At 37.3% G+C, this 144,179-nt stretch overlaps 4 protein-coding genes across 12 annotated transcripts; 1 reads left to right on the top strand and 3 right to left on the bottom strand.

Annotated features, from left to right (window-relative positions):
- Window positions 1-2,156: 2,156 nt before the first annotated feature.
- On the bottom strand, window positions 2,157-36,157 carry LOC121414216 (SET domain-containing protein 4-like). 6 transcript variants are annotated; one of them, XM_041607307.1, is made up of 10 exons: window positions 36,065-36,113; window positions 34,802-34,858; window positions 33,719-33,820; window positions 31,313-31,350; window positions 30,626-30,714; window positions 29,194-29,629; window positions 28,058-28,232; window positions 26,761-26,962; window positions 24,698-24,818; window positions 2,157-2,969 (listed from the first exon to the last, which is right to left on the bottom strand). In XM_041607307.1, exons 3-10 carry the CDS (start codon window positions 33,783-33,785, stop codon window positions 2,847-2,849), a joined length of 1,251 nt encoding a protein of 416 aa, XP_041463241.1. In that variant the 5' UTR covers window positions 33,786-33,820; window positions 34,802-34,858; window positions 36,065-36,113; the 3' UTR covers window positions 2,157-2,846. The 6 variants fall into 6 exon arrangements, with proteins under 6 accessions (XP_041463241.1, XP_041463239.1, XP_041463240.1 ...); XM_041607305.1 differs by lacking the exon at window positions 34,802-34,858 and having other exon boundaries at window positions 33,719-33,823; window positions 36,065-36,157; XM_041607306.1 differs by lacking the exon at window positions 34,802-34,858 and having other exon boundaries at window positions 36,065-36,155.
- A 280-nt stretch (window positions 36,158-36,437) lies between these two features.
- On the top strand, window positions 36,438-46,895 carry LOC121414215 (protein Mis18-alpha-like). Its single transcript, XM_041607304.1, has 5 exons — window positions 36,438-36,635; window positions 42,564-42,630; window positions 43,109-43,231; window positions 44,070-44,172; window positions 45,847-46,895. Exons 1-5 carry the CDS (start codon window positions 36,485-36,487, stop codon window positions 46,189-46,191), a joined length of 789 nt encoding a protein of 262 aa, XP_041463238.1. The 5' UTR covers window positions 36,438-36,484; the 3' UTR covers window positions 46,192-46,895.
- Window positions 46,896-49,240: 2,345 nt separating this feature from the next.
- On the bottom strand, window positions 49,241-105,206 carry LOC121414214 (activating signal cointegrator 1 complex subunit 3-like). Of its 2 annotated transcripts, none has more exons than XM_041607301.1 (42): window positions 105,136-105,206; window positions 101,137-101,337; window positions 100,013-100,120; window positions 98,357-98,946; window positions 97,688-97,799; window positions 96,825-97,029; window positions 96,097-96,250; window positions 95,315-95,440; window positions 94,083-94,283; window positions 92,891-93,031; window positions 91,783-91,947; window positions 86,237-86,485; window positions 83,901-84,035; window positions 83,304-83,495; window positions 82,442-82,666; window positions 81,412-81,531; window positions 80,343-80,594; window positions 79,864-80,040; window positions 76,573-76,798; window positions 75,382-75,635; window positions 73,361-73,529; window positions 73,081-73,172; window positions 72,613-72,741; window positions 72,013-72,098; window positions 67,574-67,740; window positions 66,535-66,680; window positions 65,498-65,618; window positions 64,505-64,647; window positions 63,452-63,589; window positions 62,825-62,945; window positions 62,130-62,262; window positions 61,419-61,544; window positions 60,152-60,263; window positions 57,907-58,041; window positions 57,363-57,418; window positions 56,313-56,481; window positions 55,496-55,647; window positions 54,092-54,203; window positions 52,365-52,476; window positions 51,344-51,435; window positions 50,459-50,621; window positions 49,241-49,493 (listed from the first exon to the last, which is right to left on the bottom strand). In XM_041607301.1, the coding sequence occupies exons 2-42, from the start codon at window positions 101,270-101,272 to the stop codon at window positions 49,300-49,302; spliced, it is 6,636 nt and encodes a 2,211-aa protein (XP_041463235.1). In that variant the 5' UTR covers window positions 101,273-101,337; window positions 105,136-105,206; the 3' UTR covers window positions 49,241-49,299. The 2 variants fall into 2 exon arrangements, with proteins under 2 accessions (XP_041463235.1, XP_041463236.1); XM_041607302.1 differs by lacking the exon at window positions 105,136-105,206 and adding an exon at window positions 105,086-105,113.
- Window positions 105,207-109,025: 3,819 nt separating this feature from the next.
- LOC121414213 (cyclin-dependent kinase 8-like) lies at window positions 109,026-143,224 on the bottom strand. 3 transcript variants are annotated; one of them, XM_041607298.1, is made up of 14 exons: window positions 143,123-143,224; window positions 131,408-131,624; window positions 129,002-129,112; window positions 127,683-127,826; window positions 126,697-126,754; window positions 122,948-123,079; window positions 122,268-122,411; window positions 119,196-119,265; window positions 118,270-118,342; window positions 115,814-115,911; window positions 115,179-115,263; window positions 113,406-113,486; window positions 110,811-110,930; window positions 109,029-110,091 (listed from the first exon to the last, which is right to left on the bottom strand). In XM_041607298.1, the coding sequence occupies exons 2-14, from the start codon at window positions 131,606-131,608 to the stop codon at window positions 109,849-109,851; spliced, it is 1,560 nt and encodes a 519-aa protein (XP_041463232.1). In that variant the 5' UTR covers window positions 131,609-131,624; window positions 143,123-143,224; the 3' UTR covers window positions 109,029-109,848. The 3 variants fall into 3 exon arrangements, with proteins under 3 accessions (XP_041463233.1, XP_041463232.1, XP_041463234.1); XM_041607300.1 differs by lacking the exons at window positions 131,408-131,624; window positions 143,123-143,224 and adding an exon at window positions 131,202-131,300 and having other exon boundaries at window positions 109,031-110,091; XM_041607299.1 differs by lacking the exons at window positions 113,406-113,486; window positions 143,123-143,224 and having other exon boundaries at window positions 109,026-110,091.
- Between the last annotated feature and the right edge of the window lie 955 nt (window positions 143,225-144,179).

Here is a 144,179-nt window from a genome sequence, read left to right as displayed (position 1 = left end):
AATATTTCATTTTGGTAACTGAAAATGATATTTTCTCAACTTTTTTCGTTGTGTTCATGACCAATTAACATGCTTCAATGATTCAAAAGCGTTTAATTAAACATTCACGTTTGAATGAACATGTGGAATGTGAATAGCTCTTTTTTAGGTTTTTGGAAAAAATGCAATTAGTAGCTTTGGATATCTGTCACAAACCTCCTTGCATAGTTCATTTGATTTGATTTTTGTTAAAATCCCGATGGTTAATAATATATATATAATATATATAATGTTTTATTTCCAACTTAATGGAAATTCATTTTGTTTACATGCAAACATACAAATTACAAATATACATAATCAAGGAGAGACAAAATTAATACAAAATACTGGCATGCACGAAATACATTCGTTCTTATACATAAGACGATTAAAAGAATATAACGAGAACATTGCTGAAATAAGAACAACAAGAAGGCATATTCGGTGTAATTATCATTACCATCATTCTAAAACTGTTAAATGAGTAAAATTATCAGGTCATTTTATTTTATTTATTACTTGAAGCATAATTCACATATAAAAAATCCACGACTCTACATTGACCATGATGTCGATACCATTATTATTATTGTAATCATTATAGTTGCTGTTATTATTATCATTATTATCATTACTATTATTACTATTACTTCTACCATCATTACTCTTTACACTTGTGGCAGTTTTGTATTGTATTAAAGAGGAGACATCGATGGCAATAATGTATCAGTGAGCACAGAATACTCGAAAATTATGCAAATGAGAAGAAAGTTCAAGGCCTTGGCCCCACTCTGCGCCGTATCAAATGGTTTTTTGTGTGCGCACCTTTTGGATAGTGTTACTCTGAAGCCATGTGCAAAGTTTCATGAAATAACTGTTGGCAGAAGTAACAAAAACCGTCCATGAAACAAACCCTCATTTCAAAACTTTGACTTCCTCTCTCATAGACTTGTGTACATTATGGGTGCATATGTTTACGAATAAGTAACCCCTTATTCAATATGGTGGAACTTTTTTTCAAGGCTGTCTTTAGCAATGTCGTTGGGCAGTAATGTTTATCAACCTATGGGCAAAATTCTGTGCAAAAATGAAATCGATTTGTTTATTTCTGGATGAGTGAGCACGGTTCAAAGTGGGAAAATTTGTATTTTCAATGTCACAGACTCATTTTAAAGGGTAATAAAGTGATTATTGGGGGGAAATTCTGTTTCAAATGTGACTTTCATTGCTGTTGTTTCATCATTCATCATTTCTATCACTACAAATTTTCCGAACTTTAAACATTTTCATGGTTGAGCGAGCACAATGAGAAACTTAGGAATGAATACTCTTTATACTGCATAAATGTATTCTTTTCCTAGTAATTTCTCAGGATCAGTTGAATGTATGGACAAATCAGTGGTGGATCCAGAATTTTAAAATGGGGAGGGGCCTATATTCGGGGGAGCCACCAACATTTCAAAATTTTAACATGATCTTACAAGATGTAGAGGATACTACCATAAACCCCTATGATGATACGTCACAATTCAGGGGCCGCGGAACAGTTTTCAAAGTGAGGGGGGGGGTTACTACGCCAAAAGTGAGGGGGGTGATCATGCAAAAAAATTCAAATCCTATGGTCATTTTTACATTTTGTACGTTTTTGGAAAAAAGTTGGGACTGAAGCCCACCCCCCCTCGCTTCCGCAGCCCCTGCAATACGTTGTGCTCACTCAACCATGAACATACGGTACCAAAATCTGGTCTTAAGTGGTTGAATGATGGATAGTAAAACAGCATAACACCATAAAATTCACCTGAAAACAACTTTGTATTTTTGAACAAACTAAAAAACGACTCTTGTGACTTTTAAAATATGGTCATTTTTATTCAATCTTTAATTACTCATGCATGACTCAACCGATCGCTCTCATTTTTCCCCACGAGTTGCTTAATGAGTGCAGAAAACCACCTATGAAATATCATATCTCAAACTAATTCGGTTCAAAAGTTACAACAATTTGATTTAGGGGGGACTTACTTTTTTTGTTGTGTATATATCTGGTACATTAATGTAAACTAATCTTTGTATAATCATGATATCTTAGCTCAAAATCGATTCGGATGATCACTAACACAGAAAAGCATTTGTGGGACAGTGTATTAATATTGCTTCAAAAAATACCCGACATTTGAAGGAATTCCGTACTTATTTTGCTCATTTCTCATCAATTAGGCATTTTCGTCCAGGGCTATTTGGCACATTTTTTTCATACACACAAACACTTTGTGGTAATTTCATTTTTTCACAACTGGTATTTATCTTTAATATGACTACATGTACAATAACATAATAAGCATTGATACAATAGTATGCATATTACAGATATGACTGCCTTGTAGTACAGAGTACTTAATGAAAGGACTGTCTTTGCAGGGTTTTGTCTCTGTTCCGTTTCAGTTTTTATTGCCATTGTAATGGCATTTTGATCTGGCCGGCAAATAAATGATCCGACTACAACTGAGTCTTGTCTAATCATTCCTATACCACCCAGGACCCAAGACATGTCTTGTCATTCTCCAAACTCTGCCCGATCGGACCTGCAGATTCGTGTCTCATGGACCGACTTGTCCTAGAATATAACTGTCTTCTCCTCATTCCCAATCAACAGTTGGGATCTAACTCAGCATGAGAAGTCCTGAAAATATAGGTCTCCGATGGACTGCCTCATACCAGAATACACCTGTCTTCTCCTTCTCAAAACTCTGCCCGATCGGTCTTGAAGATTCATGTCTAATGGACTCTCTTGTCCTGGAATACTTCTGTCATCTTCTCATTCTCCATCAACCGTTGGGATCCAACTCTGCCCGAGTGGCCCGAAGGATGTTCAGTCTTTCGCTCCACAGTATTCTAACATTCTGGATATAATCACCCATCTTCTCTCCCAAGTCTGCACGATCAAGTATCTGAAAAAGCAAGAAACACAATATGGTGGTGATTGTCTTGTTTACGTAACATATTATTCTTTATCAGAAGTGTTTAGTTAATGCAAAATCATTTTCATCAGCTTTGCATATCAATGAATAGATTCACACCAATGCAATAGGGCAATTCCACATGGGAAAGGGTAAAAACAGTATATTTCAAAATTGATAATATGCATCTGAATGTGAATGTCTTCATTACACAAAACCTTATATTTTAAAGAATTGAAAACTTTTTCAAATATGTTTTACGGTTCTTGCTGAATGATCTTTTGAATTTGATGACCATTTTCAATTAGAGACGTATTTATATTTTACAATAATTTGGATAAATTTGATAACTAAAAAATGTTTTACTCTTTTGGTTCAAAATCATCTCATGTTGTGGGAAGGTGTAATAATTACCAATAGCAACTGTCCTTATCATGGGTATTTTTAAATTTCTCAGAGAAAATTTTTCAATCTACTACAAAACGGATGTAATTCCATTACCATACAACTGAAATTATTTTCCCTATGAACTAAATGAGTCATTCCATGCCAATTCACCCAATGAAAGTGCAATTTTGCACCCGACCCTCTCAGAATTCGTTGTAAATTGGTACACATAAAATTCACCATGGCCCACGCACAAAACAAAAAAATTAGTCAAATCGGTCCGTCGGTTCTCGCGCTACGGCCCGCCCTTTTCTCCTTGTTTTGACAAAAATGGGCGTGACCTTCAACTTTCAATGGCCATTGCGTCGTAACGTGTTGACCAATTTTCACAAAACTGGTACCATTTAATAGGAAATTCTGAGAGGATTCCAACACATGTATCAAATAATGTCTGGGAGCGATTTATAAGGTCGTGACCCTTGACCTTTACTTTGACCTTGAATTTGACCCCCGGACAAATAATTTTTTGACTTGATTTTCGTGTATGTTAGTTATTTGTATGATATTGACAAAATATGTTAAAACCAATGATGATATTTTATTTCTTCACCTTTTAAAACTCTTCCAAAGATACCATGAAATTTCACTCTAGTCCCACATACTGATATTCACGTTAGTAAGTGTTCACCAGTTACATGATCTCTTCCAATCTTAAGTCACAGTATGCAAACACATAAGAAATTAAGCTCATCAGTTCACAGATGAAACATTAAACATTTATGCTCATGAATAGGTATCTGTTTAGGCATTTTGATGTTCAGCAATATATATCATATATATTTTGGGAGCCTTAAATGAGCATATAACAATTTGATGATAAAAGTAAACACTCTACTAACAGTATTTTTTGTCAAAACAAGGAGAAAAGGGCGGGTCGTAGCGCAAGAACTGACAAACCGATTTGTCTAATTTTGTTTTGTTTTGTGCATGGGCCATGGTGAATTTTAGGTGTACTAATTTACAACGAATTCTGAGACGGTCGGGTGCAACCACTGAGTGAATCCAGATGGAATGACCCAAATACTTAATTGAATTTTACATAATTCTTAGTTCTCTGATTTCATGTGACTTACTAAAGAGTTAGCAACATTTTTTTGAAATATCATTTCTAATTCCGCTGTAACTGTGGTAACGAAATTACTTGGTAACGGAATTACCATTATCACATCTTTGAAGGTGTGTGCGTTAGCCCGTTTTGTTCCATTGGCATGTTGATATCTTAGCTTAGATCATAGTTAACATAATGATAAAAAGCCTTCTAATTACACTCCAAATCAGGATGAGATTATAGAATTACTTGACAACAAGCTCCCATTCAGTATAATATTCAGAAAATAATGTATATTGGCATTAATAAAGTATATTGATGGAGCATATGATGTATGCCTTACAAAGGATTAATGGGCAATCACTTCTTGGGGGGAGTAGAAGAATGATTATGCAGGATGATCTAAACAAAATTGTCATCCAGATTGATTGTGCAAAAAATGTCATTGCCAAGAACCAGTTATAATGAGATCCAAAATACTGGATGCACAATTACAAAGTGACCATGTTAACTGTGTGTGCCTTGGAAAAGAATGGCATTCATTTTTTTGTAATCGCCTCTGATCAACTCCCCCTCAACGGTGTGTAGTGAAATTTTCAGTAACAAATTATGGGATATGCTGGGAGTAGTTCTATGCTTCAAAGAAGTTGTTATATTTTTCAGATGGTACTGCCTAATAATTTAAGCGATATCTTCTGTGTAACTCTCCTTGCAATGGAAGATTGGAAATTCTTTGCAACAAGCCATGATGAGGGACCAGACTCTGGCACTGATTGGCAAAAAGAGTAGCGAGCAGTAAAAAGTAATGAGTGGAAAAGGTTAAAGAGAGATCCATAATTTGCAGATGCTGCAAGAGTCACATGCCAAAAACATCATACTAAATCTTGATACAGATGACATTTCTGAAAGTATGGTGGATTTTGACAAAGATATTCAAGATGTCTTTATTAGCACCAAACCAATACAGTTCTCCACCCCTATGCGATGGATGTTCAGAAACATGCAAAGTCAACATCATCCAATAATCACTGCTTCAGGGATAAGGTGAGTAACAACAATGACCCTTCAAGTGAGGATGATAAACAGAATGAACATTCCTCTAAGGAGACGATGGTGTTAATGTTGAGAACAGTAACATAACAGAAGATAAACTCAATTGGAAATGAGTAGAAATGTACAGCATTCTGCTGTGAAAGAAATGCAAAGAGACAGTGGTAGTATTCTGAGATACACTTGTCTTAGATAAAATAAAATATCTCTATTAAATTTTGTCTTTGTTTTATCTCTGTGACACGTACCTATTTATGACGCAATTTCCAATGAGAAACGCCGGTTTTTTTTATAGCACTCATCTCATTCGTTCAATGAAAAGCCTTTCTGCCATGAGTTTTGGCAAATGAATGAGATTGTATCAAATCAAATTCTGTGCTCACAGAGATTTAATTGAACAAAATGAGCAATACTTTATTTTAGAAGTCAATATCACATCATTTCCCACCTCATTTCATTTCATAGACAATCAATAAAATTATTCAAAATATTTCTTTAATCTACAAGAATAATGTTAGAGTAGTACACTCATGATTAAATAATTTATAATTTTCCTTCATTTTTATTTTCAAAGTTTTGAGTGAATTGACCTAGAAATATTGCTGAAATTGAAAATGGAGAGAGCGAACAGCCTTGAAGTTCATTTTTTTTCTTGTGAGGAATATTGGTGCTGGCACATCATCTGTGATGCAATGGTTGGATACGTGATGAACATGTCTACATCCTAGGCACTGCTTTGTCACATATCTTTAGATACAGAAGATAAAAATTAATCTTGAATAAATTTCCACATTGAATGAAAATTTTTAATAGAGATAGAATAAAAAAAATCATGGCCTAAGAAAACCAACTCAGGTCATGAATATGACATATGATCATCAAATCACCGCAGTTTGTTAGAGTCACATTTGGGAAATACATCTGTCAGGAAGATGTCTGATATTGACTTTATACTCAGATCTGCTAGAATTGCAGTCCTCAGTGAGCCACATATATACAGCAAATGAATCCTTACCTTAGTTTAAAGAGAATTAGATTAATTGGTGCAATAATTAAGAACCAATGTATTGCTTTGTTGTCCACAACATTCTTTCAATATGTAAATGTAAACACTATTTTCATGTGGTTTCAGCATTGTCTCTCATTTTAAGTACATTTATTGAACCAGCAAATAGAAAGTATTCAGTTTAACTGTTTTAAGATGCCAATTGTATGTGAAACTATGTTTCTTTTGAGTATTCAAAGACTTTAGAATATCATAGACTATCATCTACACAAATTTTTGACTAAATACGCAGATCTGATCACATGCAGTCCTCAGTTTTTGTAAAATTCCTGACGTGTATACGTTTGGCTGTAGTCCATGTAATTCTGTTACCATGAGTATTAGTGATGATTTTTGGCCTTTGCATAATTCTTTTCTTTAGTACAGGAGGAAAAAAATGGCTAGGAAGTCCTAATACCCCTGAAGCTGAAACTAATTGAGGTTCACCAAGACTTCTACACACAGTTTAGAAAATAGTAATACTATTTTATATGAAATTTATTCATAGATCACAAAAATGCTTCTTTGTCATTTCTTCATCAATTTCAATTCTATACCCTCAATTTATGTCACCACTATAATTTACTACAGAGTCAACTGGGCTGAAATTGAAATTGTGTTAAATTCCATTGCAAGATGCCGGATGAGCTACACATCATTGATGTGCTAGTCTTAAAATTAGCCAATTTAGAGGAATTATGCTTATGCGATCATTAGGTCAAAGTTCAGCAGTCACAGAAAATAATTTATACCTGAAATATCTCTCTGGAAGAACAGATAGATCAGTTTCAAACTAGTCTCAGGATCTGATTAGTTATTTTGGTCACATGGCCAAAGGTCGCTGGCCATTATCAAAGTATAGCCGTATAATGTATTCCTGGTCTTGCAGGGGCTTGAAATTTTACTCTGTTGACAATCCAGGTTGTCTTAAAGGGGAAATTCACCCTGACAAAAAGTTTATCGTAAAAATAGCAGAAAAATAATAAAAAATATTGCCGAAGGTTTGAGAAAATTCATCAAATACTTAAAAAGTTATTAGAATTTCAATGATTTGATTTGTGACGTCATATGCGAGCAGCATTCCTACATAGTGAATGGTTAAAAATCAATGAAATGTCATTTTCTCAGAGAACTGATAACGGTTTTCACTGTACCTTTTGTATATCACACCCGATCATGAATAGAAAACAAATTTAAGTCATCAGGAACCATACAAAATTTGAAATTCATGCATTTTATATTACATAACAAATGGGGCAGCTGCTCGTTTATGACGTCACAACTCCAAAACTTTGAACTGTAATAACTTTCTTAATCTTTAACGGATTTTCCTCAAACCTTCACCAATATGTTTTAGTATTTTTTCAGCTATTTTTACAACAAAGTTTTTTTCAAGGTGAACTTCCCCTTTAACCTTGACTTTAATATTGTTGACAATGATACTGGATCATGCATTTAAATTCCCATGTTGTTCAATCGAAATGAAATTTAAAAAATGCATTTTTTTTCACTTTGTTTTCTACAATATTGATTTATATTTTCCTGAAGATATAATGGACTAGTTTCAGCAAATGGTGGCCCAGCTTCAGGAAACAGTGGTGGTGGCAGTATTTATGTATATTCGAATCAGTGATAGGTCAATACGCCATCACGTGATCAGAGCTGCGAGGATCGCATTCGGTATATTCCAGGTTTTGATGTCACCTCAGTGAATATAACTGTGTCGTTTTTGGCGACGTCACTCGCTGCTTACAAGTTGCGTAATCAGGTAGTCTATTTGATGTACGCGCTAGTGTCAAACGTTGATTGCATGAACGCTCTTGATGTATTTTCCCAAAAAAAATCTACTATGATGTAGATGGATCAGAGCTGTAGCAAGAATTTCGGGTTTGAGCCAGATGATGAATGCAATTTCTGATGGCGAATCCACAGACTATATGATATTACAGATATTGCCTGGTCTATCGTTTTAATAAATAACATTTCAACTCCCCTCCGAAGCTATATTTTCCTCTCGGGAAAACATTTTCCCTCAGCGCTGCGCGCTTTGGGCAAAATAAAATCCCTTCAGAAAAATATAACTCCGTCAGGGAGAAGAAATGTTACATTCAAACTCTAGGTAGGCAATACCTGTATACAATACAACCTCCCTGGTAGGAAGTGGGCGCATAGAGGCAAATGGTGGGCGTGCTATGGGGTCGACAGGAGGTGGCAGAGAGGGGGGCGTGTCCCCATCCACGGAGATACATGTACCGATGGATACCATGGGGAGAAATTTGCCCGGGGGGGGGGGGGGGCAACCAGGTAATGTAAAATAGGGCCTACTCTTGCTCTTGGTTGTTGAAATTTTGGACCTGTTGCAATTTCTTCTAAGTAGCTTTGTAACGTTCAAATAATTTTTTGTCTCACCTGCATCGCAGAGTGAGACTATAGGCGCCGCTTTTCTGATGGCAACGGCGGCATCAACATCAAATCTTAACCCGAGGTTTTTGAAATGACATCATAACTTAGAAAGTATATGGACCTAGTTCATGAAACTTGGCCATAAGGTTAATCAAGTATTAATGAACATCCTGCATGAGTTTCACGTCACATGACCAAGGTCAAAGGTCATTTAGGGTCAATGAACTTTGGCCGATTTGGGGTATCTGTTGAATTACAATCAAAACTTTAAAGTTTTTGGATCTGATTCATGAATCTTGGACATAATAGTAATTAAGTATCACTGAACATCCTGTGCAAGTTTCAGTTCACATGACCAAGGTCAAAGGTCATTTAGGGTCAATGGACTTAGACCATGTTGGGGGAATCAACATCAAAATCTTAACCTGAGGTTAAGTTTTTGAAATGTCATAACTTAGAAAATATATGGACCTAGTTCATTAAACTTGGACATAAGGTTAATCAAGTATCACCAAACATCCTGCATGAGTTTCACGTCACATGACCAAGGTCAAAGGTCATTTATGGTCAATGAACTTTGGTCTAAGTTCATTGACCCTAAATGACCTTTGACCTTGGTTAAGTGACATGAAACTCTACTAGGATCTTCAGTAATACTTGATTAACCTTATGGCCAAGTTTCATGAACTAGGCCCATATCCTTTTAAGTTATGTCATTTCAAAAACTTAACCTCAGGTTAAGATTTGATATTGACGCCGCCGCCGCCGCCGGAAAAGCGGCGCCTATAGTATCACTCTGCTATACAGGTGAGACAAAAATGAAGCCCAGAAAAAATTGCATTAAAAAATAATAATTTCGTACTTCAAAAATTGAAATATAAAGTGAACGGAAACACTATCTTATTTTCATCCCATACACTTATGTGTAGTATTTATGCGTCTATAAGACGCCTATTTACAAAATCGGGGTTTGCCTTGTAGTTTCAGCTTTTCATTCTCAATAATGGTTTTCAGGGTTTATCAGTTCTAATACACGCACTTATATACATGTTTCATCTTGGTTAAAGATTTCTTAAATCAGCTGCTCACAAAGTTAAACAATACCTTTAACCAAGGTGAAGTTTTTGAAATGTCGTCATAACTTCAAAAGTGTATGGACCTAGTTCATGAAACTTGGAGATAAGGATAAGAGTGTATCAATGAACATCCTGCTAAGTTTCACATCACATAGCAAAGGTCGAAGGTCACTTTGGCTCAACAAACTTTGACCATGTTGGGGGTAGTTGTGGAATCATCATCATAACTTTGAAATTTTATGGATCTGATTAATGAAACCTGGACATTATAAGAGTAATCAAGTATCACTGCACATCCTGTGCGAGTTTCAGGTCACATGATCAAGGTCAAAGGTCATTTAGGGTCAACAAACTGATAATTTTGGGGGTATTTGTTGAATTGGCATCATAACTTAAAAAAAAGTTTATGGATCTACAGTCATGTAGGTCATGAAATATATACATACAGTAATCAAGTTGTTTTGCACATGTCTGAGGTCACATGATCATGGTCAAAGGTCATGTTGGGTAAATGGACATAGTATTTTATTATTATATGAGTGTTTTCTTTTATGAATAATTATTTAATAGTCTCTTTCAAAGTCAGCACTGCTGGTTTATTAAATTGTGTAACGCAGGCGAGACTGCCAGAGGCGTTCCACTTGTTCCAGTGCTTTATTGACAAACAAAAATAGAACTTAATTTGAACATTCAAAGGAAGCCAGTGTAGTATCAAATTTAAGAGTGGTTGGGAAGGATTGATGATCTAGGGAAACCTGTGAAATTAATTGTGCTGCCACATTTTGTATGGTTTTTTTTGTATGCTTTCTGAAAACCAATTATCTCTTTTATAGTCAAAGGATAAGCTACATGTATACAAACTTCAAATTGCACTATGTTTGTTAAATATAAGTTTGTCTTTATTTCAAGTTGGTCTTTATTTATCCATACTGGAAATTTGTTCTGTTCACAACTTCAAGTCAATAAACATAAACAAGTGGAATGCCTCTGGCCGTCTCACCTGCACCACGCGATTCAATATAGCAGCAGTGCTGCTATATTGAACTACTCTAACTCGCACAAGATGTTCAGTGATACATGGTTACTCTTATGTCCACTTTTTATGAACTAGACCAATAAACTTACAGAGATATGATGGTTATTCAACAAAAAACCCCAACATGGCCAAAGTTCATTGACCTTACATGACCTGTGACATTGATCATGTGACCTGAAACTCGCACAGGATGTTCAGTGATACTTGATTAGTCTTATGTACAAGTTTCATGAATGAGATCCATAAACTTTCAAAGTTATGATGGTAATTCAACAGATACACCCAGTTCGGCCAAAGTTCATTGACCTTTGACCTTGGTCATGTGACCTGAAACGCGCACAGGATGTTCAGAGATGCTTGATTACTATAATATCCAAGTTTAATGAACTAGACCAATAAACTTTCAGTTATGATGGTAATCCAACAGATACCCCCAATTCGGCCAAATTTCATTGACCCTAAATGACCTTTGACCTTAATCATGAGACCTGAAACTTGCACAAAATGTTCAGTGATGCTTGATTACTATTATGTCCAAGTTTCATGAATCAGATCCATAAACTTTCAAAGTTATGATGGGAATTCAACAGATATCCACAATTCGGCCAAAGTTCATTGACCCTAAATGACCTTTGACCTTGGTCATGTGACGTGAAACTCGTGCAGGATGTTCAGTGATACTTAATCAACCTTATGTCCAAGTTTCATGAACTAGGTCCACATATTTTCTAAGTTATGATGACATTTCAAAAACTTAACCTCAGGTTAAGATTTCGATGTTGATCCCTCCAACATGGTCTAAGTTCATTGACCCTAAATGACCTTTGACCTTGGTCATGTGACATGAAACTCTAATAGGATGTTCAGTAATACTTGATTAACCTTATGGCCAAGTTGTATTAACTAGGTCCATATACTTTCTAAGTTATGACGTCATTTCAAAAACTTAACCTCAGGTTAAGATTTGATGTTGACGCCGCCGCCGTCGTCGCCGCCGTCGGAAAAGCGGCGCCTATAGTCTCACTCTGCTTCGCAGGTGAGACAAAAATGCCACATCAAACATATAAAACCATTAATACATTTACGAGAATTATATACAGTGAAAGTTGATACCCCTTATACACAAATTCAAATTGCAAGATAACAATGGCCAGTGTTGGAATAACTAAACTGGATTGTATCAATAAACTCCAGAAAAAAGCACTACGTATTTGCATCAATTCTCCATATCTGACACCATCAGGACCATTACTTTAATAGATTAAAAACAATGACAGTCTACGATATTGAAAAATTTAAGATTGCTACACTTATGCACGCAGTTAGATACAGATATGCTCCTATTAATATCACCAATCTTTTTCAATATAACTATGACTTTCACCGATACAATACTCGCTCTGCTAATTGCTTTCATTACCCTTAAAGGTTTTATTTAACTTTGTGAGCAGCCGATTTAAAAAAATTCTCAAACCAAGATGAAACATGTGTACCAGTGCATGTATCGAAACTAATAAACCTTGAAAACAACCATTATTGAGAATGAAAAGCTAAAACTACAAGGCAAACCCCGATTTTTGTAAATAGGCGTCTTATAGACGCCTAAATAGTACACATAAGGGTATGGGATGAAATTAAGATGGTGTTTCCGGTCACTTTATATTTCAATTTTTGAAGCACTAAATAATTATTTTCGAACGCAATTTTTTCTGGGCTTCAGTTTTGTAACATATCCTAGACACAGGTGACAAGTGTGACCTTCTAGCTCAGATTTTTTAAAAGTCAAACAAATGTTAACCAATCACTTTAAACAGCTTTAATCCTAATTTTGAATTCTTTTAAATTTACCAGACCACGAATTTGGAATTATCTCAATGTATGCCTTTTTTCATGTTCAACTGTTTCTTCGTTTAAATGCAAACTCAAAAAGATCATTATTAGTACCTACTCCTTATTTGAATTCAAACTCACTTCATTTATACATGTATTATTTTTGTTAATGAATGAACCAAGATGATGGATGTTCGGGTGTGCTTTGTTGTGTGATGATGACGATGTTTCTCGGTGAGTGTGTCTGTGAATGAGCATATTTCACCCCCCCCCCCTCTTCATCTGATGTGTACATACATGTACATTTATTACAGTATTCTTTGGAGGCTTCTTATTTTCAAGTGTAAACTTTTTGTTGCCCTCCATTTCTTGTAATGATAGTTCTTTATACAAATGTACAATTTGATGATGTTTTTATTATTATCAAGAATAAAATGAATTTGAATTTGAAATTAGAATTTGAAGACTAAAGCTATAAATAAAGCCTGAAGTGTTAACATTAATTTAAAAAAGTTACTGTACTGCCTCCAACGATGTTTAAAATACATTGTGTGTATCAACATTTCACTAGAGTCTAAAAATTTCCTTCCAATAATAATAGCATGAAGTATTAGCATATTAACTCCTAAAGGCTATGCTGTTTTGCTGTCAAAAAGAATTAAATTAGATCTGTTTAATCAATATTTCATTACAAGCAGTTTAGAATTCAATATTTCATTTCAAATTCAAGCATGATGTATTAACATATTCCTAAAAATTACTGTAATGCTTCCAAAAGATTTAAATTACATGCGTGTAATAAATATTTTATTTAAAAAAATCAAAATTATTCACTCCAATAATAAATGCATACTTATTCAAAAAAAAAATACTGTATTGCCTCCAAAACTTTTTTTTAGATGTGTATAATCAATATTTCTTCACTAAGAAATTAAAATTTCATTCCAATAATCCGCATGTAGTATAATTAACATATCAATTTCTTTCATCAAAAAAGGTTTAAAATGCATGTGTGCTATCAGCATTTCATTCAAGTAAAAAAAAATCAATCCAATAATTAGAGCATGAAGTATTAGCATATTAAACCCTAAAATCTATACTGTTTTGCCGTCAAAAAGAATAAAATTAGATACATGTGTGTAATCAATATTTCATTTCATTTCAAAATTTCATTCCAATACAAGCATGAAGTATTAACATGATTCCTAAAAATTGCTGTATTGTCTCCAAAAAGATTTAAATAACAGTTCCATAATATTTCATTTCAAACAATTCAAAATTTTTCTCTCCAATAATAAATGCATATTTATTCAAAAAAGTTACATATTGCCTCCGACAAAGGTTTTCAGGTGTGTAAAATCAGTATTTTGTTACTAACAGTAAAATGAATGCCAACATCGATATAAACAATATATTACATGAATTACTGATAACATTAGAAGTAGGCATACCTGAATTTGAACTATTGTTAATACCGCATTGGAGTGTATCTTTCCATTCTTTGGCTAATGTTGTAGTACTAGTATTAGAACTATCTTCGACACACTTCTCTTCCATTTCCTCTACAACTAAATCTATTGTGAATTTTGTTTGCCCACCTTCATTCCTACTCCAACAGGTGTAAAGACCAATCATATCCTTAGTAACGTTACTGATAAGAAGTGCATTATGTGGGAGGATAGAAATTGCTTCAGGTAGGGTGTCTCTTACAGTGTTTAGTTGTTCTCCTTGAAATGTGACTGACCAGTAAATGTCATTTGATGTTATTATTGGGCAAGGTAGCTCAACCATTTTGTCACCAAGGAATGAAAGAAGAGTTTGGTAAGGCCGAGAGCACAGCAGTGGTCGGCAGGTGAAGTTGTTCTTGGCAGCAAGATCGGCCACTGAATAGTTGGCATAAGCTAAAGGTTTGTTACACTTTATGGGGGTGAGTGTGTGTTTCAGAGCCGAAATGGATTTGATGAGGTCACAATTACATGTCCAAGGATTTTTATCCAATTCAATTTGGATGCGTTTCAAAGGGTAGGTCAGTACGCCGAGGTCAAGCTTTGAAAGTTGGTTGCCTTGAAGGCGAAGATCAGTCAAGTATGTCTGATACCGTAATGACCCAAATTCAAAGAACAGTATATGGTTGTAACTTAAATCTAGAAACCAAAATTGATGATGCTTGTCAAATGAATCATTTAAAATGCTTTTTAGATTGTTTTGAGACAGATGGAGACTGTATGCCTTGTTACTTCTTGGCAGACAGTATTTTGGGATGGTAGTAATTGCATTGTTGGACAAATCAAGTGCGTTTACAGTGTTTATTAGCACGTTTTGACAGTGGTCCCCAAGGTTGATAGAAGAGAGATTTAAAAACCATAGATCTGAGAATTCCAAAATGGTTCCTTCACGATTACTTGTGTTTCTCACAAAGTGCGCCCGAAAAGCCTCATTTTCATTAAGTTTCAAGTAGTGTAAATTTGGAATGTCTTGAAATATGCTCAAGGATGTGTTTGAAAATGGTATAGAAGGAAAAGATATGCCCTCTATATCCAGACTTGCTGGAAACAGCTGATGCGATATGTGTGTCAAAGGATTTTCACCCAAGTATATAAACTTTAAATTCAGAATGTTTGAGAAAAGACCAGGACGAAGATGTGTTATGCGATTCCTTTCCAGCTTCAATGCCACAACTTGTCTTAAACCATAGAATGCTGTAGGATATATATCAGCTATGTCATTATCATTCAATTCAAGAAATATTAGTGAGGATGCTGATATGAAAGTGAAATTGGGTATGGAGACAATATGATTCTTATTCAGGTATAGTCCCACCAAATTGGGAGAAATTTTGATGTTTGTGAAATCAGTCAAGTTGTTGTTACATGCAAATATATTGGTTCCTGACAGCTCACTTGAATTTGAAGCTCCAAAGGCATTATTATTAACGTTTATATGAAGGGCTGAAGTAGAAATAATATCAGTGATTCTGTTGCCCTCTGCATTGATGTTAACGAGTGTTCTGTCACCAAAGAGGTGCTTCAAGTTTAAATGATGTAAAAGGTTGTGACTGATATCAAGGCTTTGAAGGGATTGCAGGTTGGGTGCATTAATCTCCATGAATAGATTAAATGACAAGTCTAAAGTTCTAAGATGGGTTAGAGTCAAGAAGTCTGGGGAGTTGATGGTTCTGAGCCTGTTATGGCTCATATTCAGCTCCTCAAGTGAATAAATGGAATGAAGGAATCTAAGATCAGAAATTTTATTTTTGGCCAGGTTCAATATTGCTAGTCTTGGTGAAGAGGCAAATGTTGAGTTTTCTATAGTGTGAATTATGTTTTCTGATAATTGGAGATTTGTAAGTTCAGGACAAGCTGGAAGGTTTGATAATATTGATATTCTGTTGTTATCGAGCCTGAGCTCACAAAGTTGAGGAAGGCAAATCAGGTTTTTGTCATCCAAAAATGTGATAGAGTTTGAAGACAGTTCCAGCCACTTCAGGTTTGGCAAATTTCCAAACCTGTTCATGTTCTTAATTCGATTAGAATTCAAATTAATGTATTGTAAATGGTGATGACTATCAATGCCAAATTCAACATCTTTTATTCTATTGAATGCAGCAAATAGAAAATACAGGTTAGGATAGGACGAGATTGAAATATTTTGCAGGTCATTCATATCAACATCAAGAATTCTTAACTTTGTATAATTCCCTCCTTTAAATAATTCAAATCTTGTCAGGCTGTTTTTCTGAAGAATAAGACTTTGTGGTGTACTGAAGAAAGAGTATGATAATTGAATAATTTCATTGCCCTTTAAATTGATTGTATCTATGTTCGGAATGTTAGTAAAGGCAGGACTTTTCACAATTCTTATATTGTTTTCTTCCAAAAGTATATGCCTGATGTACATCATATTACAGAAGGAAGAGACATCTACAATGTTATTGTGCTTGAGTTTGATTGTTTCTAGCAAAGGGACACTGAAGAATACATTGTCACTGATGCCTCTTATGTAGTTGAATTCAAGCATAAGTATCTTCAGGCTTTTCATCGTTTGCAGTCTATCCAAATATTCAATATTGTTGTAGTTAATGTTCAGATGTGATATTGCATTTGGATACGCCAACATCATTGTGTGAAGGTCGTTGATAGCATTTCCCTTCAAATTCAAAATTGATAATTTGAATGGAATTTTTGGTGGATTTGTGAGTTTATTGTATGCCAGTTCAAGTTCTGCAAGGTGTGTTGTATTCTGAAGTGTTTGATGATCCCAGTCTGTCAGAGAGTTCCGCATGAGAGATATATGTAGAATGATGGGTAACGAACCAAGGTATGGAATGCTCTGAAGGAAGTTAGAGTGAAGTTCTATGAGTAGAAGTTCTCCTGCATCATCAAAGACTTGCTTCTCGATGTAGTGTAGATGGTTATTGGACAGAAGAAGTTTCCTCAACCTGTGTTGGCATGGGAATGACTCTCTGTTTAGCGTGGTGATGAAGTTCCTGCGCAAGTCAAGTATACCAACATTACATGGGAGATCCTTTGGAACATCTTCTAGATAATGGTCAGTACATGTCATTCTAAAATTCACACCCTGCTCCTCACAATGACATGGGTCCTGACATTGCGAATTACAGCCCCTTCCATAAACAGAAAGTAGGAATATGAAGATATACATTGTTATTCTGAGATAAGGAATATCCAGGTGAAAAAAAGATATCAATGTAAGATTACAATGATAGGGACCATCTTCTTTCTCCTGTGGAAATTATGTCAAACACGAGGATATCAATAGAGGGTAATCCAACGATCTTCACGTTCTTCAAGTATTGTATTACTCTAATTTTCCATGCAGAGAACTGCTTTTTGAGCAAGAAATGACTACATCATGATATGCTATGTCTAGAGAGCACCAAATATGGAATCCTGCGACTAATAATAATGAATGATACATGTGACTTATAAATTGCCAGATCCGCTCTGTAGAGAGCTCGAGGTCCATAAAGAAACTATCAAGTGAAAGTTTTAAGAACACTATTGAAGGAGTGAGCAGAAATACAGTTTTTATGTCTTCAGGGAGTCTATTCCACAGCAGTAGCTTCTTGAAGACATACAAAATCACATACATACAGGAAGCAACTGATCTTGATTAAGATTCTCTGGTGGAAGCGTTGTGGTGTAGGTGGAAGCGTCGTGGTGTAGCGGTTCTGACTCTCGCCTTGTAATCAGAGGGTCGTGTGTTCGAATCCCACCATGGCCTAGCGTCCTTTGGCAAGGCGTTAATCCACACTTTGCCACTCTCCACCCAGGTGTTAAATGGGTACCCGGTAGGATGTGAAAGCCTATATGTAGTATGCCTAGCAATTGAGTCTTGGAACTCTTGTTGGAATGCTCCCCAGGGAGTGGAGAAGGTGCATACATTGTATGCGGGCATGCAAGGATCCGATGACCGGGGTAATAATATGTCTGTAAAGCGCTTAGAGACGTCGTTCCGATGTATTAAGCGCTATATAAATGTGGAATATTATTATATTATACACAAAGCAATATTAAAATAGATGAAAAAACAGAGCTCTGTGGGAGGGCATCCCCCAAGCGTGCACACCCAAATTAATGATGGATTTGTTTACATCATTATAAAGAGGAAGCCTTACATGTACTTCTCTCCAAAAAAAGCTAATTACAGTCTGACGGCATGTCCCAAACAAGTGGTATTCACGACTTAAGATGTTTTGCATATTTAATGAGCTTGATGGGAACCAAAACACCTCTTTTTATTTGATCAATGCTGCTCTAATTGTCCGTCGAATTTCATGAGTTTGGTAGATCATTGTAAAGAAGAAGAATCATTCTTTCAGGTCATGTGTTTGAATTTATTCAAAGATTTTGTAATATATGTTAAATTTTTCATTTAAAATATGCTAAAAAATAATTATTTTCACCTGACAAAAGCTGCTATTTTCACACTTTATTTTTGTTTGACCCCAAATAATTTTAGATCATGATAAAGCTGAATATGTATGCTTTAAAGTGGTATACAAAATAAGGATTGGTTTAATCTGGTCAAGATCACACTTTTTGTTGACCAAGTACATAAAGCAGCTTGAAAACAAGAATACTGCACTCTGATTGGTCAAAGAGACCACACACTGGCAAATTCCAACGGTTCCAGTGCCTGGGTTCATGGGAGGTCACACTTCCCATGTGGTAATCTCCTCAAATACCCCATGCCTGTTGTTCTGTGAACCTTATCCAGCATTCCAGCCAATCAGAACTCTGGATTTCATGCAAGTACAAAATTTCAGAAATCTTGTCTTGTATCTTGGTTGAAAAAGAGTGATCTTGACCCGATTAAAAGGTGCCGCATATCAAGAGTGGCATTGTGAGAAAGTACAGACGTTCAGCTTTATGGTGATATATCATTGAGGCTCAAAGTAAAAAGTTTTGCACAATTAGCAAAAGAAAACAGAGTAAGAAAATTCAGTTTTGAGGCATATTTTCAGGCCAGAAATTTACTTATTTATCAAAATATTGTATACAAAATAAATGACCAATATGAAAGAATTTACTCTATCTGATGGTGCAACAATATTTCATTTATTATTAATATGGCGGCTCAGCTACAGCCGGGGTAATAATATGATACCAAGTATCAAAGCGCAGTTGAGTTTATGCACATAGTAACTGCGCTATATAAATGGACATATTTTTATTATTATTTAACTTGAGGTTAAAACAGGTAAATTCTTAGAGAAAGAAAACCTCACGAATCACAAGATTTTGCAAGGAGAATTCAGCCACAAGATGATTTGGATGAATCTGGCCTTTTTGCTCATTAGCATAGGGACCTGCGGTCTGTGATTATCTCAGGGAAAGAATCATCCAGAATTCATGCCTCCAGTATTTCAAAAGGGAGGGGGGTGCACTCAGTATAATAATGCATGGTGGGTATGTGCTACGAAGAGGACCCCCATTTTTACACTCAAATTTTCATTCTGTTAGAGTGGAAAAGCTCAAAATACAGTTGTGCATCTTAAAAGAAAGAAACTTTCACAAGTATAAAGGTCAAGTCCACCTCAGAAAAATGTTCATTTGAATCAATAGAGAAAAATCAGACTAGCACAATGCTGAAAATTTAATCAAAATCGGATGTAAAATAAGAAAGTTATGACATTTCAAAGTTTCGCTTATTTTTAACAAAATAGTTATATTCATGATTGAGCCAGTTACATCCAAATGAGAGAGTTGATGTCACTCACTCACAATTTCTTTTGTTTTTTATTGTTTGAATTATACAATGTTTCAATTTTTATGAATTTGATGATCAGGACCACCTTGCCTGAAGCACAAAATGTTAAAATAAAGGAATTCCATGTGTTCAGGGAGGAATGAAGCTTCATTTCACATGACAATGATGAGAAAATCAAAATATTTCATATTTCATATAATAAAATACAAAATAAATAGTGAGTGATGTCATCAGTTCCCTCATTTGCATACCAGCCGAGATGTGCATACATGTATAACTGTTTTGTGAAATGAAGCGAAACTTTAAAATGTCATAACTTTCTTATTTTACAACCGATTTTGATGAAATTTTCAGCGTTATGCTTGTTGAATTTTTCATTTTTTATTCAAATCAAGTTTTGTTGGGGTGGACTTGTCCTTTAATAGTATATGCCATAAGATTTATTTTAAAAATGGGAGGTAAATTTGTAAATGCCATTTTCGGCCGTTGCCATGGCAACATATTCATTTCTCGAAAATAACATACATTCTCATGTAAATGGTAAATTAACATGGTATAGATGGCCCAAAAGATCATTTTCAAGCATCCAATCAATCACATTATGAAATTTATATTCAAGATCACTGAGATGAATGTAGTTCCAATTGGTCTATTGCCATGGCAATGGCTTTTTTTTCTCCAGGTTCACTTGTTGCTGGTTTTAAAAAAACCTTTTCTTTAAATGCGTTTTCTGCAAAAGTAACTTTCGCATCGAAGTGCGCAGAGAGGACGGTTCGTGGTGTGTGCGACGATATGCCCGTTCCAAAGGGATGCATACACACTTACAAGCAGGCGACCCTTTATTATGTATGTTTATTTATCTTCTATCAATCTATCCACCTATATTTTATTTATCATCCAATCCATCTATCTATCTATCAGACTATCCATCTATCTGTCTCTATCTATCTATCTACATGTATCTATCGATCTATATGCATGTCTGTCTGGCTATCTACATGTATCTATTTCTCTAATATATACATGTATCTATCTGTTTGAATATGTCTATCTTTCTATATCAATCTATCTGTCTGCCTGTCTCTCAGTCTATCTATCTATCTACCTACCTACCTACCTACATGTACATGACATATCTATAAATCTATCTATCTATCTATCTATCTGTCTGTCTGTCTGTTTCTCTATATATCATATATCTATATGTGTGAATATGTCGGTCTATCGATCCATTTATCTTTCAATCTAATATATGGGTGCTCCATAACTTTTTAGAAGCACTTGCCCGGTTGGGCAAGTAAATTTTTTAAATAGTTGCAATAAACTTGCCCAGAAATCTATTTCACTTGCCCGAAAAAATCCTTGAAAAAAAGTTTTACCTCTTCAAAGGACATTTTTGTGGTTATTTAAACCATTGACTTTTTTATCTCTTTTGACATGAACTCATCTACCTTGTTATTGCATTTCTTTTTCCAAAGTGATTTTATCTTGCCTGCCATGACCAAAATTAGGGTCAATATCATGTTATATTGACCTTAATTTTGGTAATTTTACTGTGAGAATTTTGCTTGCCCGATTCGGGCAAGTAGTTTTGGTCTTTACTTCAAAACACTTGCCCGACTCTAACTTTTACTTGCCCCGGGCAATCGGGCAAGTGCTTATGTAGCACCCTGATATATATATATATGTGTGTGTGTGTGTAAAGTTATACATGTACCACAGCATTTGGCAACTCTTTTATTTAAATATTGTATAGAAATGGATGAAGAGAACAATGGTAGGCTTAGTTTAAATCAAGGTTCCCCTTCTAAACCCACCTTCAACCGACAAAGGAAATTATAATTGGTATAGTGTCGAAAATCTGTCTATCTGACGGTCAACTGAATTGGGTTCGGCCTAGCCACTAACCCGTCTCTGTGGTCTAGTGGTTAAGGCACCGGCGTTCAAAGCTGGGGGCCCGGGTTCGATTCCCAGCAGAGACATTTTTTCGGCATCACCAATTTTTCCAAAGGGTAGATAGCTCTGGGGAACCTTGATTTAAGCTACGCCTACCATTGTTCTCTTCATCCATTTCTTATATATATATATATGTTTCAATTATTATGCATGTTTATCTATCTTCTATCAATCCATCTACCTATATTGTACTGTATATATCATCCAATCCATCCATCTTTCTATCTATCCGACTATCCATCTATCTGCTTATGTATGACGATCTGTATGTCTATCTTTTTATCTTTCAATCTAATGTCTATTGATCTGTTTAAATAATTTTGTCTGTTTATTTGTCTGTCTATCTAATATCTATCTATCAATTAAATCTGTTTAATATATTATTTTATCTGTTTATCTATCAATAAATATATCAACATATTTTCTGTCTGTCCATCTGTGTATACATAATACCATAATCTCCGTTATCATCTTATTTGTTATCAATCATTATCTATCTATCTATATCTAATGTCTATCTGTCTACCTATCTAATATGTCTCTCTCTCTCTCTCTCTCTCTATATCTCTCTCTCTATATATATATATATATACATATCAAGAAATAATATATCTTTCTTCTATTAATCTATCCACTTATCATTTATCTCTCTGTTTATTTATCTGTCAATCTTATATCTACTCATTTGTTTAAATTATGTATGTTTATCTACTAGTATTAATCTTTCTATGACAGTCCACCTAATTCATCCGCATGACGAATTAAAATCTAGTTTTAATTTTGTTAATTTAGTAGCTGGATCATTTCTAAAATGTATTTAGGAATGTATTTGGAATGTAATTGAGCCTAGCCCAGTCCAATAGTGGCTTTTACAAACACAATTTGACCATGATGAGCATGGACAAGTTCATTCAAAACAAAGCAAAAAAAAAAAACCCACATGGGGTTGCACAGGCCTAATCACAACTGGCAGACTAAAGATATTCATTCGAGCCAACCCATTGCTCAATTTTTTAATTTGATATTGCTGATTGACAACAAGGCAAAAGCAATTTTGTGTCTCGCCCACGTATAAAAATAACCAGAAATATCGTGATTCGCGAGGGCATGCAACAGAATTGTATCAAAACTTCATTGTAATATGACTGGGATGGAATAACACTTGCCTTAAGAGCCTTGCATGTAAACTTTAATGTTGACCTGAAAATGACCTTTGACCTTATCATGTGATCTCCGACTGCAGCATAAAATGCAGGTCCCCCAAGTCCATCTACCATCCAAGTTTGGTTGAAAAGCACCTTACGGTTGCGGAGTTAGGTAAGGTTGACCTGAAAATGACCTTTGACCTTATCGTGTGACCTACGACTGCAGCATAACATGCAGGTCCCCCAAGTCTATCCACCATCCAAGTTTGGTTGAAAAGTGACATACGGTTGCAGAGTTAGGTGTCATAAGAGAGTCTTGCATGTAAACTTTAACATTGACCTGAAATCACATTTGACCTTACCATGTGACCTCCGACTGCAGCCAAACATGCAGGTCCCGTAAGTCCATCTACCATCCAAGTTTGGTTGAAAAGTGACCTACGGTTGCAGAGTTAGGTGTCATAAGAGAGTCTTGCATGTAAACTTTAACATTGACCTGAAAATGACCTTTGACCTTACCATATGACCTCCGACTGCAGCATATCATGCAGGTCCCCTAAGTCCATCTACCATCCAAGTTTGGTTGAAAAGTGACCTACGGTTGCGGAGTTAGGTGTCATAAGAGAGTCTTGTATGTAAACTCTAACGTTGACCTGAAAATGACCTTTGACCTTACCATGTGACCTCCGACTGCAGCCAAACATGCAGGTCCCTTAAGTCCATCTATCATCCAAGTTTGGTTGAAAAGTGACTTACGGTTGCAGAGTTATGTGTCATAAGAGTCATGCATGTGAACTTTAACGTTGACCTGAAAATGACCTTTGACCTTACCATATGACCTCCGACTGCAGCATATCATGCAGGTCCCCTAAGTCCATCTACCATCCAAGTTTGGTTGAAAAGTGACCTATGGTTGCGGAGTTAGGTGTCATAAGAGAGTCTTGTATGTAAACTCTAATGTTGACCTGAAAATGACCTTTGACCTTACCATGTGACCTCCGACTGCAGCCAAACATGCAGGTCCCTTAAGTCCATCTATCATCCAAGTTTGGTTGAAAAGTGACTTACGGTTGCAGAGTTATGTGTCATAAGAGTCATGCATGTGAACTTTATCGTTGACCTGAAAATGACCTTTGACCTTACCATATGACCTCCGACTGCAGCACATCATGCAGGTCCCCTAAGTCCATCTACCATCCAAGTTTGGTTGAAAAGTGACCTACGGTTGCGGAGTTAGGTGTCATAAGAGAGTCTTGTATGTAAACTCCTTTTCCCTGTAAACCCCTTTTCTGGTCAGAAATGGAATGTCAGACATTTATCCTATCCACTGGTAGTAAACATTCAACCCTCGAATTTCCTCCTTATTTTTTATGAATTCTTTTTAAGTGCCACTTTAACACACGAGTCTATGGGAAATGAATTAGGCCTGTGATACCATGGGTAAATTTACCTGAAGCATAGACAGCACCCTCTCTTGTTCATCAGTGGTTAACTTATCTAAGGCTCCTCTGATTAAGTTCTTGGTTGATGGTGGGATATTGTTCTCTGCTATAACTCTCTTCCAGTTCACTCTTAGCAAACAAAAAAGACGAAAAGAGCAACCATTAAGATGTTGAACAACTAAATTGAAGTAAAGAAGGCCCATGAATTGACTTAAAAAGTCTCTCAATATTGAAAAGATGTCAGGGAGATAATTATAACACTAAGTACAATAATGCCAATTACAGGGCACTCATATCGTGTGCAGAAGATGTCGATAGTATTGATGATGGTGTAGCCTATCCGATATGCGTCGGGGTAGTGGGCAAACTACTGAAGGGCGAGGGCAAAGCCCGAGTCCATCAGGCGAGGGTGCAGCCCGTGCGCCTATCATCACTGGTTATTTACCTTGTTCCGTTCGTAGAAATTCTACGAACCCCTAACTTAGCTTCAATATAAATATTCATAACTGTCCGCGAACACGGACCAATAAGCGACGAGGCTTGAACATGACGTAGACTGCAATGATATTTGATTGGTTAAACAATACAGTTGATCGCCATATAAGGGTTATCTTATGAATGATGCATAATAAAAAGTATGTCACGCATATGATAACCATGTATGCTTATTGAAGGCTTTACCAGTGATGATAGGCACTCGGGCTTCGCCATCACCCGTCAGTCTGCTTCGCGCGACCAGTAACTTGCCCACTATAGCCCGGCGCATATCAGATAGGCTAATGATGGTGATGAAGATGATGATGAATGACAATGGTGATTATGATGATAGTGATGATGATCATAATAATAGGCATTTTGTATAGCATTATCCATCTAGAAATAATCTATTCTGAGGTGCACTATTATCATTACCCTGGCTTAAGTCCGGGCTGCGTTGGTGATGATGATAATATTGATTATAGGGATGATGATGGTGATGATAGTGATGATCATGATTACAGGGATGATTATTATGATCATGATGGTGATGATAATTATGATGATGATGATAGTGACGATGATAGTGATGATGATGGTGATGATAGTGATGAGAGTGATGATGATTATATTGATAATGATGATGATGATAGTGATGATAAAAGTGATGACAGTGATGATTATGATTATAGTGATAATGATGATAGTGATGATGATAGTGATGATGATTATAGTGATGATGTTGATGATACTGATTGATGATGTTGATGATACTGATGATGATGATAATGCTAATAGTGATGATCATGGTGATGATAACGATTATAGGGATGATGATGATTATGATTATTGGGATGATGAAAATGGTGATGGTAATGATGAAAGTGATGATGATTACAGAAATGATGATGACGATGATGGTGATAGTGATATGATTATGTTTCTGCTGCTGTGGTTGGCAGTGATGGAGGGGGACTTAAAGGTAAATGCCAGTTTTGGTAAGGATATAAAAATGAGTTCGTACAGAATCCAATGAAATGATACCAAACTGTCTGTTTGTATAAATTAAGAATATGTGCCAAAGGATTCTGGAAGAAATTGTGACATTGCTGAGAAATTAGCAAATAAGCACAGGATTCGGGTCAAGCGTCGGGCACGACATTCAAAGCAATAATAATACACTGTCCCACGTGCGCTTATCTGTGTTGGTGATTTTCAGCGTGAATGTTTTTCAGCGTAGATTTCAAGATTTCACAAAGTTCAGTTTATGTGACTTTACCAGATCTAGATCCTCGATGATATACTGACAATTAAGCCTGGTTTACAGACTTTCTAATGAAATCAGTGTTTACTGCAACTACTGGCACTTCTCTTTAATGTAATGATGATTTTGATAATGATGGAGCTAATGATAACATAAAGATTAAGATGAAGTTGAAGATTATGAGGATGATCATGATAATGATGTTGATGATGATTTCTGTTTCCAATGTTCATTCCACAGATATGTTATGCATTTCTGAACAAATTTTCCTGAAACAAAAATCACCTTTGCTCAAAATAAGTACCATTGTTTCCACTCTCGCTGACTTACATTTCGCTGTACTCCATACAGAGAACTCTCAGTGCTGTCTGAAGATTCCAGGAGGGACCCGACATGCTGCACGACAGGTCAAGATCTAGATTGGCAGCCTTCAAAGTGCGAGATTTGACCTCCCACAAATCAGTGACCTCTCGAGTTCTTCTGCAGGTAAGAGGACCCTGGTGTTGAGATTTCACTGCATCTACAGCAGTACCTTCATAAATATAAATAAATATGTCAAGAGAGACTTGATTACGTTTGAAATGATGAAACATTAAAAATAACTTTTCATAATCAACAATATTTGGGTCATATTGGCCGGAATTCACAAAGGCGGTTTTGAAAACCCACGGTTAAAACCATGGTTTATGCAGATTTCCTGTATAAATTACGCTTAATTTAGCGCGTATCGGGCGCATGTATAAAAAATGTCCAATGCTGATGCGCGCTTTTGTCACAGTGCGCCAAATTGACGCCTGTTACCATGGTTAGATACGCTATTTCATGCACGAGTCCACTGTTTAAAGAGTGGACTCATTAATTCAAAACAAGGGACTCATGAATAAAATAGCGTGGATAACCACAGCAACAGGCATCAATTCGGTACACCGTGACAAAGCGCTCATCACCATTGGACATTTTTAATATACGCGGTAAAATAAGCATAATTCATACAGGAAATCTGCATAAACCGTGGACTCAACCATGGGTTTTAAAAACCACCTTTGTGAATTCGGGCCATAGTGTTACTGCAATATATCAACATAATAAAACCTTTCTGAATTTCGTTTTTGTTGTTGTATTAGCCTTCGCAAAATGTACTTTTACATTGCAAACATTTGATTGTAAATATGTTTTTATATGTTTTTTTCATTTTTATACACATATTAATTATTGTAAATATATTCATTTTTACATGCTTTTAATTATTGTAAATATGTGCATTTTTATATGCAAATCCATTATTGTATTATGTTCCTGTTGAGACTCTCATACTCCCGATCGGGGGGGGGGGGGGTCGATAGAGTTTAATAAAATCTTATCCTAACATTTTTCAAAATATTGCATGATTTTATTGAAATAAAAATATCGCTCAGCACTACTGATCATCGCATAAATAAAGGAAGACTCGATGCATGCCTGGGGAACAATTCATGGGGGCTGGAGGCAACTTATCCCCCGAATGCTCAAAAGTCCTGAAACTACACAGAGGAGCTCTAGAAATTTCCATTCATCGCAGTGTCAAAGGTTATTCAAAGATTTAGGCAGTAAGTTGTGAAAAGTAGCCTAATACATATCAAAGACTCACCTAGCTCAAAGCAAACTACATCATGCGGGTTGGAGGGGATCACGAAGCCGTACTCTAAGAGTAGGTTCACGTTGTCATGGGGGCCATAGTGAATGAAGACTTGGTCATAGGTACGGTAGCTGTCTAGTGTCTTGATCTGATACGTATTAGACGCTGAATCAAAGCCTGCACTGACCTGGCAGTAGATGAAATAAAGATAGGTAAAAAAAACAATAATAAAAATATATGATTTATGGTGATAATGACAATGATACCTCCCAGGCGTATTAGGGTGAAGGAGTTGGGCGATCTCACTCTGACTGAAAAGAAGTTGCAACCACCACACCATGTTTCCACAACCAAGTATAAAACACATGGCTGACCAAATTCTGTTTGATCCAATTCATTAAAAAAAATAAATTAGTCAAAAGTGGTTTTAGCCTCTTGGAATCAAGCTCTTTTATCATTTGGTTACAGTACTTTACATTCAAACTTTGGATAATACGAAAGTGACTTTATTTCATCAAGTCATCCCTTAAAATGTCCCCAGTTGTGATCTGCGACAGCAGAAAGTGGTAAAACTATATAGGGCTTGCCATATGGGATAAGCAAAAACAAGACCAAAAAAAATCACAAGATTTGAATCTTGCTATTGGTGGTTGGTGTGTAATCTAATATTACTGAACATCAAGTTTTATGAAGAGTCTACTCGCCCAGTACCTTTTAACACTATCTGATCAAGGCCAGGTTGCAGCAATATCATGGAAAAACACGGATATTAAATCACAGGGAAGAATACCAGTTGATACCTTTGTATATTGAATTATTTCTTATTCTTTTCTTCTGCAGTTGGGAAATCCCCAAGCTAAGGTCGACCAGTGAAGTATCAAGGAAATCAGTATCCAACAACCACTAAAAGTGTACCCCCTACATGAACATGAACATATAGCTTTGACTTCTGAAGTCGTCTTATCAGATAATATTTATAGTAATAAATTTCTCCTATTTTTTTCTTTTCCCCTCACTTTTCCTTTTTTGCACCTCAGAAACCGGCATCTTAGACAATTGAACACTTGCCCCAACCTCCAGATACACCAATGTGGTGGACATGACCCTGACGGGTCTATAAATCAAAGCAACAAATCATTTGAACATACCTCGGCACCTGGAGAATGGTTGAGAAGGTCAAGGAAAGGAGCTAGAGCAAAGTCGTCTTTTGATTTTGGATCAAATGTCTCGCAGCCGCTGGGCTCCATATAGACCGACCTAGAGTTGATCACGAACCACGCCCACAGGAAGGACCCAAAGTCGAAGACGCCCCTGTACCGGGGAAAGGTCCTTTCGATGTCTTCAAACAAGCATGAAGCACTCTCAAAAGCACATCGGATATCCTGTAGCTGTTTGGTGGCACTTATCCGTGCCTGAGAGGGCAGCAGATCAAATTGGGCTTGAGTGGCGAAGCAGAAGGCTGGTGTGGTGAAGTCCTTTGGGAGGACATTGATGTAAGGGTACCAGAAAGAAGATTTGCCATTTGTCCTTTCGGTGATCAGGAATGCACAGACCGCTTGGTAGGGGGTTGGTTTCTGCAGTTGTCTGGAGTTGGGCCAAGAATGAAATAGCCATAAAATCTACAAAATTATTCTGTTTAAAGAGCAAGTACTGCTCAAAGTAGCTTTCTTAAGTAATATGGTGCATAAGCCTACATATACCTCACTTAATCACCATGAAATAATTCTTGATTGAAGATAGTCGTGCATTTTCTTTTCATTCTTGTGGGAATAGTGGATGAATTGGCTATTGAGGATTACCTTAAGGGTAATTCCATAAAATATGTATGTCCGACCCCTATATGTGGGACCTCCATGAAATTTTCTGTCTCTGATTTGTTTTTTTGAGTCTCTAATATTCTCAAAGGACCATGACTTGGTCAGTTTATGAAGTCAAGTAAAACTTTTTTTAAAATGGGAGTCGGACATTGAAAAAGGTTGATCATTTTATGGAATTTCCCTACATGTACATGTAGGGAAACCAAGATTTGCAATACATGTGTAATTTATTTTCAGAATCATCCTTTAGAATCAAAGACAAAACAACGCTGGCCTTAAGGCAAGGTTATATGTCGTTATGGTGTTCTTATCAAACGCTTACAGACTGAATATACAAGATTAATCGTAAATGCATGTTCAGCAACAGTGCATAGGAAAACTGACTGGGATTTCTTATATCAACCATTGTTTCTGACTTGCGATTGCCACCTGAGCGGGAACGGCAAAGCAGTAAGCCTATCATTCACATCAAAGAACCCCATACCAGAGAACCAAACGTACCATTCATAAATAATAAATACCTTCACACTTTTGCCAGATTCTCAAATGAGCATTCAGTTTCACCCAGGTCTTGCTACTTCTGTCAATCTTTAGTCTCGTCTCAGGCATTACTTGACGAGGAATACAGCCAAGTCACAAAACCTTAACAATAGGCTACAATTCATTCTCAACCCATCAATCTGTATTACATTATAACTTCTTCTTGAACATGGAACGACTTCGGCATACCAACTCACCAGGCACAGCAGAATCATATTCATACCTCTTTATAAGTGGTCCTAATTCCGTGTTCAAGACATCTTTCGGGGTCACAAGCAGACGCCGTGGAATCTCAACTATCAGATCACCGGGCTGCAGAATAAGCACACAATGAGCATGAATAATTCTCCTGCATTTATTTTGACATTTCAAAAAGATGATGTATTCAAACGTAACTGACAACATTTTCAAAGTATAGAACTGAAGATATCAGAGTATTTTGCAAATGATGTGATAACCCATCAGGGGGCTATTTCATAAAGCTGTTCACAATCTTGAGTGACTTTACTTTAATAGGAATGACTGGTGATCCTTTCTTGTAATAATAATGTCAGCATGAAATGTTCATCAGTGATTATCGCATATGAAAGGTTCACCAGTCGTTCCTAAAGTTGGTCTTAACTTTTATACGAACAGCTTTATGAAGCACCAACCAGAGTGCCTACGGGTACATATGGGATGATTTTACCCTGAAATCTTCGTTTTAATTTCAATCAATCCCTCAGAAATGCTTTGTCAAACATAAACCTAGCCTTTTCAATTGTAAATTTTGACCCATATCAAGAATTCACAATGCAGCTTTGACCACACAACATTTATTTTGTTTCTGATCTTTCATTAAAATTTTTTTTTAAATCTTTAGAATTAAAACCTTTGGCTTCAAAGGTGGAAATAATGCTCTCTGTCTCACCCTAAAATTCTTTCTTGCCATTAGTCCTCGTCCAGTATCTGTATCACAAATGAATAATAATTGTTTTCATCTTGATTATTTTGTAATTAATGGTACTTAAATGATGATGGTGGACCTACCAACAAAACGTATTTTGATAAACATCTTTAACCTAGAGTGATTGTGATAACTTCCTTGTTATAGTAACTACTGTGGCAACAGCCTGGCTAGGTACATGTATATACATGTAACCAATTGAAATCAAGGTTTCCAAATCATAACTGTACATTCCAAATGAAATTGGCACCTGGAAATAATGTCCAACGATCTATTTATTTATTTATTTCATTTACAGGCAAGAAAGTATGACAGCAATTATAGAAACATTACAAAAGAAATGTAAAATTGAGCACCAGCCAACGCTTGGGATTCATCGAAAAGAATTGAAAATTCTGTCGAGAGGTTCTCCACATTGGCTGTTGCCTACATGGAATAACACAAAATAGCAATAAATTTAAACATATATGTAATTACAGTACTTCTACATGTATATACATGTAAATTAACCTTCATCGTAATAAGAGAGAGACACAAACAATGTTAGCAAATTAATACTTGAAGAAACAATGCAGATTGGGTCAAATCAGCAACGATCCACCCCTTTTTTAAATTCTAAATTTCATCAAAACATAAAAATTGTTCAAACACCAAAGTCCACAATACAAACCTACATGAGTTTAATCTTGTCCAAGGATGGAATGTCCAATACGTAACATTTTGAGGATGTATTTTTAAGTTATTTTTCATAATACAATACTTGCATTGTTGCATCTCTGGGAAGTTCTAATTTATAAAGTGTTATACCCCAAAAAGTTTCAAAAATAGAGTTTACTTTTTAAAAAGCTAATTAAAACATTGTTACGTATGGGACATAATACATTTACACACAATGTCAATGGGGAGATTTGTGTACAAAGTGAATGGAGAAAAACAAATTTCAAGAGTGCTCTGAAAAGTTGTTATTTACTTTTTCTTTAGTTTTCAAAGACTGATTTGTTATTCAATACTCATTAATGAAAACAACTGAAGCAAAAAAATTGTGAAAATGGAAAAATATGAAAAATATAGAAAACAATAGGAATACATAAGAAAATCATGAAACCATGAAAAACAAGAAAAAAATGTTGAAATGTCTAATTTCCTTTTCAGTCATACCAAATATGTATCAATACAAAATTTTAAAAAACAGAAACTCTTTTGTTATTTCCATATTTTAAATTATTTCAATTTTTTGAATTAAGGGAAAAATTGTGTACATTTTCTATGTCCCATACGTAACTGTCCCATATGTAACATGTCATTATATTGTTTAATTAGAGGGATTTGGCTTTTAATATGACATGAAACTTGCCTTAGATATATATACTAGAGTATTGTGACTTCTATCACACTAAGTTACAAGTTGTCAAATGAAATACTTTCAGAGAATTCTCAACTTTAAAAAAATGTTTGAAAAATTGTCTTTTTTCTGCGTGCCATACGTAACGGCCCATCTTTTCTCTCAAAAGGTCAAGGTCATATGTCACCATTTTTTGCATGATTATTCTTCTCCTAGATTTCTACCATCATGAGGGTATTCAATCTCAACAAAGTCAATTAACACTATTTCCAGGTCATTAAAGCCTCTGAAATGTCCCATACGTAACATGCGCCAATTCTTGGACTTGCCCTTTACAAAAAGGGGGGGGCAAATTTTGACAAGCCAAAAAAAAAGTTTCAACAGCAAATTGAGAATATATGTCCTACCCCAAAAAATTTGACAAGCAACAAAATGGCATTTTTACATTACAAAGTTTAGTTTTGCTTCTCAAATGGGGGGGGGGGCCTAAAAAGGACTTTACTGTTGAGCTGAACTTCGACTTAAAGGGAAGTTCACCCTGACAAAAAGTTTATCGTAAAAATAGCAGAAAAAATAATAAAAATATTGCCGAAGGTTTGAGAAAAATTCATCAAATAATTAAAAAGTTATTAGAATTTCAATTATTTGATTTGTGACGTCATATGCGAGCAGCATTCCTACATAGCGAATGGTAAAAAATCAATGAAATGTCATTTTCTCAGAAAATTGAAAATGGTTTTCACTGTAACTTTTGTATATCAATAGACAAATCATTTCACATTCGATCATGAAAAGAAAACAAAATTAAGTCATCAGGAGCCATACAAAATTTGAAACACATGGGGCAGCTGCTCGTTTATGACGTCACAAATCCCAAATTTTGAACTCTAATAACTTTCTTACTCTTTAACAGATTTTCCTCAAACCTTCACCAATATTTCTTACTATTTTTTCTGCTATTTTTACAACAAAGTTTTCTTCAGGGTGAACTTCCCCTTTAAGTTCCGAATAAGGGTCCATTTACTAACCTGGAAAGAAGGCAGGCTTGAGACAGCAACGCTTGCAGCTAAATCCATGTTCTTTCATCCACTTCATCAGTAAGATGTATTGATCTTCATGGTCCACCGGTACTGCTACACAGGATGCAACGATACCAGCGATAACGTTGATAGGGGTGTAGCCGCGCCGTTGTGGTGCGCGATGGCAGTGATGATAATGAAGGTGTTTGTGGTGGAGAGAAATGGAAAAGGGAGAGAACAAAGAAATGAAAACAAATAAGGATTAATTCATTAAAAGGATAAACTACAAACAATGTTCAACTTTGTCTTCTCTAATCTCATCTTGTCCATTAATCCTGCAGTATTTCATCTACATACAAAAAGTAGGCCAAGATCTACAATACATGGTTAGGGGTCCTGAAGCTACGTGGGTCCCTGGTAAAGCTACGCTCTCAAAAGCAAAATGCGCATTGTGTGTGTGGAACTGTAACTGCACAGTGACAAATGGTTCCTATTCAATTTTTCTCGAGAGGCTGCAAAAAATCACTACATGCACAGAAAACCAGAAAGTTTAATTTCATATTTTCCTATAGTGTAATAATATATTTTAGAAACTGAGGCACAGAATATTATACATAGCTTTAGGAACCCTTCTATATGTACATGGGGCGTCAAAATCAAGAGGTCAGAAAACATGACAGGATTTTCGTGTTTAATTAGCAGTGATTACTGATGGGTGAGTTTGCTATTTTCTTAAGTGATGATCTTTAGAATATGTACAACTTAGTGAAATATAATTTGAAGCAGGGGCGGCGGAACCGGGGGGGGGGGGGGGGGGGGGAAGGGGGGCAAATTTCCTTATAGGAAAAATACCCTTCCTTTTTCCCTAATGGAAAGTGCCATTTTCAAGATGAAATACCTTTTTGAAGTATGTATTTTTAGATTAAAAAATCACCAAATTTTGACTTTTTTCGCACTCGCATCAATTAGGCCTTATGGCCCATTGTTAGTATGGTACTCATTCTGTCCTTGGTTACAAAAATGCTTTTCAATTTTCCTTTTCAATTTTTGGGTTGGAACATAACAAATTTATGGCTCAAGTTTTGCACTCACATTATTTGATTGACGGGATATATGTATCCTTGTATCCCTTATTAGAGGAAGTTCACCCTGTTGTAAAAATAGTAAAATAATAAAAAATTTGGTGAATGTTTGAGGAAATTACTTGAAGATTAAGAAACTTACAAGAATTTATTGTTTTTTTTAATTTTGACTAGCAGCTAATGCATATGTTGTGGTTTGTGATGACTTATTCTTCATCTTCTCTTTAGGAGCAAATGTTAACTGAATTGTGATGATATACTGAAGGTACAATAAACATTTTCATTTTTTTTCTTTTTTCAAAAATTTTCAATTTTTTTAGAAAATTACATTACATTGATATTTTTACCAAACGATATATAGGAAATCTGCTCGCATATGACGTCACAAATCAAATAATCAAAAATTCTAATAGCTTTTTATTCTTTGATGGATCTTCCTCAAAACTTCACAAATAAATTTTGAATATTTGTTCTGCTATTTTGAAAACACACTTTTTGTCAGGATGTTCAAACTTCCCCTTTATAATCAGTGAATGCAATCTTTATCAGGTCCCTTTTCTGGCCTGTACATGTAAAATTTCAGCTCGCACTTCACGCTCAAGTCAATTTCTTTAGGATAGGCTACATAACTTTTCATGTTAAAAAAATGGTTTTGATGTTCAGTTTTCATGTCTTATTTTAGTTATTAAATGAAATTTACAAAAGTTTGAGCTTGCGATTCTCGCTGCATGGCAACATCAATCTCGCAAAGCGACAAGGATGCCCTAGTTTTAACAGTGTATAGCACCAAAAGAGCAAGTTTCACAACTTCAGACTTCAGACAATTTTCCAAACCGCTCAGATCACTCACTATGCTCGCTCGCAGAAAAATAGAACATGAATATATATTTCATCATTCATCAGAAATCACTTCAAAAAGGCTTTGCTCTACTTAGTTTCCACAAATCCACAATCATATTCATATGCAACTACTTCACACAGATGGTTAACTCATAGAAAAATATATCTGTTTACCCCAAAATGCACATTTTTACATTATCATTGCTTTCCTGGGACCTGGCTCTGCCCCCAAAACGAAAATATATGTTCCGCCGCCCCTGATGAAAAGAAAGAAAAAAGATGTGGGACGTACGTGGCCGTGGGCCGTACGTGGCCGTGGGTCAGCTTGATTGAACTGAAAAAATGAAGTTAGTCATTGGTCATTTCACTTTTTCAGCATATTTTGGTCTATCAAATGACCACAAAAAAGATATAATAATCCGAATTTACTTACTCGTATATCGCGGCTTTCTGTTTTTCCTTCGTTTTCGAAGATGCCTCATCTCATGACACAATTAATCACAATTTTAATCTAAGACTAAAATGATCTACTAGGCTACATGATATATCGCCTTATCGGTGTGTCTGTCAGCTTAGACCAAAAGCTTCCTTCTCTGTTTTGTTGGTTGTTCAGCTGAACTCCGTTGGCTTCACTCACCAAATACAGAGAAATTAAAAAAAAATGTTAAAAAACTCCTCGAAACAGACGGCTGCCAGCTGTCTACTGTCAGCTTAGCTTAGCTAGGGGTCCGATGCGGGGCCGGTGGGCGCCGGGCAGCCGGGGCGCGCCCCGGTACGGTACGTAGTGCAAAGTCCTGCCTGAGCTGTCCGCTGCTTCTTGCCACGGCAAGATTCCCACCACCCAGGAAAGAAAATGGATGGTTTCAAAGATTCTGAAAACGACGGAGAGAATTGCAGCGAAGAATTGCCTGTTGTGTTCCAGTGTCAGGGCTGTAGATCAATTTTGAGTGATTCACTGGCTTTCCTTACAGCAAATGATGATTTGAAATCTATCACCGTAAATCGTGAGTATGTCCGTCGCTCCTCATGCACAGACACGTGTACGGTACGGTACGGTATAAGGTTTACCACCCGAAGCTCCCCGGGCGTTTGAAGAGCTCGATCGCTAGTGCTGGACGTCGTGTAGCTGTAGTCCCACTCACTATATTGTGCGTGTTGATATTTCGTAGTAGTAAAGTTTAGGCTACCGCTAGTCATGGCAATAGTAAGCTTTGGTCTCTGTTACCGAGGTTTTTTCCCTGACTTCTAAAAAGCATGAATGCCTGTGAGCTGTTCCGGTGAACCAGGAAATTGAAATATGGAACATCGACAAAGGCAAAGCACGTTGCATGAAGCCATGAAATGCCGACAGAGCTCAGAGCCAGGCAGTGAGAAGAAGGCCGGCTACCCAGACTTGTAAAAAAAATTATAAAGAATTGAAACTAAATGGAGGATGAACGAAAGAATGAAGGAGAGAAAGAAAAGAGGAAAGAAAAGATATGAATTGAGGAGAAAGAAAGAAAAAAAGGAAGCTCTAGCTCTGGGATAATGAAATATATTAAATGAAAGAAAGTTGGATGAGAGAAAGAATAAAAAGAGCTTCATGTATGATGTAGAAGAAAGGTTTCCATCATTCTTTGAAATGAATATCAAGAAAGAAAGGGAAGTAGCACAAATTTGTGAAAGAAAAGATAAAGGAAAGGAAAAAGAAGTAAGAAAAAGGAGGAAGAAAGAAAAATGTTTCCTTCAGAAAACGAAAAACAGGAATTAGGGAGGGAAAGGAAGAATAAGGGAAAATAAGGAAAGGATGAAAGAGAGGGACAAAAGATTAAAGGGAGGAGAGAATGAAAAAAACATAATGGAAGGAGAGAAAGAACGAAAAGAAAAGGAGAGGAAGCGAGTAGGAAGGAAAGAAAGAATGAAGGAAATAAAAAAGGAAGAAGGAATTTAGAAAGAAAAATGAACACAGAACAGAGAGAAAGGATCAGGAAAGAAAGATAGGGAATAAAGATAAATGGAACAAAATAGGTCAAGCAGGAAGGATGAAGAAAGAAGGAAGAAAAGAGAAAAATGAAAGAAAGAACAAAATTAGGAAAAAAGTTCAAACTTCAAGCAAAATAAATACAATCATCTAACAAATATCTTAATGATATTTGGGGTTTTAAATAATTTTTTTTAATTTAAATAAACTTAAATATTTTAGAAATGAATAAAATTTAAAAGTGAAACATTGTCAAACTTAAGAATTAGATGAAACAATGCGGCTCACACACAGGCATCTCTCCCATCCCAATCCTAGTTCGCACTGGTCACAACAAGACTCATAACGAAAGCTGACACAACTAGATCTAGTTATCGATTTTATTGCTGTTTCTGCTTCGTCGTCTGTTGGTTATTTGATGAAAATTCTTCACTTTTAAATGAATTGACTATATTTTGTTCAATATTCTGAAATAGGAACAAATGGGCGTCCCGGGAAGGGTTTGTCGGGACGCCGCGCTGGGACAAAGGAGCACAATATAGGATATAGCTAGAGGCAACAGCCAGCACTACAAGAAGATGAATGAGAAAGAGATGACAAGAGGCAAAGAAAAAGAGGAGAGACACCTTCAAGTTGCATATTAAGTGTTAGTTCCCGAGAACTACAGTGCAAATAAAAAAAAACGGGACAGATTTGAAAAGTCTATAAAATTTTTGTTTCAAATTATGATGTCCATATTTTGGTGTAAATAGGTGCTTTAAGGTCTTATCTTTGAAATGGAATTAAAAAAATAAATTTTGTTCATGCTTGAGCGAACACAGGACGTTTTTGTTGGGGGTTCAAAAAGAGGCTTGCGCCAGAATTACAGAATATGAGTAATATGATGATCAGACTTCTTGCTAATCAGGAGACTTCCTCTTGACATTTTCATTATCTGTGCCACAATTTTTGAATTATGCTGTCAAATTTTATTTACAAATTTATTTATATACGTGAATTCTTTTTTTTTTCATTTAAACTTCTCTTACCTTTTAATTTTCCTTCATAAGTAACTGAGAAAAGAAGATTTTATTTGTCAACCCAAGCAAGAAGATTTCCATTATTAATTGGGAAAACTTGTGATTATTAAAATCTTTTTAATATGTGAAACAGATTTTGTTATGTACCTTTAACCCTTTATGATTTCTTTTTCTCTTTTTCTTTCCTGTAATACATGCATGTACGCATATAGTAAGTCGACTATAATTTCTTCTTTTCCAAGGGGATCCACAATTTTACAAGCTTTGCTTTTTAGTGGATCCCCCTCATTTCCATTTCCATTTATGCTCTATATTATACTGTTTTTTTTTTACGAAGTAACAATGCCCTTCTGTAAAATTGTATTTGATTTGTATTGTTTTATATTACTTTGTATTATGTTTTGAATGGAAATGAAATAAAAAGAATTGAATTGAACCCTATCTAGGCTGGGGGGGGGAGCCTCCGAGGCCCCCCCCCTCAACAAATCGCGTGATATTTTCGTCGCGCGAAATTTTTTTACCTTGCCACTCGCTGACTTTTTACTTTCAAGTCTTGCGCAACTTTTGAGACCAATTTTGCGTCAGCTGGGTACGTGGTTCCGAAATTACGCAACATTATGTAAGTGCATGTCAGACCGAAAATTGCTCAAAAACGTGATTTCATGTACAAAGTCAATGCAAATTGTGTTTTAGTTTTTCTAGTCTAAATGTATTCATTTTATGCTTTTTATGATCACAGAAGAGTCCCCAACAAATTTCATTGAAAAAACAATGAAAAACAAAAGGTCAAAAAACATAGAAATACATAAGAAATTGCAAAAAACATAGAAATACACAAGAAAATGATTTGATATCACAATTTTTTTCATGTACACTTGCTAAGGACACCACAAAGAGTTTCTATACCAAAAATTAGTACATTTGGAGCTTCATTTAGAGAGTTAAGGGGAAAAGTATGATTTTTGCATACTAATTAGTATGAAATAAATTGCTATACAATCTTGTAGATTATGCTCCAGGCAACCCGCGTGCCAATTTTCGGCGCGGTCGACGGCCGAGATCTTAGGGGGGGGGGCCTGGGAGGGCCCCCCCCCCTGGCCATAGGAACTCCCAAAATACCCCGGCCTAGATAGGGTTAAAAGACAATCTATTTTTCAAGGGGTCATTGATTCCTTGAACAAGTTTAATTGCTTGACAGGAAACACTGGAAGGGATTCATGTCTGTCAGTGACAATGGTGTATTTAGTCAATTTTGAAGGAGCTAGATATGGAATATCGGGTAAAATGTATTAAAAAGGTGTGAGCGAGCGAAGTGAGCGTGCAAATATTCCCACTTTTTTATTACAATGTCAAATTTTGTGATAGATTTTGACATAATATTCAGAAAATAATATCATATTTTACTTTCTATCTTTTTATTTCCTTTCCAATTTTTGTCTCACCTGCGAAGCAAAGTGAGACTATAGGCGCCGCTTTTCCGGCGGCGGCGGCGTCAACATCAAATCTTAACCTGAGGTTAAGTTTTTGAAATGACATCATAACTTAGAAAGTATATGGACCTAGTTAATGAAACTTGGCCATAAGGTTAATCAAGTATTACTGAACATCCTATTAGAGTTTCATGTCACATGACCAAGGTCAAAGGTCATTTAGGGTCAATGAACTTAGACCATGTTGGAGGAATCAACATCGAAATCTTAACCTGAGGTTAAGTTTTTGAAATGTCATCATAACTTAGAAAATATATGGACCTAGTTCATGAAACTTGGACATAAGGTTAATCAAGTATTAATGAACATCCTGCATGAGTTTCACGTCACATGACCAAGGTCAAAGGTCATTTAGGGTCAATGAACTTTGGACGAATTGGGGATATCTGTTGAATTCCCATCATAACTTTGAAAGTTTATGGACCTGATTCATGAAACTTGGACATAATAGTAATCAAGCATCACTGAACATTTTGTGCAAGTTTCAGGTCACATGATCAAGGTCAAAGGTCATTTAGGGTCAATGAACTTTGGCCGAATTGGGGATATCTGTTGAATTCCCATCATAACTTTGAAAGTTTATGGATCTGATTCATGAAACTTGGACATAATAGTAATCAAGCATCACTGAACATTTTGTGCAAGTTTCAGGTCTCATGATTAAGGTCAAAGGTCATTTAGGGTCAATGAACTTTGGCCGAATCGGGGTATCTGTTGAATTACCATCATAACTTTGAAAGTTTATTGGTCTAGTTCGTTAAACTTGGACATTAGGGTAACCAAGTATCACTGAACATCCTGTGCGTGTTTCAGGTCACATGTCCAAGGTCAAAGGTCAATGAACTTTAGCCGAATTGGGTGTATCTGTTGAATTACCATCATAACTTTGAAAGTTTATGGATCTGATTCATGAAACTTGTACATAAGAGTAATCAAGTATCACTGAACATCCGTTCCAGTTTCAGGTCACATGATCAAGGTCAAAGGTCATGTAAGGTCAATGAACTTTGGCCATGTTGGTGTTTTTTGTTGAATAACCATCATATCTCTGTAAGTTTATTGGTCTAGTTCATAAAAAGAGGACATAAGAGTAACCATGTATCACTGAACATCTTGTGCGAGTTAGAGTAGTATGCAAAGTCAGCACTGCTGCTATATTGAACCGCGTGATGCAGGTGAGACGGCCAGAGGCATTCCACTTGTTTTCTTAGTCATGATTTTTTTGTAATTAAGGGGGAGGGGGCATCCCAAGCCCCCGCCCATCTGTGTGGCACTATTCAAAAGGCACAGTAACCTTTATAGCACATAATGAAAGGATTTGAAAAAAAAATCCACGCTCTCCCATACTAAGGTTGAAACAAAATTGTTTTAGCTTGAAGAAGGACTATCAAAGCTGACAGAGAGCATATTAAAAAGAAACAACAACCGAACAATTCGAGGAAATAAATAGATCTGAAAATTAATTTTGACCGCATGATTTGAAAATTATGGCAAAGATAATGAAAAGGTTAAGAGGAAGTCTTCTAATTAGCAAGAAGTCCGATCATCATGTTTATAATTTTAAGCCATTTTGGCGCAAGCCTCAAGCATGAATGAAACTAATTTTTATTAATAGCATTTGAAAGATAAGACCTTAGAGCACCTATTAACACCAAAATATAGACATTATGATTTGAAACAAAAATTTCATAGACTTTTCAAATCTGTCCCGTTTTTTTTATACGCACTGTATAGTTAGTCCATGTCGATCATAGAATAAAAGTACAGTACTGCGCTTAACATAGTTGTTACATTGCAGGCCTATTAGAATGAATGAAAGAAAACGAAATGAACATACTGCCTTGCTTTTTAGTGAATGGATTAATACAAAGGAAGCTCAGAAGAGAGTTGCTTCTGAAAATTCTTTAAAATCTTCAGGGTCTAGATCTACAATGTGTATTCCCATTGTGTCTGCACTTGGTCTGAACTAGCCAAGAGGCTTAGAGTAAAAGTCATTCAATAACGCCTTGCTCTACACACACCATAGTTATTCTCACAATTAAGGGCACCCCCAAATCGAACTTCATTTCCAACATGTACATGCTAGTAAATAAAGTTTTAAGATCTATAATAAAGCGTAGAAAATGTCTGCCAGCCTCTATATGCGCCTCGTAGCTTACATTGCATTGTAGCTACATGTACCGACAAAGAAGGAAAGATGGCCTCGTAAACATCGGTAAGTAATATCCCATTTTATCATAACAAATTTCTTGTTTTTTTTAAGCTTTATTATTTAAAAAAAAATTAGGGTATATGTCGGAAATGAAGTTTTATTTTGGGGTGCCCTTAGTTGTTAGAATAACTAGTGTGTGTAGATGATATACCTAGTCCTACAGTAACTTGCAATCTAAATTTGACACAACCAAATACAGAGCTACAGTAGCACATATCATTTTTTAATTATCTTCTGTTTTGTTTGCTCAGGAGTAAACTCTTCTGTTGGGCTCTCAACAAGACGAATAACATCAACTCACGGTGTGGACCAAGGAAGGTGAGAATATGTGATCATAAGATATGTCTACCCTCGGTTCTCCATGTGTGTTCAGGTTTTTTAGTTCTCCCTCTACTGTTTTTGCGCCACGTGGTCGTATACTATGTATGAATGTATGATGTTTGTACAGTATAACTATGTATATTCTCATACTCCGAAAGGGGTCGATAGAATAAAGTTTCAGTTTTGGGCCGCCCCCCCCCCTTTTTATCCTCCCTTCTGGTGTCCAATTGGAGAGCTACACCGGTGATATTCTGGCCATCCATTCTAAGAATATATCCAATCCATTTCCTTCGTCTTCTGAGGATTAGTTATTCCCAAGTTTTCTTGCCTACATCGCATAGTTCTTCTTAGCAAAGTAATATAATCAGAAACCTAACTCCCTTTTATATGGATAGATAAAATTAATTTTAATTTGAATCTGACCTGTGAGATACAAATACCTACTGTACTTCTACTTCCTTTTTTTTATTTTCAGTACATACAGTCCTGTGGAATGTAAGGCATGCCATAATGTAGTGGGGAAGGTTTACAAAACAACTCCAAGACTCCTGGATGACCTTAGGGATTACTACACCTTAGATGCCAACAAACTTTTAATGTAAGTCACAAGTTCACATCTGTTTGCACATCACTTTTTTTATTGTAAATAATAGTTCAGTTCAATTTATTTCAATCATAAAGTCTATAACATGAAACAATCAAGATGTAATCTGACAGTGAAAATGGAGACTGAAATACAAACTTGTTAAACCTAGCGGTAGTCCCCGTAAATAGAAAGGAAAAGAAAAAAAAATCATATAGCCATCACTCATTGCATGATAAACATGGACCGTCACCCTGTCAACGCATTGCACAGACATTCCAATTTGCTTTTTGACAAGCCATTATTGGGATTATTTCTACACACATACATGTACATGTAATGCATGTTACAAGTGTACATATTTTATGATTTAATTGGTGTAGTTTTTATTCAGAGACTGAAAATTCAAGAGCAAGAGAGGAATACTGGGCCCATTAACCATGTTACTTTGTATCTATTTTGTTTGATTGGAAAGCAAATACTATCATGATTCATTGTTAATCAATGTAAAAATGCACTCCCAGAACTATATTTGGCAGCTATTTCATTAATTCTTCTTTGATATGCATGCATGATTAACCTATTTTAATTACATTAATCCTGTCAATTAGTTTTCATTCTACAAGTTTATTGGAATTTGATCATTTAGACTAACATGTATTATAAGATTACTGCAATTGTTCATTGACAAGTTCTGCAAAAGTTTATGTGCCAGAACTTTGTAATTCTTCTTTCGTTCATTTTTACTTGATCTGTTTGCAACCTGGCATGAACAATTGCATGTTCTTGTTGCTATCATTACTATAAACATGTATAGCCAGATTTTAAAACGAGCGTCTGTTTATTTTTGCAGTTACCAAATAGGATCTTCCACTACAAGCCTCTTAGAAGATGACCCTTCTCGTTCTGTTCCAAATATCACCAATCTAAGGACATTGAAAGACACAGTACTGAAGGTAAGGGCACTGCAAAAAAGTAAAAAAAAGTTGGGATTGTCAAGTCCACCCCACCCCCCCCCCCAAAAAAGGAAAATAAGTTTGTTTGAATAAAAAGAGAAAAACCAATTAATGCTAAAAATTTCATCAAAGTTGGATGTAAAATAAGAGAATCATGACATGTAACCAGTGTGTTGGATCAGTTGGTAGAGCGTCCGTCTCACAATTGTGAGGTCGGGGGTTCAAACCCCGGTCGCGTTAGAACATAAGACGTTTAAAGATGGGAGTTGCTGCCACCCTGTTAGGCATTCAACAATAAAAGGGATAAGGCCTCGTCGATCTGGAGCTGCACAGCGGCTGCCGGGCCCATGGTCATTTTTGGAGTATTTCATGTCTATTTTGAACACTAAAATATGCATTTTCATTTTTTCATGTAACATCATTTATTTTTCCCCCAAAACAGTTATCTGCGCATCAGAGGGATATGCAAATGAGAGAGTTGATGATGTCATTCACTCACTACTCCTGTTAAAATATTTCAATTTTTGCAGATTTGACAATGAGGAAAACTCTTCAATCGAATCTGAATAGGTTTAATACAAAATGGCCATTCCACATTTTCAGAGAAGAAAAAAAAATATCTCATACTTCATACAATAAAATACAATGGAAATAGTGAGTGGGTGATGTCATTGGTTTCCTCCTTTGCATGCTGACTGGGGTATGCTTTTGTGAAATTATTCTAAACTTCCATATGTTATATTTGACTTTGATGAAATTTTCACCATTATTAAAAAGCTGGTTTGATTTTTGTTTCTTTTTATTCAAATCTCGCGTCCCTTTACAAATCAACTATTTGATGGAGAGGAGGGACTTGCCTTTCAATTGATATGGACCTCGTATTCTTTCAGGTCGGGGGGGGGGGGTGGACTTGCCTTTCAATTGATATGGACCTTGTGGTATTCTTTCAGGTCTGCTGGGAAGGGGGGTGTGGACTTGCCCTTCAATTGTGTGGACCTTGTATTCTTTCAGGTCTGGGGAGGGGGTGGACTTGCCCTTCAATTTGTGTGGACCTTGTGGTATTCTTTCAGGTCTGGGGAGGGGGTGGACTTGCCCTTCAATTCATATGGACCTTGTGGTATTCTTTCAGGTCTGCTGGGAAGGGGGGTGTGGACTTGCCCTTCAATTGTGTGGACCTTGTATTCTTTCAGGTCTGGGGAGGGGGTGGACTTGCCCTTCAATTTGTGTGGACCTTGTGGTATTCTTTCAGGTCTGGGGAGGGGGTGGACTTGCCCTTCAATTCATATGGACCTTGTGGTATTCTTTCAGGTCTGCTGGGAAGGGGGGTGTGGACTTGCCCTTCAATTGTGTGGACCTTGTATTCTTTCAGGTCTGGGGAGGGGGTGGACTTGCCCTTCAATTTGTGTGGACCTTGTGGTATTCTTTCAGGTCTGGGGAGGGGGTGGACTTGCCCTTCAATTTATATGGACCTTGTGGTATTCTTTCAGGTCTGGTAGGGGGTGGGGTGGACTTGCCCTTCAGTTTATATGGACATTGTATTCGTTCAGGTCTGGTGGGGTGGGGGGGATGTTGTCACATGCAACTTCCCCACTGCCAATACCAGTAGCCGTGTGAAGAGTGTACAATGTACAGGTATAAAATAATCCCATTTGATTTTTTTTTACATTTTCCCAGCTCCAGGTATTGATGTGCACCATGCACCAGAGGATAGCAAATATTGAGCAATCCCTCGAGATCGAGAACACCCAACCAGCCGGACCACACCAAGGCCTCCCGCAGGCCCTCGGTTCAAAACCCATGCAGAATCAACAGAACCAGACTGGAGTAATCACCAGCAACCATGAGAGATTGCACGTTTTATCGTCGGTGAATGATGGTAGAGACAGATCGATGGAAACTCTTCCGAAGACAAAGTCCCAGGAGCAAAGCGGTGACTCGTACAGAAGTGAGGATGTACGAGAAAGGCGGAAGATAAGGGAGAGAGGCACAAAGAGATTGAAGAAATCTGGGAATGATTGAATGCTGTGCACAGGATGAACGTCTTTTACAAACTTTTTGAGACTGCTAGGATACAGCATTACCAATGAATGGTACGAGTGCCCTCATTACTGCGCAGTTCCCATGATCCCCCTTTTCAACTCTTTGGGTTGTTCTGTACATGTAGTTCCGTAGACCATTTTTCACACTGCCTGGGGCCCGTTGCATAAAACTTTTTTTACCTGACAAAACTCTGCCATTGACTTTAACACAGGGCAAAAACTCTGGTAAAACAACCTGAGTTTTCACAGCTAAAAAGTTTTATGCAACGGGCCCCAGGTATATTGTTAGTTCCCAAGACCCCGCATTTTACCCTGGTTGCAAATAGTACTGAGCATAATAACTGACTGTAAGATCATCATGTTTTTTAGGCAATCAGTACATTTTAAAGGCACTGTCACATTGTTCCATCCAAGCCTTGCGTGTCTTTATTTTTTTTTTCTACTTGCAAGTTGACCGTGCTCAAAATTTTGCTGCCAATGCGTTGTGGGTCAATAAATCCAGTTTGCACATGATGGTCATTCTTAAATCAAACAATTGCCTGATTGAAGCAATTTTGCAGACCTGTGCCCTTCAACATACAGCATAGCAATTCATTGACAGGCTAATTTCTATGGCTGATTGCATTGGATAATTGTGTATTGTATGGCCTTTCTTAAATATCAGCCCAAAGATAAATGGCTAAACTTTATATTAACTCAGAAATGTTTATATTGTAATTCATCCAGTGGAAGTGAATTTCTGACAAAAGAAAAACTGCAAACCTCACTTGGATAGTTTTGTTTTTTGAACAAAATACTTCTTTATTCTGATACTTGTTTTATTTCCTATTAGGAAACACTGGCATTATCCACCTTAAAGAGAAAATGCTTGAAGCAAAAAATATCATTTCATCATACACGTATATATAATTTAATCATACATGTGCATGTTTGTTGTCATGTTTCAAAAACATGATATCAATTTGGCTCTGCCAACAGGTACATAAATTTTTGTTGAAGTTCTCTACACACTGAATATGACCAAAAGTCATAATAATATGAAGTGAGTGCCAATGTGAACACAATAACGACAGTCTCCTTGAGCAATATGCAGAAGAGTGTGAACGTGGCAAGATATTATTGACCACCCATATTTGAGTATGATTTTGGGTCAGATGAATTTCCATGAAACCCACGACATGACCCAGCCCAGTTTAGTGTGGAGAGAAAACAATTCTTCATAAACTTCCTCAAAGGAGAGTCATGGCAAAGTGAAATACGACAAAATAAATATACTATATATTAATCTCACATCAAGCATACCGTACTTTATGCTTCCTAATTTTGCTACGTACAGTAAATATCTTTTAGATCTTTCACATATGTATATATTTCCTGTACAGTAATTATTAATTTGAGATGTCTGAAGAACATTCAGTGTAACATAAAAGACAAGCATATGGATGTAAATATAAAGAAAAAAATTAATATACCATTGATGTTAAATATTATTTGTCAAATAAAACAAGGTCAAATTTTACTCATGAGAAGCTCTGTGTATGTTTCTAAATTTTCGAGTTTTTTTATTACTCAGAGTTCTAGGCTGGTATTCAAATTGAAAGTTTGAAAGTATTGATTTTGTAAGTTTTTTACTCTGTATATTATATGGCTACGCAAAATGAACTAATTCCTATGTAGATCGCATCTGAGTATTTTACTTTATCAAGCCAAAATTTAAACAAAATACTTTTTGTGACGTCAAAAAGTGTGACCAAAATAATGCGCAATGTAAATGTGTGTATTCATTTGACTGCGCGTATCACGTTTGTAAATTGCACACAAGCCAGACTTAAGCCTGGTAGGCGACTGGCTTAGATCAAGCAAGATACTTACATGGAGCCAAAAAAGCAATTGAATACCAGAGATACGCTCCTGATTGCATGTAAAACAAATGAAGATGACTTTCATAAAATTTGTGTATCCGTAAAGTAATAAAGAGAAGGTAACATTTTTATACTCACTATACAAAGAATCTCTGCATACTTTATTTTTTTCTTTGTTTTGCTTGTTAAGAGTTCTATTCTCGATAATAGCTACCTTTTGCGATCGCGAGGGGATTGATTCTACAACATAGAAAATCCAAGAAAAATGCATATTAAACCACAATGAACAGCTGAGAGGTCTTTGTCAAAAATTGGTGAACTGGGACAGCCGATTGTTGTGAGATATTGAGCTGACAAAAGAACTGCAAATATGTTGTTTGTCCAGATCCAGGAAAAACTGCTCTTTTGATTCATTGATTTTGACAAAGACTCCTATGTCATGAAGGGCTGTTGACAATAGATTTCCTGTTGTATAATTTTTCCCTAAACTCCCTAATGTCTGACATGTTGTATACATTGCCATTTTATTGACAAACATCTGAGAGAAAAAAATTGGTACATTGTACACTATTTCTTAATTATAACTAACAACTTCCCACAGAGACTGTTCCATACACACTGTCAGCTAATTATGCAGTAATGTATTTATTCATTTCCAGAATAGGCACATAAACGATAAAAGAATGATTGAGAATGACCAAGACCAGGGGTAGGCCATCACTGATCAAGATCTTCAAGTTCAACATCTTGGTCTGTATTTAAGTCCTGAAGCAGTTCTGGTTTTAGGTTCAAGTCGAGTCCAGTTCGTCAGGGTTGAGCTCTGTGTTCAGTTGCGTCTTGTTGGCCTTTATTGTGTCCGAACATACCCTGGTTTGGCGGTCTTTACCGATGAAGCAGATGCTTGGTAATGAGGTACATGCATGGATGGCAGATGAACCCTGCAAACAAGACCAGGATTAATACCACAAGATAGAGATCACTAGTCCAGATCTGGACCATTCATTTCTGCTTCTACCTCTATGTTCAAGTCCAGCTCCTCAGGGTATATCTTAGTGTTGAGTTGCGTGACATGAACAAGACCAGGGCCACAAAATACAAGATCAGTGATCCAGATATTTTAACATTAAGTTCCACTTCCAGCTCTGACTTAAGGTCCAAGTCCAGCTCATCAGGATTGATCTCTGTGTTGACATAATGGGAACAAGACCAAAACAACAAAATAAGGATCACTGATCCAAGTCTAGTCCATCAAGTTCTGCTTCCAGTTCTAGCTCCAGGTCTGAGTCCAGCTCATCAGGGTTGATCTCGGTGTTGAGTTGCGTCTCAATGTTGGCTTCTATCACATCCAGACATACACTGTACTGCTGATCTATTCCGATGTAGCAATCGCTCATCAGGTATAAGCTGTAGATGACGCGACCTGTAAGGCAGAGCAGAAAACAGAATGCTTCTATCACATAATCATAATTTAATGATATCTCTTATCTATCTAGGGTAGCCATTTCAGCCATATTACATGTAGCTGGTCTGACAAATTTCCACCCTTCCTTCACTTAAAACTCCAGACAAGCCTCCGACCGATCTAAATTAAGCCATCTAGGTCAAAACAGAATGAGGATGCCAATAAGAGGCAAAAGAAGGCAGAAAAATAGAAGAAAATAAAAAAAATATCAAAGGCAACTTTGACTTTAATTATAACTTTAATTGTTTTTGTTGTCATTATCTTTAATTTACGATGTTTGACCTCTTCAAAGGAACACCCAAACAAGACAAATTTTCCTTACAAGTGAGGAAAGCCAAATCATCTCTTACCAACAATTTTTTAAATTCTGTAAAAACAGAATTTAATGGATAACAATTTTTCAGGCAGAAAAAATACTTAGTAAAAATACAGGGAGATCATAAAAATCTAACATATTCTGTTGAACAAAACTGTGCACTGGTGGAAAATCTGCTGATAAAATCTCTACAATACCTGTCTTATCCAAGCTTTATCTGCACATGGCAGTTCATGTATGTAGAAGATAATTAGAATTTTCTAAGATTTTCACTACATTCAACTGTTTTAATCTTGAATATGTCACCAAAGAACACAAAATTATGATTTTATATATAACTGGGCCCCCGTCTTAAAAAGAATTGCAACTGATTCAATCAACCGCATTTATGCAAAGGGCGAAATCGTCAACATCTAAAATGAATGTTTATTCAAAACGCTTTCTAGATATGTATGGGCTATTCATACTTTCATTGTTTTCTTGAAATTCAAAGGAAATTATGCAAATTTCCTGTTGAAAAAATATGACATTGATGGATTTCCATATAGTGATGATTGATCGGATCAAACACAGCTCTTTATCTATAAACAGAACCCAGAACCGTTACCTAATCTCTCTGGTGTGTAGAAGGAGAGTTGAACCACCGATCGTCCTCGGACAAACCCTAACCTCTTCATGGCTAGTAGATCCTTGTTATCAACGTCTCCCAAGACCAACCACCAACCCTCATCCTTGGGCTTGGGGAATCGTGGGGAATGGGCTTTGCTCTCCTGAATGGTTAGGAATAATACAGATAAGCATAATTGGGTCACATTAGTGCCTTTCCAGATCAAGAGGATACAACAGGCTGTTAACGCATAATGTGAGATTTAAAATTTAGGAGGGTTTCCAGAGGATTGCAGGAAATGGTAAATACCGTAAGTTTTAGTAAATAATCATCATCATCACCACCATGATAATGTTTTATTTATCCCGGGTAGCCACTTAAGCTAGGAAACTGCTCTACCACAGGCCCTGCATAACATATGATATTATTACCCTTCGCCAATCTAAATGCTGAGCGCCTAGCAAGAAGGCAGAACGTCCCATTTTTATAAGTCTTTGGTATGACTCGGCCGAGGATCGAACCCATGACCTCTCGTTCATGAGGCTAACGCTCTGCCACCGAGCCACCATGAACATCATGATTCCATGACTTTGGATCCACTCGAAATTCCACACACTAAATAGAATGACTCTAAAACTTTAACCAAGGATAGGCATACCCTAAACCAAACTCTAAACCTAACATAAAAACCTATTGCAACCTTAACGCTAACCTTACATCTTAGGCATATTAAAGCTAGGAGCAAATGTGTCGCCACCATCATCACAATCATCACCCCAATGAAAAGAAACTGCTCTTTTGTATAATGGATAGAAGAGCCAGAACCAATAAATCACAACATGCCCATCTGGAGAGATGGAAGGGGCAAAGGAACAAAAGATTTACCTTTCCTCTATTGAGTCTCCTGAGTTCCACCTGCAGAACGTACTGCTGATCAGCATGGCACTGTATGAAGTCACTATCTCTCGCCCGACCATCTGAACAAACATCGATAAGAAAAAAAACTAGCTTACAGCTTCATATAACCTTGAAAATGGTCATGTCCTCATCTAAGACTTGTGCAATATTGGCCCAAACTCGCGAAATATTTCTAGTATCTCAGTCTGTGCCACCAAACTTATTATAATTGGAGAGATAGGAGGGGGTACAGTCTAACACAATCTAGTATTACAACAAGAAGCCAAGTGGGCGTTTCATCAAGTTCTTTGTTATGATGCAAGTGACTTTACAAACGACTGGTGACCCATTCTTAGTAAGTAAATCCATACTAATCGTGGCTGGGCTAATAAAATGAAAATCCATAATTTATTGTTCAAAAATAGACATGAAATGAAATACTCCGAAAATTTGCTTTGCCCAATCGATCGTGGGCCCGGCAGCCACCGTGCAGCGCCAGATCGACGAGGCTCTATCCCTTTAATTGTTGAACGCCAAACAGGGTAGCAGCAACTCCCATCTTTTAACGTCTTTTGGTCTGACGCGGCCGGGGTTTGAATCCCCGACCTCCCGGTTGTGAGACGGACGCTCTACCAACTGAGCCAACACACCCGGTAATAAAGCCTCTTATCTCAAAATAAAATAAAAAATTGAGGTTTAGATAAGGCTGTATTTTAAAAATATAGCAACTGTGGCAGTCCATATTGTCTGAGAGCAGTCTCCTGTGAAGAACTCTTTCGAGGGAAAAGAAGGTTGCTACCATGTTACAAATCTAGCTTATTCTGAGCTGTCATCAAATTATTTCGATTTCGAGACACCAGATTTAATCAGCCCAATCACAAATTTTCATTACAAAATTTGGTGAACATAATTAACCTCAAGGAAGGATCACCAGTCATTTGTAAAATCACTTGTAACTTCCGAACAGATTTATGAAACACCCACCTGGATAGTTATGTAATCGACTTACGTATATATGTCGTTGGTAGGTGTTTGCTTTCCTGTTGGCCCCCATCAACCCACCATCCATTCATTGATAGACCAACCTCTATCACAGGAAGCTTCTGAACTGTTGTCCATATCTGGGTATCAAAATTCAAAGGAAATGAAAACAATTATCCTATTCAGCATTTAAACAGTTGACAAGAGCACAAAAGTGTGATCTAAAAGTCTCCTGATAAGTAATTCCTGTGGCTTAGATTAATCTGTTAAAGGAGAATGAAACATTTTGAACAAGATAGCTTGTGTGAAAACAGAAAAATCATAGGAACAGATCAACGGGAGTTTGAGAAAAATCGGACAAATAATGAGAAAGTTATAAGCATTTGAATGTTGCGATCACTAATGCTATGGAGATCCTCAAATTGGCAATGCGACAAAGATGTGTGATGTCACTTGTGAACAACTCTCCCCATTACTTTAGTAAATATTTCACTTAAATTGCCCCTTTTATCTCATCTATCTGTAGATCATGTGTACTTTCTATAGGAGGGCATGTAATACAGATTTTTAAAGAATACGTAATGGATAAAGAGTTTGTATCACCACAAGAAAAAGCAGAAAGAGACATTTTGAGGGTATTTTATAGTCCATCAAAATGAAAGTTGTTCACATGTGACATCAAACATCCTTGTCGCATTGCCAATGGGAGGATCTCCATAGCATTAGTGATTGCAATATTCAAATGCTCATAACTTTCTTTATTTGTCCGATTTTTCTCAAACTTTCTTTGTTCTTATTCTTTGATTTTTCTGTTTCGACACAAGCCTACCTTTTATAAAGGTTTCATTCCCCTTTAATGAAGCCCCTCCATTTCACCCAAAATAAACAAACATCTGGGTTAATTTTATTTGTGAATTGTCTTTATCAAATGTATAATTTATATTACATGTATGTCTTGTAATATAAATGCATTTTTCTTTTACTTTATTTTATGCTCATTATATTACATGTAGGTACAACTGTAAAACAGAGATCAATGAATATAATCAAATCAACTCCTCAATATATTTCATTATCACCCGTATCAGACATCTGAGCTGGTCATTTACAAAACCGTATTGCCCTACATTTTCTGAATATCGGGAAGGGTAGGTATATTGTTTGTATTTTCCTCGGTCTCAGTGCGCGTATTTACTTCGCATGCAGAGACGAAGCAAAATATACCTTTGTATTTTCCCTGGTCTCACATCTGGGAATTTGTGGATGCGTATAAAGAGATACGCTTCATAAGGATCCGCCCACCAACAATATACGTCATAATAAAGACAACGCTGAATCCGAGCGCTTGCAAGTACGTCATAATGGTAAAGTGCAGAGCCTAGACCGATATTAACATGACACAATGGAACTCTATTTTTAAAAGAAATATCCCCATTATCATGATTTTTGCTCTAGATATCTGATTTGGATGATAATAAAAATATTGACTGGCTCTTCTTTCGGGGAACATCAAATATATTGCCTTAAAAGACCCATATTGCCCTCGTCTAAAGACTCGGGCCAATATGATTCTTTTGCTGGCAATATATTTGATGTTCCCCTCAAGGCCAGTCAATATTATATAAATATATGAAAAACATCATACAGTTGTAGAATGACATGGACTCTACACAAATCATCTTTGGTTGCTTTTCTACACGTGGATACTGATCAACTTGAATAAAAGGCTTACTGAAAAGAGCTATCCATTCATACCTCATCAATCTGACGATCATTGAACTTGTTCTTAAGCATTGACCTGAGGGACTGTTTGTTGGAACAGGTATCCATCAACTCCGGAAGGCCTTCAACCAAACCTGCCCTCGTCCTGTGCAATGTAGAAATAAATGAGAGGGATTACTTAGCAGATATTCGAAATTAAATTAATCAACCACCACAAGATAAATAATTGGTTAAGTCAATTGAACAGAATTGAACAGACCTGGGGGCCATTTCATGAAACTTGTTTTAATAACAAATGAACAATAACAGTTTAAAGGTATTGTTTAACTTTGTGAGCAGCTGATTTAAGAAATTCTCAAACCAGGATGAAACATGAGTACAAGTGCATGTATTAGAAATAATAAACCCTGAAAACAACCATTATTGAGAATGAAAAGCTAAAACTACAAGGCAAACCCCGATTTTGTAAATAGGCGTCTTATAGACACCTAAATAGTACACATGAGTGTATGGGATGAAATTAAGATGGTGTTTCCGGTCACTTTATATTTCAATTTTTGAAGCACTAAATAATTATTTTCGAACGCAATTTTTTCTGGGCTTCAATTCTGTAACATATCACAGACACAGGTGACAAGTGTGACCTTCTGGCTCAGATTTTTTAAAAGTCAAGCCAATGTTAACCAATCACTTTAAGCTCCTGAAATCATTTGATTTGATTTGGCAGACAGCAAACCTGTCATAAAAATTGAGCCCTGTCATCAAAGCTGATTGATTGATCATACACTCAATTTTTTCACACAATTTTCCTACTGATTGCAGTGACAATTGCATGCACTCACTTATATTCATTATCAATTGCAAGGCTTTATGTAGTAAGTCCCTAGGGACTTAAATTCCTTGGTGCTTGCGGTATATAACCCATTACCAGAGGGCCCAGATGCACTGGCACTTGTATACATATAACCTTACTAGTCACACTTCAATATTTGTGAACAACTCGCTTCACTGGGCAAAATATGTTATGCACTTCTTACAATTGAGTCTTGGAACTCTTGTTGGAATGCTCCCCAGGCAGGGAGTGGAGAAGGTGCATGCACTGTATCAAGCATGCAAGGATCCGGTGACGGGGAAATAATATATCTGTAAAGCGCTTAGAGACGTCATTCCGATGTGTTAAGCGCTATATACATAAATGTGGAATATTATTTTCATTATTATAACAAGTTTTTCTTGTAAATCAAACAGATTTTCATGGTCCACAAAAACTTTCAAATTCGTAATTTTTATAGTTAACTATATGTGCATAAAATATAATGACTCAAATTCGAAGAAATGCACCCCCTTTAACTGACTTTGGGTGTTTTTGACAACGTACAAATGCATCACACACACTCCCCTGAGTTCCCTCTCCTCCTCGTGGAATGTTCACTTTACCTGAAGAGTTGTAGATGTGACTGCTCTACATGAGGTAAGGTGAGAAGAGGGGAATCATCGAACCACCTTGCTTGGATGATACACTGCACGAGATGCATGGTCTGAAGGGCCGTCACCAACCAACCGTTGAAGGACACCACATCAATCATTGCCTAATGAAGAAAGCAACAGGGAAATTCTATAAACAATCATAAACAATCAACTTTATTGTACACCCACTGAGTTGTTCTCGGGGAGATGTTGTCTTGTTCAAATTACTTGAGCTCGTTTATATTACCTGTGTTAATGCACAAACAAATAAAGACATAGAAGCATCGCCACAACTAACAGCAATACTACCAGTATCAGCAAGATCATCAGCTCCAGAATCATCACTCCGGGCCATCCCTCTTGATCCCTACCAAAAAACACTCTAATAGCTATGTCCACGACGTTCTTGGTATCAGTGTCATAATCATTGCATGGGAGCACTGAAACCTCTTCTACCACGATCATCATCACCACATTCACACCGCACAATCCATTCTGATACTGTACCTGAAGCGCCCTTACAGCTTGGTCATGGACTGACTTCGTATCAGAGAAGTAATATCTGAATGGGAGCAATGAAGCCACTACTACATGTACCACAATCAGCATCACATCATCGCCACCTACATGCTGGACAATCCACCCTGATACTGTACCTGAAACACCCTAATGGCTTGGTCCAGGACCAACTTGGTATCAGTGAAGTAATCACTGCATGGGAGCACTGAAACCTTTCTACCACAATCATCACCACATTCACACCGGACTATCCATCCTGATACTGTACCTGAAGCACCCGAATGGCTTGGTCCAGGACAGACTTGGTATCAGTGAAGTAATCACTGCAAGGCAGCTGAGCTCTCGACATGTGGGCCTGGAGCAGAAGGTGTGTCTTTGTGTGAGGACTGTCAAAGGAATGCCGGTTGACCTCCAAGGGAAGCCCTTCTGCCAGATTGCTGTACATCAAAGGGAGAAAGAAACAAGAGAAATATTTGTTAATACGTGTATCTCATAATAAATACATGTAAGTGCAAATTTGGACCTTATTGTGATGGCATTCCTTTGCATAAATCTTAAAGCAGAAACAAACCAACAGCGCCATCTTGAGTCCTCAACTATTCATACCTGGCCAGTTTCCTGACCCATAATGCTAGTGTAGTCTAGTAATATAGACCCACTTGAATGATAACATGCTAACTACTCAACACATTTATACCACAAAAGTGTTACCAAGTAGCAAAACAATTACTTTTCCTCTCAAAAACATTTTAGTTTTTCTATACAAATACAATTATAGTTCAATTTATTCTCTGTAGTATTAGTAGATATCTGAAAATGTATATTTTTAGACTATGTATTTATAACACACAGTCAATGAGAGACCACACAGTTCACTCCCCCTTTAAGAGATTAGCAGAGCTGCCAACCTGAAAGAGAACATTTCACTATTTTTAAAGCTGAAAATCAGTATTTTGATGATGACATCAGTATTTTCAATGAAATACCATAAGACAACGCAGAAAATGGAAACTTTAGAAATCGGTATTTTGCATGAAACCATCGGTATTCTTCTTTTTTTTCAGTACTAAATACTGAAAATCCGTACTACTTGGCAGCTCTGGATTAGCCCACCGTAGTGTACTCAACCATGACACTCAGATATTACGAATCCTATTCCAGTTTTCCTGTGATCTCATATAGATCTACTGATACATCCCATTCTTACAATCACTTCATGTTTGTATTCAATATACATGTAGGTATGTGATTAAGGGGAAAAACAAATTTAGACTATATACAAATAAAAGAAGGCAATAATGAAGCAATGATATATTACCTGTTGAGCGAATCTTCATTGTGCCTCACAGGAAGATCTTCATACTCATGGGCATCCTACAATTAAAAATAGGGCAAAATAGAGAACATGTTTCCTATGCAGTATGTATAGGAATTTTTAAAACACCTTCTTTTTTACATTAAACTCTTCAATTCAAAAATCTTATTCCTTCCTTTCCTTTATTTGTTCTGTCTTATTCCTTCCTTTCCTTTATTTCCTCTCATCTATCGAATGATCAACAAATCTTCTAATTAATCCCCAGTCATCGCTGAGCACATCGTTGAGTACAATTTTCCCCTTGAGTACGTAGAATTCTATGAGGACCAACTAGCCCAATTTCCATACCCGGTGCCCTGTCGCTTCCGCAAAACATTTGGAAAGTTTCCATATTTTCACAGAAAGATGACATAACGAGCTGAAGTGATTAGCGAAATACAGAAGCTTCATCACCGCAAGTGATGATTAATGGTGAAACAACATTTTATAACACCAACTAACCTAATCCTAAAGATTCCATGTATGTAAATCAACTACAAATACTTACTGATAGGATGGTGAGAAGGTCCGGAAGGGAACACTCTGATCCCAGGCTGTCTTGGAACATACGGACAGTCCTATGGTGGAGGTAGTAATAGGATGAAATCCTGCCTAATGTCTGGGGCTCGAGAGAACGGTTGTCCTGGAGGAGAAAGAGAGAGGGAAAAGAGATAAAGAGAGAGAGACAGACAGACAGAGCCAGAGAAATAAATGAAAATTAGACATTGGTTTAATAACACCATACTACCTCTCTTTTTTCCTCTTTCTCCTAGTCTCTTTTCCTTTCCTGCTACTTTCTGGTAAGTCAGAACTCATGATTGTTATTGTGGTTTGGGGCCACATGCATTTTCAATTTTGGTTTATCCTGATGGAGATGCATGTCATAATTTGATATCTGCATCTCCAACAAGATAAACAACATTTCAATGTGCTTTGCTGTTTCCTACGATGTTGTTTCCTATGATGTTGAATGTATTTTTATGCAAAATCTTTTTTCTTTCAATGTTAAGGGCTATGCAATTCGGCTTTTCAGCTGCTATAATGTTGTAATAAACCGTTATAAACAAAAAATGAAAATACTTATTACTTTTCTTACATCTGATCTGGACATTGTAAAACACCAGCTCAGTCTGTATCCACCTTTGAAATGTGGTTTGAACGTGGCTTCAGTCCTGCAATCGGTATGTGTATCAACACACCCCCAAGTGGACTCAAGCCGCCTTGGCCACTGGACTAGAATTACTAAACAATTATTGCTAACAGACCAAAGTACAGTAATAATACAATTAATGTCTTGAGTGCTCTGCAGAGTGGACAGGAGTGCTTCTTGAATTGCATTTTCATTAGCAACATGGCCATGGCGTGATGGATCTGACTCCAGGCAAAGTGCCATGGAATCAAGGCATCAGTTTTCTTTACCAAGAGATTAGCCCATACTGTACTGCACCCAATCAAGAACAAATGGCTACATGTACATGTACCTGGGGGGTGTTTCACAAAAATTTAAGTATGACTTAGAGTCACACTTAAATGTCTAGTTGCGTGCGGTACAAAAGGCATAACCGCATCGGTCAAATCATGCAAAGAGGACATGCACTACTGCATATTGATCATTATATTACGCGTTGCATTTCAGATGCACGTTGGCTTTTAAGTGCGATTTACAATCCGACCCTTCTTATCCGGACATGTTGGGACCAGCACCAATCCGGATAAAGGATTTATACGGATCTGGGAGACCCAATATTAAATACATGCAGCTGCTACCACGATCCCCGCAACCGGGCTAGCTATACGTTTTATCTATTCTATCTACATGTATATCGAGCATACCTCGAAAGAGAATGACTTACTCCAAGAAACTAAGTTTAACAATTAGATTATCGCGGCGGGTATTGCAGCTTCGAAATGTCAGCCATTGTTACATGTATACCGACTGTAGGCTCAAACATGACATGTCCGTATTGAGGCCTAGCATTATCTAATGAGAATGTGATGAAATATTTGCACTGCGCCCCGATTTACTGGAAAATTATCCTGCCTAAGTTCTTTCGGTGATTTGGGTGAGATATTTTCATGAAAAATAATGTTGTTTTAGGTAGACTATATTGGAAAATATATGTAATCAAAGTGAGTTTGCGCATAGGATTGAGTTTTGATTGCAATCTTATTTCCTTACATACTAGATTGGATTGGATTGAATTGAAAATAAAAATCTCAGCAATTGTGTGTCCAGATAATAGAGAGATCCAGATAATGGGAGGCCGGATAAGAGACGTCGGACTGTAATTCACACTTAAATCTTTGTGAAACACCCCCTGGGTATGTAAGAGCTGATATGATAAAGCCAAATTAATTCTGCTGCATTAGTCTAGAGCACTTAGTAAGTAAATTAGTGTAAAGTGCTATGAAAGCAAGACTAATTAACAATAATAATAATAGTTGGATTTATAAAGCGCTTTTTGCCTGAGGATAAAAAGCGCTGCTATGTATTATTACCCCAGTTTAGCTCGAGCTACCATCACTCAGTGTATTCAAGGAAATAATCCTGCCGGCTACCCACTCACCTCACCTGGGTCGAGTACAGCACAGTGTGGATAAATTTCTTGCTGAAGGAAAACACGCCATGGCTAGGATTCCAACCCACGACCCTCTGTTTGAAAGGCAAGAGCCAGAACCACTAGACCAAGATGCGCCCACCATTGATCAATATACATTCATTTATTTGGATAATACATGTACATATCACTCACATCCCCAATCTCTATACAGTAGGAGTAAGCAAGATCCAAGAGAGATTTCTCCACAAGCCCAGATAAGAACTTATTGATGCCTTCATGAGAAGTATCCTCCAGTTCATAGTAACTATGGCAACCAAAATAAACAAGAAAAACATCAAATTTGTTAGATGATTATTGTAATGACAATGATGATGATGAAGAAAAAGAAGACTAAGATGATGGTAATAATGATGGTGATTGATGATTATGCAGATGATGATGATGATAATGATGATATAAACAATGTATCGCAGTAATAATAATAATACTAATAATATCATGCTTTCATAGCGCATATCACTGCCAAATGCGTCCCTATGTGCTTGATTGGATACCCTGTCTTTAGCCCCGCAGCCTTGCACAGAGCGGTGGTATTTCAAGGAATGAATTCCTGCCAGGTACATGTACCTGGGTCAAGGGCTGGGATTCAAACCCACAAACCTCTGTTTCAAAGTCTGAAGACTAATCCACTGGGCCACAATGCTCCCCAGTAGCTTAAATGTATTTCTCAATGTTTCTTTATGTTTCTTTACTAGTGTACTTGTATTTTTCTTAAGATTGTGGAAAATAAATAAACTTGAAACTTGATGATGATGACGATAATGATGAAGTTTGATAAAGATAATGAAAGCAATGATGATAATAATAATGATCATAATAAAAAACTATTAATAAAACTGAGAGCAATAATAATGAATGATGCTACTACAAAAATCACAATAAAAAAGTCACAACCACAACCAAAAACATCAATAAAACAAACAACACTTGACACAACAACTCATAAAGGAGAGATTTGCAAATACCAACCAATTAAAAAAATCCCAGTGCACAATTTAAAAATGAGACAGGAGAGGTTTTACATATACACTGAACACAGGGTAATAAACAGGCCGACATGGAAGGGAATCCCGTACTGCACAAAACCAAATTTTCATTTTTTAGGGGCAATCTTTTTCTTTATGGGGGACGATTGCAACATTTTGGGGGCTATTTCATTCATTTTAAGGGCTATTTTTTGGAGCAACAATTTATGCAAATATCACTAATGTGCCATAGTTAGAATACTGATTCTCTCAATAATCTTGTACACTGTTTGCGACAGACCTTTGGGCTACTCTAGAATGAATGGTCACCACAAAGCATGCATTTTGGGGGAATGTTATGGGCGATTATGGCTGTCATGGAAGTGAATTTGCCAGTCGCCCTCATATACTTCCTACTGTGATTGTTAGGATACCTTGGGTTCATGACGAGTCTTCTGAAGAAGTAAGTCCACGTGATGTAGTCCATTGCATCCTGTTTGGTGGTCACCGTTCCAGCTACGATCTCTGCATTCAGATGCTCAGGCAGTACCTCCAACAGACTGGTAGAAAAATACAAAAACACGACTTACAAAAAACGTCACTCCTGCACACGTATCAAAGACCTGGGGCCTGTTGCATAAAACTTTTTACCTGAGAAAACTCTGGTAAATACTGAAAACTAAGGTTAGTCTGATTTCTGCCATTGACTTTACCACGGGGCACTAACTCCGGTAAAAACAACCTGAGTTTTCTCAGGTAAAAAGTTATATGCAACAGGCCCCTGGGGCCCGTTTCATAAGGGACTTGCTACTCTTGTAACTTTGTCATTATGGCAACTGCCATGTTAACCTTGATTATGATTGGCTGCTGAGCCCTGCTACCATGGTAGTTGCCATAATTTCAAAGTTACAAGAGTTTCAAGTCCTTTATGAAACAGACCCTTAAATTGAACTAAGGATATATGCCAGTAGTGGTGTAGGTCTAAAAATGAATTTGGACAGATTCCCTAAACTTTATACAGGGACCACTACACCACACTTCCACCTCCACATGAGATTAGAACACTTTTTTAGCATATTCTATGTATCTTCCCTTCCCGTTCAGTCTGGAGAGTGTGGGCGGTTAAAGTAAAGCATTAGACTTACTTGGACTCCACGGGGAAAGGCTCGTAAAGAAACTTCTTGTAGAAGTGCTTCTTGATGTCGTGCACCAAGATGACTGCTGTTCCTTTGTCATCATACTGAGGGCGCCCTGCTCGTCCCATCATCTGAAGAACATCTACAGAGGACAAGAAATTGAAGATTATAATCTTAGAGGTCAGGTTAACCATAAAGACTGTGCTGCTCGCTTATTTTCTACTTATAATAATAAAAATAATAACAATACTGGCAGTGATATCCATTTACTGAGGGTACCCACTTCAGTTCCGAAAACTGTTCATTATCCCCGCTCCATCTGGACTGCCTAGACGCTCAAGCATGCAAGGAATTTCTTCCTACCACTAACCCATTTACCTCTTGCTCAAGGAAGTCTCGCGCAACTTTTGGACCACAGAAGGTGGTTCTCAAAACCACCTTTATTGTATTTGGGCATATGAGTCACCATAATTATCGCAAATACAATCACCAACAATACAACTCTGTTCATCTTGCACATAAAATCCAACATCGTGTCAGATGTCTATAACAATGCAAGCTCAAATACAGTGGACTTTGTGAACTGCAAATGTATACTACAGGAACCCTTTAAATGCCTTGGTAAAACAATCTCACCTTTGGATCATAAAATATGAAGTAAAATAGTGCACGAAAGACCATGTCGTATTGAAAATGCTACATACCTGTGATAGGAAAGTCAGCATATCTCTTTGTCTTGCCATCAAAGTACTCGGTGCCTTTGATCACCACCAGATGGGCAGGGAAATTGACTCCCCAGGCAAGGGTGCTAGTTGCTATCAACACCTGCAGGATGTTTTAGAGAGAATATCAAAATCACACTTTGTCTTGTATTTCAAGTGTCTTATGGTACACGTTTTCTTGTTACATGACTGCAACACATCATCATCATAATCATCACCACCATCATCATGGCCATTATCATTCGCATGACCACCACCACAATGAGCACCACAACCACCTCCACCACCAAACACTGCCTGATATTCTCACCTCATGTTTTCATGTTTTATATAATTCATGCATTATCATCACAATCACCACCAACACCACCACCACTACCACCATCATCACCACCGCCATCGTTTTTATTATTCACCACTTGTGGAATGGAACACCTATCAGCAAATGTCCATAGCCCCGAGAGTCATCATCATCATCACCATCGTCAATACCATAATCATCATAATCATCATCATCATCACAATCTCCACCATCACCATCACCACCATCGTCCATACCATAATCATCATAATCATCATCCTCGTCATCATCGTTGCTCAGCTCCTCACCTGTATCCTCTGGTTACAGAAGAGTTCCTCCACTGTCTTCCTATCCCTCTCATGTAAACCAGCGTGATGCATTCCAATTCCAAATGACAATGTCAAGCGTAGATTACTATCCTTCACTGACTCAATAATGTGATCCATCTGGAAAGAAGAAAAATGAAGCAAAATTGATTCTGTTCGTCTGGTTACCACAGACCGGTACCAGCAGCACAAAACTATTGTTAGTGCTAAAACCAGAGAACCTGTAGCAGCCGGTATTGTACAACGCCTACTTAGCTAGTTGTACGCGATCAAATGGGAGGCTGAACGTCACACATTCGTACCGTTGCACACAAGACGTACCATTCAAAATGTACCGTCCAAAATGTACCATTGCACGGTTTTAGGAGGTGACGTCACAATGCGATTTCATTGAATAAGATGACAATGGGCGTACAGCTCGCTGGCTAAATGCGCAACGCTGTCCAAGGTCATGTGCGCTTGTGGGCCCGGCTTGTGGGATTTTGCCTTTCGCTTTCAATATTTTTGCTCCCTTTTCATAGAATACTGGAGGGAAAAAACTCTTGTTTTTTCATATTTTCGCTAGATTCCGAGGCGTTGCACAACACAAATAGCGAATATTCTTATTCGTGCAATGGTGCGAGATTTCGCATTCGGTGAAAGAAAGAAAGCTCTATTCAACTCGGCTAACGCCTCGTTGAATAGAGCGAGTTGAATAGAGAATCTTTCTTTCACCTCATGCGAAATCTCGCACCATCGCACTCATGCCTATTCGCTATTTGTATATCGCAGTGTGGCCTAATGTCACAAAAAAGTGTTATTTGATACATCATGATGTTTGACATCACAATCCCAAACATGTGACTGGGCCTACTATAAGTGCTGACTGCCAGGTAAGATTTGATGTTGACTCTCATATTTTAGGTTTCTGACAACAAAAACTGAGTTTTTCCATTAAATTCCATTAATCCTATTTTCGAACTGAAATAGGTGATTTTTCCCCATTTTCTGTTTTACAGGACACACACTCCAAACCAGACTTTCCAAATGTTTTACCTGTCGTTCTTCCATGTGCATCCATTGCTTGGGATTGTCGTCTCCGGCTAGATAGGATATCAGATCTAGAGCAGTCAGCCTGGTCTGTCTCCGAGAAGACACAAAGATCAGAGCCGGTTTGGTCGGGGAATGCACTTTGATGGCTGTGGGATAAATGAAAGGAATTGGATTAGATAAGATGATCTAAGATCCATGTCATAGACCCCATGGATCCACAACTTGCCACGGATCTGAAGATCCACAAGGATTCTAATCGAATCTGTGTTTAATTCTACAATTTTTTGAGCAACATGAAAATAGTATTCATCAGTCCTCTGTAACAAAATATTCAGGGAAAAAAGGAATTTTTGATCCGACGTATGATGCACTGTTCTTTGAGCACAAAGTCACATTTTTCTGACTATTTGATAAAAGTGTATATGTACAGGTATGAAGACTATCCTTATGACCATGATCCTAAGGGAGGAAATTACACTTCAGAGTTTGGTGCATCCTTACGGGTATATATTCCCAGGATTTGAAGAGGACTCTGCTATTGGACAATTGTATTTCTTGTTGTATTCACCAACATCTTCACTAGGAAGATCAATGTAATTTGCATGCAGGTGTCAAGCATCAGCCAGTTATGTAGCACCTGCACAGTAAACAGCCGCTGCACTGCTCTGGGCTACATCGGTGCTGACCCACTGATACACCTGCTGACGTCACATCACACAGCAGAGTTAGGCAGAGCCAACATGCCAGGGTCTTTAAAACAGCTACAAAAGGATGCGCAAACTGAGAATCGTTAGAGTTCGGGCATTCAGAACATGGCATCTGCAAAGGCGTTGTGTAATGGTGGCGTCAATGGGCAGCTGGCGCAGCGAGCAGGGTGTACCTTTGTCCAACAGTGCCCTCTTTAACCCCAGGAATGTATAGCTATAAAACGTGCCATTTTAACAGAAGGTAATGTTAATAAGGAGTGTTAGGATGGGAGTGGCTTTCTATATTCACCTTGGAATGTTGGTTTGTTCATGGTGGCCATGCGCGGGCAGTAGTGCTTTCCTGGAAAGCCGCTGATATGTACTTCAAGAGGAACAGGTCGTACAGACGGACGGAAGTTGAAAAGCCCCACCTGTCATTAAAGTGTATATCAAAGAGCACATATCGCAAAATAAAAAGGCAAAAATTAAAATCAGATGGGTGTTACCTTTCGTGGGGAGTGGATTATCATTTGGTGACCCCGGACTTTGTGAAATTTGGGAAATACCTGTGACAGAGATATCTTTGGGGTCTTCGGCCAAGCCTGCTTAGCCTCTGGAAACTGTTGAGCCAGGGAAATTCCCATGATATGTATATCATATTGGATGGCTCAGAATGGAATACCAGAAATATTCCTGCAGGTTTTGATAGCAACTAGCACCCCAGCCTGGGGAGTCAATCTTCCTGCCCATCGGTAGTAATCAAACGCAGATGAGTGCAATATTGGCCCAAAGGAGAGAAATGTTTCTGGTATTCCATGAAATACAGCCTTCCAATATAATTATGATCTATCTCATCCCTCCCCCTCCACAAAAAAAACAAGTGAGAGAAATTTGATAAAACAAGTCATATCACTTATCACATTATGGCATTCATTAGGAATAGGTTCAATTTTGTTGTTGACATGCGAGTAACATGTACCTGTAGTTCATTATGACGTCATTGGGTGTCATTGTGCTCTATGCTGCGCATCGCATTGCTTTCATTATTGCATGTGTTGTATATTTCACACGTTACATGTATCATCAACACCATCGTCATCAACATCATCATCATCATCATCACCATCATCATCATCATCATCACCATCATCATCATCGTCACCATCATCATCACCATCAATGTCATCGTTGTCAGCATCCATCATTGTCATTACCACTACCACCAACACCACCATTATCATCATTATCATCATAATCATCACCTTCGCCTCCATCATCATCACCATCATCTTTCTGAAATACCTCCCCCCCCCACATTCCCCATAGGTGACATTGATGTTCCCTTACCTCCTTGATGCCCAACCAATCGGCCAGGTCTCTGGCATTAGCCAGGGCGGTGGACAGGCCTATCACTCGCACCTTCCGCTCGGTATGGTGCGAGATGAAGTTTGTCCTGGAAACGATGACTTCAAGAACTGGCCCTCTCTCATCACCTGTTTTAAATATTCACCAAGCAAAGATAAAAGGAATCAACTAAGTGATATCAATGAGACTTGCCGCCGTTTCACACGGTCCCAAAATCGTAATTTAGATGATGATTCCAGTAAAAAATAATGCGATGCAGTTCTTTGATTGGGTTTCACGGACAAGTCACCATGGACACAAAACCACCTTTGCTCTAGAATTCGAATTCAAATCAGTTTTCGAGTGAACGTGTGAATGGTACAATGATTCTAAAGACGAACGGCAATCATCATCACGATGATTCAAGATTCTCGTGTGAAAAGGCCCTTGGTAAACAAAACAGGAAAAATTATCCAAATGTGCGCTTTCAAACATAATACATGTACATGTAGGTGTGTTTACATATGACCAAAAGCATGTTGAAATAGTAGGAATTAATACATTTTATTTTGAATCAATTTTTTCCTTGAAATGAAAATGTGCCTTATTGGCAATTATCTTTAACTTTGATTTTTCAAAAGGAAGGAGAGAGTTTTGTTCCACGAGAAATTTGACAAACAAACAAAAAAAGTTCTTCATTTGAGTAGGCCTATGCATGACATATTCCCAACAAAATAATTGCTTTGCCTCTCAAAAGGGGGGAGGGGGGCAAGGGCAAGATGTGTCCCTACCTGGATCTGCCATCTGTTTCATAAAACTTGTTACAATATAAACTTACAACAGTTAAAAGCCACTGAAATCCTTCTGTCTGATTGGTGGATAGTGAATCTATTATAGAAATTCTGCATGTGTCACTATAACAAGTCTTCATGAAACAAGGCCCATATCTGACAGATATGGGCACTACATAAAACCCCAATGCTATGACATTACTTCAATAATCAATATGATTTCAATTATCCATAGTCACACGACTCCTTACCAAGCAGATGTATCTCATCAATGACTAGCAGCGAGACAGCCTTGACGTAGTTCCTATTCTGCCAGCTACGGCTCACTCCATCCCACTTCTCAGGGGTCGTCACGATCACGTCTGCCCTGGCGATGGCATTGACGTCTGGTGTCACATCACCCGTAAGCTCCACCACCCTGTCCAAGACGGAAATTTAAACTCCGATGCAAATATTGACTAATTCATCTGTTACATCACTATCATTACGTTGAATAAAGCATCTTTATTTCACCTTATGCGAAACCTCGCACCATCGCACTCATGCCTATTCACTATTTGTATACTGTTACACCACTGCACTAAGTTCTTCTTCTACCTGAAGTTCTTCCACCAGTATGACGAAGACCAAAATAACAACTACTAATACATGTAAATGTACTTCTTAGACGTATACACCTACTTGTGACTCCTTTCCAAGGTGTTGTCATAATGATGTCTGCTTGTTGGAGTTACTTAGAATTTATCTTCTTTTGAGAAGGGCGTTTAAAGGTCAAGTCCACCCCAGAAAAATGTTGCTTTGAATCAATAGAGAAAAATCAAACAAGCACAATGCTGAAAATTTCATCAAAATCGGATGTAAAATAAGAAAGTTATGACATTTCAAAGTTTCGCTTATTTTCAACAAAACAGTTATATGAACGAGCCAGTTACATCCAAATGTGAGAGTCGATGATGTCACTCACTCACTATTTCTTTTGTTTTTTATTGTTTGAATTATACAATATTTCAATTTTTACGAATTTAACGATTAGGACCTCCTTGCCTGAAGCACAAAATGTTAAAATAATGGAATTCCACGTGTTCAGGGAGGAATGAAACTTCATTTCACATGACAATGACAAGAAAATAAAAATATTTCATATTTCATATAATAAAATACAAAAGAAATAGTGAGTGAGTGATGTCATCAACTCTCTCATTTGGATGTAACTGGCTCGTTCATATAACTATTTTGTTGAAAATGAGCGAAACTTTAAAATGCCATAACTTTCTTATTTTACATCCGATTTTGATGAAATTTTCAGTGTTATGCTTGTTGAATTTTTCTCTTTTTATGTAAATCAAGTTTTTGTTGGGGTGGACTTGTCCTTAAGTTTGAGGTGGCTGGTTGGAGGGGTAGGGGGCGACTGACGACGGTGTGGTACAAGCATGGGGTGAGAGGAGGGATGGGTTGAGGGAGGATGCACTGTAGGGAGGATGTACATGTAGGCAGAAAAAACTTGACCCCACCAGTATTCTTTTTCATCGTACAAACCTTTGTAATTTACGATTTGAATTACATTGACCAAAGATATACAGCTATTTATTGCAGGGAACCCATACAAACAAGCTTTGCTTTCCAGTGGGTTCCCTTTTTCAATTCTGTGCATTATATTTTTGTGTTTTGCTTTACATTGTAAGAATTTTGGAATGAAAAATACCGGGGGGGGGGGGGGTAAATGCTATCAATCAATTAAAGTGGAGGGAGGGGGTGAGGGAAATCTCTGTAAATGTAAGGTGATTCCGGCCACCCCCCCCCCCCCCCCTATTCAGGTACAAATAACTTGCCCTTTCTTTTTACGTATTTGTTACATGTTCTTGTCAGGATCAATCTTGCCCTCCTAATGGTTTTTATTCTTCTTTTTTCGACCTAACTCCTCTAACCCTGTACTCTTTCCTTGCCTTCTCCTTTCCTAAAATCTTTCTTGATCCTGATGATATACAGTTATGCATGAATGTAATTTTACTAGTTAAAATTGTATCATAGATCAATAGTATACAGCATACTGTATTTTATCTACTTGCACACTTGAACAATGTAATGTAAAATGTATTCAATGAAATGTATACTTGTATTTTTAGCTTTGTAATTCACATGCAATTCAGTTTGTTAACTGCAATATGTGGAGAATTTTAATAAATAGGGGAATGCGGGGTAAGTTGTGACACTTTTTGCATTTTGCACATTAGAATTGATATGACTAGTAATATTGTAGAAATAAGTACCTTACCTTTAAATTTGATTCTTAGGAAATATCTTTCACCTATATATAACTTTTTACCCTCACGCTGAATGTCATTGTGACCTTTGAAAAAAACGATGTCAAATGGCTCAACTTGCCCCATATATGGGGTAAGTTGTGCCACCGTCTGGGGTAAGTTGAGCCACAAAAACTATGTACAAAATGTATGCGGGAATAACCAGAATGTCAATTTTCAGAGATGCTAACTGATAGCTCAAAAAAATCCTGAAAACCCAGGCCGGGGTCCAGGGGCCCGCCCAGGGCCCCTGGCGGGGTCAAGGGCGAAGCCCCCTGAAGCTGGAACGTTTTCTTATTCTTTAGAGGGCTGAAATCATTGATCTACAGTAGTACATAACAAATAATTGGCCAAATCGTGGTTTTGGGAACCACTCGTAGATTTGTGTACGCGCACTTGTGTTCAAAGTGAATGGAGGTGGAAATAGGGAACCGTGCGTGTGACTGAATAAAGCGCTGCTGTATGAAGTGAACGGTGGTTCCCTATATCACGATAATGCCAAATAATTAATGACATAATAAACTTCAAATCATAGGCAAGAAAGGTGCTCAAAAAAAAAAAATCATGTAACCCGTACTCATTACGGTACGGGTTAACCTGCTGCGGCCAATGGGTGCGACTCGGGACGGGTGTATGTAGCAGCTGGGGTGCCCTTTTTCACTCACTGTACTCATCAACAAGACAATCCTATACTATTGAAAATCCATAAATCACAATTTCTATCAAAATGATGGATAGTTCACACATATGAATTGATGAATACGCACCAGAGAACACATATTTCATGGTAGCAAATAGGTTTTCAGCTGAAATCCCGCGGCAGACAACCAATCACTCACGCAGCAGCAGGCAATTGCAGCCACACCGGGCCGTGCTTCGAGCGGTTCTACCGGGCGATCGCCCGACTGGGATAGCGCTGACACCCGTATCCCTGCAGGGTATAGGGCGGCGTTTGCAACTGCTCGCGCGTACCGTGCAAGTACAGTACCAGCTAAACTTCATGCTGCGCACAACGCTAATAATTTTCCGTCTGCGCAAATTGGCCATCCAAAATTGAAATTGCGCTCTCCGTAGCGAACTCCGTGACAAGATTTGGAGGGGAAATTTTTACGGATTTCACTTTGACAATCGATTTTTTTTTCCGGAATATTTTTCAGCAAAGGAAAAAATCCGGAATTCCGGAAAAATCCGGAAAATTAGCAACTCTGATTTTTCACTTGCTAATTCTCTATAAATACTAACATCTTCTAAAAGTAAAAGAACTATCATGTGAATTTGCTCCTTTCTGCCTGCATATCAATGGCTTTTTACGGTTTTTAATTTTTTTATTATACATCACCATAAGAATTATCATGGCTCAACTTGACCCATGTTGATTTGGCTTCAATTACCCAAGTCCAAACTTATTGCAATATATTCACATCCACACATTTCTTATGCATTCATCATGTAAAAGACTATTACAAGAATGAAAATCCATACCTGGACTAACAATATTGTTCTTATTTCTATAGTATCTTTAAAGCTGTGTGTGGGTAAAAAGCACTTATCTACTTCACACCCTTTTTTTACTTTTTTTGGCTGAAATTTGTATTTTTCCCTCTAAAAAAGTACTTTTTGTTTCAAAGTTGAAAACCAAATTGTGGGGTTAAGAGTTATGCGATGGGTCATCAATACATGACACCACCACAATGTCTGACTCGTTCATTATTTGCCTGGGGGTGGTGGCTCAACTTGCCCCTATGCTCATCTTACCCCGCCTTCCCCTATCAATTATCTATCTATGTGTCTATCTACAATGTATCTACTAAACCAGATGTTAAAGGGGAAGTTCACCCTGAAGAAAACTTTGTTGTGAAAATAGCAGAAAAAATAGTAAAAAATATTGGTGAAGGTTTGAGGAAAATTTGTTAAAGAGTAAGAAAGTTATTAGAGTTCAAAAATTTTGGATTTGTGACGTCATAAACGAGCAGCTGCCCCATGTGTTATGTAATATAAAATGTATGAATTTCAAATTTTGTATGGTTCCTGATGACTTAATTTTGTTTTCGTTTCATGATCGGGTATGAAATGATTTGTCTATTGATATACAAAAGTTACAGTGAAAACCATTTTCAATTTTCTGAGAAAATGACATTTCATTGATTTTTTACCATTCGCTATTTAGGAATGCTGCTCGCATATGACGTCACAAATCAAATAATTGAAATTCTAATAACTTTTTAATTGTTTGATGAATTTTTCTCAAACCTTCGGCAATATTTTTTATTATTTTTTCTGCTATTTTTACAATAAACTTTTTGTCAGGGTGAACTTCCCCTTTAAGACCTGAATTATTAGTGCTACTACCAATACTAACACAGATGAACAGTCATGAGTGTTGAACCTACCTTTTTCCAAGCTTCTCTTCCAGTCTGACTTTCCAGTCCTGGATTCTCTCTCGTACCAAAGCCTTCAGGGGTGCTATGTATACAACCTGGGGAATATTTCACAGTGCAAATACTCAGTGAAATTCAATGACAAATTTGCTATCATCCAATCAGGTGCAATGATTTCGGTAGCTTATAACAGTTTTCAGATAAAATTACTAATTTGTGAAATGCTCTACAAGAACAATGGAAGTGTTTAAAAAAAAGAAAAAAAAACAGATGCATCAGGGTAGGAAATAATTTGCATTCTTTAGGGGCTTATCTTTTTTTCCAAATGTACTGGGGCGATTGCAGAATCTGGGGGAGGGGGCCTATTTATTTCCATTTCAGGGGCGAGCAATTATGCAGTAAAGTTAATATCACAATTCCGCCATAGTGAGGATAAGATTTTCAAACTCTTGACTATTGTTAGTGACAGATCTTGGGGCAACACTAGAAAAAATTGTCGCCACAAAGCATGCATTCTAGGGAAACTTTAAAGGCCATTTGGGCTGGAAAGAGGGCAAAATCTCCCGTCAGCCTCATGTACTTCCTACGCCAAGACCATCCAATGATATTTACCTTTGTCTTTGGTTGCTCGTTGAATACTCTGAACATGGCTATCTCAGCTGCTACAGTCTTCCCGGAGCCAGTGGGGGCACCCAGCAACACGTTATGGTCCGTGTGGTACAGGGTATGGAAGATTTGCGTCTGGTGATACACAAAAGGAAAGAATGTACTAGATGTATGAAGGGGTTCCCATGTCTGCCGACATACAACTTGAACTTGAGATTGAACATTGAATTCATTAAGTTTCCACAAAATTTTGTTGATCTTGTTCCTATATTCCTCATGGTGTGTTTGCCTAATATCTCATAGAAATTTGAGCAAAATATATGATGATCATCATCACCATCATAATCACCTATATCAAAGTAACCATTAGCATCAACATCATTGTCGTCCTCCTCCTCTTCATCATCAACATCATCATCATCATCACAACCACCACCATCAATATCATCATGTTCAAATATTTTGACATCCTACCTGGATAGGATTGAAGTAGTCAAATTTCTGTAGCATCTGATACTGTGCATTCTTGAGGGCCGTCTTTGGGAGGGGTACAAGGTCCAACAATTCTACGCAAAACAAAATATACAACAACACAAAAGATGAGACAACGGTACAGTCAACATTGCAAACATCTACCTTGTTGGATCTTTGCCTCAAAGTAGGCACCGATCCAGAAATTTACAACTTTAGGGTCAACTTGTCAGTCCCCTTGTGCCAAACCATGCTCCCTCCCTCCCTCCCATCGTGAACTCACCCGTGTGCGGAGGATGTCTTTCGGGTAGGATAAGATGCTGGAATGAGATTGGACAGATGGTCTCCGATCCGAGCCATCGATCCGATACAGCCTTGACGTAGTACTGGGACGGTAATGGCTCAAAGATTGGGATTGTGAACACCAGAGATTGGTCCTCTCCACTTACAACCTGTTACCCAGGAAAAAAAAAGACAATGGTTCAGATACAAAAACAGTATCAATTGCTTTTGCGAGGCATTGCTTGACATTTGCAAGATTCTGTATGCATAACAAGTGAAATGCCGTCTCACCTGCATCACGGGGTTCAATATAGCATCAGTGCTGACTTTGAAAACTACTCTAACTCGCACAAGATGTTCAGTGATACATGGTTACTTTTATGTCCACTTTTTATGAACTAGACCAATAAACTTACAGAGATATGATGGTTATTCAACAAAAAAAAACCAACATGGCCAAAGTTCATTGACCTTACATGACCTTTGACCTTGATCATGTGACTTGAAACTCGCTCAGGATGTTCAGTGATACTTGATTACTCTTATGTCCAAGATCATGAATCAGATCCATAAACTTTCAAAGTTATGATGGTAATTCAACAGATACACCCAATTCGGCCAAAGTTCATTGACCTTTGACCTTGGTCATGTGACATGAAATGCGCACAGATGTTCAGTGATACTTGATTACTCTAATGTCCAAGTTTAACGAACTAGACCAATAAACTTTCAAAGTTATGATGGTAATTCAACAGATACCCCCAATTCGGCCAAAGTTCATTGACCCTAAATGACCTTTGACCTTAATCATGAGACCTGAAACTTGCACAAAATGTTCAGTGATGCTTGATCACTATTATGTCCATGTTTCATGAATCAGATCCATAAACTGTCAAAGTTATGATGGGAATTCAACAGATACCCCCAATTCGGCCAAAGTTCATTGACCCTAAATGACCTTTGACCTTGGTCATGTGACATTAAACTCACGCAGGATGTTCAGTGATACTTGATTAACCTTATGTCCAAGTTTCATGAACTAGGTCCATATATTTTCTAAGTTATGATGACATTTCAAAAACTTAACCTCAGGTTAAGATTTCGATGCTGATTCCTCCAACATGGTCTAAGTTCATTGACCCTAAATGACCTTTGACCTTGGTCATGTGACATGAAACTCTAAGAGGATACTTGATTAACCTTATGGCCAAGTTTCATGAACTAGGTCCATATACTTTCTAAGTTATGATGTCATTTCAAAAACTTAACCTCAGGTTAAGATTTGATGTTGACGCCGCCGCCGTCGGAAAAGCGGCGCCTATAGTCTCACACTGCTATGCAGGTGAGACAAAAATGAGCAAACAACTGCTTTTGCTAGTAAGCTCAAGCAACTGCTAACGGCCTGCTCGCGTTTGCTTGACGATTAAGTTATTGCTAAAAAGCATAATGCATAAAGTGAACACCTTGCCTGTATGTTAAAGCATTTCCTTGTGTTTTTTCAAGCTCTGTCAGAGAAGCTAAAGGGTTTGCGCACCTGAGAGAGCCCTAAGGTGTACAGTATCCTACATGTGCATATTTTTTTCCTAGTAATCTTTTGTACAAAGTAGCAAAATACATCCACAAAAAATGTTTATCAATTCAAACATGTCTCTTTTACACTAAGATAGTTAGAGGATATAGGCCTACAGTAAAACATAAATGTAGTGGTAGTAACTGTTGCAGGAGACTGGAAGATTGAAAACACTTTCTCCCAAAACTTGTTGATAAAATAATTACAAAACGTATGAAAAGTTGCCTTATTTGGATTTCTTTACACTGATCTTATTTTTTCCATCTCATCGCCAATTCATGGCTTTAAAGAAGGAACTGCACTAGAAAATGATTTTCTTTTAATTTTTCTTTTTATAGATCTTTTCTTTTTTAATCCTATTCCATACGTAATTGTTGGCATTCAGTATAGAGGCTGCCAAAGAATCTCCTGGGTAGAGAGCAACAAAGGCAAAAAAAGATCTTCCAAATTACCTGTTTCTTCTGCAGGAGAAAGTACTCCGAATGGTAGATGTGGTTGTTCTCTGGGTCCTCCACCCAAATCCACCAGGATTCGGACCCGGTGCCGTGGACGCGATCGTTCCAGGTGAAGTCCGGCGTGATGGTCAGACGCACCCGTAGCACGGTGCGAGTGATTGGCTGGATGGAGGCGTCGAGTTTGATGGCCGGCAGCTGGTGGGCACACCCCTTGATCTTGGGACCCATGCTGACATGGTGGACCATCAAACCTAAAAAAAAAATAAAATTCAGGAATAAGCAATCGTAGTAGTACATTTACTTTTCCAACCTCATTCACATGCATGCAGTTTCTTCAAAAAAGAGAAACTTTAATTTGCAGTTTCTCTTCAACAGTCTGATTACTCATAATCAGACATATAGTAGGTGGCAGGAGACAACTAGATAGAGTGAACTATACATGAGAGTTTTGTAGTGTTTCTTTATGTTGTGCATTCAATAAAAAAAATTTATGTCTGAAGCTAATCCTTGCACTCTTAAAATTGACAATCCAATATCACCAACAAAATTATTACCCCAAAATAGGATTGCCAACAACATAATTATTACCTCAAAAGATGATTGCCAACAACAAAATTATTACCTCCAAAGTATCTCGTAAGAAATTAAATGTCATGTCCCCAAACCAGGAGATACCTTTCCTTTGAGTCCATCTTATGAGCCTATCAACATAAAACTTTCCTGTCATTCTCATAAGAAACCATAAGAGCAATAAAAAAATCACGTCCCCAAGCCAAGAGACACATTTCAACAAAAAGTCTCTCTCGGCCTGACGAGTTTGTGGCCTGTTCTTATCAATTTTGTTGCATCCATCTTCCTGGGCTTATCAACAGAGCTTCTTGTTTTCCAGCTTGAAAAAGATCTCATGTGAAATCAAAGGTCATGTCCCCAAGCCAGAAGACACCATTAAGAAGACACCTTTCAAATTGATCCTCTTAAAACTCTTTAAACATGACAAGTTTTAGGATTGATCTTACCTATTTCTTTCGAGTCCATCTCCCTGGGCTTATCGCAAGAGAGCATCCTGGCTTCCAGCTTGCGTAGTATCTCACAAGATATCAAAGGTCATGTCCCCAAACAAGAAGACACCTTTCAAATAGATTCTCTCAAAAATCTTTAAACCTGGCAAGTTTTGCGACTTGATCTTACCTATTTCCTTTGAGTCCATCTCCCTGAGCTTATCAACGGAGAGCTTCTTGGCTTCCAGCTTGCGTAGTATCTCATAGGATAGGACCGAGAACTGTCTAAGAGGGTTCTCCCAAGCCCAGAGACGTCTATCTATGGACTTGGACAGCATCAGAAGGTTTGCAGCCATCAGGGGCCAACCGGTTCGGAGGGTGATCTCAAACAGGGCTCGGATGATACGTGCCGCATTCTAGAAGGGGCAAGCAGAAGTTTGTGCACATTCTTATATGAAACTTCATAAGTACATGCATGTTTCAGAGTGAGGCGACTTGTGCGTTGCAAGTAGACAAAGAAACTGCTTAACAATCAAATTATTCTTCATCAGTAAGCAACAAAAAAATGTCAATAGTTTTGGTGAACAAACTCATTACACCATCAAATGTGACTTGAGATATTGAAATGAAATTATCACATATCTTGTGTGTTGTGACAACATAATGATGTCATGAGATTTTCACATAACTTTGGCCACTCTACTTAGACTTGAAGCGTACAATACACATTTATCAGCTTACTATTAGGCAAGACGATGAGTCACTGTGCTTGAATACAATAAAATTGTTTCTCAACCATGTGGCATTACATGTATATCATGAATAAGGTTTAGCGTGTATTATATACTACATGAATTAATTCCTCTCAATGATTGGTTTGAATAGCATATGACCAAACACATCATACATGTAGACATGATGTGAATGATGCTGCTGTAAGTAAAATGCCAATAGAAAAAAAATGCCATGAACTGAAATCACAGGGCTATGTTACCTAAAAGTTACTATTATAGTACCTTTGCCATCCAACTGTAACAACCAGGGTAACAATGCTTTATCAGCCAATCAGAATCTAGGATTTTAGGCTAGTGACCATTGGATGGCAATTGTAACTTGGCCCAGACCATGTAATGTCTTGAACATGCCCAACCGCCAGCTACTCAGTCAGACTGCAGGTCCCAAGAAAGTTTCTTCTTTCATCCAAGTGATATTCATGACTTGAGATGTTTTGCATATTTAATGAGCTTGATGCGAACCAAAACACCTCTTTTCATTCGGTCATTGCTGCTCTAATTGTGCATCGAATTTCATGAATTTGGTACCATTGTAAAGAAGAATAATCATTCTTTCAGGTCATATGTTTGGATTTATTCAAAGATTTTGTAATATATGTTAACATTTTGATCTAAAATATGCTACAAAATAAATATTTTCACCTGACAAAAGCTACTATTTTCACACTTTTTTTATGTTTGAGCCTAAATGATTTTTATATCATGATAAAGCTGAATATGTATGCTTTGAAATGATATAGGTTTCAAAATAAGAATTGGTTTAATCGGGTCAAGATCACACTTTTCATTTGCCAAGTACATAAAGCAGTTTGAAAACAAGAATACTGCACTCTGATTGGTCAAAGAGACCACCCAGTGGCAAATTCCAACGGTTCCAGTGCCTGGGTTCGTGGGAAGGTCACACTTCCCACGTGGTAATCTCCTCAAATACCCCGCGCCTGTTGTTCTGTGAACCTTATCCAGCCAATCAGGACTCTGGATTTCATGCAAGTACAAAATTTCAGAAATCTCGTCTTGTACCTTGGTGGGAAGTGTGATCTTGACCCGATTAAAAGGTGCCGCATATCAAGAGTGGCATTGTGAGAAAGTACAGAAGTTCAGCTTTATGGTGATATAGATATCATTGAGGCTCAAAATAAAAAGTTTTGCACAATTTGCAAAAGAAAACAGAGGAAGAAAACTCAGTTTTGAGGCACATTTTCAGGCCAGAAATGTACTTATTTAACAAAATATTGTATACAAAATAAATGACCAATATGAAAGAGTAACTTTTACTCTATCTGATGGTGCAATAATATTTCATTTAACTTGAGGTTAAAACAGGTAAATTCTTAGAGAAAGAAAATCTCACGAATCACGAGATTTTGCAAGGGGGAGGATTCAGCCACGAGATGATTTGGATGAATCTGGCCTTTTTGCTCATTAGCATAGGGACCTGCGGTCTGACTGTACTATATATAATACAACTACCATATTTTCCGGTGTATAACCGCGCCTTTTTTCCCACTTTAAAATCTTGAAATATTGGGTGCGGTTTATACACAGAAACAACAAATTTTCGTCGGAAAACTGACGACGTTTTGTTGGTGATATGATGTACAGTTGAACCAACAATAATATAGAATATTTAATGTATAATTATTTGTTGGTTACTAAAAATAGGGAGTATATTTTGCAAAGTTTTCTTTGAAAAATCTTCTTTGTAAAGATTAGTTTATATGATTTATTTAACTACTATCAATTTAAAAATGTTTTCCAAAAAAAAACTGATTGTTTTGTGATGAAAACTTTTTTTTCAACAAAACTTGCACGGGAAATGCTCTTCAATAGACATGTTAGCGTAATCAATCGTAATCGGTTATTAAAAAAGCAATAAATAATGTCCTTTATTCTTTATTTCTCTAGTTTTTCTCTCAATATTATAAAAAAAATCCCTTTTTATACCATAATTTTGATATTAAAAATGCCATTTTATGGTCACCTTTTCCATAAAAAAAACCCTGTTTTTTTGTAATGAAAACTTATTTTTTTACACCTAAAAAGTGCATTGAAAATGCTTTACAATAGGGATATAATCGTAATCGATCGTAATCAGTTTGAAAATTAGCAATAAAAAATGTCCTCTATTCTTCATTTTTTTTCTCCCTCAATTTATCTCAACATTTTTGCTTTCTTTTTCCATTTTTAGACTATAAGTTTGATATACAATACTGCCATTTCATGGTCTTTTTTTTCTTTATTCTACAAAGAAATAATTCATATTCTTTGAAAAATAAAGTTAAAGAATGGAGTAACCATTTTTTTAAATATGAAAATTAGTAATATATCTTTTGGTCTGTCAAATAATTGTCAGTTTAATTCATTCATCCAAATAATACCAAACTCAGTTTGCCAATTTTTTTTTTTTTAGAGCCTCCTGATTTTGGGGGTGCGGTTAATACAAGGCCGAGGTTTATATTCCAAAAAATAACGTTACTTGACTGAACTGTACTTGTAAACGATTGCTCTGGCAGCAATTGCTGGATTTAACTATACCCTATCCTTAACCTAACATAAAACTCCATTGCAACCCTAACCCTAGAGAAAATAATGCCCAGATAATTGTCTCCGGAGATAAATATCGCCATAGCCATTGCTGTCGGAGCAATTGTAGCCAAAGCAAATGTCATAACACCCGGTACACTCACCTGAGCAACGTATGCTGAATCCGAGACGAGGGAGAAGCTATCCACGTTGCCTCTAGAGATGAAGGTTTGGAGGAGGATATTGACCTTACCATGAGCGTTCTCTACCCCACCGGCAGCGGGCATCTCACAATCGTCTTCAAGGTGGTCCTGGAGTTCTCTCATCTCATCCTCACGAACCTAGGGTTGGGATCAAACAAGATATATCATTGACCGCACAAGAAACATTCTCTTCTCGACCTGGAGCAGGGATATCAGGATGTTCTTGAAGCGGTCTCATCCTCACAAACCTGTGGTTTGGATCACACAGGAAACATCAAATTTTTTTTAACATGTAAGTTTCTCTACTCCACCTTCAGTAGGCAACTCAGGATGATCTTACGGTGAAATATTTACAACATTTCATTAATACACCTTGATAGAAATTCTGCCATTTCAATAGATAAAATGCAAAATGAAAGAAAGGTTCTGCCAAACTATACCTTGATTTGCTCAAACTCTTGCGCCTGCGAGACCATGGAGAAGACCTCGGCCTCGCTCATGACCGATTTCATCATCTCGTTGAACTTCTCGATGGTGGCATGCTTGATGTAGAAGTGGCTTGCGACCCGTCCGAGGTCTGTCGAATGGAGGTCGCCGGTATGCTCCACAAACCGGATCATCTTGGCCTTGTCCAGACTACGGGCTGCTGTGATGATCAGGTCATTACGAAACTTGGCAAGGCCTGGGTCACTCTGAAAATCAAAATCACAGTGGAACATACATGTCAATGTTGCAAGGTCGCATTTAATTGACACCTTTTTTTACCATAGAAACAAAGTTTTTAAAGATCCTTGGGTTCAAGTTTCTACTTATTTATTTCCATTTTCAAAAATGAACATAACAAATAGCATATTCAAATATATGAATGTACAAAACAGAATAAACAAATAAATATTTACTTAAATATCAGCAACTTCCACTCGCCCCACAAAAAAGTGCAAGTATTCCCCGACCTTGATCTCACTCGTGTGTGTGTCTCTGTACAGAGGGCCATACGATATTTGGTATTAAATTTTTTCTGAAAGGTAAATGCTAGTTTTGGTAAAGATATCAAAATGAGTTCCTACAGAATCAAATGAAATGACCACCAAAGTGTCTGTTCGTATGAATAAAACGCATGTGCCAAAGGATCCTGGAAGAAATTGTGTAATTGCTGAGAAATCAGCAAATAAGCACAGGATTCGGGTAGAGCGTCTGGCCCGACGCTCTAAGCAATAATTATACATTGTCCCACGTCCGCTTATACTGTGTTGGGGATCTTCGGTGTGAACATTTTTCAGCGTAGATTTCAAGATTTCACAAAGTTCAGTTAATGTAACTACCAGATCTAGATCCTTGGTGATATACTGACAATTATAAAGCCTTTTTTACAGACTTTCTCATGACATCAGTGTTTACTGCAACTACTGGAATTTCTCTTTAAATGTCTTCAACCTGCCCCCACAAAAAAAAATCATGAAAAATCCCAGAAGAGTCAGCAGTGCAAACATTCTGCAATCTTTATCTCACCTGTGTGTCTTTGTACATGAGGCCATAGGCCATTGGGTTGAGGTGCATTCTCACGTACAAGTAAGTGTAGCTCAGCCAACGCACCGCCTCGTCCACATTGCTCACTGTTCCAAGAGCAATCTAGATTGGAATAGAAATAGAAAAAAGAGGGATTATGGTCTTCTACATACTGAACAAGCTTGTTGACTCTGATGATGTCAAACTCACTCAAGCTACATTAATTCTCTTTTTTTTCTTCCAATTCATCTTCTCCTTGCACAGAATTCTTAAGCCCATATTCTGGTCTCGAGGTTAATTTCAACTCTGGTGGAAAGCTGCGGTTTAAATATGGAAGGCCAATTGTGACACGAATCACTAACAGTAAAGGTTTGATTTACCTGATCATTTCGCACTCAAATTGATTACTCATAAGTTACTGTCTTGGAAAGATAAAAAAAGACAGTTGATTTCACCATCAATGAATGAGGAAAGACAACTCAAGAGTAAACTTAAGAAACGTATGATGCAAACAAATTCTCACATTTTGGGCTTCACATTACTAGGGCGAGTTAGGTCATGGACTATTAGTAACCCTAAAGCCACCCCCCCCATCACTTTCCGCAACATTTCCACTACGCGAAATTTTTCGCCCTCGCCTCTTGCCGACTTTTCTCTTTGAAGTTGTGCGCATCTTTTAAGACCAAATTCAGGATGCCCGTGTACGCAATTCGAAATTTGTGACATTACATAGGTGCATGTCAGACCCAAAATTGCTAAAAAATGTGGTTTTGTGTAAAAAGTCAACGTAAATTGAAGTTTCTCACCTAATTCCTGAAGATTATGATTATTTTTACTTTCATCAGCTGAAATTAATTGATTTTAGCATAATTATGCTTCAAAAAGATTCTGCTATAAATTTGGTGAAAAAACAAAGAAATACCTAAGAAATTCTTAACAATAAAATCCCCCCCAAAAAAACTTCAAACCAACCTCGGTCTGGTTATGGTTAAAAAGGACTTCAGAATAGGAACCTAAAAGGTTTACAACTGACCTCTGCATTGAGATTATCTGCTAAACTGCTGATGAACTGACTCTCAATGGCGTTCTGTCTGGTGATCAGGCTCAAGTAGTGATTGAGTTTCTCATGTGTCGTGATGATGAAACCTTCTCCAAAGCTATCATACTGAGGGCGCCCTGCACGTCCAAAGATCTGAAGGACATCCAGTATCCCGAGGTCCTTGAATGCTCCTTTGTTTGCGTCGTAAAGTTGAGTGCCCTGGAAAGAGAACGCAAGTTGTACTGCAAAAATTACGAGTGAAATGCTTAATTGAATCAAGTTTCTTAAAATGATTGATTGCATCCATTTTCTTATCAAATCTAGGATATGGTATGGTGACTTTTATTTTTACCTGATTTTTCAGAAAGTATGAATGCTTGTAAGTAAGCAACTAGAGGAGGCGCGATAGCTCAGTCGGTAGAGCAGGGGATTTGTATTCCCACTTGGTGCGCTAGTGCCATTTGGTAAGGCATTAATCCTCATTACCAGGTCCTTCGGAGAGGACCTTAAGCCGTCGGTCCTCTGGTTGCTTGCTTACAAGCATTCATGCTTTCTTAGCAATCAGGAAAAAAAAAATCAGAGGACCAAAGGCTTCAGGGGCACATTTCATCAACATTTTTTTCGGACAAGTTGTCAGATCTGACAATTTTCCTTGATTCGATAGAGTAATTCTTCTTCACACTGTCAAAATTGAAGTTTTAAGGATGAATAAAAAAAAGCAAGATCTATACAGGGGCACATGCACTTCTGGTTCGGCAGAAAAGTTCTGAACATGCTCAGAACTTTGTTGCTGGTGAGTTGCCACGACGCTTGTAAGGAACGGTGTTACAGTGCCATATTAAAGAGAGATACGTACCTTGATAACCACAGCGTGCGCAGGAAGATTGACACCCCAGGCCAGGGTGGCGGTACAAACCAAGACCTTCAGATGACCGGCAGCAAAATACCTCTCCACCAGATTCCTATCCTGTCTCAGCATTCCTGCGTGATGGATGGAGAAACCGTCGGGGAACAGCTCACGCAGCTGTTTATTCCGTGACTTCATCACCTAAAGAGATAAACATGACAAGAACCACACTAATAAGAAGAAAAAAAAAGAAAAGGATGAATACATGTAGTGATACCAGCAGTAATGATAATCGTATAATTATCAGGACCATAATGATAACCATAGTCACGATAATATTCATAAATGTAATAACAATGATGATGATCTCAGGGAATAAGGTATGCACATTCTCCCTTCCTTGACGAGGATATCCCAGCCAGTAGAATGGATGGATGGATGGGTGGGTAGATGGATGGATGGATGATTAGATAGATAGATAGATAGATATACTGCATGGTTCATTGCATCAAGGTCAATTATAATGCATTTACAACATAGTAATGATACATCATCATTCAAACATATTTTTGGTAATTCTCACAATAAGGTTTTGTTGATTCATACCTGTTTGAGAGCAGATCCATATTCTGGTGATTGCTGACCTTGGAACATGCCGATCTCTCCATTACCCTTAGCCGTCTCACGCAGGTACATAGCAGTCTGGACCGTAGCATTCCTCGCATGCACAAACACCATCACCTGCGGGAAATAATGAAACAAGAATATGGTACTAAGATTAAAGGTCAAGTCCTCCTCAGAAAAATGTTAATTTGAATCAGTAGAGAAAAATCAGACGAGAACAATGCTGAAAATTTTGCCAAAATCAGATGTAAAATAAGAAAGTTATGACGTTTCAAAGTTTCGCTTATTTTTAACAAAATAGTTATATGAACGAGCCAGTTACATCCAAATGAGAGAGTCGATGATGTCACTCACTATTTCTTTTGTTTTTTATTGTTTGAATTATACAATATTTCAGTTTTTACGAATTTGACGATTAGGACCTCCTTGCCTGAAGCACAAAATGTTAAAATAATGGAATTCTACGTGTTCAGGGAGGAATGAAACTTCATTTCACATGACAATGATGAGCAAATCAAAATATTTCATACTTCATATAATAAAATACAAAAGAAATAGTGAGTGATGTCATCACTTCCCTCATTTGCATACCGACCGAGATGTGCATATAACTGTTTTGTGAAATGAAGCGAAATTTTAAAGTGTCATAACTTTCTTATTTTACATCCGATTTTGATGAAATTTTCAGTGTTATGCTTGTTAAATTTTTATTCAAATCAAGTTTTTGTTGGGGTGGACTTGTCCTTTACGTATTGCGGTGGTGCAGTGGTTTCTGACTTGCATCTCTTGATCACAGGGCCATGGGTTCAAATCCTACCCTGGGCGCAATAAGAGATTCATCCATACAGGATTCGCTGTTCTCAACCCTGGCAGGATGTCTTTCCTCTGAACACAGCATAACGTAACTCTGACCATGATAATGAATAGGGCAATTATTATTACAAAATAGGTCCATACAATTAATTCATAGCAATCGAAATATCAAGTTGAGATATGTATTGTACATATATTTTACAAAGTGAATAAACACTTTCATGAGCCCTCTCCTGACCACCTTTGTCTACTAGCAACCTGAATTAGCGCTTCATCTATGTAACCATTGATTACAAGCAACTGAAATACAAACATATGATTGGTGATCGGAATGTTACTACAACCGAAAGACTTTGACAAACCCACTATATGATGCCACCAGCTCCCTGACTCTCATACTAGTCTTTCGGCAGCATGCCCCAGGTATTCACTGTTACAAGCTACTGAAATTATCGAATTTGATTGGTTGGAAGCAGTATCAGTGAATATTACAACCGAAGCACACTGTGAAACCCTCGCCTGACTGCTGTCTACTACCTTTTTGAATTGGCGTTTAAATCTGTCTTACCATTATAAGTTACTGAAATCCATGTATTTGATTGGCTGAAAGCAAAATCATCAGTGGATATAACAACCCCAACACTTCGTGAAAGCCTCACCTTTCCTATGTCCACTAAGTCCCTGGCTTTTAGTGCTTGATCTAAACATAATAGGCTACTGAAATCTATTCATTTGTTAAGTTGAAATCAATTATATATCGGTGAAAACTACAACTGAAACAATTCGTGAAAAGCCTGGGCCCCCTTTTTCATAAAAATTTGATATTATAGAAGCTCTTGCTGAAATGTCGACTACCACGACAACAGTGAAAATTCTGCTTCCTGATTGGCTTTTCCGATGAAAATTGACATTCCTGCAAGAGTTGTTACCATAGCAACTTTTTTTTAATGAAACGGAGCCCTGATGGCTTCTTTCCATCAGCTCCAAGAATTTAAAGAGAAATTCCAGTAGTTGCAGTAAACAATGATTTCATGAGAAAGTCTGTAAAACCAGGCTTAATTGTCAAAATATCATGGAGGATCTAGATCTGTTACAGTTATATAAACTGAACTTTGTGAAATCTTGAAATCTACACTGAAAACTGTTCACACTGAAGATCACCAACACAGATAGGCTCACGTGGGACAGTGTATTATCATTGCTGGAATAAAGACCCGACGGAAGTGACCGAATCCGCGCTTATTTTGCTTATTTCTCAGCAATTACACAATTTCTCCCAGAATCCTTTGGCACATATTTTTTATTCATACAGACACTTGGGTGGTCATTATATTAGATTCTGTAAAAAGTCATTTTGAGATCATTACCAAAACTGGAATTTATCTTTAATGCTTGATCTATCTAACCATTGATACACACTACTAAAACAATGTACATGTATTTGATAGGTTGAAATCAATCATATTGGAGAAAACTACAACCAACACACTTCATGAAAGCCTCACCTGGTGGCCTCGGTCCACAAGCTCCCTGACCTTCTCATAGCAGACAAAGTCCATGTCCCTCCTCTGCTGCATGATGTTCGGCGTCTTGATCCCGATGAAGGTCTGGCCCAGGGGAACTGGCCTGAATCGGGTGTCGAAGAAGAACAGTCCGATGTAGGGGTTGACGTTCAGGAAGCGAGCCACGTCCACATAGTTGGGGAGAGTGGCGGAGAGACCCACGATCCGTATCATGCTCTGGGAGGACTCGACCTGTCGGGAGGGGCGGAAGGTGAACTTTAAGAGTATGCTTCCATAAAAATCTATGATTTCGGTTTTGAAAGAAAAATTCAATTCAGGATTTGAATTCGAGAAAGTAATCTAAATTCAATGAAAATATATAGTAGACCGGCCAAAACGATTTTTTATACTTTGGACGGCAAAATTTGTTAATGCTTGCTAATGCTTGGCATCCCAGCTAAAAGTCTTGCAAAAATACCCAGGAATAGCGTACGGGCGGATGCCAAGCGCAATTTTGCGTGAAAGTGTCATTTTTAGCGTAAAATCTGAAGGACTGTCGAAAATCACGCATTTTGATATTTTGACGGATTATCATCATATTTTTCATTATCTTTAATATTAAATTATTTTTATTCAGAATTTCAAATTATAAGTCTACTAAATATGCATTTCAAATTTGAATATTACACACACACATATGGCACAGGGAAACATAAAACCGCGATTTCCTCGAAATAAAAGTTTGTGAAAACTATCAATAGATTGAAGTTTTTTTACGCAGGATAAATTCATCGATTTAAATGCGTTTATCCATCGGATGTATAGTAAATGTCCTAGTGCCACAAATATTAAAAGAATTTTCAAGTAAGATGGTAGATATCTCATTTTATGTTATCCGAAAGGAGACAATGTGCATTTTACCAGGTGCGCATTTTGAAAGAAAAATTGAAAATACCGTACATTATGTACATAATTACATGTATAAGTACATACTAAATCGAGTTTTTATTTACATGTATAAGTCCATATTAAAGCAAGTTTTTAATTGGATAGCACAATTTGTCAATTCCTTGCATCCCAGCTAAAAGTCTTGCGGAAATACTGAGGAATAGCGTACGGGCGGATGCCAAGTGCACTTTCGCGTGAAAGTATCATTTTTAGCGTAAAATCTGAAAGACTGTTGAAAATCACGCATTTTGATATTTTGACGGATAATCATCATATTTTTTATTATCTTTGATATGGAATTGTTTTTATTCAGAATTTCAAATTATAAGTCTACTAAATATGCATTTCAAATTTGAATATTACACACACATATATGGCAATATGAAATATAAAATCGTGATTTACTCAAAATAAAGGTTTTTAAAAATTATTAATGGTATAATGTTTGTGTTCCGCATCTCAATTTCGTCAAGATTTAGTGCTATTACCGAATAAATACTTGATAATTGTTGTTATGTCACATATAGTGAAAACAAATACTGAAATAAGATGCAAGATATATATCATTTAATATTATATATGCGAAATATAACAATGCACATTATTTTTTCAGACGCGCATTTCTGATAAAAAATAAACAGCGCACAATATTACATCGATATTGCACATATCTTATATCAGTGCGATACTCGTCATGATATTATATAGGATTATGTTTGCTTTTGTAGAGTTCGATCTTCTTGCTATTTCCACGAATGAATTGGTGCTGAACTTAAATCTACCTGTGGCGATATTCAGAAATAGGTCTGATATTTAATTTTGAAATTTGAAATCTTAACCAAAGTTACATTTTTCAAAATTTCATTATAACTTTGAACGTATAGAAAAAAAATTAATGACACTTTAATGTTAATGACACTTTAATATTCATGTATTACTGATCGTCTTGCACAAGTTTTAGATCACATGATTAAGGTCAAAGGTCATTTAGAGTCACTGAACTTTGGCCATATGGGGGTATTTTTTAAATGTCATCATAACTTGATTTTTATTGATCCAGTTAAAGATTACATTTGAACATAAGGGTATTAAAGTATCATCGATCATTTTGCACATATTTCAGTTCACATGATCAAGGTCATACGTTATTTTGGTTCGATGAGCTATGGATGGCGTTTTTTATTATTATTAATTTCAGTTGTTTCCAATGTCCTGCTGCTATAATTATTATGTTAAAATATGAATAATAAATGTTATTTGGTCTTTTGCATTGCAAATTATAATTTTCATTCAATTCATTTTACTTCATCAAAGTTTTTGCATTTGCTATTATCACAGGTCCATGTTGTTATATATTCTGGTCTAAGACGGGGGCCGGACAGCCCGACCCTGGGCAGCCCTGGACATACCAATGCCCTTTTGGGAAATGCAGTTGTACGACAATCTATATATTACAATATATGCGCTGGACGCTGGGCATTAGCCTTTAGATTTGTTTGTCATAATGGTCGTGCGACGGCATTTCCCAAAATGGCAATACACTGTGGTGAAATGAGCTTTAAGATTTGAAATGTGAACTTTAAATGTGAACTTTAAAGGACAAGTCCACCCCAACCATGCCAACATAAAATTGATTTGATTGAAAAGAGAAAAAAATTCAATAAGCATTACACTGAAAATTGACAGAGTGGTTTAAAAATGCTAATTCAATCGCTTTATTCATACATGTATGTTTTCTATGATTTTGGATATACATGTAGATATTCCTGTAAAATTAATGCTACCATGGTAACGGCAAATTAAATATCAGACCTATTTCTGCATATCGACACAGGTAGAATTAAGTTCAGCACCAATTCATTCGTGGAAATATCAAGAAGATCGAACTCTACAAAAGCAAACATAATCCTATATAATATCATGACGAGTATCGCACTGATATAAGATATGTGCAATATCGATCTAATATTGTGCGCTGTTTATTTTTTTATCAGAAATGCGCGTCGGATAAAATAATGTGCATTGTTATATTTCGCATATATAACATTAAATGATATATATCTTGCATCTTATTTCAGTATTTGTTTTCACTATATGTGACATAACAACAATTATCAAGTATTTTTTGGTAATAGCACTAAATCTTGACGAAATTGAGATGCGGAACACAAACATTATACCATTGATAATTTTTAAAAACCTTTCTTTTGAGTAAATCACGATTTTATATTTCATATTGCCATATATGTGTGTGTAATATTCAAATTTGAAATGCATATTTAGTAGACTTATAATTTGAAACTCTGAATAAAAACAATTCCATATCAAAGATAATAAAAAATATGATGATTATCCGTCAAAATATCGAAATGCGTGATTTTCAACAGTCTTTCAGATTTTACGCTAAAAATGATACTTTCACGCGAAAGTGCACTTGGCATCCGCCCGTACGCTATTCCTCAGTATTTCCGCAAGACTTTTAGCTGGGATGCAAGGAATTGACAAATTGTGCTATCTAATTAAAAACTCGCTTTATTATGGACTTATACATGTAAATAAAAACTCGATTTAGTATGTACTTATACATGTAATTATGTACATAACGTACGGTATTTTCAGTTTTCTTTCAAAATGCGCACCTGGTAAAATGCACATTGTCTCCTTTCGGATAACATAAAATGAGATATCTACCATCTTACTTGAAAATTCTTTTAATATTTGTGGCACTAGGACATTTACTATACATCCGATGGATAAACGCATTTAAATCGATGAATTTATGTTGCGTAAAAAAACTTCCAACTATTGATCGTTTTCACAAACTTTTATTTCGAGGAAATCGCGGTTTTATGTTTCCCTGTGCCATATGTGTGTGTGTAATATTCAAATTTGAAATGCATATTTAGTAGACTTATAATTTGAAATTCCGAATAAAAATAATTTAATATTAAAGATAATGAAAAATATGATGATAATCCGTCAAAATATCAAAATGCGTGATTTTCGACAGTCTTTCAGATTTTACGCTAAAAATGACACTTTGACGCAAAATTGCGCTTGGCATCCGCCCGTACGCTATTCCTGGGTATTTTTGCAAGACTATTAGCTGGGATGCCAAGCATTAACAAATTTTGCCGTCGAATCCTTATCTAGAGCACTTTTTGAGGTTTGGCCGGTCTACTAATACGGGTGCATTCAATTGTTAGGCCCTTTTACATCATTCTGTGCAAGCCCTGCATATGACTTGCAGGTGACTATGCTTGCTACTACCTGCAGGCCATCCGCATGTCGCCAGCATTGACGATACCATGTATCTCTCACGCAGTTGCCCGCTGGAGCGCACGCTTGTCTGTTTTGTGCGTAGAAATGTTTTGAACATGATCAAAACTTTGTTGTGGGCGAGTGACAGGTAATTGCCCCCCAAGGCTTGCACGGAACAATGTGACAGAGCCTTAAATATATGGACCTCTCAGGAATTTCTGAAAAACATGGTGGGAAGCTGATGACCTAATCCACATCGACAGTTCATTCCACAGACGTGGGGCAGCAGTGAAAATAGATCTGTCACCGGCCAGGAGGATAGTTGGATCCGTGCTAGATACAGCACATGTATTAAAGGGCCCAGCCACTGACAAATCATGAGGGAAATTGAATCAATACGAAGTTCGCAAGAGGCCAATTGATTAAAATATAATATAATCTGTCCATCATGAGCACCCGTCGGACTAATGCGATAAAAGTTCGGACAGCACGAATTTGATTGAACTCGTGATGGTTATTTACTTCCGATCATAGCAGTTCCAGTTTCCAACAATCCCCATTCATAGACTCCTAGCAGGTCTCTTCCCGGTGTTAATTGCTAAAATAAATAACCTCTGTGAAGTGACATGTTTCAACGTGAAAACACGCGGTTTACTTCTGGTGGGTGTTTCATAAAGCTGTTCGTAAGTTAAGAGCGACTTTAAGAACGACTGGTGATCCTTTCTTGTGGTAAATGGTATATACTTTGGCGATGGTTAAGCGCGTAAGAAAGGTTCAACAGTCGTTCTTAAACTCGCTCTTATCTTACGAACAGCTTTATGAAACTGCCCCCTGGTTGGTTCGTCTACTAACTATTGCTCTCCTATGGAGCTCCCAGACTTGCCGGCATCTACTACATAACAACCCCAGGCATGCAGCCGAGTGAAAGACTTGAATCCCTTCTCTGTTATGAGATTAGCCTTGATTCCCCCATGATTTGTCAATGGAAACTCAGAATAGGTTTTTAACCTCCCCCCCCAAAAAAAAAATGAAAATATCAGTATCCACTGGTTCATCAGTATTTTCTAGCCACAATGGGTTTCTCTCTCTTTTCATTTAGCGACTCAAGAAAACATGTTCTCAGTATCCAATTACTTATTGATTCTGCGAATAGGTTGCCAAGCCAGGGGCTTGTTTCACAAAGAAATAAAATTACATGTATGGTAACTTTGACATGATTGTAGCGACCACCAAACCTTGATTGTGATTGGTTGCTGAGCCCTGTTACCGAGGTAGATGCCACATTGGCAAAGTTACAATAAGATGGAACTCTATATGACACAGGCGCCCGGGACACTAACCTGTCTTAAGGTGCGGGCAACAAGGCTTTCAATGACCGCCCCTCGGTCATCGTGGAGAAGATGGACCTCGTCGATGATGAGGAGCTTGACCAGCTGTGTGAGGGCCACATCGCCGGTGCTCTTTCGCGTGACCACGTCCCACTTCTCTGGAGTTGTCACCAACATCTACACAAAGATATTTCATTACTTTATTTCATTTCATTTCAGTTATTTAAATTATTTTCATTCATTCATTTCATTCATTCCATTTCATTGTTTCATTTATTTTCATTTCATTTATTTTCCAAAAAATCAATCAAAATACAAAAAGATGTAACCCTTTCTACAATAGTATGAATAAATTATTACAGTAAATGCAGATTTAAAAAAGTTTTTAAAAATGTAAAGAGAAAACCAAAATGTTTTTGGGAAGGAAGTACTTGCTTTGCTACTTGGTTAACATTATAAGTGTAGTATGAATGTATTGAGTGGTGAATTAGTGTTATCATTCAAGTAGGCCTATACATGCATTACAAAACTACACAGCTAAGAATGTTGTATTATGCTGGTCATATATGAGTAGTTTAAACTTGAGGTAGTTCTATTTAAGGGAAGGTCCAGCCTGGAAATAATGTTTATACCAATAAATAGAGTAAAATTCACAGAGCAAAATGATGAAAATTCCATCAAAATCGGATAACACATAACAGAGTTATCGAATTTTAAAGATTTGCATTATTGCGTTGAAACATGTCTTTATGAATATTCATTAGGTGGCCTGATGTCATATCCCCACTTGTTCTTTTGTATTTTGTATTATGAAATTAGGTTATTCAAAAATTTTCTACCAAGAAATAAAACAATTGAATTGACAACTGATTAAGTTCATTAGTTATTTATTGCCGCAACTTATGTCATCATAATGGAGACACATCATTTACACAAGTATGAAAAAAAGGAAACATTTATGAATTCATGTAATAACATAAGAAAAGGGAAAGTGGGGTTGTAACATCACCAGCCAACCTAATGAATATTCATGACGATGTGCATATAACTGCTTTCACAAAGTATTGATAAACTTAAAAATTCTAAAGAACTGCTTCCAGATTGCTTCTGTCAACATTACCTGTGTTTTCATGATTTCATTTTTGGTGAGCTGCATGTCTCCAGTGAGCTCTTTCACAGACAGACCGAGCGGGGCCAGGCGTGTGCCAAAGTTCCTCACCATCTCAGCCGCCAGGGCCTTCATGGGAGCTACATAAACAATCTAACGGATAAAAGAAGAATAACAATTTATCAGAGTCAAATTACAGAGTTTAGTACATTTATGTACATGTACACTATGCAATAGAAACCATGATTTTTTTTGTAATATTTGATTAGTTTTGATTTATTTTTCTTCTGCATTACACATGTTAACATAAATATAACAGAGACATTTTGACAATTAGTCAGAAATATACATCATTGCACATAAATTCATTTGCGGAAGACGGATTTTCATTGTAGGCAAATATGCTTGAGAATATCATGGACCAAAACATATAATCATATTGAATAAGAATGGATGTCGCGAATTTGGTCTCAAATGTTGCGCAAGACTTATAAGAAAAAGTCATCAAATTTAGCGGCGCTATCGTTTTTGCTTTTCGGAATATTGCACGAAGCGTCGAGTGGGGGCCATCATAACCCCCCTGTCCCTTTTAGGGTTAAGATATTGACCTTAAAATAGAAGAAAAAAGATTGGCTTTACAATCATCATCAAATTTACTGACCAGCACAGAAATTCTCCAAGCAGCAAAATACACTAAAATCACATTGTTCTGGCCTACGTGTTCGCTCTTACACCAAACAGCTGACATCCATTATTTTAAGTTAAGAAATTTTTGTACCTATCATTACTATACGATCACTTTTCTTTAAGAATTTTTAACCTTATATTCATCTTTTATTCATTATTTTCCATTTATTTATTGTCCGTTATTTTTTGTACTGGATATATGTGTATGAGCATATTCCGCAACAAACGTTTTTTTCAAGGGACTTACATCTTCCTCTGTAAAAATGTCAGATTTATTTTGTAAGAATTTATGTTTCCAAAAATAAAGAAATTTGTGAAAATGAAGAAAATGATCATTTATTTATGGAATGAACATATATCATCATATGATTATTTTTAATTTAGAGGAATCAATAACCTTGCATTCATCTTTATATCATTTAACCATGAACCTATCATGAATAATTTACATGTACCTTTAAGTCATCTATTTGGCTCACCATAATGGGATGATCTCATATCGAGATGAATGATTTACCTTGAATTCATCTTTTTTGATGACCCCTTGTTGAATGTGTTTCCTGACCTCTTGGAGGATGGTCAGCATGGCAATGTTAGTCTTTCCCGCTCCCGTAGGGGCACAGATCAACAGGTTCTCGTTGGTGTTGTACGCCGTCTCAAAGACGACCGACTGGATACGATTCAAGCTCTTCATCCCTTTGAATGCCACTCGCCCAATCTATAGTTGAAGAAATAATCAGATACAATTACAGGTATTCCAGATATATCAATCCATAGTGTTGTACGCCATCTCAAAGATGACAGACTGAATACCATTTAAGCTCTTCATTCCCTTGAATACTACCCACCCAATCTATAATTGAAAACAAAAATAGTGGATACAATTATTCAGGAAATATTAATATGATTCAAGCTCTTCCTCAGCTTGAATGCTACCCGCTCAATCTACAATTGAAGAAATTAGCAAATACGATTAAAAGAATAATCGGAAATATTAATGTGATTCAAGCTTTTCAGTCAGTCCCTTAAGGCCACCGCACACCTTACGACCCGACTGGTCTGCGACTGGCTTGCGACTGAGTGGGGGAGATGTGACGTCACAGATCTTGTCAGCTTGATAGTTGCAGACCAGTCAAAGACAAGTCGCAAGGAAAATCGGAAGGATTTGCCATGTCGAATCCTTATGACTCGATCGCAAGCTCAATCCAACTTCCAGCCAATCAGACAGCAGAGTTGTACGACGCGTAAGTGATAAACAACGCACATAGGCAGTAGTAAGCGCATTTTCTCATTTGTTATGGCAAAAAGCACATGCATGAGTCGCAGACAGCGTGGTAGCCAGGTCGTATGGTGTGCAGTGGCCTATAAATGCTACCCCCCCCCAATCTGTGTTTAGATAGAATTACAAATCACATATTCAAAATAATCCTAGCACCTTGTGCCCTTGGATATGCAATGACTGCTTATAATGCTCAATCGGAGTGAATGTGATTCAACGTCTTCATCCTTTGAATTCTACCCACCATAGCAATATTATCCCTAAATGCTGGGGGGGGGCTGTTGAGGATTGAATCAACACCCCCCCCCCCCTTTAACATTTATGCTACCATTGCACTGCACAAAATATTTTGACTGTGCTGCTCACTAACTTCTTACTCTCAAGTCATGCACATCTTTTGAGACAAAATTTGCAATCATCATAATCATCATAATCATACTCAATCATCATCCTCGTCATCATCAACTTACTTCATCAAGTTGGGATATTGGTACAAGATTCTTGCCCACACTGACAGGGGCTCGGTCTGCTGGGGGTATGATCACTTCCTCATAGAGCTTGGTGGCGGACTTCTGGAAGCCGATCGGCAACATCATCTGTTAGAGCAATAAAGCATTAATGCAATTGCATGTAGGAATGAAGTTGCAGCCAATAAGGAATTCCATGAGAAAACAATAAATAATAATAATAAAATTGCTCTATGTGCTTAATACAAATTGCTCTCCAATATTACAATTACACTAAAACAAAAATAAGTATGTTTTCCAAAGTCTTTTAAACAATTCAACAGAAGAAAATGATAGAAGGTGAATCGGTAAACTATTCCATAATATGTTTTATTCAATCATACAAACAGCTAGTGATTCCCTCTAACTCTGGTGAATTGGATTGGGGTAAAAAAAGAAAAAGTATGAGTAATATATAATTTCCAGGCAGATTCATTGTCTGAGTCATTTCAAAATCTTAGTTGCTAAAATATCAGGATAGATGATATACCATGAGGAAAATATCATCTAATTTCATAGGAGTGTCATTCAATTCCATCTGGAAAGCCTTTGGAATTTCCTGCTGCATGTAGTAAAGTTGGTAAGACCCTGTAGATGCAAGTATGGTAAATAGGGAAATTTGTCCTACTAAGCCACCTTAAGCTCACGTTCCAGCACGTCATACTGAAGTCTTTGTAAAGCCACATGAACTGCACATTTAGAAACAGGATTATGAAGCACCATTGAATGGTCAATATTTTTATTACCTTAGCTCCTGCAATGAACGAAGAGGACATCTGAGCCGTAGCAAGAGAGTCGTAGACGTTCGGGAAGATTTCTTTGGGAGCTCCGGTCGTCCGTTCTAAGCCCAACGTGGAGGTGAAGAGGGGTGTACGTTTGGCATTCTTCAAGGCTTTCTCTCTAAAAATGAAATCAATTTTTATGATGATAATGATTATTATGATGATAAATAATAACAATAAACAATAATAGGCAACATTTATATAGCACTTAATACAATGTTTTTAAGTAATGCTGCATACGTTTACTATTACTACTACCTATCAGGTGCTTGAGCCTCTTATGAATTCATTCCTACTGGGTATATATTTGATACAACTAGGTGGAAACAAAAATGTTGATGACCACCTTTCCAAAGGATAAGAGGAACTTGGTGGAGTTTGAACCCTAAACCTTGTGGTTCATGTCCAGGGACTTTATCTAATGAGCTACAACTCCTCAAATAATCAATCTAATAATAAAGCCTATGTTTAGTTTCAGTTAATCCCCACTAATTCATCTTTCCTTATTCCAACTGATTACAAGAATGTGTGTGTCCTTAAACAGTAATAAAATCAAGTACACGTATCAAGTTAAATAGACTATATGCAGTAACCGAGCTTAATTGCAGGATGTTCCCTGTACAAGGTGTATGGGACATACAGAAATCGGTTATCAACAGGTGTTAACATATTTTAAGAAAGAAATGAAGTACCTCTGAGCCTTCAGGTACTGGGGATCCAAGATTTGCTCGTTCCCTGCTCCTTCTTCCCCTCCTGCAGAAGCTTTGGCCTCTTTCTTAAGAAGTTTCTTCTCTTCTTTTCTGAGAGCCTTCTCCAGTTCTTTCTCCCTCTCTGACTGGACGGTGACCTGTGTGGCGTATGAAGGTTTCTGATTGCTAAGCCTCTCTCTACGACTCTCTGTGCAAAAAGCAGAAGGGCATCTCTTTCATTTATTATCCAATGCATTCCTTCATCCACTCTTCAATTGATCTTTTTATTCATTCTGTCATTCATTCATTCTTTCTTTCATTCATTTATTCATTCATTCATTGGTTCATTCATCCATCCATCCATTCATCTATCTATCCAATCATTCATTTTTTTTCTTTCTTTCTTTCATTCATTCATTCTATTATTCATCCATCCATCCATTCATTCATACATTCTTTCATTCAATCAATCAATCATTACTCCATTCATTTACTTATTCATGATTTCATTCATTCAATCAATTCACTAATTCATCCATTTTGTTAGAGCATTCCCCAAGTATTGTCCTTGTAACAGAAAGATGATTGGTGAAACAAACAAAGGTTTATGATTACTAAGCCCCCTTCTACGGCACTCTATTCAAAAGCAGTAGAAATTGAAAAAATGTTTAATTTCTTATTGAGTTCATTCATTCATCTATTCATTCATCATTATTTTCTTTTGTATCATTCATTCATTCATTCATTGGCCTACATAGCCTTTTATTTGCATTCAAGATAACAACATTAATGTTTTTTCAAACATACATTCATTCATTGCTTGCAATGGTTCTTGGGTTCTGCAATGATATAAATACAACCCGTACCTGCAGCTATCCTGGCCATGCTAGCCTGCGTGGCTGCTGCTACGATGTCTGTCCGTTTGGCAAGAAGTTGCTGAATCAGCTCAAAACAATCAAACCCCAACAGGTCGAACAACTGAAAGGAAAGAAAAATAGAGCCATTAGTTCAAGGTGGAGTCTCCCCCCCCCCTTGACATTTCTGTGATAACATATACATAGTATGTAACACAAGCTCTCACTGGAGCATTCTTTGTTCATCGTTCTTATGGATCCCATGCATCTCTGAAAAGGAAATTGTGATTGGCGTACATATGGTTATAGTTCCAACGGTACGCTGAAATTTGTACCTGCATGATGGAGTGTGAATTGCTTTTAAAAAAATATGATTTGATATATGAATTATGCAAATGTGTTGTCAGCTATAATTCACAAAGATGCCACTATGTCTAATTTGACAACAGAAATAAGTAGAATTATACTGCTCATAATCAAATGCAATCAGAAAAAAAGGAAATATGAAGGCATTAAAAAAAAAGGAAATACACATACATAAAAAAATAATAGAGTGGATTATTTGTGTTACTAAGCCTGATACAATTTGAATTAAATTGGTTGAGAATGCAATAAAGATTCTTCCAAAGAGAACTATGGTAACTTTATTTGTAATTGGGAGCAAATGCTGTGTGCACTCACATCTGTCTGGAGTTCATCGTTAGATTTCCCAGACGTCAATTCCACGAGGAGCTTGCTGCACAACGCATCCACAGTCAGACCCATGGCGTTATGACCTCCGCTTCCTACAGACTTCTTCACCTCCTTCTCAAGCCATTCCATCTGGGCATTAGGCTGCGTAGCTTTGGTCGCACCCCCATCCTTGGGAGTGGGTTCACTTGCCGCACGGGACACGGCAGCATTGTTCAGGTTGAACTGGAGGTTCAGGGCAGGGGATGCGGGACTGGTCTCGGGTTCGGTGCTCAAGAAGTTATCTGTGTCTATGGCTCTCTCGTCAAACGAGAACGCATAGCTGTGACCAAACTCCTTGGCCTTTTCGTCCGTGTCAGACGAGACGGGGTTGAACAGAGAGCTGAGAACATCTCCTGGTACATGGGAAACCAGGGTTTGGACCTCACGTTGGATCTTCACCAGGATATCTCGCTGGCATGGGCCTATTTTGGAGCGCACTGCCTGAATTTCCAGCTGGCCTAGCGACTCTGACTCATGGAGAACTTCACAGAAGCACACTGCCGTCGCCGACACTTCCTCAGGACTCGCATCAGCTCCAGCTGGCAAAGAAAAATCAGGGAAAAAGACACAAGATTTATAACAAATTGCCGCTAAGCTTCTGAGGGAAAATTTGTTGCTCGATAAGATGGGGGGTCGGGTATCCGGACACTTGATATATTTTTGAAGCCTTCTTTTTTGTCTTTCGATTACACTAAAAATATGAATTCAATAGTTTTTATAATCATCTTCTATTATATTCTCTATAATATTTCCTAACATTTTGTACTAAAAATTGATGAAACTTCGCTTGTAAATTTTTTCCAAATGACTTTCTAAAATTGATTGTCTGGACACACAACTGGTTATAATTTTATGGTGAAGTTTGCACAAAAATCAATAAACATTTCAGAGAGATTTATTTTCTAGTAAAATTTTGCTATAAAAGAAAACTAGTGGCTGTGAAGGATCACAATCCTCAACTGTCAATTCATGTTTGTGTAAGGTTTAGAAATATTGCTCCATGCTTTTGAGAAAACTGTTTTAATACTGAGTTTAAGTTGATAATTTCAGAGTCATAGCTATTAAAGCAAGAAATACTCAGTAATGAGAACACCTCGGCCTGCCATCATGTTTCAATACGACTATGAATTATCCATTCACAATAAACAATTTAGAGGCAAATTTCATTTGGATGGTGGAAAGAGGTTACATCATTTTGAGAGAATGGAAAATCACTGAAATCTGGTAAGTTTGAGAACAGAATAATGATTTCGCAGAATGAAGAATTTGAGGTTGAATGACATGGTGCATGCAATTTTACCAAACTACTGAGCATATACTCAATTTCCAACAAATACTTGATGTTATTTTTTCTGTTAATTCATTCTGTATCTGATACAACATTAGGGGAAAAATTACAAAAGGACTTGGAGCAATTTGCTCCCCCCCCCCATATTAATAAGAGCCCTTGACAAAAAATCCCCATTCATTAAAATGTTATTTATAATTAGCTATCCCAATGTTAATGATTCATGCAATGTAGTTTTTCAGGGCTCTGACTAACATTTTGGGGGCCAAAAGTACTTTATTACTTGAACATGAAATATTTTTTTTTAATCATATTACCAACACTCCTTGCAAGATGGATGATATTTCGCAATGTTCCTGTGACCTCACTTCTGCTTGCCGAGGTATGATTTATAATCGCTTCACCAAACTCTATCCAAGTCAAACCTTTAAACATAATCATACAAAATTTTAAAATAGATTTAATTTAAAGAAATTAAAATCAAATCAAGCCTGCCAACATTTGTAATGCAAAATCTGGACAACTAATGGCCAGCGATGCAGGGAGCTGCCTGGGCCCCTGGTGGGATCAAAGCGCAGAACCCGCTTGCCCCCTAAAGATCCTAGATTTTAGCAACTTTATAGGTGCCAAGGAAACAGAATTTCCAAACTTTCTGTAATGATGGTTGCCAGATCTTTTGACACATACTGTATTGTAGTGAAAGTGGGCTTGTGCATTTTGATCATTTTTCCCCCACAATTTTTTTTTACACGAAATTTCAGAAATCTGGACGTCAAGATTTTCGTCTATTTTGAAAGTTGAAAATCTGGACAATTGGTAGGATGGCATGTATATGAAAGAATGATTCTGATTGGTTCCTAGTCAATCTACTAAGCAAAATACGCATGTAACATTGGTCTTGATAGGCCATTTCATTTTCAGCGATTTATCGCTCATCTTTAGGTTATGGGCCTCACTCTGGTATTGATAAAGTAAAAAAGATGATAAAAATTAAAAGCAATTCTCAACAACATCACACAATAATTATGCACTTTACTTTCCAACAGATATTTACTTTACTATAAATTCAGGTCCTTACAAAATTTATGAAAAATGACTCAAACTATCTTAAAGCTGTCCAAAAGGTTTTATCTTATATTCGCCACCTACACTCTTTTTTTTCCTTTTTTTTCTTCCCTCCCTTCCATGCCACTTTTTGGTTGGTCAGAGCTCATTTTTTCTTAGTTATTTGGCCACAGGTATTTTCAATTTTGGTTTATCATGATGGGATGCATGCGTCCCTAACATGATGAACAACCTTCATATGAATGTTTTGATGTTTGTTATGACGCAGAATTCGTGTTGAGCTTTTTTATTGGATGTTGAATGTATTTTTATGTAAATTTCTTTTCGAAAAATTTCTACGTATATATACGTTTCATAAAAAAGTCACAGCTCATACCTTGCTTTGTTTTCCGCCGTGATTGATAAATGCGTTTCTGTGCAAGACTTATCTCCCCTCCATCTGGAGTTTCATCACCAGCGGTCACAGAAGCAAACACTCTCACAGCTTTCGTCAGTCTGGGGAGCGACTTCATTGTGTCAGGAAACCTTGGCTAGGTGATGAGTGTCTATGGCATCATGCTTTATCAAATACCGGTACCTGTAAGTGCAATAATAAGAAACATTGCCCATTCCATATGCGGCATCTTGTCAAGAATCAAAGCTGCGTCTTTCAGCAGGAATCCTACAAGTGGCGTTTTTTATCATCAATCCTCGTGATTAACTATAGACAATACAATGTGGGAATCATGCAGGAACGCTGCCGTGACAAGGCGCATAGCATCTTCATAGCTGGATTCCTGCTTAAAGACGCAGCGTAGACTTTCCAGAGAAGTTGCATAAGCCAGAGAGCCTGGGGAGCTGTTCTAATTTGAAGGCCTACAGATTATCAACTCTAACTTTGGAAATCATTTTTTAGCAGTGACAAGTTATAAAAACAAGAGTGTCACAAAGGCGAGCACATAATACGCCAACCTGTAACGCAGAAAATTGGGTATTGGTCAAGCAAGAAAAGTGGAAGGTGGCGACTTCACCATTGACCTTCTGGCCTGAAAATCAATAGAATTGCTGATATCTTTGTTATGTCTAGTATCATACACATCAAACCATATGACCTCCCGGTTAAATTAAAACTGAAGTTATCGTGTTTACAAGGACTGCAGAAGGGTAAGATGAAAACATGTCAGTGTGACCTTGACCTTTGACCTTTTGACCTCAAAATCAAGAGGCTTCCTGGGCTACCATGCTAGTATCATACACACAAAATTATATGAGCCTAGGTTAGGTTAAACTGAAGTTATCGCGTTTACAAGGAAAAGTTAACGGACAGAGGGACAGACACCGAGCGTGATATCCCGACTAGGAGGGGATTATATAAAGGAAAGAATTCAAAGAAAAGAAAAAAAGAAGGAAAGGAACAAAGAAGAAAAATAAAGGAAAGAAATAAAAGAATCCTGAATGAATGAATGAATGAAAATCGTATGTTTTTATCTTGGATGCAAGTAAAAGGCCGTATGGGCAAATTAATCTTTATTGAATGAATGAATGAATGAACTCAATAAGAAATTATTTCCATTGCTTTTGATCAGAGTGCCATAGAAGGAGGCTTAGTAATCATAAACCTTTGTTTGTTTCACCAATCATCTTTTCGTCACAGCTAGTGACAAGACTTGGGGAATGCACTAATATAATGAATGAATAAATGAATTGATAGAATGAATGAAGGCATGAATAAATGAATGGATGGATGAATGGAAGAATGAATGAATAAAAAGCTAGATGGATGGATGAATGGATGGATCCCGGGGGGGCCACTTCCATTCACGAGTGGATACCATGCGCGACCATGGGGTCTCGAAAAGCACCCTAAACACGTAATTTCCATATTCTGAAAATGCACCCCTTAACAAGTACTGGCGTGTGAAACCCTACCCTTAACAAGTATTGGAAACAAAACGATACTCTTGGCAAATATTACCTGAAATGAACCCCTAAACAAGTACAGGAATATTTTATTGTTACGGGTCCTTCGGTCGTCGGCTTTACCTTATTTGGTTTAGTACGACCCCACGTCCTTCTACACCTCGCGCAAATCGGACTCTAAACACGAAGTGTTGGGGCAAAAAGGACATCCTTTATAAAACATTTTAATTTTGTTTTATCATCCCCGCAAATTCGACCCTAAACACGTAATCCTCCTAGCGAAATAGATACCCTTTTTTCATTATTTTTGTGTTTTTGACACCCTTATCACGTTACGTACGTAACGTGTCCTATCGTGAAAAAGACATCCTTTTTACGTGTTTTTTGGTAGCGCATGGTATCCATTCGTCAATGTAAGTGGCCCCCCCCCCCGGGATGGATGAATGGATAGATGGATGGATGGTTGGATGGATGGATGCTTGGATGAATGGATGGATGCATGGATGGATAGATTAGTGAATGAATGAATGCAGGAAAGAAAAAAAAATAATGAAAATAAGACAAGTAGGGGATAAAATAGAGGGGAAGAAAGGAAAGAAGAAAAAGGTAGAAAATAATAAAGAAAAAATGAAGGAAAGAAATAGTGAAAATTATCAAGAATGTAGAAAGAAGGGAAAAAAGCAGGAAAGACAAAAGTGAAAAAAGAAGAAAAAAAAGGATCAGACGAAACAAAGATAAACGCTACAGAAAGAATATAAAAAGGAATGAAGGAAAGTATAGGTGCAAGACAAGAAAAAAAGATTTTAAAAAAGAAAATAAAAAGGAAAGAAAGAAAGAGGAAGGAAAGAAAGTGTTTGAGGACAAATTTTATTGATTGCTGGGTAGTCCCTGCGACCGTACCTTGATGATGTGGATGCATGGAAGCTAGAGCAGACTGTACTCAGCAACCAACCGATCGTTTGTATGCTTTCACATCATGATTTCACACCAAGGTACGGTCGCATCCAACTCCCTAAAATTGGATACCAAAATTCTTTTCTTTGTCTTGTCTTTCCATTAATGCCCACAATCATTATAGTGATTATTAATAACATCAAGATTGACTCGACGTGAATTTTGCGTGGACCGGCAGGTGCAATACACCGGGCGAACACCCTACTCTTTGATGAACAGTGTATTGGTTTTAAGTAGGTTGTGACTCTCCTATACACGGGACCAACATTTGCACCCTTTCCGATGGACGGAGTGTTTTCCAACAGCATTCACCATGTTCACATCTGCACTGAATAGCATCAGATTTTTGTTAGACGTGTTTCAGCATGAGCGGGACTCGTCACTCGAACCTCTGGCCTTGGCCTAATGTTGAGATCTACAAATTTTGTTTACGATCTTATCCGAAACATGCGCTCTATGTCTAAGTCTAACCGACTGAGCTACACTGCCTCCCCTTTTTCATAAGAAAAGTCAAAACAAAAGTCTCAGTCAGACTCGGTCTGATCTCGGACCTCGGAGATGGAGACACTGTGCCAGCAGTCAGTAGAGGCGCACAGCCAATATGGGACTCTCTCCAATAAGGGAGACAATCTCATATTGGAGACTTGCTTTGCAAAACAACACCAACAAAAGTATGATTTTTTCCACCCAAACTTTTGTCCCACCGAGGTCAGAAGCCCATTTGTTTTGTGTGTGGATGACAACAAAAATCCTTATAAAAACAAAAGTAGACGGTGAATTTTTAGAGTAGACGACGGTGAAAAGGGGTAATATTTTATGAGGAATCTGCTTATCACATTTTTATTTGCCGCCAAGGTAATCCTTTTTAAGCAAATGTAAACAAAGAAAATTGGTCTCCAAAATGCAAAACTGGAGACTGTCTCTGAAATTGGATAGGCCTACCAAAATTATTTATGAAAGTCTCTGATATTGGAGATAATCTCTCTCATGCCTGGGAGACAGTCTCCAAGTCCAATTCCAATATTGGCCGTGCGCCTCTACTGGCAGTCTCTTATTTATGGCTGTGCGCCTCTATTTTTTATTTTATTAAATCTATATTATGACATATTCAATTCCGAAGTGTTGCGGCTGTGATTATCTAACTTATTCTAACTCACAAGCCGTGCCGGCTAATCACCTAACGTTTATACAGCTCATCATGGGCAATAAACGCAATTGCAATGGGTGCTCACGAGTCGAGGCTTGACGTCGTAGTTTACCTAGCCCGTCAGCCCTGGCGAATAACCATTCGAGTTTCCGCTCCTTAGCTATAGCTCGCGCGGCCAGCAGCAGACTCGCCACCACACGAAGCAACAAAAGTCAAAACGACGGACAGGTTCTGCGAAGGCTATTAATGAAAATCAATTCAAACATATAAAGAGAATAAAGAGTCGAAGAAGCTATAAATATATGACGTATGGTACGAATATTACCTTGAAAAAGATCAAACTAGAAACATTTTCATAGGGAAGGAGTAACTCACCTGTTATAGTCGATTGAACCGCTACGGTGTCTTGGAATTTCCCGTGCTTGCGCAATTTCGTGACATCTGTAACAAAACATGTGTAGTCTTACCGCATGATTTTTTTTATATATATGAATATATTTAGACCCTAAAACAGAATTTTAATGAGCAATTCTTGAGGCGGATGTACTATCCATCTACCAGACCAACCTACAAAAATATGCAAGACTGTTATGGCAATCAATAAAAGACATTCATTTGGTTTACAATGAAACCCCCCCCCCTCTTCTCTCTCTCACTCCCCATCTCTCAGGGATGCTCAGTTGGTGAAGATCTTCCTTTTAATGCAACCAATATTTTGTGATGTCAAAGAAGTACAACATGATCTCTCCTTTGTATAAACACTGAAAATATACCCCAAAGCTTCAACCTTAATTTGCTCATTCTAATTATAGTACAAACTTTTTGTCCATTAAATATTTCATTAAACCTTTATTACTTGTCCCCCCATAAAGGAAAACAACAAAATTATACATAATAGACAATTCAAATTTTTAAAATTCAGAAAAGAATTGGGAGTTGTATATCACACGTGATGCACTGCCAATGGGAAGAAATCCACTTTATTAGTGATCTCAATATTCAATTATTAATCAATTTCTCACATTTCTTCAATTTTTCTAAAAATTTCATTGATTTGCTTTTTGATTTTTCTGTTTTCATACAAGCTAATACCTCATTTTACATCTCCCTTACGGCGAGTCGAAAACAACCATTTTAACATTTTTTTTGTACCAGCAACATATAAAGGTGGTTTGGATAAAAATGAACGGTTGTTTTTTACTTGCCGCACACCCGCCCTCTGGAGGTTGGTGACCGAGGTTTATTCCCAGGAGGGTTTCAAAGCCCACTGTCCTACAGTTACTTTAAATTATGATCACGTAAAAAATAAAGTCACCACCAAACATACTCTCCCTTTCTCTCTCATAGGGCAATTTTATTCCTTTGAAGAAAATGGGTGAACTCACATCAGTGTGAAACAGCGATATAGAAAATATGCAGATTCTGTTGACTTGTATACACATAATGAGTTAATGTCATAATCAATAGCTAGGAAGGTAATCAAACAATACACATCAGCCTACAAAGTATGATTCTTTCCTTCTTTACAATGAAGGTATACGAATTCTCACAAAAAGTACCCCTTTAACGTGGCCGTTCGCAGAATTTTTTCGCGGGGGGTGGGGGTAGTGCATAATTAAACTTTCTTGAAAAAACACTCAAAGGTGGGGGAGCAAAGCGATCGAGCTTGTCATTAGGGCGCTTTTTGTATTTTTTAAAGTAAATTTGAAGGATATTGTGTAGAATTTCAGTGAACTGTGTTAAAATTTTCAGTAAAAAAATGAAATTCTTTCAAACTTCCGTCCGGAAATTCTTCGGCAAAGCCCGCTTTGCCTCTGGCCTTTTGTACATATTTAACTTAAAATCGTTACTTTTATCAACTCCATCTGTACAGCAAGTGTTCTTATCATTGGATGACACAAAATATATCATGGACAAAAGGTTTTTACTATATTTTGGGGGTGTATTTTCAGCGTGGAAAGGGGGAGTTGTTCCTGTGTGACATAAAAAAATCTTTGTCTCATTGTCAATAACAGGATCTTTATAGCATTAGTGATCTTGACATTTAAAGGCTCATATATGTCATATATAATGCTTAATATATGTCTTTTTTTTCTAAACACCTTATTGACCTTATTCTTTGATTTCTGTGTTTTCGCACGGGGTAACTTGGCCTTAGGTTTCCTTCTCCTTTAAAATCTAGACAAGCATGATTCATCAAGCAGCCTATCATATTTTTCTTCTCCAATCAAATAATGCATCATACATTGTCCACAATACAGAATACCCATATTTCAATAATCATATATTTCGTATTACACTTACTTTATCAGAAGTCTCTAAGCACTCTACATCAATGGAGCATAATTACCCTGGCTTTGATATTATGCATATTCACTGTATGATCATAGTCAATAATACAATTAAAGTTGTTTAAAAAATATACACATAAATATGTATTGTTTTGCCAATGACCTTGCGACAAGCATGTGAACCTACCCACTGATGTGGGGGCTCCATTTCATAAAACTGGTAATTAATATTTCACAAATTTGCCATAACTTAAAAGCTACCGAAATCCTTCAATCTCATTGGCTGATAGTAAATTTGTTATAGAAATGGTGCATTTGTAATAAGACTTTAGGGAAACAGGACCATGAATCTTTTTGAACCACAGAAATCTATTTAACTTAGGAGGGATTTGACATTGATGAAGTGAATAACAAACGAATGGCATTATCTGGACCCCGTCTTACAAAGAGTTACGATTGATCCAATTGAAAGCCATCAACGTCATTTTTTCTACAGGAAATTTGCTCCGTGTCCCTCGTGTATAGAGAAAAGCACACGTAATTTTCAAGAATACAATGAATCTACGAATTCACATCATATCTGGAAAATATTTTGAACAAACATGCAGTTTAGATGTTGACCGTGCTGGCTTTCCATCAGCATAACACTGAAAATTTCATCAAAATTGGATGTAAAATAAGAAAGTTATGATATTTTTAAGTTTCACTTAATTTAAAAAAACAATTATGTGTACATCCTGGTCAGTATGCAATTGAGGGGACTGATGACATCGCCAACTCACTATTTCTTTTGTATTTTATTATATGAAATATGAAATATTTTACTTTTCTCCTCATTATCATGTGAAATAAAGTTTTATTCCTTCCTAAACATGTGGAATTACCACTGTTTAACATTTTGTAGTTCAACAAAGAGGATCCCATTGTCAAATCTGTAAAAATTGAAATACTGTGTATTTCAAACAATGAAAAAAAAGTGAGTGACATCATCAACTCTCTCATTTGCATATCACTGAGTTTTGTATATAATTGGTTTGTGAAAAAATATTAAGCAAAACTTTAAAATGTCATAACTTTATTTTACATCTGATTTTTATGAAATTTTCAGTTTTATGCTCATTAGATTTTTTTTCTTTTTATTAAAACCAATATTTTTTCTGGGGTGGACTTGACCTTTAACAAATAATACCATCCATGTGTGACCCATAACTTCAAAATCTACAATTCACCAAGGAAGCTTCTCTGTAAATACCCAGAATAATACTTTTGTCACCAAAAAGTAAGAATAACAAAAAGTGGCACACTTAAGTAAAAGGCAAGATACAAGAGATTGTTTGACACAACTTTTTTTCCAGACTGCTTGGAAGTTTTACAGAGATTACACAGTGTATAAAACATTTCATGCTTGAGTGAACCAAAACTTCAAAAACTGTTTTCTCTTTATTTTTTGATGCTCTTGCTGAATTTCTTCTACATCGAATGAAGTATGTGTGGGCTATTTGCTGATCAATTCCAACATGTTATAATGTCATTGCAAAGCTTCTAGGGTGTGCTTTTTTTAAGCGCAATACAAATATTAAAATTCTATTTGGGTGACTAATTGTTGGTTGGAGGTGGCAGGTCATTTGCTTTCTGCTATCCCTTCTACTTGGTCATTTTCTAAATGATAAATATAATACATAAATCATAGGCCCGAATTCACAAAAGTGGTTTTGAAAACCCACATTTGAGTCCATGGTTTATGCAGATTTCCTGTATAATTACGCTCATTTTAGCGCGTATCGGGTGCGTGTATAAAACATGTCCAATGCTGATGCACGCTTTTGTCACAGTGCGCCAGATTGACGCCTGTTACCATGGTTAGATACGCTATTTTATTCATGAGTCCACTGTTTTTATTTATGAGTACACTCTTCAAACAGTGGACTCATGAATAAAACAGCGTATCTAACCATGGTAACAGGCGTCAATTTGGCGCACTAAGACAAAAGCGCGCATCATCATTGGACACGTTTCATACACGCACCCGATATGCGCTAAATTAAGCGTAATTTATACAGGAAATCTGCATAAACCATGGACTCAACCGTGGGTTTTTAAACCACCTTTGTGAATTCGGGCCATAATGTCCGGCCTCAAGTTTGCTAACAGTCTAGAACCTTCTAGTTCCTATAGGCAATGGAGCTGATATCTTTATCAATGATGATGTTGCTGCTGTTCTGAAGATGACCTCCATGCATTGCACCACTTTGGAGAGCAACATCACCAACCCAAGTAAAACATCACTGTCTTTGCACTGATTCCTTCAAAGCTAACATTAATAATGCCTTTGTTTGTTGTTTCTATGATGGTGCAGTTGTTGATGTCTTGATGATGTGGTTGATGATGTTGCTGATGCTGCTGCTGTTCTGAAGAAGGCATACACGTGTTGTACCATTTTGCAGAGCTACAGCAAGAAAAAATATCAAGTTTTCTATAACTTCAATAATGCCATTGCTGGGTGTGTCCTTGATGATGAGGTTGTTGATTTTGTTGCTGCTGTTCTTAAGGTAAGCTCTGTGTGCTGCACTATTTTTCAGAGCAACACCATCAATTAAGTGAGAAAAAAATTCTCCTGAGGACGACAAGAACACACTTGTCGAAACATCAAGATTGGGTGGTCCTTTTTAGGACCATCAATTGCCCAAGAAAGATACATGGTGTACCATGAAACCTACTACACTATTCTTCTTCATCATGGAAACCTTCAGAAGTTACAAAAAAATTTAGTGTTCTATAGATGCCTTCAAAGTTAACTTCAATAATGCCGTTGTTGGTTGTGTCCTTGATGATGCGGTTGCTGATGTTGATGGTGTGGTTGATGATGTTGCGGGTGGTGCTGCTGCTGTTGTTGTTGCTGCTGATGTTGGTGGTGCTGGCCGTGCTGCATCTTATTGGAGTGATGCGATCCGGATGAGGAGTACATCATTCCTTGTTGAGGTTTGTTGTTCTGAGACTGCCCTCCTTGTGTCGTGTTACCCCCTTGATAACCAGACATTCTCTGTGAAATCAAGAAAGACAAGAAATTCAGAGCTTCTTTGGGCCATGGCAGGGACGCTACATCAAGCTCAGAAGGGCACTGACAGACAGTTACGAGGAGGCATGATAGCTCAGTCAGTAGAGCGGGGGATTCGTATTCCGGTGACCCGGGTTCGATTCCCACTTGGTGCGCTGGTGCCCTTTGGTAAGGCACTAATCCTCTATACCAGGTCCTTCGGAGAGGACCTTAAGCCATCGGTCCTCTGGTTGCTTGCTTACAAGCATTCATGCTTTCTTAGCAATCAGGTATAAAAATCACCACCACCACCACAGTTATGTAATATAAAATGCTTTAAATTTCAATTTTTCTTAATGGCTCATGGTGACTTATTTTTGTTTTCCCTTTAAAAACGGGTGTGAAATGATTTGCCTATTGGTATACTAAACGTACGGTAAAAAAAACATTGTCAATTTTCTGAGAAAATTATATGTCATTGATATTTTTTACCCCATGTATGAAGATGACGTCACAGATCAAATAATTAAAATTCTTATACATGTAAGTTTTTTATTCTTTGATGGATTTTTCTCAAAACCTTCGGCAATATTTCTTTCTTATTTTTTCTGCTACTTTTACAATAAACTTTTTTTCAGGGTGAACTTTCCCTTTAATTCTTTGTGAAACAACCCCCCCCCCCATTCCTGGTGTAAAAGCCCCTAAAACAATCCTTGAGCACCCACCTGTTGTTGCTGGTATTCCTGGGGCATGATCCCTGCCTGAGCTCCCCCATGGCTGGAGGTGTTGGTTGGTGCTACCCTCAGCCGCTTCGCTCCCTGGGCGTGGCTTGAAGATCCCCCCGTCTGCGAGAAGAGAAATGCAAAAAAATGGGGGTGTTTCGCAAACAAATATATGCTGTCAGTGGTTTTCACCGATTGATTTTGCTCTAAGCCAATCAGATGCAAGAAATTTGGTAACTTATAACAGCTGTCAATGAGAGTCAATCTTTGTTTCATGAAATGCTCTTTCCATGTAGAGAAATGACAAAGAACAATACATGAGAAGATAGAGGGAGAGAGAAATAGAAAGAAAAAGCAGAGAGATAGAGAAATAGCAGACACGGAGTCAGGGGAGAAACAGATACAGAGAGAAGAGAGACATACAGACACATGACTATACAGAGACAGAGAGACAAAAGAGACAGAGGGATACAATCAGACATAGACATGAAGAAAGACAGCTATAGAAAAGAATTCTTGAAAATTTATTAGAATTTCTTTTTTTTCAATTTACTTTTTAACACACTGATCCCAAAATACTTCCTTATATAAAAGGATATTTCGTTCTTCAAGAAATTAATCTTAATCTGATGTTCCACTAGCTCAATGTGAAATAATGATTATTACATAAAAAGTTTTCACTGAATATATTTTGAATCGGAATACAGAAGTTACAGCCCGGGAAATAATATTCAAAGTCTTGTCTGGTGCACACAAAAAGTATACATTTTCATATTGTAAATTGTACTGTCTTTTGTTGTCATAATAATAATAATAATAACAATAACAATAATAATAACAAAGACCAATTCTCTCTGTACATGTATGTGCTGTTATCGTAAGCATGCGGACGCAATACCTGTTGCATACCACTTTTTTGTTTATTATTAAACAAAGTCCAGTAATTCATATGGAAATAAAAATAGACTGGTAAAAACAATTGTGAAAAAAAAGGTGCAACCACAAAATGAAAAAAAAAGAAGTGAAAAACATGGATGGGTGGGTGTAAAAGCACTTTACTTTACATTTGTGAAAATACAACATCCAATTATCAACACTCCACTAAATGACATTTTCACTTTTTTTTCCAATGCAATTCACTCAATTGCAAACACAGTGGCCCGTATTCTGAAGTCGGGTTTAACTTAGACCACGGTCTAACTCCGTACGAGAATTATGGAATGCCAACAATTTTAAAATCCTTTTTAGGATTTATTTCTTTATATGTTTATCATTTTGTTTCCTTTTGAAGGATAATTCATATGAAGGAACATACTTCAGATATCATTCACAGACAATTATGGATAATCCGAGTGTCAAATGAGTTTATAAGTTGGATGTGTGATGTAAGGATTTGTGCCCCAATTGGCGCTCCATAGTTAAACCACAACTTTAAACCAGGGTTTAAGTTAAACCCCAGTTCAGAATATGGGCCAGTGTGTTCAATGATGGCAGTGCAAAAGAATAGCGTGTACCAATTAGCAAAATGGAGCAATGAGCAAAATAAATCAACTTTTGATGTAGTTCAAACAATTTTCCTCAGTGTACATGTACAAGCCATCGATGTAAAATCAAAACGGGATGCATTAGAAAGCCTTACATTGACATACATGAAGGTATTTACAAATTAAATAATGATAGATTTATAGTTTTCTCTTGAAGCGAATGTAACACCCATATAAAAATTGAAATGGCATTTTGTTAGCATTTTTTTCTACTCCGCTTGAAATGCAAAGCATGCACTGCTTCGTGAAAAAATGGCTTAATTGGATGAACGTTTTTCTTCCCATTTACCCATTTACTGTTTTATATCTTTGCATACTTCATAATTTTAACCAGGTAACATTTTCCTTAAAGTGACTGGTTAACATTGGTTTGACTTTTTAAAAATCTGAGCTAGAAGATCACCTGTGTCTGTGATATGTTCCAAAAATGAAGCCCAGAAAAAATTGCGTTCGAAAATGATTATTTAGTGCTTCAAAAATTGAAATATAAAGTGACCGGAAACACCATCTTCATTTCATCCCATACACTTATGTGTACTATTTAGGTTTCCATAAGATGCCTATTTACAAAATCGGGTTTTGCCTTGTAGTTTTAGCTATTTATTCTCAATAATGGTTGTTTTCAGGTTTTATTGGTTCTAATACATGCACTTGTACACATGTTTCATCTTGGTTTGAGAATTGTTTAAATCGGCTGCTCACAAAGTTAAACAATACCTTTAATAGCCCTGTCAGTTATACCACACCATCATGAAAAAATAAAGAGATTCAGCAGCCTCACACATGTACATATACTGCATGAAGTACAAACTATGAGGCAATAAATTTCAATATTTCTCTGGCAAAGCCCCTTTTATTATGGTACATATTTCTTGATTTTAACAGCACAAAAGGGAAAAAAAACAAATGGGCACAAACAGCTCTCCAAGGCCACTGATAAGGGACATTAATGCAAATAAAATGGCACCCAAGGCTATGGCCTTGGCATGAAATAAGAATTATTGAATAATTCCCCCGCTGCCCCCATAATTAAATTAACCAGTGTTCCACCTACACTTCCTTGCTGTGAGGTGGAGCCCGCCATGGAGGTAGCGACACGCTGTCGGTGGGTAGAGTTGCGGCTGGAGGACGATTTCTGCAGATGAGAAGAGGTTTGGGGTATGGAGGAGGAACACCAGGAAAGGAGGGAAAAAGTGCATAAAGTAATAACGGGAATCTTCTGCGAAAAGAACGTGTGCTATTATCAAAACAAGGCAAGGAATATCAAAGGTCATGAAATGAACGGTAATACAGTGTATGAATATCGAGGACAAACAAATAATATGGCAATATTTTTCACAGGGATCGTGACATACTACACTACGGTGTGGGCTTAAGGGTGAGAAATGTGAAAACCTCCAATTTGTGACGTCGGAGCTGCACAGGTAACTTTTTTCGTAACTTTGCAAGTTTAATGAGATGTTATAGAAACAGTGGATACTGTTTCTATAACACTCCACATGGTGTACCGTAAACCACATCAGCAATTGTACATGTATGTACATCAATTAAATATCTGTACACAAAATATATGGTGCATGTACCGTACCTCTGAAGAAAGGAAGAATTTATATTTGCAATTGTTGTAGGAGCATGTGCATTCTACCTGTAGGTTAATGGCTGAGCCCGAACAAGAAATATACGACCAAGTCCAATTCATGCCACCACAAAAAACGTAAGGCCAAATGGTGTTGAAGTGTGTAAGGCCGGAAAGAGGGGGGGGGGGAGGGGGGTCACAACACTGTTTACAAAATGTCACATGACTGTACCTCCAATATATTCTTATGAGCAAGGCTCTCTCAAATTTCATCAAATTCAGATGGAAAATAACTTCACTTTTTTTTTTAATTTCATTAAAATTCACATATCAGTGAATGCATACACTATTGGTGCTATGCAAATGAGGGAGTCTATGATGTCACACACTATGTACCAGCTACATGTATATATATTTTGCATATTTTACACACATTTAGAAGTTTTCATGGTAAATCTAACATTAACAAGACCCTGATCACTTCTCTGTGTACAGTCAATTAGAATCACACTCCGATGTGATAACCTTCATGTACAAACTAATGCCAAGAGTAACCAAAGTACCAATTTCACTTTCATTTCCATAAAATAATTTTTTTTTCCACACATAGCAATGCTGCATTCATTCCTTTGATTTGTTAGCAAGCATGCATCGTCACCGCTTTGAAAAAAAATGATTTGTTTTTAAATTAAAAAAAAAACATGCAGTGTATAAACATGTATATACATGTATATAAGAACAATACATGTAAATGTGATATGCAGTGCATAAGCAAATATATTGATAAACAAAGTATTCAAGCTTTCATAATTAACATTAAAGAATATCATACTTTAGATTCAAGAAACTCTTTGCATGTAAAATATAAATTGTATACATTGGACATTCTCTAAATTCCAAACTGCAATGAATTCAATGACTGAGACACATTTTTTATGTAGTTGAGGGGTGAAAGAAACAAAAGCTGTAGGCACTGATTTCCAATTTATAACTTTTTTTCAAATTGGTCATGCAAATTCAACACCACTATTTGCACCAGTGATTGAGGAAACAAATGTAAAAATAAAAAAGGCAAAAAAATAAAGAGCATGTCAAATTTTACGAGTGCACCACTGGATTATTTAGTTAACACCTACATGTAGACAAAAATCTATCAGGTAAATTTACATGATATTTACATGCAAAACCCCATGTGTACTCTCATGAAATAGGTTGTAGTAGAGATTAAAAGCATAAGAGCATTATTTTTACCTTATTGTTGTCTGACTTGTCATCGTTGTCATCGTCAGTGAGAAATTCTCTTTTAGGGTAAGGGATCGGTTTCCCATCAAACACACTTTGAAATGTTCAAGGAAAAGGGGAAAAAATAATTGATAACATTGTTAATTGACATTTCAGTTGGTGTTATTGGTCAAAGTACATGTATACCAATATTTACATGCTTCTAGAAATTCATGGATAAATTTGACTTTCACAAACCATTTTGTCATACACAATGTATCCTCTACCTCTTATTCTTCCTCTCCTTTCTCCTCTCCTTAACCCCCCCCCCCCCCATCACAAACAATCATTATCATCATCACCATTACCCTCATCATCGTTGTCATCATCATCTTCCTCCTCCTTATCATCATCACCCTCATCATGGTCATCATCATCCTCATCATCAGCAGCAGCAGAAGCACCATCAACATCCTCCTCCCCCCTCCATCCTCAACATCATCATAAGCCATCATCATCATTATCATCATCCTTACCATTGTCATCATTATCATAATCATCATCTTCCTCCTCATCATCATCACCCTTGTCATGATCATCATAATCATCATCATCCTCCTCCTCATCATTCTCATTATAACCATCACTATTATCTAAAAACCTACTCTGCCGTGTGTTGTGGTTGTTCTTTGAAGTACTGGTCTTCCATAGCTTGCTCCGATGTCATCCTTTTGGTGGGGTCCATGGTAAGAAGCTTCGATAACTGAAATTATTCATCATTAGAGGGATTCGAAAACTGAAAAGTATTAATTATTAGAGGGATACATCAACTTTTTTTCAAAAATTATGAATATCGCCACTATCTTCAGAGGCATTATAATATTTTCAAAGTAAATAGTAATAATATCTGGTTTTTATAAAGCGCTTTTTGCCTGAGAATACAAAACACTGCTATTATTACCCCTGCTTTAGCTCAAGCTACCATCACCGGTGCTGTGCATGAAAGGAATTAATCCTGCCGGGTACCCGCTTTCAGCTCACCTGGGTCGAGTGCAGCACAGTGTGGATAAATTTCTCACTCAAGGAAAACACACCATGGCTAGGATTAGAACCAATCACCCCCTGTTTGAAAGGCGAGAGTCTGAACCACTAGACCACGGCGTGCCCATATCATCAAGGATAGCAAAGAAGAAAAATATATGAAAATTGACGCATTTAAAACAAAAAATGTGCTTTTGTTTGACCAAGATGTGTACAATAGTCAGTTTTCCTACTTTTATTCAGAAAGTGACATTCACTCCATGCCCAAAGCATTTTGTGCCAGTGTATTACAATACTCAACTGAAATACATGTAGATTTTCCACGTACTCTATGTAGCAAAATACAAAACTGTCTGGCAAATGGGTACACTTATTATAATTATATTATACATGTACATTGTACTTGCTTATATAGTGCATTTCAAGGAATAAATTCCTACTAGGTACCCTTTCACCTAACCTGGGTTGAGCGCAGCACAATGTGTGTAAATTTCTTGCTGAAGGAAACCATGTCATGGCTTGGAATCAAACCCACGCCCATCAGATTAAAAGAAGAGAATCATAACCACTAGACCACAATGCCGATGCATATAATATGTGTAATACTGTATGTGCACGATACCTGCAGTATACATGTATAGCACCCTGAAACCTTACAATAAGAGTACTACTGATGATGACATTCAGTTCTTAGAAGTGGACATTATTATTCAAATCACTCCACCTTGGTGGGATGACTGTGTACATGATACCTTGAATGCACTAAGTGCCTTCAGCAGCCTGAGCTAAAGCCGGACAAAATACTTGTCCATAGTACACCATGGCAAATGGGTAATCAGCACCTCATAAATGCCATATTATATTAACAGCACTTCATAAATGCTATACAACTATAGTACTATTAAACTTGAGTAGGTTTCACTGTTTAATCAAATCGGGGCATTTTGGTCTAGTGGTTGCGACTCTCATCTTTCAATCTGAGGGACGTGGGTGCAATTCCAAGCCATGGCGTGTTTTCCTACAGCAAGAAACTGATTCACATTCTGCTGCACTCAACCCAGGTGAGGTGAATGGGTGGTTCCATGGCACTTGCTCTGGCAACAATTGCTCCGATTGAAAATCTGCACAAACATAGATCTTAATCTCCAAAACTAAATAAATTGAATTGAATTGAATTTTATAACCAAATATCACTGTCAGGTACAATTACAATAGTATATCACATATAAACAAAACATTTGGTAATTGGAGCTAACATAATAGGCCCCAGCCATCGTGTAATTTCCTTCAGCAAGAAACTGATCCACAATGTGCTGCACTCAACCCAGGTGAGGTAAATGGGTACCGGTAGGAAGTAATTCCTTAAGAAGCTGTGTGCGCTATGAACGCCTAGCTTAGCCGGGTAATGTAGGAGCGAGCGCCTTGAGCACCTAACAAGGGGGATATGTGCGCAATATTATATTATATATTATATATATATATTATATTATTATTATTATAATAGCAAGATGCTAATCGAGGTTAGCCCCAAAAAATGTCATTATCATAGTTTAAACAATAAATTTAACTAAATCTCAATATTGTACAAAAAATTTCATACTAATTCTACTTATTACTGTTGCAGAAATTTTCAATCACCCATAGTCATAATCCTTATAATATTCTGAATAAAAAAATCTATTACAATCCGAACTTCAACCCTATGCCCTCTGAGATAATTAAGACCGGAGCAAAGGTTGCAGGAGCATTAAGTCATGTCACCAAATGGGTACCTGGTAAGAATTTATTCCTTTCATAACGGCTGCTCTGCTACACCCAGGGAAATTATGCTGCATTAATGAGCTTAGAGACATCAGGGGGATGTTGCAGAAAGAGTTATATTTGAACGCAAGTCAAAATATCAAGCGCAAGTCCCGAATTCGGGTGCCTCATTGGCTGAAAATCAAAGTTGCGCAAGATTTTTACAGTTGCGTTTGAACGCAACTCTTCTGCCACGGGCTCCTGATAAAGTGTTAAAGCACTATAAAAGCAAGTACAACCTATTGATGAAATTCCATGTAGAATCAGTACAACCACTCACCAGTTGGAATGCTTTGCTGTCCTTGGGCACCTTGTGTTTGTCCATGTATTTAGGCAAACAGCAGCTGGCATAACTGTAATAGAGAAAGGGAAGAGAGAGAGAGAGGGAGGGATTAAAAAATATATGAAAGATGTGGGAGTGGAGCAAGTGAGGGAGAGAAGGGAGAAGAGAGGGAGAGAAGGGAGAAGAGAGGGAGAGAGTGAAAGGACAGGGGAGAATAGCTGTGAGCCCCATTGTATATTTTTTCCCTGATCCAGCTATTAAATTCAGCCAGATGGTTGTACACCCTAAATAATTGTGATTTTTTTTTTTAGTTTATATAGGTTGGGGGGAAAAGATCCAATGCGCAAGTATAGCTTACATCAGAAAAAAACTTCCAATACTACAACAATGTGTGTATGAATATTATTTTCCTTTCAAAGAAATAAGACGAAAAATGATTCCTTTCATTCCCCTAAATGATGGACAAACTACTCACTTTGATCTTCTGAAATCTTAAATAAAACATATTCTGACCCTAAATGATGGACAAACTACTCACTTTGATCCTCTAAAAACTTAAATAAATCATATTCTGACCCTAAATGATGGACAAACTACTCACTTTGATCTTCTGAAATCTTAAATAAATCATATTCTGACCCTAAATGATGGACAAACTACTAACTTTGATCTTCTGAAATCTTAAATAAATCATATTCTGACCCTAAATGATGGACAAACTACTAACTTTGATCTTCTGAAATCTTAAATAAATCATATTCTGACCCTAAATGATGGACAAACAACATGTCCTCACTTTTATCTTCTGAAAATCTTAAATAAATCATATTCTGACCCTAAATGATGGACAAACTACTAACTTTGATCTTCTGAAATCTTAAATAAATCATATTCTGACCCTAAATGATGGACAAACTACTCACTTTGATCTTCTGAAATCTTTCATCAAATTACCGTGTTCAGGCATCTTCTTGATATCCTCCCAATCTTTCTCTGTTGAAACGAAAAAAAATCACTTTTTTTTTTAAAGAAATTCACTTATATCACATGGGTATTATTAAGAACACTTCAATACAATTGTTCCTCAATCACTGTTTACTTTTAATATATGCAAGCATGAGCTCAGTCCACAGGCATTTTCTATGTATACAATGACCTCTGCAATCATTGATAACTCAGCCAATTATCCAAATATTCACTCTGCTCATTTCCGCTTCCAAAGGCAAATTTGGGCCATGATTAAAGGGGAAGTTCACCCTGAAGAAAACTTTGTTGTAAAAATCGCCGAAAAAATAATAAAAAATATTGGTGAAGGTTTGAGGAAAATCTGTTAAAGAGTAAGAAAGTTATTAGAGTTCAAAGTTTTGGATTTGTGACGTCATAAACGAGCAGCTGCCCCATGTGTTATGTAATATAAAATGCATGAATTTCAAATTTTGTATGGTTCCTGATGACATAATTTTGTTTTCTATTCATGATTGGGTGTGAAATGATTTGTCTATTGATATACAAAAGGTACAGAGAAAACCATTTTCAATTTTCTGAGAAAATGACATTTCATTGACTTTTTACCATTCACTATGTAGGAATGCTGCTCGCATGACGTCACAAATCAAATAATTGAAATTCTAATAACTTTTTAATTATTTGATGAATTTTTCTCAAAAACATTTTTATTCATGATTGGGTGTGAAATGATTTGTCTATTGATATACAAAAGGTACAGAGAATACCATTTTCAATTTTCTGAGAAAATGACATTTCATTGACTTTTTACCATTCACTATGTAGGAATGCTGCTCGCATATGACGTCACAAATCAAATAATTGAAATTCTAATAACTTTTTAATTATTTGATGAATTTTTCTCAAACCTTCGGCAATATTTTTTATTATTTTTTTCTGCTATTTTTACAATAAACTTTTTGTCAGGGTGAACTTCCCCTTTAATGTTAACACGTGGAATGCCTCTGGCCGTCTCACCTGCATCACGCGGTTCAATATAGCAGCAGTGCTGACTTTGAATACTACTCTAACTCGCACAAGATGTTCAGTGATACTTGATTACACTAATGTCCAAGTTTAATGAACTAGACCAATAAACTTTCAAAGTTATGATGGTAATTCAACAGATACTCCGATTCGGCCAAAGTTCATTGACCCTAAATGACCTTTGACCTTAATCATGAGACCTGAAACTTGCACAAAATGTTCAGTGATGCTTGATTACTATTATGTCCAAGTTTCATGAATCAGATCCATAAACTTTCAAAGTTATGATGGTAATTCAACAGATACACCCAATTCGGCCAAAGTTCATTGACCTTTGACCTTGGTCATGTGACCTGAAATGCGCACAGGATGTTCAGTGATACTTGATTACTCTAATGTCCAAGTTTAATGAACTAGACCAATAAACTTTCAAAGTTATGATGGTAATTCAACAGATACTCCGATTCGGCCAAAGTTCATTGACCCTAAATGACCTTTGACCTTAATCATGAGACCTGAAACTTGCACAAAATTGTCAGTGATGCTTGATTACCATTATGTCCAAGTTTCATGAATCAGATCCATAAACTTTCAAAGTTATGATGGGAATTCAACAGATATCCCCAATTCGGCCAAAGTTCATTGACCCTAAATGACCTTTGACCTTGGTCATGTGACGTGAAACTCATGCAGGATGTTCAGTGATACTTGATTAACCTTATGTCCAAGTTTCATGAACTAGGTTAATATATTTTCTAAGTTATGATGACATTTCAAAAACTTAACCTCAGGTTAAGATTTTGATGTTGATTCCTCCAACATGGTCTAAGTTCATTGACCCTAAATGACCTTTGACCTTGGTCATGTGACATGAAACTCTAATAGGATGTTCAGTAATACTTGATTTACCTTATGGCCAAGTTTTATTAACTAGGTCCATATACTTTCTAAGTTATGACGTCATTTCAAAAACTTAACCTCAGGTTAAGATTTGATGTTGACGCCGCCGTTGCCGTCGGAAAAGCGGCGCCAATAGTCTAACTTTGCTTCGCAGGTGAGACAAAAATGTCAAACAGCCCATCATGCAATCAAAATATCTTCGGAACAGCGATGTTCTGTATAAACCTAGATCTTGGTACCCCTATAACTATCAGATTATCATCACTCCTGTACATGACACCAAAGTTTGAAGAAGATTAGTCTGAAAGAAATTCTGGAGTTACCTCCAATAACGAATAGGGACACACAGATAGACTGACAGACAACCAAAAACAAAATGGCCCACAGTCTGACGTTGGGTTTAATTTTAATTCTGGTCTAAAGTTGTTTCTTAAACTATGTATAAGGATATAAATTATCAGCTCATTTGACACTAAAATCATTCTTAACAGTAAGGGAAGTGTGAATAAGGTTCGCATGTCTTCACCATTAAACAATGTGGAAGAAACATACTAAAGATATGAAAATATACAATGTAAACAAAAAGTTCACCTGTCAGCTTTTGAGCAATTCCATAGAACAATCAACCTTATTGCACATCCGACCCCATTTTTCTCAAGTTTACTTCATAAACTGATCATTTGAGAGCATTACAGACTGTCAAAAGAACCAGAAATCGGAGACAAAAATTTTCGTGAAGGGTCCCACAAACATGGGGTCGGATAAACTTATTTTATGGAATCGCCATTTTATAATTTTAGCAGGGTAGACTTCAAGTTAAACAAGTTAAGAATGGTAACTGAATAAATAAACCATAAAGTAAATTAGTAAATAAATTCATAAAACAGGTACGAAAAATAAAAGAAATGAATGAACAAATGAATAAGTTAATAGATGGATGGATGGATGGATGGATGGATAGATAGATAGATAGATAGATAGACAGATAGACAGATAGATAGATAGATAGATAGATGGATAGATGAATAAATCAATAGGAAAATGAAGAAATCAATAAATAAACATGATTTTATCAATGAATAAGAAAGGTACTGTAACTTTACCTTGAGGGAAGCCCATGACATTGAATATTCTGTCTAGTTGATCGTGATGATAAGGGTTGCTGGTTTTAATATCTTCTTGACGGCAGTGGAAGATGGGTTCAGAAGTTAGTAATTCTGCAAATATACAGCCTATGGCCCATATATCTATAAAGGAGATCAAAGAAAACAAGATTACGCTTTTTATGCAACGTCATCATAAAAATCTTTATCAAAATGCAGAATACATGTATCATATTTTATACACCTGAACTACAGATTTGAAGAGTATATCATCATGCGCATCACCATTACACAAACATTAGTGCCCTGTAACGTATCAGATTCAATCAATTGTTCAGTTATGCACTAGCGTCATCCTTTCGATCAACGAAATACAAGTTTGCAAATATTATTTGTAAACTTGTATTTCGTTATTATATCTTTACTTTCACATAGAAAGCATCTGCACATTAAAAACAGAGGTTCATGCAAGACTAATAAAAACAACACAAGAACAGATTTACATAGGACTGTTACCTATTACTTTTGTGCAATGCCTGGCCCCTAGAAGAAGCTAGGCGTTCTGTACCAGACGGTCACCACAAGATCAAGGTTAGCAATTACGTAGGTAGACATTAATAGAGAAGTCCATTCAAGACAATAGGGGAAACAACACAGAAACGGGTACATGGGACCGTTACCTATTGCTTTTGTGTAGTGCCTGGCCCCTAGTAGAAGCTCTGGTGCTCTGTACCAGAAGGTCACCACCACGGGGTCAAGGTCGGCTAAGGGTTTGAGAGGCGAGTTGAATAACCTTGCAAAACCCATGTCAGCTAGAAAGAGAAGATGGTCATAAAGTGATTATTGTACAGTGAAACCTAAAAGGACCACCCATGATGAGGGTCAAGAAAAGCTGTCTTTATGAGCAGTGTAGTCTATGGAAAAGTTCCAACGGGTCAAGGTAAGCTACATGTAGAGGTTGGAGAGGCGAGTTAAATTCACGTAACTGTGCAAATCCGATGTCTGCTGAAAAGAGATGGTTGTCATACAGATTGTCATATTTCATTACAGAATCATCACATAAATTGTGAACATACAGTTGTCCTCAAAATTATTCATACCCCTTGTCGAAAAACATTCTTTAGTAGATTTTTCACTTGTAAAAGCTTTTATGATGTAACTGTCTTTGTATCTTTTGTCTGCTTGTTGCTATGCATGATTTGACTTATGCGCTGGCTCGTCTTCATTTGCATAATAATAGATAGGGTCGAAAGTAATTTTTTGCACTTGTAAGAATTATTCATACCCTTGCCAATACCTCGACAAAAATGTCCTTTTATGACATCGTGCATTATTTTTACTGACTAGGAATGTGTTATTTCTTGTCCTATAGTTATTTCAAGATGTTCCAATGAATTAAATACCTTCTTTGTTAAACAAATCATTAAACAATGATAGAAAATAGCATCTTTCTGTAAGGGTATGAATAGAGGAAAGCATTCTGGTAATTCTCAGTCTCTGATAATCATGGTCAAGAAAAAGGAGCTCAGTGAGGACCTACGACAACTTCTTGTGCATGCCCACAGTGAGAGAAAGTGTTAAAGGCCATTTTAAAGCAGGATGACGTCCCTGTAGCAACAGTTCAGAGCATAATCAAGAAGCACAAGAGGTGCAACACTATGAACAACCATAGTGGGCGTGGCAGGAAGTGCAATGTGTCCCCTAAACTTGCCAGGAAAACTGTCTGCTAAGAGGTCACTAACAACCCCCGGACCACAACCAAGGCCCTACTTGAAATACTTGACTGGTCAGGGATGAAGGTGTCATGGTCCACCATCGAGCGAGTCTTGCACAAAGGAGGTCTCCATGTACGAAAGGCCTCGGAAGACACCGCTGCTCAGGGAGAAACATCTGAAGACTCAACTGTCTCAACTGAAGCAAAATCCAAGCTTTTTGTCAACCATCCTATGGTCTGATGAGACGAAGTTGGAGTTATTTGGCCGTATGGATGTTGAATACGTCTGGAGGAATAAAGGGGAAGCATACAATCCAAAGAACACTGTGCCAACTGTCAAGCATGGTGGTGGGCACATAATGCTATGGGGATGTTTCTCTTCCAGTGGCACAGGGAACCTCCTTTTTCATGATTCCAAGGAATCATGAAAAATGAGGATTACATCCAGATCCATTGATGAGAACTTGAAGGAATCTGCTGAGAAACTCCTGGCTGGCCCTAACTGGAAGTACCAACAAGACAATGACCCAAAGCATACCGCCAAGCTGGTGAAGAAATGGTGCAAGGACACTGATATCAACGTCCTAGAATGGCCAAGTCAGAGTCCTGACTTGAATCCGATCAAGAACTTGTGGCGAGACTTTAGGTCAGAGTGATGGCTAGGAACCTGACCAACCTGACCCAGCTTGAGGCCTAAGCCAAGGCAGAATGGGCAAACATCCCGCAGGATACATGCAGGAAGCTTGTGGACATGTACAAGAATCATCTAGAAGCAGTCGTAAAGAACAAAGGCTATGTTATTGACTATTAATGAAAGACATTGGACTCAGAAAACCTAGGGTATGAATAATTTTGAACATGACATTTTTTTAATATCTATGAATAAATTACCCCTGAAAAGAGAGATTTCTTGAATTGTGCATTGTTGATATTCCTTTACTAGTAGGTCACATATAAATCATAGAGAAACTTGACAAAATGCATTCATTTCATCACAAACATGAAAAAACACAAATATCACCAAGGGTATGAATAATTTTGAGGACGACTGTACATGTAATATCAATTCACAAGTTGCATAAACTTTGACATGGTGTAATTAGTTAAGTGGAAGACCTTTTCCTAATCAGAACATGCAAAAATGTGTTTTAAAGGAACATGTAATTTCACTGCACCTAAACATAGTTCTGTAGTGATTAGTCTCGACAGATTTGCAATCATCGATTCATCTAAGCAAACCTCAGTGTAGAAAATGAACCTACATTTTATTCTTTTTCTTGCTAATCACAAGCTGTTTCAGTGGCCATGCCCTGAAGTCTGGTTTAACCCTAAATCTCCCGGGGTATTTTGATTCTTGTCATTCCGGGTGGGGGGGCATTATGGCCCCCCTAAGATCTTGGCCGCCGATCGCGCGAGCGTCGCAAAAATTTCCACGCTGGTAGCGTGCGATGTAATCTACAAGGCTGTATGGTAAAATTTTCCAAAATAATGAGACTTTATTTTATAATTATATGAATTAATTAATTTATGCATAAATCATACTTTTTGCTCTTATTCACTAAATAAAGCTCCTAGAATGCTAATTTTTGGTAAAAATAATCTTTGTAGCATTCTTAACAATCGCAATTAAAAAAACTTCGGTTTGGAAATCAATTTCTTATGTATTTTATTGTTTTACGAATTTCTTATGTATTTCTTTGTTTTTTTTACTTTGTTTTTTATTGTTTTTTCAATGGAAATCGTTCCAAACTTAATACTGATCATAAACAAGGCAAAATTAATTAAGTTTAATCAGTAAAAGTAGAAATAATGATACATTTATGAATTTTGGCTAAATACACAACTTGCATTGGATTTGTACATGAAATCACGTTTATGAGCAATTTTGGGTCTGACATGCACTTACATAATGTTGCGTAATGCCGTAACCGCGTACCCGGGCGTCACAAATTTGGGCTCAAACTTTGCGCGATACTTGAAAGTAAAGAGTCAGTAGGCGGCGATGTCAAAAAATTTCAGCAGATCTATCGCGAAAATTGTCGAGGGGGGCCATTATGCCCCCCCCCCCCTCGGGAGAATTAGGGTTAAGTTACATGTAGGCCCTGGTCTTACTCTGTGCTAAAATTATGGAAAGCAGAAAATGTCAACATTCTGTTAGTATAGTACGTTTCTATGATTATGTTCATTATACATGTACTCTGTATAGTGGTGGCAAGCGCTTGTTTAGTTAATATTCCAATAAATCAAACTTGTACTGTTAAATATTCGTGTCACTATTGGCTTTCCATAGATAAACTGCAAATTCAGACCAGATTTTCAATTAAACCCAAGTTCAGAATGCAGGCAAAGGAATTTGTTCATTCATGCTCATCACTAGCAAAATTAAACTTTGCATTTTAGAAAGTGACTATTTTTTTTTTATACCAGGGCCCCATCTTACAAAGTTATGATTGATCCAATCTACCCTAACTATGGAAATCCATCCGTGCCATAATTTTTCTACAGGAAATTTGAAAAATGTCCTTTGTAAACAAAGCAGAACTCATCAAATTGTCAAGAAATTTATGGATATACATTCCTACCTTGAACAAACATGTATTCATATGTTGACTTTGCTGGCTTTCCATAGTTATGATTGATCGGATCAATCACAACTCTTTGTAAGACGCAGTCCTGAATTAATAGTGTTGAATAATAATCTTTAAGAATTCTTACCTATTTTTACTCTTCCTCTCTCAGGACCTTCACCCATTACAAGAATATTAGCTGGTTTCTGTCAATAATGAGAAATTATTCATAAATTTTACAAAGAACTGAAACATAACAGAGTCAGGGATGAAAATGGGGGAGGAGGTTGCTGAAAATTTCAAAGAACAAGGCTACTTCAGAAAACTGTTTAAAATGTTTTAAGAACGCCGGCTTGTCCTATATGTTTTGGGCATGTCATCAAAGTACAAAGAATATAGAGATTACAATAGAATATGAATTCCATAAAAAGGAGAACTGGAGATTTAACCTTAATTAAAATTCATTATTATTATCATTACAAAATGCCCCATGTTGTGCAATCTTACAAGATCCTGACGTACATGTAACACCCAGTTAGAATGAAGATAATGGATTCGGTCAAGAGTCATTATCATTTTATTTATCACTATTATCAACATCATCATCATCATTACGAAGACACTCCCCAGTTGTGCAAACTTACAAGATCCATTGTAACACCCAGTTAAATTGAAGATAATGGATTCAGTCAAGAATCATTATCGTCATTATCATTATGACACACTTCCCAGTTGTGCAAACTTACAAGATCCCGATGGAACACCCAGTCAGAATGAAGATAATGGATTCTGTAAAGAATCCTTATCGTTATCATCATTGTTGTGGCCCAGTGGATAAGTCTTCTGACTTTGAAACAGAGGGTCGTGGGTTCGAATCCCAGCCATGGCGTAATTTCCTTCAGCAAGAAATTTATCCCCGTTGTGCTGCACTCGACCCAGGTGAGGTGAATGGGTACCCGGCAGGATTAAGTCCTTGAATGCATGAGCGCTGAAAGGCAGCTCGAGCTAAAGCCGGGGTAATAATAATAACAATGCGCCTCGGAATAGAATATTTATAGACAGATGGCGCTGTATAAATGCCTATTATTATTATAATCATCATCATGACACACTCCCAAGATTGTGTAAACTTACAAGATCCCGATGTAACACCCAGTTAGAATGAAGATAATGGATTCCGTCAAGGATCTGATAGAGGAGAGACTTGACCATGATGGGCGGCACTGATGTAGGACCCTTCTTGCTTGCTTTGTTTGCCCGATGGTACTTGATGATATGCTACACCAACAACAGAGGGGAAAATAGAAAAGAACAAAGGCTGGTTCAGGGGGGCATTTCATGAAAGAACTTGTCGGACGTTTTATCCGACAAGTCCCATTTTATCCGACAGTTACCATAGAAACAGTACCTCTCAGCCAATCAACATCAGAGAAAGATGTCAGATCTGACAACTTGTCGGATGAAAATGTTGATGAAACACTCCCCAGATGGGTCCATGAGATTTGCTCCTGCGACAACTATCGAAAATCAACATAGTGCAGTAAACCAAACATAAACCCAAAGTTCAAACGTTACCTAAATCCATTCCTCTCTGAATACTTACCACCTTCTGGGTCGCGAAACAAAAAGGTTAGCGATTGATCGTACGCTTTATTTTCACCATTGATAGTACATTGTAGTCAATGCAATCAATCGTAGAAAAATGTTCTATGATCATGGCTAAGCTGCGTGTTATGGGCCGCAAGTGTATTATCGTACTACTGAGCTTTTGCCAGGAATGGGCAGGAGCACTACACCTGTCCAGCTGAACACCCTACTCTTTGACGAACAGTGTGATGGTGTTAACATGCATACAGGTACATTGTGACTCAACTACACAGGACCAACACTTGCGTCTTTTCCAACAGACGGAGTGTTACCACTGCAAAATACAATGCATTTTTTTTGGAATAGGTCTATTTAAAAAAGGCCCTTTACTTTAAGAGTTGGAACATGAAAGCGAGCAATATCAAAATGTAAATCTGCATAAAATAAAAAAAAATCCTTAATAATTTTCATTGACGTTTCACTATCAAATGTCATTGCTTTTATTACAACAAACAAAGTGACAGGATGGACTTGCCCTTTAAGTTAGTCAGACAAGTGTTCCTGTGCACAAACCTTAGTTAGTAATCAATCATAACAGTTGATAATTGCAATTTATTATATTGACCATTATCTTGTTATCATGAATCTGAGTTTATTTTTTTTTTATCGAGATATGATATCCAAAAATTCATTGATTTCTTGACAATTTGGTGTGTTCTCCTTGTTTACAAAGGCCATTTTGCAAATTTCCTGTAGAAAAAATTCTGACACTGATTGGATCATCGTAACTCTTTGTAAGACGGGGCTCAGATCAACCTTACAAGCGATTGCTAAGTGCTGTGTAATCAGGTGCGGTGATCACTTACCCATAGGTCATGTTCTGAGAAGTCACAAAGCAGGTACACCTTTCTATCGCTGTGAGAGAGGAAGACCCTTCGTAGACAGATCACATTCGGATGACGTAATTCCCTGAGTAACTAGGAAAGAAAGATAAAGAGGGAAGAATCTAGTTCCTGGACTGGTCTGAGATGTCGAGTTAGGATTAGGGTTGCAATAGGGTTTTATGTTAAAGCCTGTGTATAGCTTTGGTAAAGGGTCAATAATGTGATTGATAATCGAATATCATCTAATATGACAGTCTTACTGAAGCGTAGAGACCGTTAGATATTTTTCCAACTGCACTTCTCTGAAAAAATTTCAAATATTCAAATCTTGGATATATAGCGCCCTCTCTCGGCGATGCCTGTTTTAAATTTAAAAAATGGGCATTCAAGAGCTTATCTTATAAATTTAGTGATTAGATATCCAAAAGTTACAGACAAAGAACATATCTTGAAAGTTTCAGCCCATTCTATGATTTGGAATAGGATTTAATTGAAAGACAAAAACACACAGATATTTTAATTTGATCGGGTGACCCGATCAAGTTAAATTTCCATGTAAAATCGCAAAATTTATCCTGTAAAACACATTTTCATTTCATCTCCTCCACATCATAACTGTTATAGGGCATATCCATTCATATTAGCTAGCAATGAATTGGAATAGTGATAGGTGCATTTTGGTGGATTTACCAAAACTATACACAAGCTTTAAGTTTAGGATAGGGTATAGTGTCATTAATCCAATGTTAAAGTTGGTCACGCCATTTGTGAGTGGAATTCATAGCAAAGCAATTGTCGATGGAGCAACTGCCACCTCAAGGGGCCTGTTTCATAAAGAGTTACAACTGCTGTAACTTCGCCATTATGGCAACTACCACGACAACAGGGCTCAACAGCCAATCAAAATCAAGGTTACCATGGTAGTTGTCATAATGCCAAAGTTACAACAGTTGTAACTCTTTTTGAAACAGGCCCCTGGATACATTACATGTATGGCAAGAGGGGAAATCAAGGTTTACAATTTCATAGCCTCATCATGCAAAAAAGAGGGTGGGGGTCAAATATAACATGGATCCACATCAAATAAACTATACTTTTGATCGGTCATCAAAATCGGAAATTATTCTTGGTACCTTCAATCTAGCCCAAAGTTAAACATCCATGGCTTTCCCATTGAGCATGCTAGAATTGTATCAAAAGCAACTTGAATAGTATATATTATATTGTCGGCTTCCCGCAAGAAGGGACTTTGCGCGCAAGTGTGCAAGAAGTACATTTTCAAGAAAATCCAAATTATGTTTTGACCTTGTTTTGTGATTTTAGCAGACAGTCTATTATTTTCTGCCCTAATTCTCAAACTTTCTGACAAAGCAAGATTTTTTCATCATTGATATTATGTGATTTAATTTAAAACACGCTAAACGCTTTCTTATCTTATGAATGAATACCATACGCCCTTTTCCAGGGGCAAAAATATGCAATCCACTGATCAAGATCCCAGAGAAAAGAGACTAACGTGAATGCGCAATCCAGTTCCCAGAGAAAGGATGCATCTACTGTATGTGCATAAAGCATGTTGGAATGTTTTTGCTCATTACGTCATAATGATGTCACATTGAGGTTTGAGAATGGTACCAGAAAGAAAGTTCACGACATGCTTTTTTAAAGAAAATATGGATAAGTCCCTTCTTGCGGGAAGCCAATGGTATATTCTATTGCACATACATGTATGCCCTCCCTAGTGGCCAATGCAGAAAGAGTTCAAATGAAACGCAACTCTAAAAATCATGAACAACATGATTTTCAACAAATCAAGATCTCCTATTTGGGACTTGCGCTTGATGCAAGTACATGTACATGTAGGACTGCCACATGTGCATGTATCATTTGTATACTAATGCCCTTGTGCATTATTTGTATACTAGTGCCTATGTTGATGCGCATTATTTGTATATTATTAACATCCTTGTTGATGTGCATTATTTGTATACATGTACTAATGCCCACGTTTATGTGCATTATTTGAATGGTAATGCCCTCCTTGATATGTATTATTTGTATAACATCCTCGTTGATATGCATTATTTGTATACTAATGCCCTTGACTGATGTGCATTATAATTCCCTATTGCCCTGATATGCATTATCTATACTAACTCCCGAACTGATGCACTATACTCACAGCTACTTCCCTACATGCAGACATGGATATTCCTGTGCCTTCTATCTGCTTCAGGGCATATTCCTTCTTGGGTTCTTTCTTGGTGGTGGCCTTGTAGACATGCCCACAAGTTCCCCTTCCATACCCTCAGTGATGTGCATTATTATTCCCTATTGCCCTGATATGCATTATCTATACTAACTCCCGAACTGATGCACTATACTCACAGCTACTTCCCTACATGCAGACATGGATATTCCTGTGCCTTCTATCTGCTTCAGGGCATATTCCTTCTTGGGTTCTTTCTTGGTGGTGGCCTTGTAGACATGCCCGTAAGTTCCCCTGCCAACTTTGCACCCCTCGAAGTCGAAGAGGTCTTCCACGGACTCCCGCACCTGAGAGGTCTGCTGCTTGAATTCGTAGTCCATTCCTATCTAATACAGCCTGAATGAGAATACCAGATACATGTACATACAGGAGTGTTTAACAAAACATGAGCTCCCATGCAGGAATTTTAACTCTCTCATTGAATGAAGGCAATTCAACATCCAGCTTTTCTCCTCTAAATTTATGCAAGTTGCATACATGAATATTAGAGTTAGACTGGCCTGGGGCCCCGTTTCATGAAGGACTTGCAACTGTTGTAACTTTGCCATACTGGCAACTACCATGGTAACAGGGTTTAGCAGCCAATCACAATTAAGGTTTCCATGGCAGTTGCCATGATAATGGCAAAGTTAAAACATTTGCAAGTCCTTTATAGTACGGGAGCCAGGAGGGGTCAGCATAGCTGAAAAGGTAGACAATTTTCATGTTAATGAAGCTATTCCCCATATCACACAATGCAATGAATGGGGCGTCTGCCGTGTCCTAAGTGGTGGGTGTGGCCGTGGGGGCCCTTAAAAGAGGGCCAAAAAATGAGCTAGCTCAGCTGGAAAGGTAACCACCTGAAACCAACAGGAAAATATCCGGCATAGTTCACTTGTACATGAATGACACTTAACTGACACTTTAAGTGGTGGGGCACCCCCGGCAGACGCCCCCAATTGGGGCCCCAAATTGAGCTAGATCAGCTGGAAAGGTAACCACTTGAAACCAACAGGAAAATGTTCGGCATAGTTCACTTGTACATGAATGACACTTAACTGACACTTTAAGTGGTGGGGTGCCCCCGGCAGACGCCCCCAAAACCCCGCCCCCTCCCAAATTTAGCTAGATCAGCTGGCAAGGTAACCACCTGAAACCAACAGGAAAATGTTCGGAACAGTTCACTTGTACATGAATGACACTTAACTGACACTTTAAGTGGTGGGGCACCCCCGGCAGACGCCCCCAATTGGGGGCCCCAAATTGAGCTAGATCAGCTGGAAAGGTAACCACTTGAAACCAACAGGAAAATGTTCGGCATAGTTCACTTGTACATGAATGACACTTAACTGACACTTTAAGTGGTGGGGCGCCCCCGGCAGACGCCCCCAAAACCCCACCCCCTCCCAAATTTACCTAGATCAGGTGGCAAGGTAACCAACTGAAATCAACAGGAAAATATTTTGAATAGTTCACTTGTGCATAAATGACACTTAACTGACACTTTAAGTAGTCGGGCACCCCCCCCCCTCGGCAGACTCCCCCAATGTGGGGCGTCCAAATTGGACTAGAACGCTGGAATGAAATCCTTACTTTTCCTATCCTTTTCTTTTTGTTCTTAGTTGTAGAACCCTTCAATCTGTGTGCTAGTGATATGAGGGTGGGATCCGGGCCGGACCCCTTGTTACCTCTTTATATAAAGCCATTTTAAACCTTATAGAAAAAATCCCAGGTATACCATTAACGCAACACATTACTTCAACGCAGTGGCGTAATAAACCAAATATTTTGAGGTGGCACATATAGCAAATATGGGAAATTGTTGCCAATGGCCAATTGAAATGAAATTCTAATTATGCGATAGTTTTTTTTTTACATTATATATCAAAATTATTTATTATATATCATAATTATTTCATTTTTCCCCGATTAATTTCCTGTCCTTGTCATCTTTATTTTCTTCCAACCTTGGCTGTGGAACCAAGCCCCGCACCCCATATACGTCAGTGCTTCAACATAAAGCTCAATGCAGGAACGTCCATACAGGGGCCCGTTATAGGGCCCTTTGGAGGTTACAGATCTCCATCTGTAACCTCCAAAGGGTAACCTCCAGACCTCATGCAGCCTCTGCTGCATGAGGTCTGGGGCAAAGTCCCCGGTAGCTTTTGAGATTGAAGACATTAAGAAACTTTCTACGGTAACTCTTGCCTGCGTAAGGCTTTACTTAATAGGTAAGGATAGGAGGATGTGTCTAGACCTTAGCCTAGGACTTTATTTGTCCAGGGCTCTGTAACACAAAGATTAGCGATTAATCGCTAATTTGAAAGAACAATTCTGATTGGTTCCTATCAGTCTAGGGAGCAAAATGCGCATGCAACGATGATATTGATAGGCCATTTCATTTAGCGATTAATCGCTAGCCTTTGTGTTACAAGGCCCTGGTTTTGACCATTACTGCATTAAATTGATGAAGTTTATAATAGACTTCATACACAATAATATAACTTATATGGCATACACTTTTCTTCCCGTTCTTTGTTTTTAGTCCTCCGCAGACCGGTCTTGTTTTTAAGTCTGTTTTTTTTTCTTGTCCCTTTTCTTCATTTTCAAATTTAGCTTTTGGCTCATTCCATTTAACCTTCGTTTCCGCTTTTTTTGCCTCTTTCTTTTTCTTTCATGTTCAGTTTGTCATTTATTTGACTGTTTTACCAAACATGGTCAGCCTAGTAGTATTTTACGATGATTTATTTTTTCTCATGAGTTTTTCTTTCCTTTTCCCAAATTTCATTTTGTTTTCCCTGATTTATGTTCTTCTTTCCCTTTTCTCCCCTTCCTCTATATTCCCCTTTTCTTTCACTTTCCCTCCCTTTTTTCTTCCATTTCTTTTCCCTTTTCTCTTCCTCCTTTTTTTTTCTCCCAGTGAAATCCGCCGGGGGGGGGGGCAACCTGCTCCCATCTGCCCGGTTACGAGACTGGAGAAATTGCCTTGCTAACTACAAACAAATTAGGATGTGTGTGTGTGTGTGTGAGGGTGTGAATGTGTCAACAGTAACATGTTTAATGGTGTGTAATGCAATAACACAAGAAGGTTCATGGATTACTGTCGGTTCTTTATCTTCATGCATTTTCATTCTGAAATCGACTGGACTATTTTTTTAGTTCATATAATCGTTTCATAATTGTATCATTTTCTTCATTACATTACTTACGATTATATGTAAGTCATTTTTTTCCTTTTTTTCCGTTTTCAGCCAATTCTCTTATCTGATGTTGATACTGAATGTACAGTAGTACATAAAAAAGAGCTGAACCTCACAGGGGCCGCGGAACCCCTCCCCCACTTTTTTCCAAAACTGTGTACAAAAACGTAAAAATGACCATATAATTGTGATTTTTAGCATGGTCAGCCCCCCCCCCCCCACTTTGAAAACCGTTCCGCGGCCCCTGCAGGCTCATCCACAACAAACATGTGCCATACAATTTTGGTTATGATCACCAATACGTTCGGGGCATTTTACGGAGAGAAAAAAAAACCACTGGTGCCAATAATAACTATTAATGATAGCGAGTATACACCTGAAAAATTTGTAATCGTGGTAATATGATGATTCAAACTGCCACGGTATTCACAAGTTATCTGTAAATAATTTTTATTAACCCTAATGTTGCAGATTTATCACATTACTTCAACATTCTCAGGCAAAGTATTGTTGGAATTGAATTCTTTGTCTACCATATGAGGCTAACTAAAACTATTAGTTTTGTTTTCGTTGAATTTACATTGTAAGGATGTTCCACAATTAAAGTAAAATCCATGTCATTTTTACCTAACTTTACACAGAGATAATGTAACACCTGGATATTCTAAATAAGCTAAATATTATGTGGGTCAATGTGCTTGATTTTCTGCTATAGAGCTTCAAACTTCACCCAAATGGATGTTTTTAAAAATTGCGCATTTAAAAAAATGGCCCTTTTCGACTTCACGCAATAAATACAATCAGTTTAAACCTCTATTACTCAGTCAAAATCTATGAAAATTTCATCAAATTTTGAAACATAGTTAATAATTGTATGCTCAAGATGTAGAATCTATTCATATTGCTATTTGTTTGCTCTTTGAAATCTAAACAGCACTGTCAGTTCTTTAAAATTATGTGAAAGATACCAAAACCCAGTCTGTGAGACTGTGATTTCAATAACAAACTTGAGAAATACAATAAATGCTGCACTTTATTCAAAACCCATGTCATTTTCACCAAACTTTGAATTTGTAGAGGAAATCATATACCTAAGAGGTGCACATTAAAAGATAGGGGTTCATGTGCTTGTTTTCAAACTGTCAGCGCTTTTATCAGAGCAAAATTTAAAACTACAAAAATACGCCAAATGCTTTGTATCTGTGTGAGTAAAAATTTGAAACCACTCTACCATTTATTCAAACTTGTGGTAATATTCATTATTCTTTCCAGCACTACAGAGTAAAGTTTTCTGAATTTGTAGAAGTATTTTTAGGAATTGGTCTATGGAGTAATTCCAGTTTATATTATTTATTAGCTTCATAAAATAAAACATTGGATTTGTTAGTTAGAGTGCATAGTAAATAAATCGGCTCATACCTGCAGCTGATTAATCACCTGTCCATCCATTGTGACGTCAGTGCGCAGAGTGTAAAATATGCGCAAATCAAGATGCGCACATACATAACTGTGGAACGTCCTTATAAATTGTATTTTCGTAGCTCAGAAAATTTGATATGTTCCTACTGTTTTCTAATGCAAGGCAATATGTTTTATCAGAAAAATTAAATGTTTGACTTCCTACTTCTTCAAGGTCATGTTAAATTTCTGCTTTATTCCCATTCATTTTTGTTTGCATTGAAGCAATCAACACATGACTTTGGAGGTGTGAAGGTTATTTTCTATTATTTTTCTGGTTTTCTCTTATGTTCCGTTTCTCCTTTTCCATTCGTAATCACTTTCTCATTTTTCGCTTCCCATTCCCTTCCTTTTCCTAGTCCTCTTTTAACTATCATTTTTTTTTTTTAAATTCTAATTCATACTCATTCATTGAATTATTAAGTTATGATACAATGAATACGTATTCATTCATTTTTCATAAAACATTTGAGCAAGTAGCATAGGTGTCCTCGTATTTGATAGTGGAGATGAGTACATGATGGGAAACATGGCATGGATAAAACGAAATTGAAAAAAAGTAAAACATCAAATTCATCTTAATCTACTACCCCCAGCTCCTCTACAGCTGATGTAGAATATTTTCTAATTGGTTTCATGTTGTTAATAAACTTTCCAGCTGATCTAGCTCAATCTCAGTGGTGGTGGGGGGGTCGGGATTTGGGGGCATCTCCCGGGCTCCCCACCACTCAAAATGTCAGTTGAAGGGATGCTCCGTGTTGAAAATATTTACATAAATAAAAATAATTCACAGAGTACAGTGCTGAAAATTTCAACAAAATCAGATAACAAATAACTAAGTTATAGAATTTTAAAGTTTAGCAATATTTTGTAAAAATAGTTATATGCACACCATCATGAATATTCATTAGGTGGGCTGATGATGCCACGTCCACACTTTCCTTTTTCTTATGTTATTACATGACATATGTATATCTCCTTTATTATGAAATGAGTTGCAGCAATGAATATAAGATGCCTTAAATCAGTCGTCAATCCAACTTTTTCTCAGTTCTTGGTAGAAAAAATTAAATAAACCTAATTTCATATAATAACATATAATAGAACAAGGGGGATATTAAATCATTGATTTATTAATTTAAGATATTCATGAACACATGCCTGAAACTGTTTCACCGGAATGCTAATCTTGGTTATAATAATAATGGTTCCATGTGGTTACCTTTCCAGCTAATCTAGCTCAACATGGGGGGGGGGGGGCGTCTGCCAGGGGTGCATGCACCACCACTTAAAGTATCAGTTATAGTGTCATTCATATACAAGTGAACTATGCCAAACAGTTTCCAGTGGTTTCAAGTGGTGACCTTTCCAGCTGATCTAGCTAAATTTGGGAGGGGGCGGGGTTTTAGGGGCGTCTGCCGGGGCGCCCCACCACTTAAAGTGTCAGTTAAGTGTCATTCATGTACAAGTGAACTATGCCGAACATTTTCCTGTTGGTTTCAAGTGGTTACCTTTCCAGCTGATCTAGCCCATTTTGGGGCCCCCAATTTGGGGCGTCTGCCGGGGTGCCCCACCACTTAAAGTGTCAGTTAAGTGTCATTCATGTACAAGTGAACTGTTCCGAACATTTTCCTGTTGGTTTCAGGTGGTTACCTTGCCAGCTGATCTAGCTAAATTTGGGAGGGGGCGGGGTTTTGGGGGCGTCTGCCGGGGCACCCCACCACTTAAAGTGTCAGTTAAGTGTCATTCATGTACAAGTGAACTATGCCGAACATTTTCCTGTTGGTTTCAAGTGGTTACCTTTCCAGCTGATCTAGCTCAATTTGGGGCCCCCAATTGGGGGCGTCTGCCGGGGGTGCCCCACCACTTAAAGTGTCAGTTAAGTGTCATTCATGTACAAGTGAACTATGCCGAATATTTTCCTGTTGGTTTCAGGTGGTTACCTTTCCAGCTGAGCTAGCTCATTTTTTGGCCCTCTTTTAAGGGCCCCCACGGCCACACCCACCACTTAGGACACGGCAGACGCCCCATTCATTGCATTGTGTGATATGGGGAATAGCTTCATTAACATGAAAATTGTCTACCTTTTCAGCTATGCTGACCCCTCCTGGCTCCTGCTCTATTAGGAAACAGGCCCCAGGTGCTGATTTTTCTTCTTACATGTAATTCGATAAAACTCATTCATCACAAACAGGGCCCTTTAACATGAAGATTTATAGGGATTCATCGCTAATTTGAAAGAATTGTGATTGGCTCCTGCTCAGTTTACTGTACAAAATGTGATACAATGACCATGATTGGTCATTTCCTCTTAGGGATTAAACGCTAACCTCTGTGCTACGAAACACAGATGTATCATGTTTTCAAGCTGGAATAAATCATTATAAGTGCAATTTTTTGTTTTGACTTTATAAATTAAAAAAGGCAATATGTACCCCCCCCCCCACTGAAATTGAAAATATGGAGAAGGTTCAAAATAATATATCTACATGTAGCCCTAAAATATTTCATATGAGAGACTTCGAGGCACTTTGAGGCACAAACTGGACCCTCAAAAAGAGGAAAAGTTCTGTAATGTTCGTTCTACTTCTATAAAAATTGAAAACAAAATGGCCTATCAGTACCGAGAACGAAAGCGACATTGAGGTCTAACTTACTTTTCCCTTTTTTTGAGGGTCCAATTTGTGCCTCGATGTCAGGATTCTGTGTCACAACAGACCTTCATCCATATAATCGAGACAAGTGCATAATTTATTTTTTCCCAATTTATTTGGAGTGGTATTGCGACCCAACCAATTCTACCCCATTTTGAAGAATACCCATGTCTGCCTAGTATTAGAGAGACGAGTCCTGGGCTCCGGCCCGCAAAGCTCCCTAGGTTTAGTGCAGCACATGCACTGATGCAGTGGACACCCTACTACTAGCAGTGCCAGTAGAGGCACTGGTCCAAAAGTTAGGATTGTCCCAGAAATCAAGGATATCCTCATAAACCAGGACAAATCATGTCTTCATAAACTGAGATTGTGCTTGTTAATATGGGGACAGTTTTTTTCTCACTTACCCCTGCGGGACATAGACAGCAATTACAGGGATTGAGAGTGCTGTGACCTCAATCCCCCCCCCCCCATTTTACTGTCTATTGTTCACAACTTGTCTTCTTCCAATAATCTTGTGATGAAACCTGATATGTTTACATTGACTAGCGCACTCAAATGATGTCGGCACTTGACAGGTGAATGAACTTTCAGAGATTTCTTTTATCATGAGTGGAGAAATCTTTGAAAACCGAGACAGTCCCTGCAAACTAGGACGATCCCAATTTTCTGACCAGCGCCTCTGACAGGGCCTAGGCTTGAGAAAATTCTCCTTAATCTTTTTTTACTACACATGTGCCAAGAGAAGAGGGAAACTTGGCAGTAGAGGTGCACGGCCAATATCGGAGACTGTCTTTCATGAGAGAAGGTGGTTTCAGACCGCCTCGAAGTTCGTCAGTTCCAGGTATTCTCTGATCGGGAAATTTACCCCGATCAGAAAATACCAGGTATTTTGGTAATGTGAAAGCAAACTACGCGTAATTTCTCCGAAAGAAAATACCCGCTAAATAGTAGGTACTTGGCGAAATTACGAGAACTTTCGCTGGGATTTTTCCAAGGTCCCAGGTATTTTGGCGATGTGAAAGCAAATTACGGGAACTTTTGGCCCAGCGTCTTGTTGGGTGCGGTGCCGTGGGTGGCTGCTGGGCTAGTGATTTTGAATCTCGCGCCTTGCCTGCTTATCAGACAATACTGCGCATGCTCGTAACTTCAGGAACTTGTCCCGAAGGGTATGTTTCAGGGCGGTTTGAATGCAGGAATAATTAATGGGTATTTTTCAGCCTAAAAAAGTTCTCGTAATTTAACGGGGATTCTTGTGATCGAGGCGGTTTGAAACCACCTAGAGATTATCTCTAATATCACAGAATTTGGTGAAGAATTGGGTATCCAATTTCAGAGACAGTCTCCAATTTGGGAGAACAATTTCCTTTGTTTACATTTGCTGTAAAAGGATTAGCTTGCGCTTGGCCGCAAATAAAAATGTGATAAGCATATTCCTCATGAAAAATAACCCCTTTTCACCATCTACTTTAAAAATTCACCATCTACTTTTGTTTTTATAAGGATTTTTGGTGTCATTCACACATTAAAGTTCAAACAAATGGGCTTCAGGGCTGGCTCAGCGAGTCAAAATTTTGGGTGGAAAAAATTATACCTTTGTTGGCGTTATTTCTTTTGCAAAGCAAGTCTCCAATATGGGAGATTTTCTCCCATACTGCTTGGGTGTAGACAGCTGGCAGCCGTCTGTTTCGAGGAGTTTTTGATTTTTTTTTTATTTCTCCTCGTACACAGACGGCCGACGGCTCACTATCGTGCAGCCATCATTAGGGGACTCACAATGCAAAATCCCCCTACAAAGGTCGGGGCTCTTTTTGTATTTAATGAATCAAACTTTTGAAATTAAACGTGACCGAAATGCTAATGAATATTCCCTCTTGGCATTAATCGCCCCAAAATGGGGAAAAATCAAGTTAAAAGGAACAAAAACAGTGACTTACCTCGTCTATAGCGCAACTTTACTTGCCTGTTTATCCGAATTTACTAGTACATAAACATGTCATATGGCCATTGACTTCCCCTGTACAGATCGTGCTAGATCTTCAGTCTCTATATTTGGTTTGTGAAGTCAACAGAGTTCAGCTGAACAACCACAGACCAAAGCTTTTGGTCTACTTGGGTGACCTTAGTTACATACGCTTACCATATACCCACTCATTCAATGAACAAGGTTATAATATAACCTTGTTCTCAGTTATATATCTCCATGTGTGACAAAATAAAGGTGGCAATGTTTGGCTTATTTTCTCTTTTTCTTTGGGGCAAATGCTTGATTTTTTATACCGCCAGTTTCCATTAGACCTGTTAATTCATACCACTCGGCTCTTATTTAAATTTCATACTTTATATCACTTTTTCTTAATTAAAAATAGAGATCAAAAAATGAAAATTTTCTTGCCATATTACTTTCCACCAATAGAGGGCGTACATAAAAATATGCCCAAAATTCAAGTTTTTGAGTGCTCTGGTGAATACAAAAATAATTCCCACATTACTAATGATAAATAAATTAAAACTATATTGAAATTAGTAATTTTGGTCACAAAAGTGATATTTTAATGATTTTTTAAAGTGGGTGCTCTATACAGCATTGGCATACCATAGTTAGGCCTGGGACTTTCGGGTTTTTTTCTTTTCGGGTACCCGTGGTAATTTTCGGGCGGGTACCCGGGTACCCGAAAATCATGTCGCTCGAAATATGACTGGTGGAAAAACCCCATAGGTGACGTCATCAAGCCAATGCGATGCAAGCCAATTTATGAATGAAAATATAGTAAGCATGCGCATTGTAAGCCTCAGCCCAACGCAGTATTCCGTCAAAACAAGTATGCAATACTCTGTCACCTCGTACCAAAATCGGCCTAGAAATCCACTTTTCTATATTTTATATGAAATATAAAAGGTATTCTCAGAGGATCTGTTTTCCCACCGATACCACACTGGTAAGCAAATTTTTATTACTTCTTGCTTTTCCGTCAAAATCTTACGAAGTAGCGTCGATATTACATCGTGTTCGTGAATTTATAGAATCTATCGCTACGTGAACAAAGTCAATTGATTTCCGGGTTTCGGAGCGTCGAATGCGCCAGCCAATCACGATCGTGTTACCATTTTCGGTTTATGATAAACTGAAAATGGTATCAAGAACGTGATTGGCTGGCGCCTCGTATGCTCTGAAACCCGGAAATCAATTGACTTTGTTCACGTAGCGATAGATTCTACAAACTCACAAACACGATGCAACATCGACGCTACTTCGTAAGATTTTGACGGAAAAGCACGAAGTAATAAAATTTGCTTACTTGTGTGGTATCGTTGAGAAAACAGATCCTCTGAGAATACCTTTCATAATTCATATGAAATAAAGGAAAGTGGAATTCTTGGTCGATTTTGGTACGAGGTGACACAGTATTGCAGACTTTTTTTGACGGAATACTACGTGGGGCTGAGGCTTGCAATGCGCATGCTTACTATATTTTCATTCATAAATTGGCTTGCGTCGCAGTGGCTGGATGACGTCACTACGCTGCAAAAGAAACATGGCGACGATTGAACGATCTCAGTCACATCGTCATCACTTGAAAAACTAGTATATTTAAGGATATTTCGAGGGTAATTGGTGAGATTCAGAATGAGACTTGTGTACTTTTGTGATGAGTTTACAATCATGCCTTACACTACGCAATGTACGTTATACTGGTGAGCAATTTTCGGGTATCGGGTATTGATTTTTCTACCCGGGTACCCGACGCTTCCGGGCGGGACCCGGGACCGGGTACCGGGTTTTAGTCCCAGCCCTAACCATAGTCCTACCTGTAGATTCTCCACAGGCCAGATGGTAGTAGTGAACAAGTGCATATACCCAGTTGTTGTGTGTCCAGACAATTTTGAAATCAATTTTGGAAAGTCATTTGGAAGAATTAGACACAATCGAAGTTTGAGCAAGTACAAAATGTTAGGAAATTATTGCATTGAGAACAAAATAGAAGATGACTACAAATACAGTGGCAGTCAGCAATCTTTGAGCATAGTTTACACTCAAATTTACACTCGGGTCCAGAACAATAGAGTGACCAAGCCTTGCACTAAGCCAGAAGTTCAGAACAATAGATTCACTGGACCATTTCCTTTGTTCTTGCTCGAGCTCGAGACGAGTGTATCGAGTGTGAACTAATATCAAAGATTGCTGACTGGGTCTCTATTGAATACTTATTCTTATTGTAATCCAAAGACAAAAAAAGGCTTCAAAAATATAGTGTCCGGACACCCGACCCCCCATCCTACGTTTTTGATAGCAAATAGCAAAACTAATTCTTTGATATGGCTATTGCGTTTATCAGGACATGCAACTCTATTACACACATATCGAATGGGGATATCCCGATTTCGTGATAATCAAATTTAAATTGTACACTACGTAAATCGCCGCACGAGGAAATCGACACGAAGTCGGATCAGACAGGTATACGATACCATTCACCAAATCAAGACAAATTGGGCGTAAAGTAACTGATTTTTTTTCGTTATTTAGAAAATAATTACTCACCAAATGTGGCTACTGAGAGTCAACAACAACCAAAAAGTAAGCCTGAACCTGTCAAGAGCCAAGACAAGAGGAGGAAGACAGGTCAGTCGTCGGCCGGTTTCTCTCTTGTTGGACGTGACCCGACGTGAGCTCCACTGCGCTGCCGGCTTGATGGGGATGAGAGCATTATCAAAAGCGTGGTGGCGAAATCAATATCTCTAAATCCAAACTGAAAGTTAGAAAAAATATTTTGAGATTTAAAAAAATCAATTTTTTTGCTATAAACACTTTTTCTGAAATTTTTGACAAGGATGATAATAAAGAAATTGGGCGATAATCACTGACACTTAACTTGTCACCCTTTTTGTACAATGGAATGGCCTTGGCAATTTTCATGCGATCAGGGACTTGAATTGACAGAAGGTAACTAAGGATAAAAATATATGTTAAAGGATCGACAATTTAAGATATTATACCTTTTAAAATAAAGTTGTTGACATCATCATAACCACGACTTTTTTATTATTCAAATTAGATACAATATCAGTAATGATTTTTTTTGACTACGGGAGTGAAAAATATCGAACTAGAATTAGGTGTCCCTATAGGTAATCATGAAGGTGTTTTGTTGAAGGGGTGATGTCTCTAGCTAGGTTAGTTCCTATAATGGTCATTGAAAATATTAGCTATATTTTCAGGATCTCCAATAATATCACCGTTAGACCTTATTTCAGTTATATTGGACTTGTTACTGGATAAATTCATGGCTTGTTTAAGAACTTTCCATGTATTTTGAATGTCGTGTTTATACAGAATTATTTGATCAGTAAAATGTATTTTTCTTTGCCAAACGTATTGTTTTGATTTAAGTATTCTTATATGTGGTGTATTTAGTTTTTGATTGATTGATTGATTGATTGATTTTATTTGGCAAGTCACCATAACATATATACAGTAGCATTAAAACAACAGGCTTGCACAGGATGACCCACGAAAGCTCGAAAGCTTATTTCCAGTGGGGTCCTGAATTAAGATAATAAAATGGTTCAATTATACTATTTACATATTAAAAATGAAG

Source organism: Lytechinus variegatus, chromosome 4 (assembly GCF_018143015.1).
Source record: "Lytechinus variegatus isolate NC3 chromosome 4, Lvar_3.0, whole genome shotgun sequence".
Classification (NCBI taxonomy): Eukaryota; Metazoa; Echinodermata; class Echinoidea; order Temnopleuroida; family Toxopneustidae; genus Lytechinus; species Lytechinus variegatus.
The sequence above is the reverse complement of the archived record's forward strand: the minus strand, read 5'-3'. Positions and strand labels throughout refer to the sequence as shown.

Excerpts from the sequence above, each read along its gene's own strand:
- LOC121414216 (XM_041607305.1), bottom strand. The coding sequence starts at position 36,113 with ATGAGGCATCTTCGAAAACGAAGGAAAAACAGAAAGCCGCGATATACG. Across the intron at positions 33,824-36,064 it reads CAGAAAGCCGCGATATACGA|CAGTACCGGTGGACCATGAA; the intron begins GTAAGTAAATTC and ends CATCCTGTGTAG. Across the intron at positions 26,963-28,057 it reads TGTAGTTTGCTTTGAGCTAG|GTACTGCTGTAGATGCAGTG; the intron begins GTGAGTCTTTGA and ends ATATTTATGAAG.
- LOC121414215 (XM_041607304.1), top strand. The coding sequence starts at position 36,485 with ATGGATGGTTTCAAAGATTCTGAAAACGACGGAGAGAATTGCAGCGAA. Across the intron at positions 42,631-43,108 it reads CACGGTGTGGACCAAGGAAG|TACATACAGTCCTGTGGAAT; the intron begins GTGAGAATATGT and ends TTTTATTTTCAG. Across the intron at positions 43,232-44,069 it reads GATGCCAACAAACTTTTAAT|TTACCAAATAGGATCTTCCA; the intron begins GTAAGTCACAAG and ends TTATTTTTGCAG.
- LOC121414214 (XM_041607301.1), bottom strand. The coding sequence starts at position 101,272 with ATGAAGTCGCTCCCCAGACTGACGAAAGCTGTGAGAGTGTTTGCTTCT. Across the intron at positions 63,590-64,504 it reads TGCACATGGAAGAACGACAG|ATGGATCACATTATTGAGTC; the intron begins GTAAAACATTTG and ends TCTTCTTTCCAG. Across the intron at positions 58,042-60,151 it reads ACTGTATAGAGATTGGGGAT|GACAACCGTTCTCTCGAGCC; the intron begins GTGAGTGATATG and ends TTTCTCCTCCAG.
- LOC121414213 (XM_041607298.1), bottom strand. The coding sequence starts at position 131,608 with ATGGACTACGAATTCAAGCAGCAGACCTCTCAGGTGCGGGAGTCCGTG. Across the intron at positions 122,412-122,947 it reads GCACTACACAAAAGCAATAG|ATATATGGGCCATAGGCTGT; the intron begins GTAACGGTCCCA and ends TCTCCTTTATAG. Across the intron at positions 110,931-113,405 it reads CCACCTCACAGCAAGGAAGT|ACGGGGGGATCTTCAAGCCA; the intron begins GTAGGTGGAACA and ends CTCTTCTCGCAG.